Source organism: Hylobates moloch, unplaced genomic scaffold (genome assembly GCF_009828535.3).
Source record: "Hylobates moloch isolate HMO894 unplaced genomic scaffold, HMol_V3 SCAFFOLD_20, whole genome shotgun sequence".
Taxonomy (NCBI): domain Eukaryota; kingdom Metazoa; phylum Chordata; class Mammalia; order Primates; family Hylobatidae; genus Hylobates; species Hylobates moloch.
The window spans coordinates 6,943,249-7,087,427 of NW_026652295.1; the positions used below are offsets into that span (position 1 = coordinate 6,943,249).

The window sequence follows — 144,179 nt, forward strand, 5'->3', positions numbered from 1 at the left end:
TTTTTTTTTTTTGAGATAGGGTCTGGCTGTGTCTCCCAGGCTGGAGTGCAGTGAAACAATCATAGCTCATTGTAACCTTGAGCTCCTGGGTTCAAGTAAATCCTCCTGCCTCAGCCTCCCAAGTAGCTAAGGCTACAGGCACACCACCATGCCCAGTTAATTTTTTTTTTTGTAGAGATGGGGTCTCACTATGTTGTCCAGGATGGTCTCCAACTCCTGGCCTCAAGCAATCCTCCCACTTTGGCTTCCCAAAGTGCTGGGATTACAGGTGTGAGCCATCAGTCCTTTCAGTTACAATAAAACGATGTTGAGAGGCTCATCAAAGCCCAAGCACCCAGCAAGATCCCATCTCCTGCTCAAGGACATGTGATTCTGAAAATAGCTGCCTCTTTTCTCCCTAACGATACATTTCTACTTCTCTAATTCATTCTTTGAAGAACAGACACATATAATATTCCCTGTCTTTAAAAAAAAACTCTCTCTTGGCCTTGGTTCCCCTTCAGCAATAGTCGAATTTCTCTGCTCCCTGACACAGTAAAGCATCAGTATTTTACCCCTCCATTTTCTTCTCAGCCTATTCCAACTGTGCTCTTATTTTTAACACTTCACTAAAATTTGCTAGGTCTAATGGCCCTCACGTGAGCCTTCTCTCCTCTCATTCTTGAGCATTTGCTTCTCGAGGCTCACCGACATCCATGCTTCTGGTTTTCCTTCCACCTCAGCAACCCCTCCTTCTTCTCTGCTTGGCACCTAAATATAGGCCTGCTAGAATGGGCACACTGTCTACTCTCTGTGTCTACAGGTTCTGTATTCTTGGATTCAACCGACTGCAGATCAAAAATATTGGAAAATTAAAAAAAATCAGAAGAATAAAGATACAAATAAAATTATAACAATTTACATTGCATTGATGCTATGTTAGATATTATAAGTAATCTAGAGATGATTTAAAGTATATGGAAGGATGTGTGTAGGTTATGTGCAAATAGTATGTCCTTTTTTTTCTTTTTTTTGAGACAGAGTCTTGCTCTGTCACCCAGGCTGGAGTGCAGTGGCACCATCTTGGCCCACTGCAAGCTCCGCCTCCAGGGTTCACCCCATTCTCCTGCCTCAGCCTCCCGAGTAGCTGGGACTACAGGCACCCGCCACCATGCCTGCCTACTTTTTTTTATTTTTAGTAGAGACGGGGTTTCATCGTGTTAGCCAGGATGGTCTCGATCTCCTGACCTTGTTATCGACCCGTCTCAGCCTCCCAAAGTGCTGGGATTACAGGCGTGAGCCACTGCGCCTGGCCAAATAGTATGTCATTTTAAGGAACTTGAGAACCCGCAGATTTGGGTATACATTGGGGGTCTTGGAACCAGCCCCCTCGGATACTGAGGGATAACTATACTACATAAGGCTGGGAAACTCACCTGCTTATATTCTGTAAGAGGCCTTAGAGGACACTCCATTTACCAAAGCGATGAGAAATGTACTGGTGAGAGGGGCTGAGAAGACCATTGGTCAGCTGTGTTCTGGAGGTCTGGGCTCAGGGCAAGAGATGCTGTTATGGAACTGCACTGACAGCAGTGGGAGTGAGGATGGGAATGGAGGCCAGATGGCATCACCTAATGGTCAGCAACAATGTGGGCACACTGCTCACAATTCTGCAGGGTCAGAATAGGGGAGAGGGGCTGGGGAACGGGCAAGGGGAGTAACCTGTAGAGAGTTATGGTAACAGCTGACAAAACACCTTCCTAGAGGCAAGACAGATGGGCACCCAACGACAGCATTGTTTAGTTTATACAATTAAATAAATCAAGAGGCTGGGTGCGGTGGCTCACGCCTGTAATCTCAGCACTTTGGGAGGCCAAGGCAGGTGGATCACGAGGTCAGGAGATCGAGACCATCCTGGCCAACATGGTGAAACCCCGTCTATACTAAAAATACAAAAATTAGCTGGGCATGGTGGCGCGTGCCTGTAGTCCCAGCTACTCAGGAGGCTGAGGCAGGAGAATTGCTTGAACCTAGGAGGTGGAGGTTGCAAAGAGCTGAGATTGTGCCACTGCACTCCAGCCTGGAGACAGAGCGAGACTCCATCTCAAAAAAAGAAAAAAAAAGAAAAAAAGAAATCAAGAAAAACAATAGGCTGAGGGCAGTCATCCCAATAAAAAGTTTTGATACTGCTGTGGTCTGAATGTGTCCCCTAAAATTCATATGATAATATTAAGAGGAGGAGCCTTTCGGAGGTGATTAGGTCTTGAAGTCAGAGCCCTCATGAATGAGATTAGCAACCATATAAAAGGTCTGGAGAGAACTAGCTAGGCCCTTTTTGCCATTCTTGATTTTTTATTATTATTATTTTTTGAGACGGAGTCTAACTCTGTCACCCAAGCTGGAGTGCAGTGGCACAATCTCAGCTCACCACAACCTATGCCTCCCAGGTTCAAGTGATTCTTGTGCCTCAGCCTCCCAAGTAGCTGGAATTACAGTCATGCGCCACCATAGCCAGCTAATTGTTGTATTTTTAGTAGAGATGAGGTTTCACCATGTTGGCCATGCTGGTCTTGAACTCCTGACCTCAAGTGATCCACCCACCTCAGCCTCTTGAAGTGCTGGGATTACAGGCACAAGCTACTGCACCCGGCCTGCCGTTCTTTCTGCCATGTGAGGACACAGCATCCATCACCTCTGGTGGCCACAGCAACAAGGAAGCAGAGAGAGACCTTTTCTTGGAAGCAGAGAGCAGCCTTTACCAGACTCCGAACCTACTGGCACCTCGATCTCAGATTTCTAACCTCTGAGACTGTGAGAAATAAATTTCTGTTCTTTTTTTGTTTGTTTGAGACAGAGTCTCGCTCTGTAGCCAGGCTGGAATGCAGTGGCTCAATCTCAGCTCACTGCAACCTCTGCCTCGTGGGTTCAAGCGATTCTCCTGCCTCAGCCTCCCGAGTAGCTGGGACTACAGGCGTGCGCCACCATGCCCAGCTAATTTTTGTATTTTTAGTAGAGACAGAGTTTCACCATGTTGGCCAGGATGGTCGCCATCTCTTGACCTTGTGATCCGCTTGCTTTGGCCTCCCAAAGTGCTGGAATTACAGGTGTGAGCCACTGCCCCCGGCCTAAATTTCTGTTCTTTATAAGTTACCCAGTCTCAGGTATTTTGTTACAGCAGCAGGAATGAATTTAGACAGCTCCCCTTTCTCCACTGGGCCTGACCCAATTATCAATCCCAGAACTGAAGCAGAAGTCAGGTTCCTATGACAAAGAGCCCTGAAGCACCACCATAATTGCCATTTAGTACTGAATACCACCACTACTCCCCTCCCCAGCCAAAATTAAAAATTAAAAATAAAACCCAATCACATCAGTGGGGAATGGTAGAGGTGTGTGTCACCTTCAAAGGGGTGGTGGTCTGTGTTAAGTCCCAGTTTAATTTGCCAGCTTGCCCCTGCAAAAACTAGATCGTTCATAGGAGATGACAGCAGAATGCTAAAACTTTCCCAGGTAGTAGCCCCAATGCCTCAGGCTCAAACACCGCAGTTGATCGCAGTTTGTCCTACTAACCCTTCTCTTGCATGTTCCCCAGGAAGAAGATTGATCGGAATCCTTGGGAAACATGGGGTGGGAGCAGTGACGGACTGCAAATAGGCTGGAGAAAATTTGGGGGCAGGGGTGATGGAAATATTCTAAAACTAGATTGTGGTGATTATTGCATGACTGTATAAATTTGCTAAAAATCACTGAATTGTATACTTAAAATAGTTGAATTTTACAGCACGTAAATCAGCCCTCAATAAAGGGAAGAGTATATAAAATATATTTATTAGTTGTAATAACTTATGTACTTATGTACTATAGTTTTTATGCCTCTTCTTCCAGTTACCAACACTCTTTCATTAGGGGATCAAATCCTCCCATCAAACAAGTGGAGACATGCCCAGTGGAGCAGCTTTGCTGTGAAATTTTGAAAATTGAAAACTCTTCTCCCAGCACCTTCTTTGGCCGTTGGCCCCATTTATGATAAGAACCCTCCACTGTATTATAGTGATGAATTTTTACCATATTGTGCTCACTAGACTTTTAAAAAATATATTCTAATTGTTCTTCAAGCATGTTTAACCTTGCTAAATACAGGATGATCTTTGTCCAGTTTCGCACCTTACCCCTAAGGTGCAATCATAATTCATACTAATTCCCAAAGTCCTTTTCAGTTTTTTTCAGACTGGATCTGCTAGATTTGAATTATATAGGCGGCTCACTTTTACCAAGAGTTGCATTTATATAGGCGAATGTTAACAATCTTTGAAAGATAGAACATAATATACAAAACATTTATATCCTTAAACAATATTAGCACAGTCCTGTAACTGTTCTTAAACTACAGTGACTATGAACTTAGTTTCCTAAAACAGATGTTATGGAGGAGCCAGGGCTTGAATCTGAATCTTATGATTCCCTGTCAAGCGCTCTTTTTCCTATTCCATACTATCTCCCCTGCACTATAATTTAGGGAAGAATGTGCTAAGTGCCATTAAAAAGTCAGATAAAACAGAGGAAAGAGGCATTTCAGATGAGGATGAGGGTGATATCTCAATTAGATCTCAAAGGGTACAAATGTTTTAAATATGAGGTACTGCACGGTGGATGTGAAGAAAGGAGGGCTTTTAGTCGACAAGGAAAGTGCATTCCCAAAAAAGGAAACAATATGGGGAAAGGCACAGAAGTTTGGGCCCACAGCACGGAAGGCAATGAACACTGACCATGGAGTAAGGATTTGAAAACCTGTCCATAAAATAGATTTAAGTGAATTATGACACATATCCATGAAACATTATACAGCCTTTAAAAATCAGAGTTATGAAGACTGGAGATATAGGAAAATAGTTATCAGAAACACTGTGAATTCAGATAACCTACTTAGGATAGTGTGTGAAAGTGCCTTGTAAATTGCAAATAACAATCTTTTGGAAGGTTTATAATGGGGAGTGAAAAGAGAGGAACCATGATAGCTTTAGAAAAGAAAAGGGTTGCAGGAAGGATTTTTTTTAAAGGCTAGGGTAGGGTGCAATGAAGAGTTATAAAGTAAGCTATGAGAAGATATAAATGATTGCCGGAGCAAATCCTCAAGGAGATACGATGGGTCAGAGTCAAGAGGACAAGAGACCAAACAGACCAGAGGAAAAAAGAGGGAAGTGCGTAAGTCCACAGATGGGAGAGGAAACTGCATCCCCATGCAATCTCCTGTGGCAAGAGCCAAAGCTTTACTCTGTGAAGGCAGAAGCTGTGACTATTTCCAACTTTCACTTCTCTCTTCCGTCCCCCTACTACAAGAAGAGAGTGACACTCCCAGCCATGAGCTCCCTCAAGTTACTACACCACGGCTTATGTTTGCCCTGAACATGCCTGTCCTGATTTCAGAGGAAGAGATGTCCCTGTCCCTAGGCTGTGCTGTGGAGCCTAGTCCCTCTTTTCTCCTCTGACACCTTGCTTCATCAATGATCCCTGCTCTCTCCTTGATCTTCAGTCTCTTCCCTGATCACTGGAGCCTTCTCAGCATATACATAACTGCTTATTAAATACCACCACTCAGATGCTTCACAGCTACCTCAAACCCAGCGTGTCTCTCCTTACAAACCAGCTACCCCTCTTGTCTTCTCTACCTCATTCATACAGAGCTCTTCTACGCTTCCTAGACCCTTCTCTCTTCACTCCCATAGCTAACAAATAACCCCATCCTTTCCATTTTACCTTTGAAATCACTCCGCATACACATCTTCCTCTTTATTTCCACTGCCACTATTTTAGTTCCTAGTCTGTTTTTCTTGACTGTAGCACTGTATCAGTAGTTTAACTGGTACTCCTGATTCTAGCTTCACCCACCATCAACCTACCCTTTCTATCACTATTAGGGCAATCTTTCAAAAATGCACACCCCAACTACATCACTCCTCTACTTAAAATCTTTCAGAGCCTCTCATCACAATAAAGTTCAAATTAATTAATTTCCTTTTTTTTTTTTGAGACAAGGTCCCACTCTGTTGCCCAGGCTACAGTACAGAGTGCAATTCCAGCTCACTGCAGCCTTCCCAGCCTTGACTTCCTGGTCTCAAGCGATCCTCCTGCCTCAGCCTCCGGAGTAGCTGGGAATACAGGCGTGCACCAACATGTCCAGCTAATTTTTAAAAATTTTTTGTAGAGATGAGGGTCTCACTATGTTGCCCAGGCTGATCTCAAACTCCTGGGCTCAACTGATCCTCCTGCCTCCACTTCCCAAAGTGTTGGAATTACAGTTGTAACCACTGTGCCTGGCCAAGTTCAAATTTCTTAGCACAGCACAGAATGCTTCTCATGATCTTCTTCATCTCTGACCCTCTGAAGAGCTTGAATTTTTGACATTAATTGTACTTCAGGGGATGTAACTGGCATCTCAGGCCTCCATGCTCTTGCTTTCTTGTTGTGTCTTGAGATACCTCATTGGCTGTGAACATCTGGCTCATGTGCCATCATTTCTGTAAAATCTTCCCTGAGGTTTTCTCACATAGTCCAGGGCCATTTCCTCCCACCATTACATCTGACATTGTTCTAGAATATTTTACTTATTTATCACCTCCTTAGGATCTTCATTTTTCTTTGTATCCTTGGCATCTGACACAGAGCCTGTCCCAGTGCTTATTGAAAGTCATTAAATGTTTATTGAAAGAAAGACGGGCTTAAACGCTGCATCCTTGAGCCACACACCAAGGCAGGCACATTCATTCTGAGACAACCTCTAGGTAAAACCCCATAGGCGTCTCATAATACACACATTGCATACAGCACTTATGCACACAGTCCTGTTCGCAATGTGTTAGTGCTTCGTTTCTACCTGTTTCATCACATTTGTGTGCAGATTTCCGGGGCTGCATTAGCCATCCTTCTCCTATCATATTTTCTCCTTTTCCCTAGATCTCATGAAACTAATAATAATATCTCTTTTTAAAGTATGAGTAGCTTCTAAAGCTTTCAATGCTTCACTTTCTAAAATGAAACTGCACTATTAGAGCTGCAACCCACTGTGCATTTCTCATGGTTTAATTTGTCATTCCAACTTTTCGAATTTGAAAAATTAAATATTTTTGTTTCAACATTCATGTAAGACCTGTCTTATAGAATTCCTCAATAAAAATGACAACAACAATAGCTTTTATTTATTCACCACTTCCTTCAGGACCAGATATATACTCTATATTTTCATCTTGTATTTATCTAATTTAAGTGCAAAACTAACTTTAGTGAGATAAAATAGTTTTTCTCTTCCACCTAAGGTGTACATATATTTACATATGTATAATATATATATATATATTATTTTTATTTATTTATTTATTTTTTGAGACAGGGTCTCACTCTGTTGCCCAGGCTGGAGTGCAGTGGTGAGATCTCAGTTCACTGCAGTCTCTGCCTCCCGGGTTCAAGCAATTTTCCTGCCTCAGCCTCCAGAGTAGCTGGGACTACAGGCACTCACCACCATGCCTGGCTAATTTTTGTCTTTCTTTTTAGTAGAGACAGGGTTTCAACATGTTGGCCAGGCTGGTCTCGAACTCCTGACCTCAAGTGATCCACCTGCCTCGACCTCCCAAGGTGCTGGGATTACAGGCGTGAGCCACCGTGCTCAGCCGTAAGGCATATTTTAATCAATAGCTATACCTCCAGTCTGGTTCTGGGATTTATCAAAAGGATAATAGGTATGTTATATACATTTATTTTTCTAGTGCATCTCACAAAATCAGCTATCTCTGGCTCCTTTGTTTAAAATCAGAACTAATTCCTTAAAACTATGTTAAAGTGGAAATTATAAGGGTTAGGTCTTAAGAGACCAGTCCTTTCCTTTCATCTGGGTTTTTCTGTTTTGAGACAGGGTTTCACTCTGTTGCCTAGGCTACAGTGCGGTGTATGATCATGGCTCACTGCAGCCTCTTCCTGGGCTCAGGCCATCCTCCTGCCTTAGCAACCCCCCCATCCCCACCCCCTTACCCCCACACCACACTTCCCTCCCCTGCCACCCAGTAAGCTGGGACTACAAGTGCTTGCCAGCATGCCTGGCTAATGTTTCTGATTTTTAGTAGAGATGAGCTCTTCCTATGTTGCCCAGGCTCTTTATTTATTTATTTTGAGACAGAGTCTCGCTGTGTCGCCCAGGCTGAAGTGCAGTGGCACGATCTCAGCTCACTGCAAGCTCCGCCTTCTGGGTTCACACCATTCTCCTGCCTCAGCCTCCCGAGTAGCTAGGACTACAGGTGCCCGCCACCATGCCTGGCTAATTTTTTTGTATTTTTAGTAGAGACGGGGTTTCACCATGTTAGCCAGGATGGTCTTGATCTCCTGACCTCATGATCCACCCGCCTCGGCCTCCCAAAGTGCTGGGATTACAGGCATGAGCCACTGCGCCTGGCTGCCCAGGCTCTTTTATCTGAGTTTTAATTCCAAAGGATTTCAGAGTTGGTGTCTTTTAAAATTTGTTTGGTATTATGAAGAATCTGCCTGCCTGGACAGAAAAAGGACGTCCTGCAGAGGAAATAAAAAGTGAAGTGAAATCCATGACTATTTTTGTGCATCATTAAAGGCCTGATAATATGGGAGTGGTATTCTGTGAGAATATTTGACAAAAAAACCACTGTATTCTTCTGCTTATGTTAAATAGAATATGTTTGATTATTCACAGGAAGAAATTAGAAGAAAAGTAATCATATTTTTGGAATGTAAGACTTTACTATTTATACAGATTTTAATATGTCATCTGCATGGATTGATTTGGCTAGCATATGTAGTAATGACTCTTCCTGGAGTGGTTGACAAAAATGATTACTGTTTAATCTTCAGGCTTGTTTAATCTAAATCATTTCTATTTTCTTTAAAAATAGCTGGCATCTAAAAATGAAAGGAAAAATGTTTCATAAGTTTTGGGGAAAGACTAACATTCAGTGACAGAACACCTAAACAGCCAATTTTTGATTACATATGGAAAAGGGGTGCAAAGTAAGCCTATAGATAGATGAATTCCACAGATAATACCAACACTATATTTTGTTTGTTTTGAGACAGAGTCTCGCTCTGTTACCCTGGCTGGAGTGCAGCCGGGGTACAATCTCGGTACAATCTCGGCTCACTGTAACCTCTGCCTCCCAGGTTCAAGCAATTCTCCTGCCTCTGCCTCCCAGGTAGCTGGGATTACAGGCGCTCACCACTATGGCTATTTTTTGTATTTTTAGTAGAGACGGGGTTTCACCATGATGGCCAGGCTAGTCTCGAACTCCTGACCTCAAGTGATCTGTCCACCTCAGCCTCCCAAAGTGCTGGGATTATATTTCTGATAGAGTTTTGCCATGTTGTCCAGGCTGGTCTCGAACTCCTGACCTCAAGTGATCCACCCGTCTCAGCTTCCCAAAGTGTTGGGATTACAGGTGTGAGTCACCACACCTGGCCTCCAACACTATATTTTAACTGATATTTTTGTTTGTTTGTTTCAACCTTTTTCCCACTAAGGAACACAATGAAGAACAATGTGGACTGAGTTTCATCTTCCTTGGTTTGGTTGGCAATTGACAGATGTAGAAAAAGGAATAGAAGCAAGAATCTGAATAATCCAAAAGTGACTTACCAGCATGGCATAGTTAAGAATTGATAGTATTGGCTGGGCGCAGTGGCTCACGCCTGTAATCCCAGCACTTTGGGAGGCTGAGGCAGGTGGATCACCTGAGGTCAGGAGTCTGAGACCAGCCTGACCAACATGGAGAAACCCCATCTCTACTAAAAATACAAAATTAGCCAGGCATAGTGGTACATGCCTGTAATTCCAGCTACTCAGGAGGCTGAGGCAGGAGAATCGCTTGAACCTGGGAGGTGGAGGTTGCAGTGAGCCGAGATCGTGCCATTGCACTCCAGCCTGGGCAACAAGAGTGAAACTCCGTCTCAAAAAAAAAAAAAAAAAAAAGAATTGATAGTATTAAGCCACCCTCTTAATTCAACTATGAGAAAAGCTGGGTCTCAATGGCAGCATATGGAGGCATGCCCTATTGAGTGTCCCCTCATCCCCAAAGCTATGTTACAAATAGGCCACGGCATTTATGAACACATCCATGTCCTGGAATGGGACAGAGGTGGCAGCAGCTGTGTCTGCTGTTTGGGATCACTCTAGCAAGTGTAGCATTGGTCCTGGGTCCCAAGTCTAACATTCACTCCTATTCAGTACCTTTTATGAGATAGGTACTTGAGGACATCAAAATGAAGATGAGACAACTCCTGTACTCAAAGAGTTCTAGTCAAGTCAAAGGACATGCAAGCAGAGAACTGTAATGCTGTGTCATAGGTGCTGTTACGTCAAAGGGTATCGTGTGGGCACATGGGAGGAAGCAAGTCAGTTCCATTTGGGAGACAGAGCAGGAAAAACTTCAGAGAGGAGGCAGAGCTTGAGCTGACAGGTGTTTCTGAGGTGGGAACTGAGTAAGTGAGAGAAGAGGAGTTGGGGAAGAACATACCAAGTACGATAAGCTGCATGAGCAATAACAGGAAAGCACAGAGATGACATACCATGCATAGAGGTAGGGAGTAGAACCATGGTTATTAGAGGCTGAGAAGGGTAGTGAGGGGAGGATAGGGAGAAGTTGGTGAATGGATACAAAATTACAGCTAGACAGGAGGAATAAGACCCAGTGTTGTATAACACTGCAGGGTAACTAGAGTTAACGATAATTTATTGGATATTTTCAAGTAGCTAGAAGAGAGGATTTTGAATCCTCCCAACACAAAGAACTGATGAATGTCTGGAGTGACAGATTTGCTAATACACTGATTTGATCACCACATATTGTGCACATGCATGGAAATACTACTCTGTATCCTATATATGTGTGTGTGTGTATATAAATACATATATATTTTCTTTTCTTTTTTTTTTTTTTTTTGAGACAGAGTCTCTCTCTGTCGCCCAGGCTGGAGTACGGTGTTGAGATGTTGGCTCACTGCAACTTCCGCCTCTTGGATTCAAGCTATTCTCCTGCCTTAGCTGCCCAAGTAACCGGGATTACAGGCACACACCACAACACCTGGCTAATTTTCTGTATTTTTAATAGAGACGAGGTTTCCCCATGTTGGTCAGGCTGGTCTTGAACTCCTGAACTCAAGTGATCCACCCGCCTCGGCCTCCCAAAGTGCTGGGATTACAGGCGTCAGCCACCGCGCCCAGCCTGTATCCTATAAATATGTACAATTAATATGCCAACTAAAAAGAAAAGAAAAAAAATCACATGTTTAGAAAGCTGCAGTTGGTTTGACGTCACCAATATGCATGATGAGAAGGAGAAAGCAGTGAATGGTAAGACTGGATAGGAGGGCCGGAGCCAGATCATAGGGGACTTTATATGCCTTGCTAAGGAGCTCAGATTTGATCCAGAATGTGATTGGGAACCACTGAAGGGCTTTATGCAACGGAAGGCATGAAAATATTTTGCTTTTGAAAGATCACTCTGTCTACTCTATGGGGGATGGCATGAAGGGGACCAAAACTGGAGACAGAAACAATAGTTGGGAGGTGAGTGCAACAGGTCAGACGAGAAATGACAGGGGCTTGAAATGAAGCAGTAGCAGTGGGGATGGAGTGAAGGGGGCCCTACAAGGTTAGAGGGAGGGGTTTCCAATTATAGCACCAGCTGTGACAGGAGATGGAAGAGCCCTCATCTGAGGACAGAGGGGAAGGCTAGGTTGCACAGTATGGAAATGTGACTTCAGGAACTCCTATTAAATCTTGTGTTATTGTCAAATTACATGCAAATGTAAGATTCTTTATCATGATCATCAAGGTGACCTACCATAGTCATGGACTTTGGATGATTTCCTAAGCTTTTCGATCTGTAAGAAATAGAAAGAAAATAATATAAAAAGGAGGAAGGGGGGACTGAAATAATGAACATGGTTAGCAAGTATGCCATTATTTAGCATATTTTCCCCTCACTTTCAAGGAGAAATCGTCATTTAAGATAGAACTATGAGACCCTCAGAGATTAAGATCAAGCTTTTTGGTACATAACATGTGAATCATTCTCACTGCATTTAAATAAAAACAATGAGGCAGGGTACGGTGGCTCACACCTGTAATCCCAGCACTTTGGGAGGCCCAAGTGGGTGGATCACTTGAGGTCAGGAGTTCAAGACCAGCCCTGCCAACATGGTGAAACCCTGTCTCTACCAAAAATACAAAGATTACCCGGGCATGGCGGCACACACCTGTAACCCCAGCTACTCAGGAGGCTGAGGCAGGAGAATTGCTTGAGCCCAGGAGGCGGAGGCTGCAGTTAGCTAAGATCGTGACATTGCACTGCAGCCTGGGCAACAGAGTGAGACTTCATCTCAAATAAAAAAAAAATACATAAAATAAAATAACGATGAGGCACACTCTCACTACATTTAACATTCTCACAGATTTACTTAGGATACGATTCTAACTTGAAAACTTAACGAATTTCCTTGAAAGTCATGAAGAACTAGAGGCAAAAATAAAACATCTGAGGCTATTAAGATACTCGCTTTTATATCCTTATTTCCCACTATTTCCACTACTGAAGACAACTGGCAAAAGCAATGCCATAATTTTGAGAGGCTGCAGAGGTAAGCTGAAGCTTGTTTGCTTGCCGAATATACCGAGATCAGTTGGGCCAATCATCACAGGCTTCACAGAGGGTGGTGGCTGAAAGCTGATGTAGGTCTGGAGTTTTCTAACAAATGTCCTTCTTGGCTGGAAAGGGCTTTGAGAGCTCTTCTGCCCGTCTCAGCCCCTGGCTTCTAGGCCAGTCTAAATCTATATAAATGGGCCTAGACTCCATTGTGAAAATAGGCCAAATATAAGTAAACAGAGGTCTGAACTGGTGAAACACATGTAAATTCATATTTAAATTTTCTTATTTTAAAATAAGCCTAGGAAAAAAATTCCACTGTTTCTCTCAGCAACTCAGAGACGATCCATCTTCAGTATAAGTTAGCATTTACTGAGCATCTGTGATATGCCAAGGATCAGATCACATTTTTTCATTTTGGGGAAAAAGTCATAGTTAACCTATCACTTGCAAATGCTAGTTTGAATCTGCCAAGGGTTTTCTGTTTTCTTTCTCTCTTTCTCTCTTTCTTTCTTTTTTTACATCTTTAATGAAATGACCTTGGAAATAACATACATTTCCATGACACCAACACTATAGTTTTTGGGGTCACAGTAAGATACACAGAATTACATCTGTAATTAATATGAATGCCAACATGTCAAGCAGTGGTTTATTACATGGCAAACAAAATCGAGAAAGCAAACATCAAACAAAAAAGACCCATAAGTCTGGACAAGGCAAATCCCAGGATAGCATATGAGAACAGCCGCTACTTCAGTGAAGGGTTTCTGGCGTAACGAATGATAAGGCTACCAAAGACTGTTCCAATACCAGCACCAGAACCAGCCACTCCTAATGTTGCAGTGCCTGCACTGTTACATTTCACACCAGTCTCACTGTCTCTGCTGATTGCACTGGTTTGAAACTCCCTTTGGTTTAGCTGAGACACACCATTCTGGGCCCCATTAAATACCATAGAGCCCTCTCCAGGTCTGTGTGCAACTCTATGGCGTTTAAGATAGAACTTCAGAGCGGAGGTGCAGGCGAGCTTGGCATAGGCAAACATCTTAAACTCTTCGGGATGGTGCGGCTGGAGGACTTGGGTGACAGGAGACTTGGGCTCCTCTCCCGCTTCCTCTCCTCCCGGGAAGTGGCAGTGGCAGTGGTGGTGGCAGCAGTGACAGCAGAGGTTGAAGGAATGGGCCTCTGATTTTCAAAACAGTTGTATTTGCAAATGGTATGTTGAACAAACATGACTTATGACAAAATCAAAATGCAAATTTAATTTTGGTCTTCCATTTCTACTTTAAGCTTTTTGCACTCAGAGAAGCTTTTCCTTTGCCCTTCCTTTGATGAACACACAGCAGGCCCAATGCTTTTTTTGCTTACTCTAAAGTAACAGTCTTCACTGTGAGGCATAAACAGTCTCAATTCATTAGGTATACTGTACTGTCTTAATAGTAATCAATCCTTTAATCTTCACTCAAAAGCAGGGCTTCTCCTCCCCATCTATCAGTTCAGGTCTGTAGCTGATGGACACCACTGTCTCTGGAGGCCAGTTTCCTCTTTTTGCTCATTTCCCTCTCCATTTGTAGGAGGAGGGCAAAGGCCACAGGACAGCTCATACTTGGCTGGGTGGCTTCAGAGTCTCGGCTTGGCAATTGGCTAATGCTGATTCTTTCTCTTTGGAGCTTGCCGTTGCTAGGGATCTCCGTCCTGCAGTTCCCTGGACCTACGCTGATGCATTTCTCCTCTGGGTGATCACTCGATACTCCATCAGTCCCAAAGAATGTGGCATTCTCTTCTAGTTTCTTGCTGCTTCCAGGCCTCCTTGGGCAGAGCCAAAGATAACTCAACTCTCAACTGCATGGTTCTTAAGGGATTTTCACACCCATCCTTTGTCTCAACAAGCTCAGAGAGAAAAGCTATCCAACACAGCCCCTCTGCTGAGCAGCCATGACTTGCCTTAGTTTTCTTAGGCATGAATGAGTCACCAGTCCTCTGTGTTTCCCAACTTTTAGGGAACACGTTTCAAAGCTCTCTAGGTGATTCCCTGGAAACCCCTCATAAGGCTTTAGGTAAAAGAGGTAGAATTACCTGGGAGACAGGAACTCACGACATGGCAGATTCGAAGAAATCCTTTTCCAATCTTCCCTACTCTCCATACTTTTATATCTTGGATCTGGCCAAGAGATAGGAGTCATGGAAGGGGTTCTCTGAAATCATTTATTTTGGAAACTCTGCACATGGGAAAAACTCACTCTCACTTTGGGAACTGGTAACAGTTTTATTAGCACCTAAGGAAGTGGGCTAGAAAGAGTCCCATTTTAACATACTGCCATGTTCTTTTTTTTTTTTCTTTTCTTTTCTTGAGATGGAGTTTTTGCCCTGTTGCCCAGGCTGTAGTGCAGTGGCACGATCTCAGCTCACTGCAGCCTCTGCCTCCTGGGTTCAAGCGATTCTCCTGCCTCAGCCTCCTGAGTAGCTGGGATTACAGGTGCCCACCACCATGCCTGGCTAATTTTTGTATTTTTAGTAGAGACAGGGTTTCACCATGTTGGCCAGGCTAGTCTTGAACTCTTGACCTCAAGTGATTCACCCGCCTCAGTCTCCCAAAGTGCTAGGATTACAGGCATGAGCCACTGTGCCCTGCCCATACTGCTATGTTCTTAATCAACCACACAGGGTTTGTGCATACATCTTGTAGCATCAGATATTGAGCCTCTTCTAAAATAGCAGACTGTAAGGCTTAATGTTACTATAAGAAAATATGGTGATAAAATACAGAGCAGGGCAAGTAGTTTTGTTGTAGACAAAAATCTTAGCTCATAATCTTTATAGTTTCTTCCTTAGAGTGACTGTACATTCCATGAGAGCAGGGAATCTGGCTTTCCATTTCAGGTTCTACAAAAAAACATTAATCAAGCAACTACTTTATGCTAGGCAAAACATGAAGCACTTGCATATAATTATCTTGTTTACCTTAAATTGAGATAAGAAAAAGAGTTTTTTTAAGTATTATCTATCTGTCTATCTATCTATCTATCTATCATCTATCTATACATTTTTTTTTGAGACAGAGTCCCACTCTGTTGCTCAGGCTGGAGTGCAGTGGCACGATCTTGGCTCACTGCAACCTCCGCCTCCCAGGTTCAAGCGATCCTCCTGCCTCAGCCCCCCTAGTAGCTGGGATTACAGGCACGTGCCACCATGCCCGGCTATTTTTTGTATTTTTAGTAGAGATGGGGTTTTGCCATGTTGGCCAGGCTGGTCTCGAACTCCTGACCTCAGGTGATCCACCCACGTCAGCCTCCCAAAGTGCTGGGATTACAGGCGTGAGCCACCGCACCTGGCCGTATTACCTATTTTTTAAAGACATTATTAATTTAAAAAATAAAGGGAAACTTACCTTGGTTTTCTGGCTTTTTCTCTGGGCTTTCTAATTAAATCTTCTAAATGTTTATTTCTCTCTTCCAAACTGAAAGAAGAAACAATTGAATTTTATGACTAAAATGGACTTTTCTAGACCAATATTTTGTTAGATTCACTGGAGAATTTTAGCAGATAAAAATAGGTAATCTAATTATCTATATGCTATCCAACCACCTAACCATATAGAAACTTGGGATTCTTTCCTAGCAACTCAAAATTATTCTATCAGTTTCTCCCTTTATAGGTTCCAGTGGTGAAGAAGGAAAGTAGACAGTAGCAAATATATAAAGCAGCATCCAGATGTTCTCCCATTTGCTTACACAGTGGTTTACCCATACTGACCCTCTATATGAGTAAATCCAATATGATCCTGGGGGTAACATGTTAAAAACAAAACTCTCGGCTAGGCATGGTGGTTCACACCTGCAATCCCAGCGCTTTGGGAGGCTGAGGCAGGCGAGTCTCTTGAGCCCAGGAGTTCGTGGCTAGCCTGGGCAACATGGTGAAATTCTCTCTACAAAAATACAAAAATTAGCCGGGCGTGGTGGCACATGCCTGTGATCCCAGCTACTTGGGAGGCTGAGCTGGGAGGATTGCTTGAGCCCAGGAGGTGGAGGTTGCAGTGAGCCAAGATCGCACCACTGCACTTCAGCCTGGGACAGAGCTAGACTCTGTCTCAAAAAAAAAAGAAAGAAAGAAAAGAAAAGAAAAAACCCAAATAACTAGAAACAGCTTAACATGGGAAAATATGTGATAGCATTACAAGACCGTCACAAACCCATTTTTCCATCCAGGGAGGTTGTATGAGCTTCCTGTGGCTGCTGCAACAAATCAACACAAATTCTGTGGCTTAAAACACCATATGTTTATTTTCTTCTGGAGGTCAGAAGTCCAAAATAAGCTTCACCGGCCTGAAATCAAGGTGTTGGCAGGGATGTGCGGCCTCTAGAAGCTCAAGAAGAGAATCCTTTGCCTGGCCTCATCCAGCACCTGGAGGCCATCCTCATTTCTGAGGGGGCTTGGCCCCACATCACACCACCTTTTCTCCCCATTTCCACCGTCAGGTTGACTCTTTATCTTCTGTCGTCAAATCCCTCTCTGCCTCCCCCCTCTTATAAGGACCCTTGTGATTGCGTTTAGGGCCCACTCAGATAATCCAAAATAATCTCCACAACTCCAGATGTGATCACATCTGCAAGGCTCTTTTGCTATATAAGGTAACAGTCACAGGTTCTAGTGATTAGATCTTGGATATCTTTGGGCCATTCCCCAGCTTACTGTAGAGGGTAAATAGGCCTGAGAGGATATGAAATTCTACTGCAGAGGACTAAACTCAAACGCCTATAGAAGGGTCAGGCAGGTATGTGAAATGAGCAAAGCCAGCTAAATGGTGATTCAGACAAACCAAAGCGCATACACCCCTAGGCCCTGCCTAAAAGAAGTTGCTACTTAGCTCTTGCCAAATGTTGCCATGTGAGAATGCTGCAGCCATGAGATCAGATCATCTTGTTTTATTTATTTTTAAAGTTTTATTATTCAGAGACAGAGTCTCACCCTGTCATTCAGGCTGGAATGTAGTGGTGCAATCACAGCTCACTGCAGCCTCAAACTCCCGGGCTGAAGCAATCCTCTCATCTCAGCCTCCTGAGTAGCTAGGACTGCAGGTGCATGCCACCACACTTGACTAATTGTTTTAATATTTTGTGGAGACAAGAGTCTTGCTATATTGCCCAGGCTGGTCTTGAACTCCTGGCCTCAAGCTATCTTCCCGCCTCAGCCTCCCAAAGTGCTGGGAATGTAGGCATGAGCCACCATGCTCAGCCTACTCTTGTTTTTAAAGAGGAGATATAAATCTAGATTTTTACAGAATTATCTTCCCTTTTCAATTTTGGCAATTAATTTAAAAAATATGTTAAATATTATATGGACAAAACACATATACCCCAGAATATAACTTGTAGGTTGTCATTTTGAAACTTATACTCTTTTTTTCAGAGATATCAGGCTTTTGTTTTAAAGGGATAAAGAGAAGTTATCAAACCCAGGAACAGAAGATAATGTGAAACAGACTCTGTGTATACCAAAAGCCTATCATGCTTTATTATCAGAGAAATAACATGGAATAAATCTTCTGTATTTCTAGAATTGAAAAGAATGAGCCCAACTCCTGAAGGAGGGAGATACCCAAGGAAAGAAAGTGAAAAGTTTTTCCAAGTGTGCAAGAAGGCAACAGTGGAATATATTGACACTGCGCTCCCGCGTGTAGAGCTGCGGGCAAGAAGCTATAATCTAAGCCTACTTAAATGGAGTCTTTGGTTTATTTTGGAGGAAGTCATGTCCTCTGTAAAGGCCATGGAAGAACTCTGCTGAGAACTAGGCAAACAAAGCAGCACCACTGAATGGAGTATAATGAGTGCTTTGATTTGCATTTAATGACATGAGTGTATTTCTTTCTTTTTTTTCTTTTAAGACAGAAACTTGATCTGTCGCCAAGACTAGAATGCAGTGGCACAATCTCAGCTCACTGCAACCTCCGCCTCCCTGGTTCAAGTGATTCTCATGCCTCAGCTTCCCGAGTAGCTGGGATTACAGGTGTGCGCCACCATGCTTGGCTAATTTTTGTATTTTTAGTAGACATGGGATCTTGCCGTATTAACCAGTCTGGTCTCAAACTCCTGGACTCAAGCGATCCTCTCACCTTGGCCTCCCAAAGTGCTGGGATTACAGGCATGAGCCACCGCACTCAGCTGACATGAATATATTTCATGTGCTTATTTGCCATCCATATACTTTCTTGGTAGAATCTCTACTAAAATCTTCGCCCATTTTTATTGGATTATTTGTTTTCTTATGACTGAGTTTTGAGAGTTCATTACATCTGGATAGAAGTTCTTTATCAGATACATGATTTACAAATATGTTCTTCCAGACTATGGCTTGTCTTTTGATCTGTTAACAGTGTCTTTAGAGAGCAGTTTTAGGCTAGGCGAGGTGGCTCACAGCCATAATCCCAGCACTTTGGGAGGCCGAGGTGGGCGGATCATGAGGTCAGGAGTTCAAGAGCAGCCTGGCCAACATGGTGAAACCCCGTCTCTACAAAAATACAACCAAAAAAATTAGCCTGCTGTGGTGGCGTGCGCCGGTAGTCCCAGCTACCTGAGAGGCTGAGGCTGAGGCAGGAGAATCACTTGAACCCAGGAGGTGGAGGTTGCAGTGAGCCAAGATTGCCCCACTGCCCTCTAGCCTGGGTGACAGAGTGAGACTCAGTCTCAAAAAAAAAAAAAAAAAAGAAGAGCAGTTTTAAATTTTGATGAAGTCAAATTTATCAAAATTTTCTCTAATGAATCATGCTTTTAGTGACATGTCTAAGAAATTGTTGCCTAACCCAAAGTCATAGAAATTTTCTCATATGTTTTCTTCTAGATATTTTATGGTTTTAGCCTTTATCTTTGGGTATATTATCCATTTTGAGTTTACTTCGTATGTGGTGGAGTGTATAAATCAAAGTTAATTTTTCTGAAAATGGGCAATGATTTCAGCACCATTTGTTGAGAAGGCTGTCCTTTTTCCACTTTGTTGCCTTTGTACCTTTGTCAAAAATCATTTGTCCATATATGTATCATATATGTATGGGTCCAGGTCTGCATTCCCTGGTCTGTTCCATTGATTTTTATATTTTTACACCAATGCTACACTGTTTTGATTATTGTAGCTCTATAAAAAGTCTTAGAATCAGAGTTTCCCTCCCATTTTATCCTTCTTTATCAGAGTCCTTTTGGCTATTCTGTGCCTTTTGGATTTCCATATGAGTTTAGAATCAGCTTGGTAAGTTTATTTAAAATTGGAATTGCACTGAATCAATAAATGAACTTGGGGAAAATCTTAACAAAATTGACCCATGAAAGAGATATACCTCTCCATTTATTTAACTCTTCTTTACTTTCTCTCAATGATGTTTCGTAATTTTTAGTGTATGAGTCTTTTACATACTTCTGCCAAATTTATCCTTATGTAGTTCATATTTTTGGTGCTATCAGAAATGTTTCTTAATTTCTGATTGTCTGTTGCTAGTATATAAAAATACAACTTTTACATATTGATATTGGATCCTGCAACCTTGCTAATCTTAATAGTCCTAGTAACTTTTTTGTAGATTCCATCAGATTCTCTACATAGATGATCATGTCTCTGTGAATACATGCATTTTTGCTTCGTGTCCTATCTGGATGAGTTTTATTTTTCTTGCCTGATCGTACTGGACAGAACTTCCAGTACAATGTGAATGTACTGGAATGTCTTGTTTCTGATGATGAGAAAGCATTTAGTCTATCATCATTAAGTATGATGTTAGTAGGCTTTTTCTAGGTGCTCTTTGTCCTTATTGAGAGAGTTCCTTTCTTTTCCTAGGTTGTTTAAGTTTTCTCATGAAGAATGATGTTGGATTTTGTCAAACGGTTTTTCTGTCTGTCAAAATTTTCATATGCTTTTACTTTTTCAGTTTCTTACATATGCTAACTAACATTGATGGATACATAAAGCTGGCCCTTTTTTGCTATATAAGGTAACATTCACAGATTCTAGGGATTAGAACATGGATTTGCCATTTACTTTTAACTGCCATTTTCAGCAGTATACACTGTACCCAATTTGTAATCTTTTATCCCTCACCCCCTTCCACATTTCCCCCAAGTCCCCAAAGTCCACTGCATCATTCTTTTTTTTTTTTCTTTGTACAATATTTTATTAAAGGTGTTTACATAGCAACATCCAGACTCCAGAATACAGCTGCCAAGGAGATCCTGTTATGCTGTGGGGACTGGCTGGGGCACGGCAGGAGGCTCTGGCTTCCCACCCTTCTGTTCTGAGATGGGGGTGGTGGGCAGTATCTCATCTTTGGGTTCCACGATGCTCACGTGGTCAGGCAGGGGCTTCTTAGGGCCAATCTTACCAGCTGGGTCCTAGGGCAGCATGATCTTCACTCTGATGCCCAGCACACCCTGTGTGAGCAACACATGGCGCACAGCAGTGTCACCGTAGTAGTTAACAGCGTCTCTGCTGTGGATCATCAGGCCATCCACAAACTTCATGGATTTAGCCCCTCTGTCCTCAGAGTTTCCCAGACACCACGACCTCACAGCCTTTGGCCCCACTCTCCATGATGAACCGCAACACACCATAGCAGACCCTTCGCACAGCAAGCCCTCCTAGGAGTTTGTAACGCAGAGACTCTGCCTGGGCAATGGCACGCAGACCCCTAGTGGCCACCTTTTCAGCATAAAGCTCTACACTGCCCTCTGGAGAACCAAACCTCTTCTGAACGACAGCAGTCAATTCCTGAATCCGCCGGCCCTTCTCATCAAGAACATTCTGTGTTCTGGTGGCTAAGATAATGATTTCTGTCCTGGTTGGTGTAACATGCACCTCAACTCCAGAGTAGCCATCTTCAGCCAGCTCCTGAGTAAGAAACTCATTCAGTTCAGCTTAGAAGATGCCATCAGTGACAAACTTCCTCGTCTTGGAAATTTGTATGGCCATCTTGCCGCCATGCTCCACTGAAAGGAAAAGCACTGTATCATTCTTATGCCTTTGTGTCCTCATAGCTTAGCTCCCACTTATGAGTGAGAACATATGCTGTTTGGTTTTCCATTCCTGAGCTACTTCACTTAGAATAATGGTCTCCAATTCCATCTAGGTTGCTGTGAATGCCATTATTTCATTCCTTGTTATGGCTGAATAGTATTCCATGGTGTACATATATACCACAATTTCTTTATCCATTCATTGATTGATGGGCATTTGGGCTGGTTCCATATTTTTGTAATTTCAAATTGTGCTGCTATAAACATGCACGTGCAAGTATCTTTTTTGAATAATGAGTTCTTGTCCTCTGGGTAGATACCCAGTAGTGGGATTTCTGGATCAAATGGTAGTTCTACTTTTAGTTCTTTGAAGACTCTCCACACTGTTTTCCATAGTGGTTATACAAGTTTACATTTCCACCAGCAGTGTAGAAGTGTTCCCTTTTCACTGCATCCCTTGACAACATCTGTTATTTTTTGATTTTTTGATTATGGTCATTCTTGCAGGAGTAAGATTGTATCACACTGTGGTTTTGATTTGTATTTCCCTGATCATTAGTGATGTTGAGCATTTTTTCATATGTTTGTTGGCCATTTCCGTATCTTCTTTTGAGAATTGTCTATTCATGTCCTTAGCCCACTTTCTGATGGGATTGTTTTTTCTTGTTAATTTGTTTGAGTTCCTTGTAGATTCTGTATATTAGTCCTTTGTCAGATGTACAGAGTGTGAAGATTTTCTCCCACTCTGTGGGTTGTCTGTTTACTTTGCTGATTATTGCTTTTGCTGTGCAGAAACTTAATTAAGTTCCACCTATTTATCAGTTTTTTAAAGAGAATATAGAATTTATTAGATATTGAATATAAAAACAAACCATCTAAATAGGGGCCCAGGGAGCTTCCTTTATTTCTCTAGGCACCTCCAGGCCTTCCCACCCCAACCCCAATATAAACATTTTGCATATATAATGGCTAGCAAAGACTAAAAAGATGCAAAGCTTCCAAAGACAGCAGGTACTCAGCTTAAGGAGGGTGATGACCCGGTCAGATGAGATCTTCCTGGAGGAGCCCACCATTTTCTTTGTTGCAGCACTGACGAAAATACACCCCAGCCTTCCGGACCAGGGGCTGACATTAGGGGGTCCCTGAGCAAGTGACGGGCTGGAGCTGCTCGTTGGGAGGCAGATGGTCTACTCCCTCAATGCATCCTCCAACTGCTTCACTATCAAAGCCTGCTTCTGTTCCTGCAGCACACCACAGAACTGACACATGGCCAATTTTAGCCGAGGGAGCTCATCTGCAAAGATGAGGTGGAACCGGCCTGGCTCCTTATATATGCAGGCTTTGCCACGGGATAACAACAGCTCGTTGTCCAGGAAGCGGCGAGAGGAGCTGTTCCTCTTCAAATGTACAGGGATCCAGGTACTTTTTCAAGTTGATCCAGATATAGAGGCCAGAGCTGCAGTTGTGAAAGGGGATCTCCAATGCCTTTAGCTTGGCAGTGATGTACTTGTGAGCTTCCCAGAGCCAGTAGTTATTGGTGGGCAGGTACACTTTGTCAGTCCATTCTGTGTTCTGGAGCAGTTGACACAGCTTGTGCTGGGCGATGCCAGAGATACTGTGGAGGTAGCCAAAGGTGCTCACAGCAGAAGCCATCTCCTTGTTGTGGGTGTAAACAGAGCACCAAAGCGGAAGCCAGAAATGCCAAAATCCTTACTGGTGTCCGAGATCACATGGGTCCTGTTGTGATCAGGCAAACTTTTCATGCTCAGGACACTGTGGAATGTGATGGATTCATCAAAAACACAGAGAGCATGTAAATCTCATCTACGATCACATGTAGGTTATACCTCTTGGCAAATTCCAGGAATTCCGTCGCGAGTCTGAGGAGCAGATGTCATCCAGAGGATTCTGAGGGTTGATTAGCACAAGGCCTCAGACCTTTTTCCCCTCAAGCCTAGCTTCAAGCAGGGCTTCCTCTAACTTGTCCATAGTGAGGTGGAAAGGACGGGTGTTTGTAACAGTGATCTCACTCTCCAGGTGGACAGGAATCAACTCAACCTTCATGTATAGGCAGGAGCTAAAGTCAAAGCCACTATAGAAGGGAGCAAGGACCAGGAAGGCCTAGCCTAGATCACACAGAACCATGGCCAGTGCAGAGAAGACAGAGCAGCAGCCATTTAGAACAACCACATTTTCTGGATCAAGTCGGGCAGGTGCCTTACACTAGTAGGTCAGGAACCGGGGCCACTTCTTCTTGCAGGAACGGGTGCCCTCTCCAATCCAGGTACTGCAGCAAGATGTCCTCAGTGCAGTCCATGTCACTTTCTTGCAATCTTTCAGTCATCAGATCTATGCAGAGCTTGTTCTCACTGGTGCCAAGGTTAACGAAGCCCAAGGTGTTCTTGTCCTTATGATATTCGTCTTTTTGGTAGGCATTGTAGTCCTGGAAGCTCGACTAATAGAAAACAGAGATGTCAATCCCACAGTTGGATAGGTCACGGCTGATGAAGGCAGCTTCACAATCACTCAGTTGGGGAACTGGATCAGGCTGCCTTGACAGTTGGGCCCCCTGCCCATATCTGACATCACCCCTGGAGTCCTGGGAAGGAAGAGGCACTTGGAGCTCCAGGCCACTCATGGCCCTAGACTATGGATCATCTGGTACATTAAGCGACCCAGAAGGGCTTCATGCTCACGGATGGCCTGAGTGTGCCTCCATTCTTCCAGCGGCAGGCCCTGCCTGCTCATCAGCTGCACAAAGTACTCCCTCATGGTCTGCCGCAAGTGCAGCATCATCTTAACAGCTGGGTATAGATGCTCTGGTCTCTGAGGACCTGGCCTCTCATCTGGCCAGAGGGCACAGGAAGGGTGTCTGACTGATGACTCATACGCCTGGTATCTGTAGTGGCCCCTGCAGGCTGGCTGGCATCTCCGTCTCTGTTTTCACTTATCTTCTCTCCAGTCTAAAGCCTGACTGAGCAAACTGTCCTTGATTGTCAGTGCTCAGGGACCTGCTCTGCCACCCTTCTCCTCACTGAATGTGTTAATCATTGTTTTTGTTGCATTTGCCTTTGGGTTCTTGGTCATGAAGTCTTTGCTTAAGCCAATGTCTAGAAGGGTTTTTCCGATGTTATCTTCTAAGATTTTATGGTTTCAGGTCTTAGATTTAAGTCCTTGATCCATCTTGAGTTGATTTTTGTATAAGGTGAGAGATGAGGATCCAGTTTCATTCTTCTACATGTGGCTTGCCAATCATCCCAGCACCATTTGTTGAATAGGGTGTGCTTTCCCCACTTTATGTTTTTGTTTGCTTTGTTGAAGATCAGTTGGCTGTATTTATGCCAACTCTTTTTTCATTACAAAAGAAGCCTGGCCAACACAGTGAAACCCCGTCTCTACTAAAAATACAAAAAAATTAGTCAGGTGTGGTGATGGGTGCCTGTAATCCCAGCTACTTGGGAGGCTGAGGCAGGAGAATCGCTTGAACCTGGGAGGTGGAGGTTGCAGTGAGCTGAGATGGCACCACTGCACTCCAGCCCAGGTGACAGTGCGAGACTCTGTCTCAAAAAAAAAAAAAAAAAAAAGAAAAAGAAGTCAAAGAAATACAATGGGATTGTGACTATAAATAAGGGCAGTACTAATGTTATTTTTACTATATACTGAAATGCAGCTTTCTGTGGGGTTTACAAGTTTTAGGGGTAAACAAATGTTCACCTTATTCTCTGTGATCAAGGTATAAAATCGCATGGATTTTTAAAAGAATGTTCAATCCAATCAAACTTTTTGATCATCCTGTACTCAAACTATCATGAAACTTAGAAAGAAAGGTTGTGGATTTACACTGAAATTTTCTGTGATTTTTGATATGGTTTTGCATGGAAAAAGATTTACAGGGGCTTCATGTGGGTGGAAATCACAGTTGCTGTGACAGGGCAGTGAGTTGTCATTTATTAATTCAGTGTTGTCTGTAGGAGATATGGCACTGGAAGTATTTTTCTAGGACTCTGTTGGCATTCTGTGGATGGTGAATAGTAAATAAGTTAATGCAGAAGACTTTGATGAGTGACTTCAAGAACTACAGATTGTGATCAGGGATCATATGATGGGTAGGAATGGAATAGAAGATCACCTTGAATAACAAGGTAGCAGGGCTTGATAAAATGGGAAGCCGGGACAGGAAATGAACTTGGGACATTTTTATAAGAGGATCCATCTCTCACCAGGATGATGTAATGATTGTGATGGGGACAAAGATAGAAAAAGTCTCACATTTTGTAGGAAGGTGTTCCTTCCTACAAAGGAAGGAATGGGATAGATTCATCAAAAACACAGACAGCATGTAATGTTGTTTGGAGCAGGGACTTCTACATCTGGAACAGACAGATCTGGACATAAGTGTTGGAGAGAAAGTGGTATTCAGGAAAGAGAGATGCATGGCTAGTCAAATCTGTAGCATTGTGGAAAATCTATCGACTCAGACTCAGAGGACAGTGAATGCATCTCTAAGGTGATGGCATTTCAGCAGATGTGAAAATAGTACAAGATAACGGGGGTGAAGACAGCCTGAGTGTTCTAGGTAGAACAACATGCTAAAACTTGGAGGCAAAGGGAATATGGTACATTTGAAAAAGTATAATATCTCTAGTATGGCAAAAGCAAGTCAGGGAATGGTAAGATGAGATCAGAGAGGCAGGATGGAGCTTGATCATGAAGAAACCTGTAGGCCATGTTAAGGATTTTTGCTTTTACCTAAGGTGATGGAAAATCACTAAAGTTTTTTAAGATATGAAATGGCATACTCACATTTATATTTCAGAAAGATTACTCTGGCTGCGTATACAGAATGGACTTCACCAAGTAGTTTTCTTTTAGTCTTTTAGAAAAATAAAATGCCACTAATAGCTTTTGTAGTAAACAGCTGTTTCTAAAGTCCAAGGCCTATGAATGGAAAAATTACAGGCCAGGCGCGGTGGTTCACACCTGTAATCCCAGCACTTTGGGAGGCTGAGGTGAATGGATCACTTGAGGCCAGGAGTTAGAGACCAGCCTGGCCAACGTGGCAAAACCCTGTCTCTACTGAAAAAAAAAAAAAAAAAAAAAAAAAGAAAAAAGCCAGGTGTGGTAGCACGCACACCTGTGGTCCCAGCTACTCAGGAGGCTGAGGCAGGAGAATCGCTTGAGCCTGGGAGGCAGACATTGTGCTACTGACTCCAGCTGAGATTGTGCCACTGCACTCCAGCCTGGGCAACAGAGCAAGACTCTATCTAAAAAAAAAAAAAGAAAGAAAGAAAGAAAGAAGATTCTAATAAGCAGCCACAGTTGACAATGCTTATGATAAAGACTAAATTGACATTCTGACCTATGGTCTCTTCAACACAAATTGGATCAACCACTCAACTGAAATATACATTTAAAAAAATTTTTTTTTTCCATCCAAGCCCTGCAGAACATTTAAATTTTTTAATTTAAAAATAACTGGGGCAATCATCATGGTGGACGGGAGGCAGGACTAGATTGCAGCTCTGACTAGGACGGACAGAGCAGTGTATGGAGGCTCGCATCATGAATTTTAGCTCCAAAATGACTGCAAGAACAAATCAGGAATCCTGAGAAGACCCACGGACCCTCTGAAGGAAGCGGACTGCTCCTGCAGGAGCTGGGAGACACCCCAAATACTGTGAGTGCCCAAACTGCAGAAGTGGGAAAGGGAGACCCTCTATTCCCAAACACACACCCCCACTGAAGAAAATGAAGGTCTAGTTTGAGAGAAGTTTCCGACCTTACCTGGAGCTGAGTCAGTTTAGAGAGCCAAGCGAAATACAGCGGTAGAGGAAGCAGCGGGAAAGGCCCTGGGAGCTCGCTGGGTCTCCAAGCAGGCCATTCCTGCCTGGCCCCACAGGGACCCAAAGCAGGGGGGGGTGGGGGGGAGGGGGGAATCTTTGTAACAATTTGAATTGAGCAAGAAGCCTCCTGGCCAGAACGTGGGGGAGGGTGGGAAATCTATCTGGTTTGCAGACTCCACAGGAGGGAAAAGAACCAAAGCCCTGTTCTTTCACAGCTGCGAGGCGGGTAGCCTGGGGCAAGTTCTCAAGTCCTGCTCACCCACTGCCTGGAAACAGACTGTAAAAGGGGGCATGGTGAGAGTGAGACAGGCCCTTTGGATTGTGTGGGAGTTGGGTGAGGCCTGTGACTGCAGGCTTTCCCCCACTTCCCTAACAACCTGCAGAGGCAGCCATAATCCTCCTAGGTACACAACTCCAGTGACCTAGGAATCTCACCCCCATCCCCCACAGCAGCTGCAGCAAGACCTGCCCAAGGAGAGTCTAAGCTCAGACACACCAAGCCCTGCCCCTACCTGATGGGCCTTCCCTATCCACTCCGGTAGCTGAAGACAAAGGGCATATATTCTTGGGAGTTCTAGGGCCCTGCTCACCACCGGTTCCTCTCCATACTACCACAGCTGATGCTCTCTGGAAAGTGCCACCTCCCCGCAGGGGGCCAACCAGCACAAAAATAAAACATTAAACCACCCAAGCTAAGAACCTCCCAGAGTCCATTTCACCTCCCTGCCACGTCCACTGGAACAGGTACTGGTATCCACAGCTGATATCCATAGACAGTTCACATCACAGGACTCTGTGCAGACAACCCCCAGTACCAGCCCGGTGCCAGGGAGACTTGCTGGGTGGCTAGACCCCGAAGAGAGGTAACAATCACGGCAACTCGGCCCACAGGAAGCCACATCCACAGGAAAAGAGAGCACTACATCAAGGGAACACCCCGTGGGACAAAAGAATCTAAACAACAGCCTTCAGCCCTAGACCTTCCCTCTGACAAAGCCTACCCAAATGAAAAGGAACCAGAAAACCAACTGTGGTAATATGACAAAACAAGGCTCTTTAACATCCCCCAAAATCACACTAGCTCACCAGCAATGGATCCAAACCAAGAAGAAATCCCTGATTTACCTGAAAAAGAATTCAGGAGGTTAGTTGTTAAGCTAATCAGGGAAGCATCAGAGAAAGGTGAAGTCCAATTCAAGGAAATCCAAAAAACAATACAAGAAGTGAAGGGAGAAATATTCAAGGAAATAGATAGCACAAAGAAAAAAATAAAAACTTCAGGAAACATTGGACACACTTAGAGAAATGCAAAATGCTCTGGAAAGTCTCAGCAATAGAAATGAACAAGTAGAAGAAAGAAATTCAGAGCTAGAAGACAAGGTCTTTGAATTAACCCAGTCCAACAAAGACAAAGCAAAAAAGAAAAAGAAAATATGAACAAAGCCTCCAAGAAGTCTGGGATATGTTAAACGACCAAACCTAAGAATAATCGGTGTTCCTGAGGAAGAAGAGAAATATAAAAGTATGGAAAACATATTTGGGGAATAATCAAGGAAAACTTCCCTGGCCTTACAAGAGACCTCAACATCCAAATACAAGAAGGACAAAGAACACCTGGGAAATTCATCGCAAAAAGATCATCACCTAGGCACACTGTCATCAGGTTATCTAAAGTTAAGCTGAAGGAAAGAATCTTAAGAGCTGTGAGACAAAAGCACCAGGTAACCTATAAAGGAAACTTATCAGATTAATAGATTTCTCAGCATAAACCCTACAAGCTAGAAGGGATTGGGGCCCTATCTTCAGCCTCCTCAAACAAAACAATTGTCAGCTAGGAATTTTGTATGTAGCAAAACTAAGCATCATATATGAAGGAAAGATACAGTCTTTTTCAGACAAACAAATGCTGAGAGAATTCCCCACTACCAAGCCACCACTACAAGAACTGCTAAAAGGAGCTCTAAATCTTGAAACAAATCCTAGAAACACATCAAAACAGAACTTCTTTAAAGCATAAATCACACAGGACCTATAAAACAAAAATACAATTTAAAAAACAAAAACAAAAAAACTAAGGTACACAGGCAACAAATATAGCATGATGAAAGCAATGGTACCTCATATCTTAATACTAACATTGAATATAAATGGCCTAAATGCCCCACTTAAAAGATACAGAACTGCAGAATGGATAAGAACTCACCAGCCAGGTGCAGTGGCTCACGCCTATAATCCCAGCACTTTTGGAGGCCAAGGTGGGTGGACCACTTGAGGTCAGGAGTTTGAGACCAGCCTGGCCAACATGGTGAAACCTCATCTGTACTAAAAATACAAAATTAGCCAGGTGTGGTGGTGCATGCCTGTAATCCCAGCTACTTGGGAGGCTGAGGCAGGAGAATCACTTGAGCCTGGGGGCCAAGGTTGCAGTGAGCCAAGATCTCACTGTTGCACTCCAGCCTGGGTGACAAAAGTGAAACGCTTGTCTAAAAAAAAAAAAAAAAAAAAAAAAAAAAAAAAAAAAAAAAGAAAGAAAGAAAAAAAGAAGAAAAAAAAAAAAGAACTCACCAACCAACTATCTGCTGCCTTCAGGAGACTTACCTAACACATAAGGACTCACATAAACTTAAAGTAAAGGGGTGGAAAAAGGCATTTCATGCAAATGGACACCAAAAGTGAGCAGGGGTAGCTATTCTTATATCAGACAAAACAAACTTTAAAGCAACAGCAGTTAAAAGAGACAAAGAGGGACGTTATATGGTAAAAAGCCTTGTCCAACAGGAAAATATCACAATCCTAAAATATATGCACCTAACACTGGAGCTCCCAAATTTATAAAACAATTACTAATAGACCTAAGAAATGAGAGAGATGGTAACACAATAATAGTGGGGGGCTGGCTTCAGTACTCCACTGACAGCACTAGACAGGTCATCAAGACAGAAAGTCAACAAAGAAACAATGGAGTTAAACTATACCTTGGAACAAATGGACTTAACAGATATCTACAGAACATTTCATCCAAGAACTGCAGAATACACATTCTATTCAACAACACATGGAATTTTCTCCAAAATAGACCATATCATAGGCCATAAAATGAACCTCAATAAATTTAAGAAAACTGAAATTATATCAAGCACTCTTTCAGACCACAGTGGAATAAAACTGGAAATCAATTCCAAAAGGAACCTTCAAAACCATGCAAATACATGGAAATTAAATAACCTGCTCCTGAATGAGCATTGGGTCAAAAACAAAATCAAGAAGGAAATTTAAAAATCCTTTGAACTGAACTACAATAATGACAGAACCTATCAAAACCTCTGGAATACAGCAAAGGCAGCGATAAGAGGAAAGTTTATAGCCCTAAACAGCTACATCAAAAAGACGGAAAGAGCACAAACTGACACTCTAAGGTTACACCTCAAGGAAGTAGAGAAACAAGAACAAACCAAACTCAAACCCAGCAGAAGAATGGAAATAACCAATATCAGAGCAGAACTAAATTAAATTGAAACAAAAAATACAATACAAAGATAAATGAAACAAAAAGCTGGTTCTTTGAAAAGATAAATAAAATTGATAGATCATTAGTAAGACTAACCAAGAAGAGAGAAAATCCAAATAACCTCATTAAGAAATGAAACAGGAGATATTACAACTGACACCACTGAAATACAAAAGATCATTCAATGCTACTATGAACATCTTTACACACATAAACTAGAAAACCTACAAGAGATGGATAAATTCCTGAATACAACCTTCCTAGCTTAAATCAGGAAGAATTAAGATACCCTGAACAGACCAATAACAAGCAGTGAGATTGAAATCATAATTAAACAATCACCAACAAAAAAAGTCCAGGACCAGATGGATTCACAGGAGAATTCTACCAGACATTCAAAGAAGAATTGGTAGCATTCCTTTTGACACTATTCCACAAGATAGAGAAAGAGAAAACCCTCTGGAATTCATTCTATGAAGCCAGCATCACCCTAATACCAAAACCAGGAAAGAACATAGTCAAAAAAGAAAACTAAAGACTGATATCCCTGATGCACACAGATACTAAACTCCTTAACAAAATACTAGTTAACTGAATCCAACAACATATCAAAAAGATAATCCACTATGATCAAGTGGGTTTCACACCAGGGATTCAGGGGTGGTTTAACATATGCAAGTAAATAAATGTGATACACTACATAAAAAGGATTTAAAACAACAATCATATGATCTTCTCAATAGATTCAGAAAAAGCATTTGACAAAATCCAGCATCCCTTTATGATTACAACTCTCAGCAAAATTGGCATACAAGGGACATACCTCAATGTAATAAAAGCCATCTATGACAAACCCACAGCCAACGTAATACTGAATGGAGAAAAGTTGAAAGCATTCCCTCTGAGACCTGGAACAAAACAAGGATGCCCACTCTCACCACTCCTCTTCAACATAATACTGGAAGTCCTAGCCAGAGCAATCGGACAAGAGAAATAAATAAAGGGCATCCAAATTGGCAAAGAGGATGTCAAACTCTCACTATTGGCTGAAGACATGATCATTTATCTTGAAAACCCTAATGACTCCTCCTGAAAGCTCCTAGAACTGATAAAAGAATTCAGCAACGTTTCCTGATACAAGATAAATGTACACAAATCAGTAGCTCTTCTATACACCAACAGCGACCAAGTGGAGAATCAAATCAAGAACTTGAGCTCTTTTACAATAGCTGCAAAAACAAAAAACAAACAAACAAACAAAAAAAACCTAATGAAAGAGTTGAAAGACCTCTACAGGGAAAACTACAAAACACTGCTGAAAGAAACCATAGATGACACAAACAAATGGAAACACATCTCATGCTCATGGATGGGTAGAATCAATATTGTGAAAATGACCATATTGCCAAAAGCAATCTACAAATGCAATACAATCCCCATCAAAACACTACCATCATTCTTCATAGAATTAGAAAAAACAATTCCAAAATTCATATGGAACCAAAAGAGAGCCTGCATAGCAAAGCAAGACTAAGCAAAAAGAATAAATCTGTAGGCATCACACTACCTGATTTCAAACTATACTATAAGGCTATAGTTACCAAAACAGCATGGTTCTGGTATAAAAATAGGCACATAGACCAATGAAACAGAATAGAGAACCCAGAAATAAATGCAAATACTAACAGCCAACTGATCTTTGACAAAGCAAACAAAAACATAAAGTGGGGGAAAGGACACCCTTTTCAACAAATGGTGCTGGGGTAACTGGCTAGCTGCATCTAGGAGAATAAAACTGGATCTTCATCTCTCGCCTCTTACAAAAGTCAACTCAAGATGGATTAAGGACTTAAATCTAAGCACTGAAACTATAAAAATTCTAGAAGATAACACTGGAAAAACCCTTCTAGATATTGGCTTAGGCAAGGATTTCATGACCAAGAACCCAAAAGCAAATGCAATAAAAACATAGATAAATAGTGGAGACTTAAACTAAAGAGCTTTTGCATGGCAGAAGGAATAGTCAGCAGAGTCAACAGACAACCCACAGAGTGGGAGAAAATCTTCACACTCTATACATCTGACAAAGGACAAATATCCAGAATCTACAAGAAACTCAAACAAATCAGTAAGAAAAAAATAAACAATACCATCAAAAAGTGGGCTAAGGACATGAATAGACAATTCTCAAAAGAAGATATACAAATGGCCAACAAACATATGACAAAATGCTCAACATCACTAATGGTCAGGGAAATGCAAATCAAAACTACAATGTGATACCACCTTACTCCTGCAAGAATGGTCATAATAAAAAAATCAAAAAACAGTAGATGTTGGCATGGATGCAGTGATCAGGGAACACTTCTACACTGCTGGTGGGAATGTAAACTAGAATGTAAACAGCCACTATGGAAAACAGTGTGGAGATTCCTTAAAGAGCTAAAAGTAGAACGATCATTTGATCCAGCAACCCCAATACTGAGTATCTACCCAGAGGAACGTAAGTCATTATATGAAAAAGATACTTGAACACACATGTTTATAGTGTCACAACTCAAAATTGCAAAATCATGGAACCAACCCAAATGCCCATCAATCAAAGAGTAGATAAAGAAACTGTTACTATATATGTATACACACACACACATATATATGATGGAATACTACTCAGCCATAAAAGGAATGAATTAATGGCATTCGCAGTGACCTGGATGAGACTAGAGACTATTATTCTAAGTGAAGGAACTCAGGAATGGAAAACCAAACATCGTATATTCTCACTGATATGTGGGAGCTAAGCTATGAGGATGCAAAGGCATAAGAATGACATAATGGACTCTGGGGACTTGTGGGGAAGTGTGGAAGGGGGACGAGGGATAAAAGACTATAAATATGGTGCAGTGTATACTGATTGGGTGATGGGTGCACCAAAATCTCACGAATCGCCACTAAAGAACTTATCTAACCAAATATCACCTGTACCCCAATAGTCTATGGGAAAAAATAAAAAATAAAATAAAAATAAAAATAACTGAGGCAAAGCAATTTCAGCAAAATGATAGTTTGATATTTTTAAAATATTACGTTTTTAATTTTGATATTTCATTAGCCTATGATCATTGAGCATCGGCTGAATTTCCTTGGTTATAAGCTGAAGAGGAATCAAATTTTACATTTCCTGAGTATACAACATCCTCTCCCCTCTTCAAATTTAAAACTTGCCTGCATTAGTTTGAAAAAATGGAAGAACTGTTTGACATGGGCTCTGCTTAGAAACAACTGTGAAAACCAAAAGCAAACTTTAAAAATGCATGCACTTTTAATTATTTTGGGTGAGGCAGGCTTATAGAAAGCTCATATTTTGGGGGCACTGTCTCTATAAAATTAGACCTTTTGTTAAGCTCCAGTGATAGCCAGCACAGCATAAATGAAATTGGGGGAAGGATGGAAGAAGCAGCATATTAGAAACAAGTATAATGAATAAATAAGAACTATGCAGAGTTTAGGAGCACAAATTTTGCAGTGTTTCATGCTGAATCCCATTCTCATGAGTTTATTTCCTTCTTGATATATGTATGAATATGTTTAATTTGATGTGCATTCAGTATCTTTTTGTGAGTAATTTCTAAGCACTGCAAGATTTTACTTGAATACTACGATAATGTCCTCTAAAATTGTTGAATGTTTCTTATTAATTCCTTCATCACCCCTTTAAATCAAAGGGAGCTCTGAGAAAGGAAGATGAAAATCTGGTTGCTTAACTGTTGAAGTAGTCCAGACATTAAGCAGTCTACCTATATTACTAAAGAATGAACTTAATTAATAAAACTGCACATTTTTCTTCTTTCTAGGAGTCTGAAAAAAAGAATTTAGAATCCAGAGAATAAGGTATTAGTAAATATTCACAAAATTAAGGATTCGTTTTTTCAACTTACTGTGCAATCTGGGAGTGGGATATTGCGAGCCTTTGGTCAGCACATTCAATGATTTCTTCATATGACGTAACCTTGAAAAAAATAAGCTAAACCAATTATTTTTCATTCTAGAATTTTTATTTTCTTCCTTTTTTATGACTGCAAGTTGAAATTTAATTATTTGACTATTAACGAAAGTTTCATAATAGGCAAAACACCTTCCTTACATTTTGAAATCAGGAATATGAAAAAAAAGAACTATAACATGCCCATTAATCATGCAGAAAATGTGAAGCACCAAAAAATGGACAACAGTAATGAGTCAACTATAATCCAGTTGTCTTCCAAATAAGTACTATATGCATCAACTAAGGATTATAGTTCATTTGGTTAAAGTTAATGCAGTTTTAATAAGGTAAACTAGAACACTAAGTTGGCAAGATTTAGAATTATCCTGAGAGTGAAGTAGCAATACTAAGATTTTAAATTGCCAACAGCAGAACAGATAGACACACACAACAATCTTTGATAGCTTTCAGCTAAAAGGATAATGGGGGTGTTTTATAATGTCATTATGAAGTAAAAGGGATCAATATAAATATGCTACATCATCCCACAGACCCTTTTTAGCTCTAAAATTCTATTAATATTTGGCATAGATTTTAAAAGGCACAAATATTTCTGTAAGACAGTTTGTACCAGGCCAGAAACAGTGTCTCAGGTCTGCAATCCCAGGATTTTGGGAGGCCGAGGCAGAAGGATTGCTTGAGACCAGGAGGTTGAGACCAGCCTATGCAACATAGTGAGACCACGTCTCTACAAAATTTTTTAAAAATTAGCCAGGAATGGTGGCACATGCCTATAATCCCAGCTACTCATGAGACTGAGGCAAGGAGGCTTGCTTGAGCCCAGGGGGTTGAAGCTGTAGTTAGCACTGCACTGTACTTCACCCTGGGTGACAGAGTGAGATCTTGTCTCAAAAAACAAAAGAAAAAAAAAATGTGTACCTTCTTTATTAAGTTGCCTAAATGTCTTTGATACTTGTCATTTTCTTCAATGAGTCTGTTGCAGTGGTTTTCTTTTGACTCTAGGAGATGTCCCAATTTTGTGATCTATGGAGAAATATCAGTAAACATACTAACCTGGAACCTGCCAGGAAAGCTATATATGGATGCCAAGAACAAATGAGAAAACTGAGCAACACTTTATTCCAATATTCTTCTAAACCGAGTTGTACCACAGGTGAAGCATGAGAGGCTATGAACCAGATAATGGTTAGACTGCACTTAGAACAGATAAACAAAAATTATAATGGGGTTTTACCTTTTCTCTTTATACTATAAAACAGCATTGCAAATAACTGAACACGTATTGGTACATACAAATATTTATCAGCCCCAAATCTTCCTTATTGTCTTTCCATGTATAGCCAATGCATAGACATATTTGACTCTATATGAAGTAAAGCACTGATGTTTTCAGGTTTGAGAAATATTCTCCCTTGCATAAATGACTGCAAGTTTTTAAAAAGGTTCAGCTTAATGTATTTCATTTTCTGACCTATGGTCCCATTTTTATTTGTAAGAAAGCCATTAAAAATGAAAAATTATGTGACATCTAAAATTAATTATCAGGAAATGGTATTCACAAGTTCCCCTAGCATTTACCTTAATTTTCAAAGCAATTATAGAAGAAAAACTATAAACATGAAATAACAATGTTAAATGACTTTTAATCATCTAATGTTTTATTTTTTATTTTATTTTTGAGATGGAGTCTCTCTCTGTCGCCGAGGCTGGAGAACAGTGGCACGATCTCAGCTCACTGCAACCTCTACCTCCCAGGTTCAAGCAATTCTCCTGCCTCAGCCTCCTGAGTAGATGGGATTACAGGTGTGCGCCACCATGCTCAGCTAATTTTTGTATTTTTAGTAGAGATGGGGTTTCACCATGTTGGCCAGGCTGGTCTTGAACTCCTGAGCTCAGGTGATCCACCCGCCTTGGCCTCCCAAAGTGCTGAGATTACAGGTGTGAGCCACCGTGCCCGGCCTAACGTTTTAAATATACTTATGTGTCTGTATTGAAGAACCCTAGAGGAATCAATAACAGAGCAAATTTGCAGCAGAAATAGCAACTTTCTTTCTCTGATATGAATAAATTAATGAGGACATTATCAAATCAGTGGTCCCACTTCTCTAACAACATACATTATTTAAGGTACTTAATCCAGTTATTATTACCTCAGTTTAACAGTTGGAACCAAAGTGAAGATAATTTAAAAGATTTTTGAAGTAGAAAATGCTAGAATCCCTATTTCTCAGCTATTAATGTTGGGCTCTTTGCATCTCATCTCCTTACTACATCCTGGAGGGGGTTCCACTCTGCTTCATGACACTTGACTGAAGCAATGTGGAATTCCTTCTCAATTTCTCTTTTTCATTATAGATTTCATGGCACACTTTGAATTCTTTAATAGCTTTCAAGATCAAAATAACCCTTTTAAGTCTGCAGATTGATTTTTTTTTTAATTTGCTAACCTCAGATTCAAGAAAGAATAGCAAAAGCTTCCTTACAGAATAATATTTATTTTAGAGATAAAAGAATTGCTCTTCAGAAGCCAGGTTTTTAGATTATCATGAAAAGAAATACAACATTTTAAGTTTCTGCTAACGCACAAATTTTAACTGCTTTAAGGGTATAAGTGACATACGATTAATAACACATATTTAAAGTGTACGATTTGGTAAATTTTTGTTGTTGTTGTTGTTGTTGTTGTATTTGTTTTTGTTTTTGAGATGGAGTATCGTTTTGTCACCCCGGCTGGAGTGCAGTGGTGCAATCTCTGCTCACTGCAACTTCTGCCTCCAGGGTTGAAGTGATTCTCCTGCCTCAGCCTCCCTAGTAGCAGGGACTATGGGCGCATGCCACCATGCCTGGTTAATTTTTGTAGTTTTAGTAGAGACAGGGTTTCACCATGTTGGCCAGGCTGCGGTTAGGTAAATATATGTGTATATATATATATGCCTCCATAACCATCACCGTCATCAAGATAATGAGCCTACCCATCACCCTCCACAACCAAAGTTTCCTCTTGCCACTCAGCAATCCCTCCCTCCTGCCCATCTGCCTTCCTTGACCCCCACACTCTCTGCCAGTCCCAGGCAACCACTGATCCACTTTCTGTCATCATAGATTACTTTGTATATTCTAGAATGTTATATAATGGAACCAAACAGTATTTACTCTTTTTTTGTCTAGTTCTTTTCACTTGGTATAATTATTTTGAGGTTCTTCTATGTTGCATGTGTTTCAGTAGTTCATCCCTTTTTTATGACTGAGGAGTATTTTCATTGAATGAATATATACAATGTATTTACCCATTCACCTGTAGACAGACATTTGGGTTGCTTTCTGATTTGGGCTATTTATTATAAATAAAGCTACAAAGACCTCATACATATTTGTATGAACATATGCTTTCATTTCTCTTGAGTAAATATCTAGGAGTAGGCCAGGCACAGTGTCTCATGCCTATAATCCCAGTGCTTTGGGAGACAGAGGCGGGAGGATTGCTTGAGCTCAGGAGTTTGAGACTGGCCTAGGCAACATAGCCAGACTCCAGCTCTACAAAAAATATATATTTTTTTAATTAGCTAGGGCTGGTAATGTGCACCTGTAGTCCCAGATATTCTGGAGGCTGAGGTGGGAGGCCGCAGTGAGCCAAGACTGCACCACTACACTTCAGCCTGGGTGACAGAGCGATACCCTGTCCCTTAAAAACAATAACCAAAAAAAACCAGGAGTAGAATAATGGTAGGTGTGTGTTTAACTTTTAAAGCCATTGCCAAAATGTTTTCCAAAATGGTTGTACAATTTTACATCCCAACCAGCAGTGAATGAGAGTTGCATTTGCTCCACATTCTCTCCAAGCCTTAGTATAGTCAGTCTTTTTAATTTTAGACATTCTTTTTTTTTTTTTTTTTTTTTTTTGAGACGGAGTCTTGCTCTGTCCCCCAGGCTGGAGTGCAGTGGCGCATCTCGGCTCACTGCAAGCTCCGCCTCCCGGGTTCACGCCATTCTCCTGCCTCAGCCTCCCGAGTAGCTGGGACTACAGGCGTCCGCCAACATGCCCGGCTAATTTTTTTGTATTTTTAGTAGAGACGGGGTTTCACCGTGTTAGCCAGGATGGTCTCGATCTCCTGACCTCGTGATCCGCCCGCCTCAGCCTCCCAAAGTGCTGGGATTACAGGCTTGAGCCACCGTGCCCGGCCTAATTTTAGACATTCTAAAAGGGGTACAGTGGTATTCTTTGTAGATTTAATTTGCATCTTTTTTTTTTTTTTTTTTTTGAGACAGAGTTTCGCTCTTGTTGCCCAGGCTGGAGTGCAATGGCACAATCTCAGCTCACTGCAACCTCCACCTTCCAGGTTCAAGCGATTCTCCTGCCTTGGCCTCCCAAGTAGCTTGGATTACAGGCATGTGCCACCACGCCCGGCTAATTTTGTATATTTTAGTAGAGATGGGATTTCACCATGTTGGTCAGGCTGGTCTCAAATTCCTGACCTCAGGTGATCCACCCACCTTGGCCTCTCAAAGTGCTGGGATTACAGGTGTGAGCCACCTTGCCCGGCCTAATTTGTATCTTAATGATGTTAAGTATCTTTCCCACCTCTTCAGCACCTCCTTTCCTGAGTGGCCTGCCCATGTGTACTGCAGCACAGAGTGCAGACACAGACCCACAGAAGTTGTGATGGGCCTCACTGACTGCCTTGAAGATGTAGGCTCTAAGGGCAGGGGTGAGTTAGGCAGAGGCTGAACACCCATGTTGGGTCATGTTCACAGCAACAGACATTTGACATAGCAGAGGAGGAAGTCCTTTTGGAGAGCTGTTCCCTGGGCAGTGTAGACTACAGCCAGTGAGAGGCAGAGAAGCCAAGACGAGGTTCACTCAGTCCAGGTGGCACTGCTCAGTCATGAGCCCTCCAAAGATATCCTGGGTTTGGTGCTCTCTGTATCCCGAATTTGTGGAAGCAGTTCCAAGTTAATAATGTATTAACTTGCTTCAATATATTATGAGGCACTGAAATCCAAATCACTAAAATACTGAGGTCACACATCTTGTATTCACTTTCTGTCGCTGCTGTAACAAATTACCACAAACTTAGTGGCTTCACACAATCCAAAGTGATTATCTTATAGTTCTGTAGGTGGGAAGTCTGGCACAGGTCTCACTGGGCTAAAGTCAAAGTGTCAACAGGGCTGCGCTCCTTTCTGGAGGCCTTAGGGGAGAGCTTCCAGCTTCTAAAGGCTGCCCACATCTTTGGCTTAGGTCCCATCTCTTCATCTTCAGAGCCAGCAAGTGTTGTAGCTTTGAATATTCTTTAGTAGTCAAATCTCCCTCTGACATGTCTAGGAAAGGTCCTCTACTTTTAAGAACTCATGATTAGATTGGACCCACCCTGACAACCCAGGATAATGTACCCCTGAATCTCAAGGCCCTTGATTTAATCACATCTGCAAAGTCCATTCTGCCATGTTCTGGGGACTAGGGTGTGGGAATCTTTGGGGGTGCCATTATCCTGCTACCACACATCTGTTATGAGGTTTACTGAGGCCCTCCATGATTTGAGGTGCAGGGGGCCTGGCCATAAGGTGAAGCCAGGGTAGCTCTATCTAGGTCGTAATTCAAGGTTTCCTAAGAGGCTTTCATTTGCGTTAACACTCTTTCCTCATATAGGGTTGTCTTACATTCTGGTAGTGTCGACTTAGAGGGAAAGTATGTCAAGGTAGACGTAAACATTCAACATGAACGGTGGATACATCAGCCATCATTGTTAATAGCCTTGCAGATTGAGGTATGGGAAGAAGATTGGCTGATTGAGTTTCCAATTCTCTACACAAAGGTTTTGAGGTTGTGTACATACAATACAATATAAACCTGGCTGGGAGCGACGGCTCATGGCTGTAATCCCAGCACTATGGGAGGCCGATGCAGGCGAATCACCTGAGGTCAGGAGTTCAAGACTAGCCTGTCTAACATGGTGAAACCCCGTCTCTACTAAAAAATACCAAAAAATTAGCCGGGTGGGGTAGTGCAAGCCTGTATTCTCAGCTACGTGGGAGGCTGAGGCAGAAGAATCACTTGAACCCAGGAGGTGGAGGTTGCAGTGAGCCGAGATCACGCCACTGCACTCCAGCCTGGGTGACAGAGCAAGACTCCGTCTCAAAAAAACAAACAAACAAACAAACAAACACAATATCAATCAGAAACTAAACATTAAGCCAGAATATATAGAGCAGGTGAGGAACAACATGCAGATATGAAGATAGCTAAGACCTACACTCCAGTGTCATATTTGCTAATAAACTTCTTCGTAGCTAGAACGAAATGGAAATCTGGTCAGTTACATAAATAATGACAAATGTGGTTGTCATTATTTATGTGATGAAAATATACCTGCTTCTAAAAGAGAAGCTTGTCCTAGTGGGCCCAAGATCTCTAAGGAAGTTCTCATCCAAGTGAAACAACCATGTCTCTGTAGCAAATGAGAAGGATGTTTCCTAGGATTGTTGAGGGTCTAACACCAAAGCACGACTCAGTAAAAGCAATTCTGCAAGGGCCGAGATAGTATGTTCCAAGCAGCAGCTTTCAGATCATGAACATGATTCAGGTTATGACTCTTTATTAAGTGGTAAAATGAATTTATAACCAACATAAAAAATGAAATGGAACAGAACAGAATTTTAAAACCCAGTGTTTTAGCTGTGTGTGTGTGCATGTAAGTATTCCATCAGGATGTAAAATGTATTTTTTCTAAACTGAGGATTACTACTAGAGGAACAAAAGAACTGCAAAGATAATCCTTCAGAGATACAAGAGCTCTTAAGCTCTTGCTAGGAGCTGGTCAGGAAATAGATTGATGTGATATCCTTCAGCAAGGATCTGTAGTGCAAATATTGTTTCTCACTCTTGCTTTAGAATAGAAATTAGGAAAATCAGAACCAGGAAGGTGAGGGATAGGGTCAGAGTATCAGAAGCACTACTGTAAAATGCCAGGATGCTCGAGAGAACAAGAAAACAGATGGTAAGGTTGACATCTATATAAACTAAGAATGTAAGATTCCATCTGGCTGGACAACCCTCCCACCTGTGTGACCCAAGTTTTAGTGATGACCCTAGTCTCTTCCTTAGGAGGTTGGTCAGTGGCAGAGGCCGGCAAACTATAAAGTATACTCAAGGTAACACCGTGCCAAATCCAGATACAGGTGGGTCCCTTTCGTCATTCAAGTGGACCACAAGATACTGGGTTTTGATTGTTTTCTTTTGGCTCACTTGGAAAATTTTTCCTAGAGCAGTAATTTTCTACTTTGCCTATTCCTTTCTTATTCTTGTGACTTCTTTACAATTTAACAAGCTGTTAATTTTAAAGGCTACCAAAATAATAAATTAGGTAAATGTTTTACGTAATATATGATTGTCATATTGAAGTGGTATGTTTTAGGACAGATTTTGGTTTTTAAATTTTAACTACTCCATAATACTGGTTAGAGGATATCTTATTTGTATTAAAAGGTATCTATTTTACTTGGGATGGGATCTAGGAGGAACTTACTATAAGCCTATTTGAACTCTGAACATCAATACCATTAAAAGGACTTTTGCCTTGTTCCCAGTGATCAAATCCCTGACTGTATCAATGTCTTCCTGGACCAGGAGACATTTTGCACTTGACAGTTAAACACCCAGGATGCTCGAGCCAATAGGAAGGCAAAGCTGAAGTCAAGGACCCTGTCTCAGGATGGAGGAGGCCAGGCTGTGAATGGAGCAGATGGCAGGGTCAGAACTGTGAAGAGGAGCCAAAGGCAAGGGGTCAGAAGGACATGAGAGAAGCACACGACGATGTGCTAGGGGAAGCATGAGCATCACCCTGCACTCCAGTGGCCACACCTTGCTGGCCCAGAGTTCCTTAGAGAATGAGGTGTGAATCTTCTGGAGTACATTCTGCACTTCCAAAAAATAACAAAATCCTTTTTATCTTGAAAATTTTCACGCAAGTCTAAAGAATAACATAATGAACCTCCATGTTTCCATCACATAACTTCAACAATTATCAACATTTTCCACTACTGTTTTATCTTTCTCCAACCCTGCCCCTCCCCCTACTATGACACCTTTTTGTTCTCCTGGAGTACTTTAAAGCAAATCTCGTCATCATATTAATTCACTCATAAATACTTTTCAAAATGTAATACTAACAGGCCGGGCATGGTGGCTCACACCTGTAATCCCAGTACTTCCCAGAAACTTTGAGAGGCGGGTGGATCACCTGAACTCAGGAGTTTGTGACTAGCCTGGCCAACATGGCAAAACCCCGTCTCTACTAAAAATACAAAAATTAGCTGGGCGTGGTGGCGGGTGCTTGTAATCCCAGCTACTTAGGAGGCTGAGGCAGGAGAATCGCTTGAACCTCGGGGGCAGAGGTTGCAGTAAGCCAAGATCATGCCACTGCACTTCAGCCTGGCGACAGAGCAAGGCTCCGTCTCTAAAAACAAACAAATGTAATACTAACAGATAAGGGCTTTTAAAAACACAATGATACCGGCGCGGTGGCTCACACCTGTAATCCCAGCACTTTGGGAGGCCGAGGCAGGTGGATCACGAGGTCAGGAGATCAAGACCATCCTGGCTAACGTGGTGAAACCCCGTCTCTACTAAAAAATACAAAAAATTAGCTGGGCGTGGTGGCGGGCGCCTGTAGTCCCAGCTGCTCAGGAGGCTGAGGCAGGAGAATGGCGTGAACCTGGGAGACGGAGCTTGCAGTGAGACGAGGTCACGCCCTGCAAGCCTGGGCGACAGAGTGAGACTCCGTCTCAAAAACAGAACAAAACAAAAAACAAAAACAAAAACAAAAAACACACACAATGATACCACTATCACATCTATTAAAATCAACAATAATTTCTTAATATTATCTAATATTCTGAATTCAATTTTCTATTATCTCATAAATGTCTTTTTATAGTGGTTGGTTGAGTTTCAGACACCACCTCTGGCTGATTTGTCCTTCAAGTCTCCAGCCTCCTTTAGTCTATAACAGTTATTCCCCTCTCCTTCCCTTCTCTCATGCCAATTATTTATTTATTAGAGTTCTCCACATTCAGGATTCGTCATTATGGTGTGATCGAGTACATTTCTTTACCCACTGTAGTTCCTGTCTGCTGGTAGTTAGGTCTAGAAGCTAGCTTTTGGATTCAGCAGTTTTGGTAAGAAGCCTTGTGGAGGGTGTTGTGTGCTTCCTCTGCACCATGTCAAGGGGCACGGGTCTGCCTGTCTCACCATTAGTGGGGTTGAGATTCATCCGTGTGTTCAAGTATTGGTCAATATGGTTCATTCATTAAAAACTCCTTATTAATCTTGAACCTAAAGGTTTTAGCAGCCATTATGATAACTGCTTACATTCCTTAATTTATTCAGGAGTGCAAAATATAATTTTCTAAACTTATCTTTTCTTCAGCTTTTAATAGCTTACATTCTTCAGTAAAGAACTCTCCCTCATCAATTATTTGGATACTCTGAGATAGGGTTTGTACACCAAAGCCTATAGTGCATTTTAAAGGTGTGTCTGACACTCTGCCATTTGTGACCTTGTTCCCATTCCAGCTCCCACTGCTGGGAACACTACTGTTCACTCTCATCATCTTTGTATCACCAGGGCCTGAAGCATAGGTACTGCTAATGGACAACACAATCTATTGAGTGCTGTCCTCTTAGCTCCCTGTGCCCAAATTTTACTGGTCTTTAAGACCCAACTGCCATCTCCGTCATAACCTGCACTTAGAAATAATCTCTTCCAGTCCTCCAACAAGTATCCACTCTGTTAGATGCCAGCCATTGTACCTCTTCTCTAAAAACTTTCCCTTTCCTCCTGGTAAACAGTTATTTATGTATCTTATCTTCTTTTCTAGATTCCTTAGTAGCAGGTTTTACGTTTTGTTTCACTTTCTAGCTCCTTAGTGATTAGCTTGTTTAATCTTTTCTGGGAAGTCAATAATAATTACTGGGGTTTTTTGTTTGTTTGTTTTGTCTTGTTTTGTTTTGTTTTGAGACAAGGTCTCACTCTGTCGCCCAGGCTGGAGTGCAGTGGCACAATCTCAGCTCACTGCAACCTCTGCCCTCCGAGTTCAAGCGATTCTCCTGCCTCAGCCTCCCAAGTAGCTGGGATTACAGGCACCTGCACTGTGCCCAGCTAATTTTTTGTATTTTTAGTAGAGACGGGGTTTCACCATCTTGGCCAGGGTGGTCTTGAACTCCTGATCTCATGATCCACCCACCTCAGTCTCCCAAAGTGCTGGGATTACAGGCATGAGCCACCGCGCCCGGCCAATAATTACTTCTTAAATGAAAAAGAAAAAATTAGAAAAGAGGAAAGCTTTGAACCTTCACATTATTAGACACTTTCTTTTCTATTAAAGGTGAATTGTATATAATGAATTTAGTATAGAATGCTTTTTAATCATTTAAAAAATATGATGGTAGACTTAGCTAATTAACTCCTATAAAAATTCATTATGTTAGTCGTTTTCATTTTAGTGAGATCCAACTGAATTCCTAAATTGCTCTATAACTGTCTAGATTCTAAGATCACATTTTCATTTTCTTCTAACATATTTTTCCTATTTTATCTGCCTTTATCTTTACAATACCATCTAAAGTACATTATGAGTGTTATTGCCTGAAGCACACCTTAACCATGGTTGTTGTACACAGCTATTACTGTAGCATATGCAACAGTATTAGTGTACTTCATCTACTATGAAAAAACAGCACTTTCTAAATTTCTGCATTTGGAAGGAAATAAATCTGATTAATCTTAACAGAAATGAGGTAGGACAATATTTAAAATTTCAAAACCCCAAAATGCAAACTTCAATTCTATATTATTGTGGGTAAATAATAATGCCATGATGCCAGTATGTGACCCTTTTTATAAGCCAGTTTTTTGAAGGATGATAACTTCTTTAACTTGCTAGTAAAATAATGTTGTGTATAAAAATAATATCAAGGTAACAAAAGGTCTTTCTTACCAAGAAATCAAGCTCCTCATTTAGACTGTGGTACTCATCCAGTTTGGCTCCCAGAAAGGTAGGTACATCTCTGATACTCTTGGCTTCATCTGAATCACAGTCTATGACCTGAGATTAAATATATTTGTTCTCACTTTCAATCATTTCATACTCCTTGGAATACCTGACAATAAATACTTTATTAGTTTAAAAATCAAAGAGATTATCAGTGGCTGGAATAATAACAGTGTAGAACTTAGAACTAGAAGGACTTCAACAAATTTACCAAAAGAGGCCAGGTGCGGTGGCTCACATTTGTAATCCCAGCACTTTGGGAGGCTGAGGCGGGTGGATCACGAGGTCAGGAGATCGAGACCACGGTGAAACCCCAACTCTACTAAAAATACAAAAAAAAGTTAGCCGGGCATGGTGGCGGGCGCCTGTAGTCCCAGCTACTCGGAGAGGCTGAGGCAGGAGAATGGCATGAACCTGGGAGGTGGAGCTTGCAGTGAGCCGAGATTGCGCCACTGCACTCCAGCCTGGGCGACAGAGCAAGACTCCGTCTCAAAAAAAATAAAAATAAAAATAAAATAAATTTACCAAAAGAACATAAATATCTGAAATTGTATATTTTTATGTTAAAGATAGTACATAGTAAATATTAAGCTCACCTTAATAGCATGATCTTGAAATGCTTTTTCCTTAGCAATTAACTCTCTAAAGGTTGTGATTCTATCTTTATATTTCAGTAGCTAAGAAAAGGAAAACATTCTGTATTTTAGAGAGAAAATACAACTACACTCTAATATTTATAATAAAATAATCAAACCGGGCCATGCGTAGTGGCTCACGCCTATAATCCCAGCACTTTGGGATGCTGAGGTGGGTAGATCATCTGAGGTCAGGAGTTCAAGACCAGCCTGATTAACATGGTGAAACCCTGTCTCTACTAAAAATACCAAAATTAGCCGGGCATGGTGGCTGGCACCTATAATCCCAACCACTCAGGAGACTCAGGCAGGAGAATTGCTTGAACCTGGGAGGCAGAGGTTGCAGTGAGCCGAGATGGCGCCACTGCACTCCAGCCTGGGCGACAGAGCAAGACTCTCTCAAAAAAAAAAAAAAAAAAAAAAAAAAAAAAAATCAAACCATGCAGTCTAACAGTCTTCAGAAAACATACAAAAAATATGTTTTTAAAGCTCTTGTGAGGAAAAGAATTCACACCGCAGGTCCAAGACTGCTAGGCTTAGAGAGGCCTGCTGGCAAGGCTGCCCCATGACTGGCATTTGGAAAGTTGGACTGCAGGAAGTTTTCCACCATTCTCTGATGTAAATGGCTTATGGTGCTTAACCTACTTGCCCAAAGCATGGGACTTAAGCTGAGCATCTACTTTCCTTCCAGGGGTCTGGAATTTTGGTACGCACTAGGCAGCTCCTAGTGAACAGCTCCTGATGAAAACCTGGGGCACTGGGTCTCTAAGAAGCCTCGCTGGTAGATGACACTTCCACACCTGTGGTTGCAACTCATTGCTGGGGGAATGAAACACATCCCGTGTGACTCCATGAGGACTCTTGGAAGCCTGAGTTTTGCTTCCTCTAGACGATGCCCCTGTGCCTTTCCCTCGGCTGATTTTGCATTGCATCCTTTGCTGTGGTAAGTCATAGCTGTGAGGACGACTCACAGTCCTTCAGCTAATCCTCAAACCTGAGGGTGGTCTTGGGGTCTCCAAGGAGTTACCCTAACATACGATTGTTGTTACAGTCAGGCTATTAAAACTTTTCCTTAAAGAAAAAAATTAGCCAAATCTGGGCGTAATTTATAATCATTTCTTATTTATTCCTTCAGTATAATAATAATCTTAATATCCAATATTCAAACTGATTAGTGAGGTGTGGTACACAAAATGTTTTTTATTCTTTATTGCGAACATTTTCCAATATTTAAAATAGACAAAAAACTTTAATGAACCCCATGTAACTATCATTCAGCTTCAATAATTAACAGCTAATGGTCAATGTCATTATATCCTCAATCACTGCCCTCTTCCCTCCATCCCCCTTCACTGAATCAAATTGCAGACATCATATCACCTGTCAATACTTCAGTAATTACACAGAAGGAATTAACCATAGAACTTAAATATCTGAAAGAAATATTTTGGGGATTTTTTTTTTTTTTTGCTTTTTGTTGTTATCGTTTGTTTGTTTTGAGACAGGGTTTTGAGACTTGCCTCACCACAGATTCGACCTTTCTGGGCTCAGGTGATCCTCGCATCTCAGTCTCCGGAATAGCTGGGACACAGGTGTGTGCCACCACGCCTGGCTAATTTTTGTATTTTTTGTAGAGACAGAGTTTCCCCATGTTTCCCAGGCTGGTCTCAAACTCCTGGGCTCAGGCCATCCGCCTTCCTCAGCCTCCCCAAATGCTGGGATTACAGGCATGAGCAACTGTGCCCAGCCTGAAATTGTATTTTTGTAACAACCTCAGTTGGGCTTATTTTTGAAAGCTGTTTAGAGCAGTAGAGGCCGGTCATTTCTCTGCATGGCTATGCTCATACTTTGGTCCTGTCCTCTACAGGCTGGCTAGGAGGCAGAGAGATTCTTCAGGATACCCACAACATGTCAGTTCAGATAAGTGTTACAGAACGAATTTGTTATGATCCAAGATTCCAGGTTTGAATATATTTTGATTCCTTTAGCCAGATAAAATTGTCATTTCTGCATTCCTCTCAGATTCAAAATGGTACAATTTGACATCCTGTTATCACCTTCCTTATTTAATTCTCTTCATTTTATCCTTCAATCTCTATACTACCACACCTAGAAAAGAGTACTTGAGGCCGGGCGCGGTGGCTCACGCCCGTAATCCCAGCACTTTAGGAGGCCAAGGCAGGTGGATCACCTGAGGTTAGGAGTTCAATGGCTGCATTTCATTAAATTCGGCCTGGTCAACATGAGGAAACCCCATCTCTACTAAAAATACAAAAAATTAGCTGGGCGTGGCAGCACACGCCTGTAATCCCAGCTACTTGGGAGGCTGAGGCAGGAGAATCGCTTGAACCTGGGAGGCGGAGGCTGCAGTGAGCCAAGATCGTCCCACTGCACTCCAGCCTGAGCAACAGAGCAAGACTCTGTCTCAAAAAAAAAAAAAAAATTAAAGAAAAGAGTAACTAAAGACAATCGAAGAACCTCTGCCCTCACCCTTCACCCACCTGAGAAATAAAATTGTTTTCAATGTTTCTATTATTCCAAAGGATGAAGTTTGAAATCACTATAGGAAAGTCAAAATAAACAACCCTTCAGGAATCAGTAGTGCCGTGCAAAAATGAAAAAGTTTATCATACTAAATTTTTTGTGGGTGAATGAGATTTTCCAATACAGACAAACAATAAAACAAGTCGAATGTTGAACATTTTATCTCTTTAGTGAGGGGCACAGTAAAACTAATCTGGTCACCCAAAATAATTTTAAAAATGATTCCAACTTTAAGAGTTACTTCTTCACTACCTTTTAACTATTTTTTCACTAAAAATAATATAATTTTTAGATGAAGAATAAATATAGTACCTCTTTATCTAAATTTTTCTTTTTAAGATGGAGGCTCTTCAGTTTCTGCAGCATTATATCACTAACCTTCTCACTCTCTTTGAAATGTTCAGCATCAGAATTGGTGATGTCCTAAGGGTAAGAGTTTCAGAAGCTAGATGAAAAAGTTTTTACTAAAGCTAAAATGAGGCCAAAACCATGCATATGAAACAAAAACAAATCTCCTATCAGTAAGTAAGCAAACCAAAAGAGGTAAAATCATACTGAACTCCATTCCTCAATTACTTATCAGAAGGCATCTAATAAAGGGTTAGTACACAAAGACTTCATTTTTTTAAATTTTAATATATATATTTTTTGAGACAGAGTTTTGCTCTTTCACCTAGGCTGGAGTGCAGTGGCGCGACCTCTACTCACTGCAACCTTTCCCCCCAGGTTCAAGCGATTCTCCTGCCTCAGCCTCCCAAGTAGACAGGATTATAGGCACCCACCACCAAGCCTAGCTAGTTTTTGTATTTTTAGTAGAGATGGGGTTTCAGTATGTTGGCCAGGCTGGTCTTGAACTCCTGACCTCAGGTGATCCGCCCACCTCGGCCTCCCCAAGTGTTGGGATTACAGGCGTGAGCCACCGCGCCTGGCTGTGCATGTCCCTTAATTGTTTTTTCCATTAAATGCGGTGCTTATAAGCTCCCAGGACAGAAGCATCATTTCCCCATCTTAAAGATAAGGAAACTGAAGTGGAAGTTAGGTTACTTGGCTAACTTACACAGCTAGAAAATGATAAGCCAGCATCTGAACTCCTCTGACAGCAATTTCACTTTTCATTCTACTAATGTACACAACTCTACACTGCCCTTCCCCCATCCCTAACCAAACGTGGTATTTTAGATTGGGCAAACAGCTCATTAATGTGAACAATCACTAATTACTAGGCGCAGACTGACCAGAGCACAAGACTACTGATCTGGGAGGGCATCCCTGAAACGTGGGAAGTACTTAATAAAGGGTTCTTTTTATCTTATTACATTTTATCTATCTGTACACCTGTGAGGATTAAGTGTTTGAGAAAGATAAGCAGAAAGAAGACATAGGGGCGAAGAAGGGCTGGATGGATGGCTTAGGGGTCTGTATTTTATCTTCAATTCTTCATTTTCTTCTTCCACAACTTAATTCCTTTCATTGCCTCTCTTTTAGTCCAACCCCAGTATTTATTCCTCCCCTACTAAAATATCTAATATATATGTTTTATTACCTGGCATGTGAGAAGTCCCATCATCAGAGCCAGAAGACTCTGCATTTTGGAGGCCAGCTGAGAAGCTCTTTTTATATCTGCAGGATTCAGCCTCTCTTCTTCACAAGGTGAGCAATCCAGGAGCAGATTAGAATGTGTCGTTTTTGTATCCTACATGCACATAATTCAGATTTGTCAAAATAATGGTGAAGAACCTGAAATATCTTTTAAGTAAAATGCTGGATAAAATGCCACTCTTAAAAACCTTGGGCAATAGTTCTCAAACTTTTTGATCTTAGAATCCCTTTAGAAATTAAAACTGAGAATATTTTGAAATATTTGTTCACTAATTCTTTAAAAGTAGCAATAACTCTGTTATGTAGAACATAAATAACAATTTATTTATTTATTTTTGAGCCAGAGTCTCACTCTGTCACACATGCTGGAGTGCAGTAGTGTGAACACGGCTCACTGCAGCCTCAAATGCCTAGGCTCACACAATCCTCCCACCTCAGTCTCCCCGGTAGCTGAAACCACAGGTGCATGCCACCACACTTGGCTAATTTTTCAAATTTTTTGTAGAGATGGGGGTCTCACCATGTTGCCCAGGCTGGTCTTGAACTACTGGGCTCAAGCAATGTTCTTGCCTTAGCCTCCCAAATGCTGGGATTGCAAGTGTGAACCACTGTGCCCAACCAATAACAATTTAAAAAAAAAAAAATTACCACATTTTTCAAAACAAAAAAATTGTGAAAAGAATGGCACTGTTTTGCATTTTTTGCAAATATTTTTAATGCTGGATTAATTGAAGATAGCAGGATTCTCATATTTGCTTCACACATTCCATCAGCCATGAGAGCAATTACATCATCACACATCATGTAGCTTCTGGACAACTCCACTGTACACTTGTGAAAAATGAGAGTAAAAAAGGCAGTAATGTCTTAATATTACTATAAAAATACTTTTAACTTCACAGATACTCCCAGACCATACTTGGAGAAAACAGAACTAGAGTTCATGAAAAGCAAAACTATAAGCAGAGTAAGTATGAATTCAGAGTGTCAGAGAAATTGATTAATCAAAATAAAATAAGGAACTTGAAGAAAATTATATACTATGCTAAATTTCTGTACAATTAAACTAATTCATTCAGAGCTTACCAATTTAAAATTCATCATGATTTGGTTAGGAGCTCAAGTTAAGGTGGCTTAGGTCAGGGGTTCTCAAAGTGTGGTCCCAGGACCAGCAGCATCAACAACAACTGGGATCTTGCTAGAAATGCACGTTCTCAGGCCCCACCCCAGAATTACTGAAGCAGAAACTCTAGGGTAGGGCCAGCAATCTGTGTTTTAACAAGTGTTTTAGGGAATTCTGAAGAATGTTCAAGTTTGAAAATCACTGGCTTAGATAATCCTTTTTTCTTAGATCTTAGATTTTTTTTAATTTAGGAAAAGAATATTTTCCTAAGAATCCTTAAAAATAGTAAAATCATTTACTTGTAAAGAATACTTAAAATGATTACAGATTCATAAAAGAGGGTCCACTAAGGACATCTTAAGGTAACATCAGCTCAGTTCAAGTTAATAAAACAAATATAAACATAGCCAGGTGCGGTGGCTCATGATTGTAATCCCAGCACTTTGGGAGGCCGAGGAGGGTGGATCACCTGAGATTGGGAGTTTGAGACCAGGCTGGCCAACATGGTGAAACACTGTCTCTACTAAAAATACAAAAAAATTAGCTGGGCATGGTGGTGTGTGCCTATATAATCCCAGCTACTCAGGAGGCTGAGGCAGGAGAATTGCTTGAACCCGGGAGGCAGAGGCTGCAGTGAGAGGAGATCACGCCACTGCACTCCAGCCTGGGCAACAGAGCGAGACTCTGTCTTAATAAATAAATAAATAAAGCAAATACAAAAAATAAACTTACACATTTTTCTAGTTCAGATTAGCCTTCTTTCTAAGTAATCAGTTAATAAGATTTTACTATACATACTTTAAGGTAGGCCTACACAACTGAAATAGATGTGCTCTGGCTTGTGAAAATTATAACTTCCAGAATGTGTTTCCAGGTTCTTGGCTGCCAAAAAAGCCTTTTGAACTACATATAATAAAAGATTACAGCTTCCCCAAACATATTGATATGGTTCTGATGCTGTTCTTAAATGTATAAAACTAGTATATGATACAGGTTTGTTTTGCCTTGTAAACCAAACATGCAATTGTATTATTTTGTTTTGTTGATGAATAGAATTGAGAGACAACTTAGAAAATCTTTTCTCAAAGGAACCCTGGGGTTGGGCGCGGTGTCTCACACCTGTAATTCCAGCACTTTGGGAGGCTGAGGCAGGTGGATCACTTGAGGTCATGAATTCGAGACCAGCCTGGCCAACACGGTGAAACCCCATCTCTACTAAAAATACAAAATTAGCTGGGCATGGTGGCGCACGCCTGTAATCCCAGTTACTCGGGACGCTGAGGCAAGAGAATCACTTGAACCTGGGAGGCAGAGGTTGCAGTGAGCCAAGATCGTGTCACTACACTCCCACCTGGGCAACAGAGCAATACTGTCTCAAAAAAAAAAGTAACTGCTGGAAGATGCTTTTGATGACTGGCAATGAGTACCCACAGAATTCCCAGGTTAACTGCCACCTCTACCAAAATAATCACAAGAAGGCAGGAATAGCTGTTCTTTGAATATTCATGAACCAAAAGAAACTTCTCCAAACCTGAGGTGTATTTTCCTCTCTATATCTGTTTTTCATTTTTCTTTTTTTCTTTTTTTGAGACAGAATCTTGCTCTGTCCCATGCTGGAGTGCACTGGCACAATCATAGCTCACTGCAGCTTCAAACTCCTGAGCTCAAGCAATTCCCCCATCTCACCCTCCCGAATAGATAGGACTATAGGTGCACACCACCATGCATGACAGATTGGCTGATTTAAAAAATGTTTTGTAGAGATGGGGTTTCACTATGTTGCCTAGGCTGGTGTCAAACTCCTAGCCTCAAGAGATCCTCCTGCCTCAGCCTCCCAAAGTACTGAGGTCTGTTTCTTTCTTTAATAATTCTTTCTGCAAAAAAATGTAAGTGCCATGTCTAAATATGCATCACCAGACCACTAGAAACTCTTGAAATTCTGCATCAGAGATTCAGAATGTGTATCAATACCTTGGTAATATCTGACTTCATGACTTCCTCTAATTGCTCCTTTAACTGAGCTGTCTCAAATTTAGGGACATAATTTTGCTCTTCACTCCTTGCAACCTGCTGTTTAAGTTTTGCATTCTCATTTTTTACTTCGTTGATTTGCTGCTGAAGTTTTACATTCTTTGTTCTTTCATTTTCAGACATAAATTGCAAATTTTTAACTTGAGTGAGCAATTCCTCAACTTTAGATTTCAGTTTCTGTCTTTCTTCCAGGTTTTCCTTTTCACGTTTCTGGAGTTCCTCCTGTAAAGACAAGAACTCTTGTTCTTGGGTCTCTTTTTCCCGTTTCAACAAGTCCAAAGCAGAAGCTGTGGCCTTTTCCAGTTCTTTTGTGCGTTGTTGTAGTCTCTCTACCTCTTCTTCTTTCTTGCTTAAGGTTTTGTCCATCTCTAAATATTGACTTACAGATTTATTTTTTTGTTGCATTTCAGTCATGTACCTGTCCTGTAAACGCACATAATTAGCTTTCATCTTCTTAAATTGAAGCTGTAACATTTCCTTGTCATTCCTGGATTCCTGAAGATGTTTTTGGGTGTTAGCTAAACTCTCTTGCGAATTCTGCAATGTCTTTTTAGTATCATTGTTCTCTAAGATTATTTTGTATTTGTCTTCAATTAATTCTTCAACATTCTCCTTTAGCTTATTGATGTCATCAGTGAACACTTGCTGTTTGGTAATCTTCATCTGTAGTTCTTTAACCCTCTTCTCTAAATACAGGTTACTACACTGGAGTTCTTGGATTCGCGCTTCCTGCTTTCTGTTAGTATGTTTTAATTTCTGCAAGACTTCATTTAAAGCCATGTCCTCTTGAACAGGTTGTAAACTTTCAGCACTTCGCTCCCGGTCAGGCATCTCACAGTTTTCCCGACATGCTTCACTCCTCCAGGAAATGCCTGCCGAAGACCAAGTTGAGACAATTTCTGGCCTCTCCACACCCTCTGCTGTGACTTCCTCTTCATAACTGACTGACATCTCAGGAATTTCCCCATAATTCTGTATTTCTTTTGAAGGAACTGCAGTCTGTAAATTATAGTAAACAAAGTAAGTGTGAACGAGTAGAAAGATATGAACTTTCAAGTCAGATAGGGCTGGCCTTGAATTCTATAGTAGATCCCCTGTTTGGCTTCCTCTGCTGTAAAGTAACAGTAGTGTCTACTTCCAATAATAATGCCTATTAACAAAAGTTAATAACTACGTATTAATTGCTAAATGTACAGCACCTAACAGCACAGCAGGGCACAGGCAGTAGGTATATGACAGATATACATCCCATTTACTTTGACAAAAGGAAAATTAAACTTTCATCCTCTTACCATTTTCTATTATGGAAACTTCTCTGCACACATATAAGATGCTTTGACTTCAAATGAATTCAGACAAATAAATGTACCAATTACCTTACAGACTGCAAGGTCTCTCTTTTTTTTTTTTTTTTTACATGTTACTACTGGGCCAAAAGTTTGGATTTTTAGGGAGGAAAGGTCTCTTCTCTTTTGAATATTTTTTATTCCACATTTAGACCATTATCTCATTATTCTGTGACTCTTAGGAACATTAGAATGGCAGAAGAACAAGCCTCATGATTGACTTTATGCTGCCGATACAGGTTTTGAGGAGGTTAGAAAAAGACAGTAGGCTGGGCGAGGTAGCTCACGCCTGTAATCCCAGCACTTTGGGAGGCCGAGGTGGGTGGATCACCTGAGGTCAGGAGTTTGAGACCGGCCTGACCAACATGATAAAACCCTATCTCTGCCCAAAATACAAAAATTAGCCCGGCGTGGTGGCACATGCTTATAATCCCAGCTACTCGGGAAGCTGAGTGAGTCAGCAGAATCACTTGAACGGAGGAGGTGGAAGTTGCGGTGAGCTGAGATCACACCATTGCACTCCAGCCTGGGCGACAGAGTGAGACTCTGTCTCAAAAAATAATAATAATAAAATAAACAAATAAAAATTTAAAAAGACAGTAAATTGTGGTAAGAAATGGTGAAATGAATATGACATTAAAAACCCAGGGCTGGGTGCAGTGGCTCATGCTTGTAATCACAGTACTTTGGGAGGCTGAGGCGGGCAGATCACCAGGTCAGGAGATCAAGACCATCCTGGCCAACATGGTGAAACCCCATCTCCACTAAAAATACAAAAATTAGCCGGGTGTGGCGGTGCACACCTGTAGTCCCAGCTAGGCAGGAGGCTGAGGCAGGAGAATAGCTCAAACCCGGGAGGCAGAGGCTGCAGTGAGCCAAGATTGTGCCACTGCACTCCAGCCTGGGCCACAGAGCGAGACTCCGTATCAAAAAAACAAAAAACAAACAAAAAACCAAAAACAAAACCCAGGCCAGGCACAGTGGCTCATACCTGTAATCCCAACACTTTGGGAGCCCAAGGTGAGAAGATTCCTTGAGACCAGGAGTTCGAGACCAGCTTGGGTAACATAGTGAGACCCTATCTCTACAAAAAAAATTTTTTAAATCAGTCAGGCGTGGTGGCACGTGCCTGTAGTCCTAGCTCCTTGGGAAGCTGAGGCAGGAGGATTTCTTGGGGGCCATGATCACACTGCTCTCCAATCTGAGTAACAGAGCAAGACACCTTGTATCTAAAAAAAATAAATAAATAAAAACCCAGTAAAAGGTATCTGTAGTGGTGTGCTGTATAATTCTCTGGAATTTAGAGACAAGGACTTCTGTATTTTGGTTTTTGGCTCATCCTTCTGCAGAACCTTGTATCTTAATGGTTTTTCATTGTTCTGGGATAAAGATAACTATCATTACTGAGACCTACAAGGCCCTAATATCTTGCTGTTGATATCTGCTATGCTTTAAATGCATCCCCTAAAGTTCATGTGCCGGAAGCTTAATCCCCAATGCAACAGTGTTGGAAGATGGGGCCTAGTAAGAGGTGAATAAAAATGACTAAATGTTGTTATCGCAGGAGTGTGTTAGTTATCACAAGTGGATTTGTTACAAAAGTGAGTTTGGGGGCTGGGAGCAGTGGCTCACAACTGTAATCCCAGCACTTTGGGAGGCCGAGGCAGGCGGATCACAACGTCAGGAGATTGAGACCACCCTGGCTAACACTGTGAAACCCTGTCTCTACTAAAAATACAAAAAATTAGCTGGGCGTGGTGGCACACACCTGTAATCCCAGCTACTCAGAAGGGTGAAGCAGGAGAATTGCTCGAACTCAGGAGGCAGAGGTTGTAGTGAGCCAAGATGGCGCCACTACACTCCAGCCTGGGCGACAGAGCGAGAATCCATCTCAAAATAAATAAATAAAATAAAAGTTAGTTTGGCCTCCACTTGCTCCCTCAATCTCATCCTCTTTTGCCCCTCCACCTCCCATCATGAAATGACAGCACAGAGACCCTTGCATGATGCTGGCACCATGGACCTAGCCTCCAGAACCGTGAGCCAGATAAATTGTTATTCATTATAAATTGCCCAGTCTGTGATATAGTTGCAGCAGTATGAAATGAACTAAAGCAGTATCTGACCCACACCACCTCTGTCTTCATCTGCTATACCCTTCCTCCTTCCTCCAACTCTGATCTTCCTGGACTCAGGGCTTCCTTCAGGTCCTAGTAGGTACCATGCTTCCTGTGGCAACAGGGTTTGCAGACGTTATTCCTTCTGTATGGAATGCTCTCCTACCCATAGCTGCCTAATTAACTCCTACCCATCCTTTAGAGCTCAGCTCAATGATCATTTCTTCAGGGATGCCTTCCCCAGACTCCCTGATCAGGGTAGTATCCTTATCATAGATGCCCATCCTACTTATATTTGCAGCACCTATCATAGTTGCAAGTTTATATGTAACTTTATATAGCATCATAGCATAAACAGTAACTTTATATAACATGCTCTACATATACTTTATATGTAACTTTGTTCACCTAACTTATTGATCTTATTATAGTTGCAAGTTCACATTTATTTGTGTGATTCATTAATGACTACCTCCTCTAGTAGGATGTTGTCTTCATGAGGACAAGAACTACATCTTTTTGTCTATTTTCTAACCATTACCTAATGTGTAGTACAGACCTGGCATGTAATAGATGCCTAAAAGTATCTATTGACTGAATGAAAAATGGCTAAATGCAATGGAAAGAGGAAAGAACAATCTTGTGAAACCCTATTTAAGCTGATTTTTAAAATGTTGTTTTCCAGAAATCAACATGGACAAATAAAGTTCTTTTAAATGCTGTCATCTACTTTCAAAAAAATGGAAATGCTCATACTTGTACATAAGGCATTACAGTCATAGTGTTTCCCATCAAACTCACATTGAAAAGGTATTATTGGCCAGGTGTGATAGCTCACACCTGTAATCCCAGCACTTTGGGAGGCCAAGGCGGGTGGATGATTTGAAGTCAGCAGTTCAAGATCAGCCTGCCCAACATGGTGAAAACCCGTCTCTACTAAAAATACAAAAAAAATTAGCCAGGTGTGGTGGCACACGCCTGTAATCCTAGCTACTCAGGAGGCTGCAGCAGGACAATCGCTTGAATCCAGGAAGCAGAGGTTGCGGTGAGCCAAGATCATGCCACTGCACTCCAGCCTGGGCAACAGAGTAAGACTCCGTATCAAAAACAAAACAAAATATCAAAAAAAGAGAAAAGGTATTACTTATACTATTCTTGAATTTTATCTATTTTCCCATACCAATTCCTAGTATTTTTAATTTTTTTGTTCAGAAAGTACACAGAATATATACTGTCAGTATCTTCAGTGCTCTTAGGATACTACATGTGTGCTCAGAATCAATAAACGAAATGATAAACTAATATTTTCACTTTAGTAGAAAAATTAGTATTTTTTGCTTGTCAATAGGAGTCCAATAGGACAGAGAAATCTTGTCTTTCTTGAAAAATGAATTAGTGCCTCTGCACTCGTTCCTCTTCTTAACCTTTCCATCACTGTAAACTCTGCTACTTCCAGCCATTTTGATTCAACAAATATAAAAGCTTATTATATTCAGACTGCTCTGTCTACACAGTAGCCATTCTTTTGTTTCTTTACTTCTCTAATAAACTGGTTTGTGGTGAAAAAAAATTATAGTAAAAAAAGCTTATTATATTCAAGGAACCATCTAGACACTGTGGTGCATAAGAGGGTTAAGAGTCCTGATCCTTAAAGAAATTACCATTTGGTAGAGCTAATCCTCAAGTATGGACTTGATTTTACTAGAAAAATTTATTTCTGAATTGGCTAAGATCTCAGAATGCATTTTCCCCAGAGAAGCAAAGTCCCTCATGCTAACTAGGTGATTAAACACTACTTGGAAAAGATTATATATATATATATATATATAAAATCTTGTGTGTGTGTGTATATATATATACACACACACACACACACACAATTTTTTAAATGCATCCTTTAATACTCCACAGGCTTTACTGACCATCACAATCGTCCCTCCTCTGCTTTATAATTAACTCTCAGATGAACTAGGTTAGAACTATTCTCTTTATCAAATGGTTTTACAATATTATTGTGTACACTTTCCTTACATGAGAAGCTTGGAGGTTGGCTAGGGTTGAGGGCAGATTCCTTGGCAATACTTTTAGCCAGTGACTTTTCTGTAAATTTCAGCGTCTCTCCACTGCAGTGGATTAGAGGCGGGCTTCTAGGAGGAGGCTGTCTAAAATACTCGTTACCAAGTTGGTCTGTATTTGCAGAAACACTAGTTTCCATTGGATTTTCTTCCTTAAATGAGTCTTGCTTTATATTGTTGTCTTTTGCATAATTATACACTTGACTTTGAAATTCTGGCTTCTCTGTCATTTCATCATCAAATGCTTCTACCCAGTGAAATTTGCAAACGGTTTCAAATTGTCTCAAGGAAGATATGCTGATGGTGTCAACTGGCTGAATTAGTACATTCTTTGAGTAATTTTCAATGTTGTTATCTCATAAGAAAGAGAAGGAAATAAAAACGGGTGGACCATGAACTTGGATGGTAACAGTTATATTTATATTTATCAAATAAACTGCTGTAGCCACTTAAAAATTACATATTATTTCAACCTTATTTACTGTGTGAATTTTAGCATGGTTTTGTGCTAGCAAACAAAACAGAATTTTTTACATGGGGTAAAGAAGTCCCCAAATGACTGCTAGGAAAAAGTGCGTTATATGTAATTCTGGTCAAATACAATTACAATACATTTCAAGATATCTTCAAAATTCTTTTGTTGTACTGTAATTTTAAGATATTTTAAATTATACAATGTTTCAAAAGGACAAGGATAGTATAATAGAAAACACATATAAACTTGCTTAATCTCACAAAAATCCCATGATGTCAGTACTGTTATTATCCCTATTTTACAGACAAGGAAACTTTAGTGTAAGAGATGTTAAAGTCACTTGTCCAAGGTCACAGAGCTGCTAAGAGGTGCTGCTGAGATTCTAGACTACTACTTCTAAATGCTATGCTATACTGTTTTTCGATATGACAAATTATGTAGATGTAATGTTTTTTAAAATCAGGAGCAAATAAGAAAACAAAATGTTACAAATTAATGATCCCTTTTATCTAACTTTCCTCCTCCCCAGAGATAACCACTGTACTGAAGCCCATATGTATCCATTCTTCCCATTCTCGTTTTACTTTTACTACTGATTTATGTATCCTAAATAATAAAACCAACATAATCTTCCCAAAGAATAAAGTTCCCAGATTTCCTCATTTTGTGACACCCTTAATGTCTCAGTACTTTTTTTCACAGTACCTCTGGACCAAAAGGAATACTTAAGCTCCATTTAGTAAATAATTAAGTTCAAGCTAGTATTTGCCCTAAGTTATTAGCTGTGTGAAAATACACATAAACTAAAAGAAAAAGATAGTATTTTATTCTTTTTTTTTTTTTGAGACGGAGTCTCGCTCTGTCGCCCAGGCTGGAATGCGGTGGCGCAATCTCGGCTCACTGCAAGCTCCGCCTCCCGAGTTCACGCCATTCTCCTGCCTCAGCCTCTCCGAGTAGCTGGGACTACAGGCGCCCGCCACCACACCCGGCTAATTTTTTGTATTTTTAGTAGAGACGGGGTTTCACCGTGGTCTCGATCTCCTGACCTCGTGATCCGCCCGCCTCGGCCTCCCAAAGTGCTGGGATTACAAGCGTGAGCCACCGCGCCCGGCCGAAAAATATAGTATTTTATTCTTAAACAACCACACTTTACTACTTGGATGTACACTGTTAGGCACCGTACAGCACCTCAAACCGTGGAATCAGATTGGAGACCACCACTCTCGTTCCTATTCCACAATGATTTTCACACAGGACTTGCTTTTTATTATAGCAACCTCCAAAAACCTACCTTTACAAATAAGACATCATAGGAAGGACTACAGTATGGGTTTATAGTGAAAACTACAGCTAACAGATTGTGGGGGTCTGATAGATGGCCAGTGTCACTGTTTCCCTCAAACTCCAAAATACCCTGCAACACTTTAGGTGAATGATTAATATATAGCATTGTTTTATGTGCTCTTATATTTTACATAAATAGCATCTCACTCTATCTATAGCCATATAAAAGTCTTGGACGCAGTGATTTACGCCTGTAATCCTAGCACTTTGGGAGGCTGAGGTGGGTGGATCACCTGAGGTCAGGAATTTGAGACCAGCCTGGTCAACATGGTGAAACCCCGTCTCTACTAAAAATACAAAACTTAGTGGGGCATGGTTGTGCACACCTGTAATCCCAGCTACTCAGGAGGCTCAGGCAGGAGAACCACTTGAACCTGGGAGGCGGAGATTGCAGTGATCCGAGATTATGCCACTGCACTCCAGCCTGGGTGACAGTGCAAGACTCCGTTTCAAAAAAAAAAGTCTTTATTTCACACAAAATTTTGCTTCTGAGGCTTAGCCATATAAATACATACATATGTAGTTCATTCTACTGAAAGATTACACTTTATTCCTTTTTTGTTGGCTATTTAAGTTGCTTCTAATTTTGCCCTTAAAAACAGCACTGCAGTGAACGTGTTTCCTTCTATGCCAATGTAAAAATTTTTGGCTAGGCTCTGCGGATACACCTAGAAGTGAAATTGCTGGATTATAGAAAATACATACCTTCAACTTTACTAGATATTGCAAAATTACTCTCCAAAGTGTACCAATTTATGCTTCTACCAGTAGCCTCAGGGTTCCTTTGCTCTACACATCCCTTCAAAATATGTCAAATTCATATGTTTGAAATGGTATTTTACTGTGACCTTCTTAATGTACATCCTTTCATGTATTTAATGGTCTTACAGGTTTCTTTTTCTGTGATCTGCTTGTTGTATACTGTTATGGACTCAATTGTGTGCCCCCAAAATTCATATGCTGAAGCTCTAACCCCTAGTACCTTAAAATATGACTCTTATTTGTAGACAGGGCCTTTAGAAAAGTAACTGAGCTTAAAAGAGGTCACAAGGGTAGGCCCTAATCCAGTATGACTGGTGTCCTTATAAGAGGAAGAAGAGACAGCAGCGAGGTGTACGCAAAGACAAAAGGCCATGTGAGACACTGCAAGAAGCTGGCCATCTGCAAGTCAGGGAGGGAGACTTCAGGTGAAAGCAACCGCGCTGGCACCTTGATCTTGGACTGCCAGCCTCTAAGAATGAGAAAATTAATTTCTGTTGTTTACGCTACCCAGTTTGTGGTGTTTTCTTATGGCAGCCCTAACAAACTACTAATACATATACTTTGGCTGTTTTTCTATTACGTGCCTTTTTTTTTTTTTTTTTTTTTTTTTTGACAGAGTCTCTGTCACCCAGGCAGGAGTGCTGTGGCACGATCTCAGCTCATTGCAACCTCCACCTCCTGGGTTCAAGCGATTCTCATGCCTCAGCCTCCCAAGTAGGTGGGATTACAAGCGTGCACCACCACGCCCGGCTAATTTTTGTATTTTTAGTAGAGATGGGATTCCACCATGTTGGCCAGGCTGGTCTTGAACTCCTGACCTCATGTGATCTGCCCACCTCAGCCTCCCAAAGTGCTGGGATTACAAGTGTGAGCCACTGTGCCCGGCCTGAATTATGTGCCTTTTTCTTTTCTTTTTTTTTTTTTTTTTTTTTTTTTTTTTTTTTTTTTTTTTTTTTTTTTTTTTTTTTTTTTTTTTAGATGGAGTCTCACTCTGTCCCCCAGGCTGGAGTGCAGTGGCGCCATCTCAGCTCACTGCAAGCTCTGCCTCCTGGGTTCACGCCATTCTCCTTTCTCAGCCTCCCAAGTAGCTGGGACTACAGGCGTCCACCATCACACCCAGCTAATTTTTGTATTTTTAGTAGAGACGGGGTTTCACCATGTTAGCCAGGATTGTCTCAATCTCCTGATCTCGTGATCCGCCCATCTCGGCCTTCCAAAGTGCTGGGATTACAGGTATGAGCCACCATGCCCAGCCATTACGTGCCTTTTTCTAAGTGACTTGTAGTTCTTTATTTTAGATACCAAATATTTGTCAATTATACATATTGCATGTATCTTCAGTCCATGCTTTTTACTTTATTATACTTTAGCCATTCAGACGTTTTCTTAATGTAGTCAATGCATCGATTATGGATTGCATTTCTCCTGTCTCTTTTTTTGAGACAGAGTCTTACTCTGTCACCCAGGCTGGAGTCAGTGGCACGATCTCGGCTCACTGCAACCTTCGCCTCCCGGATTCAAGTGATTCTCGTGCATCAGCCTCCTGAGTAGCTGGGCCACTATGCCCAGCTAATTTTTGTATTTTTAGTAGAGGCAGGGTTTCGCCATATTGGCCAGGCTGGGTTCGAACTCCTGACCTCCTGATCCACTTGCCTCGGCCTCCCAAAGTGCTGGGATTACAGGCATGAGCTACCGTGCCCAGCCCTGTATTTCTCACGTCTTAAGAACTCTTAGGCTGGGCGTGGTGGCTCATGCCTGTAATCCCAGCACTTTGGGAGGCCGAGGCTGGCAGATCACAAGGTCAGGGGTTCAAGACCAGCCTGGCCAACATGGTGAAACCCTGTTTCTACAAACATAAAAAAAAATTAGCCATACATAGTGGCAGGCGGCTGTAGTCTCATTACTCAGGAGGCCGAGGCAGGAGAATAGTTTGAACCCGGAAGGCGGAGGTTGCAGTGAGCCGAGATCACTCCACTGCACTCCAGCCTGGGTGACAGAGCGAGACTCCATATCAAGAAAAAAAAAAAAAAGAAAAAGAAATCTTTTCTGTTGTCACAAAGGCATTTGATGTGGTTTGGCTCTGTGTTCCCACCCAAATCTCATCTCCAATTGTAATCCCCACGTATTGAGGGAGGCAATTAAATCACGGGGACAGTTTTCCCCATGCTGTTCTTGCGATAGCGAGTTCTCACAAGATCTGATGGTTTCAAAGTGTTTGGCAGTTCCCCCGCCCCTCCTCTCGTCATTTAAGACGTGCCTTGCTTCCTGTTTGTCTTCTGCCGAGATTCTGTTTCCTGAGGCCTCCCCAGCCATGTAGAACTGTGATCCAATTAAACCTCTTTTCTTTATAAATTACCCAGTCTCAGGTAGTTCTTTATGGCAGTGTGAAAACAGACTAATACAGCATTTTCTACACTTCTTTTATAAGTTAGAACTTTGCAGTTCACATGTAGCCCTTTACCCATGTGGACTTTATTTTGTATTTGGTGTGAGGTAAGGTTCTAATCATTTCCTACATTGAGAGAGCCAACTGTTCCAGCACAACGAAATGAACTCCCCCACTGGTTTATAATGACACCTCTATCAAATACCAGGTGTCCTCATATATAAATGGGTCTACTTTTGGACTTTGTCTTTTATTTATTCCACTGGTTTGTTACCCTTCTGCCTATAACACATTGTTATAATTACTATAACTAATAACTCTTGTTATCTAGCAGGATAAGTCTCCACATCTTCTTTTTCAAAATTGTATTGGGTATTTTTTTAAACTTTTTCACTTCTGAATGGGGATGTTAGGATTAAGGTAGAATACATGAAATTGCATTAACCAATAGACTTCAGGAAAACTGACATCTTTACAATCTGAACATGAAACATTTAATTATTTTTTATGGCCTCCAGGAAAGTTTTATAATGTTTTTTAATGGAAATCTTACACTTTTTGTTAGATTTATTCTTAGGTACCTTAGTGTGTGCTGCTACTGATAATAGTAAGTTTTTAAGAATTACTGTTTTACATTTGCTGTTGCTAGTACATTGAATGCTATTGGTTTTTTAATATTGATTTTATATCTAGCTTTCTTCTAAACTTTCTTATTAGTTTTAATAGCTCATCTGTAGGTGCTTATGACTTTTCTATGTAAAAAAGTACATATTTGCAAATAATGATAATTACTTCTCTTCCTTTCCAATCCTTATAGCACTTATCGTCGCCCAGGCTGGAGTGCAGTGGCACCATCTCGGCTCACTGCAAGCTCCGCCTCCCAGGTTCATGCCATTCTCCTGCCTCAGCCTCCTGAGTAGCTGGGACTACAGGCACCCGCCATCATGCCTGGCTAATTTTTTGTATTTTTAGCAGAGATGGGGTTTCACCGTGTTAGCCAGGATGGTCTCGATCTCCTGACCTCGTGATCCGCCTCCCTCGGCAGCACTGATTTTTCTTACACCTGCATGTATTAAATTCCATAATTTCAATAAGTCTTGTTGAAACTTTTCATTTTAGTATTATTTACAAGTATTAAAAATAAAGACATTTGTATACAGCATTTAGATTTGCTTTAATAAATATGATCAACGTAGGGCCCGGTGTGGTGGCTCATACCTGTAATCCCAACACTTTGGGACACCAAGGCAGGAGACTCACTTGAGCCCAGGAATTTGAGACCAGCCTGGGCAGCATAGTGAGCTCCATCTCAAAAACAAAACCAAAAACATGATCAATGTATCTCATTATATGATTAAATCCTAAATAGCTTTCATCTATCAATTTAGGATTAGAATAACAGATTTGGGGTTATATCAACACACAGCTCTCTTTTTTTTTTTGAGACAAGGTCTCACTGTGGTTGCCCATGCAGCAGTGCAGTGGCGTGATCTCGGCTCACTGCAGTCTCAGCCTCCCGGGCTCAGGTAATTCTCCCACCCAGGCCTCCAAAGTGGACCACGACACCTAGCTAATTTTTTGTATTTTTAGTAGAGATGGGGTTTCGTCATGTTGCCCAATCTGATCTCAAACTAGTGGACTCAAGCAATCCTTCTGCCTTGGCCTCCCAAAGAGCTGGGATTACAGGTGTGAACCACTGCACCTGGTGTTTTTTGTTTGTTTTGGTTTTTTTTGAGATGGAGTTTCGCTCTTGTTGCCCAGGCTGGAATGCAATGGTGCAATCTCGGCTCACTGCAACCTCCACCTCCTGGGTTCAAGGGAGTCTCCTGCCTAAGCCTCCTGAGTAGCTGAGACTACAGGCACCACCACACTCAGCTAATTTTGTATTTTTAGTAGAGACGGGGTTTCTCCATGTTGGTCAGGCTGGTCTTGAACTCCCGACCTCAGGTGATCCACTTGCCTCGGCCTCCCAAAGTGCTGGGATTACAGGCGTGAGCCACCGTGCCTGGCCTCCCTTTTTTTTTTAAGAGACAGGTTCTCCTTCTGTTGCCCACTGGAGTGCAGTGACATGATCATAGCTCATAACAGCCTTGGACTCATAACAGCTAGGGCTCAAGCAATCCTCCTGCCTTGGCCTTCCAAAGCACTGGTATTATAGATATGATCCACCACACCCAACCTCAATACACATTTAAAGATACTTGTATAGTAGAAAATTTTTGTGTCTGAGTCTGGGACTTGATCACGGCTCATTCATTTAAAGCTACACAATCCTGGGCAAGTTACTCTCCTAGCCTTATTTTCCTTATCTGTAAAGTGAAGATAAAAACAGCCCTTACTTCAATTTTTTAAAATCCTTATTTCAGTAAGATTTTTTGTAGATTAAGTGTGATGATGTATATAAAGTGCTTAGCACAAAACCTGGCTATTGTTATTATCACAGAACACACAAAAAAGTTTCTCTCTTTTGCATATTGCTAACAAGTAGATACTTACCATTTAACAAATTGTCCAGTGTGCCATAAGCATCTTCACAAAGTGTGGATTCATACTCATTTTCCCTTTCAAAATTCTTTATTTCATTCTGTATTAATAAAAAAGGCATTAATACTTCAAGCAAACATCATAAGCTTCTTCTAAAGGTATTTGCGCATTGTTACGTAATTCTGCTATTAGAATATTTCATTACATAGGTAGAATGTGCTTTCTAGTATCTTTCCCCAGCATATTTGGCTCCCTTTTAGTAAAACTATTCTAACAGAGTCCCAATATTAAACAACAATGTAACAAATAGCCTGCTATTTTAATATTTTGGTTTTTTGGTAAGTCAAATCATGTGACTATAAATTTAGGGATACGTGATAGCGTATTTATGTATTGATAATTATTTGATGCTTATTAAATCTAGCCTAAACAGCATTAAGATGGTTGTTATTCCAGTCTTTTAACACTGAAGATATATAAAACAGGCATATATCTGTGATGCATTTTTATAAATTCCTATTTAGTGGAATCAGATGTCACCGACTATCAAATGTTTAGCACAACACTCATGAAGATATTGGGACACTACAGTCTTCTATTTTGTAATAAAGGGAGCTAGGCATTTTCATGAAGACAGGAAAGTTGTCATTTACATGCAGGGTGCCATCAATGTCATTATGAATGACAACTGAATCATTTGCATATTGACGTAAGTGGAAGATGCATTAGACTAGAAGTCAGGTTCCTTGGGCTCTTGTCCTGCCTCTGACTGAATTGGTCACGTCCCCTGGCTGCACTCCTGGGACTTCATGAGGCTAGAAAGGATCAGTTTTAACACTGTGTGTAAAAATGTACCATGCTCTCTCGCATAGGCTGGAGTGCAGTGGCGCGATCTTGGCTCACTGTAACCTCTACCTCCCGGGTTCAAGTAATTCTCCTGTCTCAGCCTCCAGAATAGCTGGGATTACAGGTGCTCTCTTCTATGCCTGGCTAATTTTTATATTTTTAGCAGAGATGGGGACTCACCATGTTGCCCAGGCTGGTCAAAATGTATCTTACGCTGGTGAAACTGGGAAAACCAGACCCTGTATTCCCCTCCTTTATGTGTCCACTGAAAATTGTTTTATTTTTCCCTATATTTTTGAAGAAATTTTCATATGGAAGACAATGTGAATTCTGAATACATCTGAGCCTCCTGGAACTTATAAGCAACGCACACCTGAGGCAAGTCACAAGTGGTACTGGTGGTTTCCATACAGATTGGAGAATCTGAAAGCATTACACCTTGAGAAAGATTGCTGACATTCATGGTATCCGATTCTGAAATGCTTTCTACTTTTTCATGAGAAGTATCCACTTCAAAATGTACAGGATCTGAAGGTGATGACCAAAATTTTTGATAGTCCTTGTTCATAACTGTTGAATAATGAAAGGCTTCTTTAAAAAAAAAATTGTGTCTATTAGTAGGTACAAACAAAAAGTTTTTTCCCTATCCCTCTTCTCATTAAGAAAGTAGCAAAGTTCACTGCCCTTATTTGAAATGTCATTTGTCAAGTTATTAGAAAAATTAAAAATTTTAGTCTAAGTATATCATAATTTGGTATGGTAGTAAATACTGATTTGGAGAAAAACAAACAGTATTGGCTACTATCCAGTAACTCCCTAGAAGGCTTTGGACCTAGAAGGTGAAGGGATCGCTATGTTATTTAATCAAAGGATATTTACAAAATATTACCAGAGACCTATTAGTTTCCACAAAATCCTGGATTTTTATTTACTTGATACCTTCCACTTGAACACCTCACTACCAAGTCAAACCCAGCATTGTAACTCAGTTTTCCCTCCTCACTTTCCTATACTGCACCTATTTCCTCAGGTACATGTGTTTGAAAACTGGAGTTGTCTTGGCATCTCTCTACCTCATCATGCATGACTATTCAGACACCAAGTCCCGTCCATGTCTCCTTTAAAAATGTCTTTCAGGGCCAGGCGCGGTGGCTCACGCCTGTAATCCCAGCACTTTGGGAGGCCGATGCGGGCGGATCACGAGGTCAGGAGATCGAGATCATCCTGGCTAACACGGTGAAACCTCATCTCTATTAAAAATACAAAAAAAAAAAAAAAAAAAATTAGCCGGGCATCGTGGCAGGCGCCTGTAGTCCCAGCTACTCGGGAGGCTGAGGGAGGAGAATGGCGTGAACCCGGGAGGCGGAGCTTGCAGTGAGCCGAGATGGCCCCACTGCACTCCAGCCTGGGTGACAGAGTGAGACTCCATCTCAAAAAAAAAAAGTCTTTCAGTAACCTGTGCTTTCTTTCCATCCCGTGTTGCCACACTGGTCCATATTCTCCTGACTTCCTCAGGCCTGTCCAGAGCTGAGAGTGGAAAGGATGGCCACTCACATTGAGTCTATAAATTCTTCTTGTCCTTCCAGGCCATCCATAGCCTGGAGTGACATTACCTACCCAGTCCTCCGCTGCTCTACTCAGATCAGGCTCATTTCCCTGCAGACAGATAATGTTCCTTACTAATTAAGCTTCAGTCATCTGCCCTGGCACGTGCTTCTCTCCTAAAACCTTCCCATCTACCCATTCACCTATTTTCAAAATTCCTACAATGTCTTCAGTCTCTAAACCTCCATCTTACAATTCAGCACTTGGTGATTTCGTTTACTGTTTTAGAGCTTCACCACTGTTTCAAGGGTGTTAGTGTTTGTATTTACAGATCATAAATGTCTTGAGAGGAGCAGACTTAGGGCTTTCCAATATCCCGTACTGCAAATGGACCGGTGCTGTCTACACAGCAAATATTGACTGAATAAAACCTGCATTCCAATGACTTATTTCTATCAAGCTCTCTCAATTTATAGTCATTACTCATCTGCCTGGATTCTTTTATTGAATTTCTGAATGAATAGTTTATTGAAAATTAGTTGTTTTCAAACCTATGTCATCACTTGGTAAAATGTAAAAAAGTAAGTCAAGCAGACTAGTCAGGATCAGAGAAAGGCCCAACTTTATAATCACCTTTCCCTTGTCTTTCAACTAATGCTGCCTGGATTGTGGTGAGATCTGAAAAATTCTTGCTTTGTTTTCCCAATGCAAAAAAGCGCAAAGGCCTTGTTTCTTAGTTTTCTTGTTTGTGAACCCAGCACTTCCAATTACATTTCTACAACTTTGTTCATCACTCATGTGGCACTGCACAATCTGCCAGTTTACCTTTTTAAAGTTAGGCTATTTTTTCCATCTTTCATTTGTCCTTATAGGTTTATGCTGGATTTTTAACATATTTATCAAATGTTTGAATAGATGTTCCAGAGACATTCTAAAGCTGTTTTAAGATAGGAGTTAAAAGAGGTGTCACGGGAGTTACTGGCAAAAACTATAGTTTTGTTTAAAAGCTTTTTCAGTTGTACGACAAACTTTACCTTTTTAAAAAGCACTTCTCATTCATTTTTCACCTCAAAACGAGACACCAAATTTTTTAAGACACAGAAGTGTGCTCACTTCCAGGATCCATAGTTTCTTGGACCCACGCTACGGACCTGGCGCTCCCTCCCTCTGCACCAGGTTTTGTGGGAGGGAGAACGCTTTCCAACCTCCTCCACCGAGGACTCTCACAAACTCGCGATCGGTCTCCCGGAGTGCTGGAACGCCCCTGTGTGACGTCCGCCCGCGCTGGGGGGATCTCCGCAGGGACAGCTGCAGCCCGCGAGGCCCGAGCGACCCCACTGTGGGTGCGGCAGGGGGCGGCCTCGGGACTGTCTTCCCAGAGAGTGGTGAAGTTAGGAGGGTACGACCCCCTAGGCCGAACAGCCCGTGGGTTAGCTAGCGCCTCCTGCCGCAGTAAACACAAAGTGGGGTACAGAAACGAAAACTCCGGGAAGAAACGGCCAGCACGGGCCTCGCCGGCCCGGCTGCTCAACACTCCTGCCTGAGAGCACAGAACATCCACAAGCCTATACACGCCACCAAGAAAGCTCCGGACTCCCAGCTCGGCGCAGGCGCGGGACTTCCGCTCAAGTCAGACTTCCGGGAGAGGCGGTGAGGGACTTCCGGTTGGGGGGAGCAGGGTGGTGCATCTGTTGGTCCCGTTTTCCCGTCGCACGTGGTGGCCACTGTTGGCTTCTGAATGGTTTGCAAGGAGGAAATCCACGCCAAGGCCGTTGGATCGGCCGTGGGTACATCCGTCTGAGCCGTTCCTTTCCATCGCAGAGCGGCGGCCTCTGGCGGCGCTCTCCAATCATGGACTACCGGCGGCTTCTCATGAGCCGGGTGGTCCCCGGGCAATTCGACGACGCGGACTCCTCTGACAGGTAGGCGGCCATACAGTGCCCTGGCTCTGGTTACTGCTGTCTCCTTGTCCGCCCCCTTGGGGCGTGGACTCTTGTTTGTGGTTTAGAGGGAGACTAGTGGTTCATCACTCAGCGTCTCTCTGGACAACCTTTTGCCTGTTTCTGCATCCCAGCCGGGTCTTTCTCCCAGTTCACGCGGCAGAGTTAAGTGAAAGCTACTTGTCAAGGGAGTCTGCGGTTCTCAGGTCGGTTAGCGTCACTGGGAGGCAGAGTTGGGGATAGCGATTAGGAAACATGGGTTTTTGCGTTTTAACCACATTTAGCGTTCAACAAATACTTACTAAGCACTTAATATGTACCACGTTCTGTCCTGGACGCCGGAGATAACAAGACGAACCAACTTCCTGCTGTCATGGAACTTTACCTTCTACGTGAAAGAGAGGGCACATCATTTAAAACCCAAATAATGATGTAGAGTGTGCAAATCGTTTGATACACCGAGTGCTGACTGAATGGGTAGGGAAAGGTTAAGTCTAGATTTGAATGACAAGGAGCTAATCTTGGCAAGAGCAGAGGGAACACCATTTCACACAAGAGGGACAGCAAGAGCAAAGGCCCCGAGGCCAGAGTGCGTAGAGCACAGTGGAGGTAGTTGAGAAGATTGGTAGGGTGATAGAGAAGTAAGAAGGGGGGCCAGATCATGGAGACCTTTACAAGTGATGGTGAAAAGTTCAGATATTAATCTGGGTCTTATGGAAAGCCATAGGAGGGATTTTAGCAGAAGAATGACATTATTTGATTGGTGATTTAAAGGAATCATTCTTCTAGGTAGATGATGTTCATGGAGGGTGGGAGTGGAACAGACCAGTTCAAAAGTAATAAGGTAATCAGATTCAAAGATGGTGGGGACTAGAGCTCAGATCCTAAAGATATGTCTTGGAGGTAGAAGTGGCAGGGTTTGGTGGTAGACTGGACGTGGGGTCTGGGGAAAGAGGGATGAAGGATAACTCCTGCCTAAAAGCAAAATGAAACATATTGGAGTTATTTTGGAATTCCAAGAAAACAGTTTGTACTTTATGTTTACAGTAAGGATTCATTACATGCAGATTTTGTTAATTATTGGGGATTTTTTAATAAATATGTGTATGTTGACTGCTTTCTGTGAGTCAGATCTAGTCTTAGGTGGTAGGGAGGCATTGGTAAACACCATCCTGAATGGCACAGAGCTTGCACCCTAGCAGGGGAAAGCGATATTATTAAATAATTAGACTATTTGTATTCGAATTGGGTAAGTAGTACAAAGGAAAAGTGGGTGAAAAATAGGGAAGACTTCCTTGAGCAAGTGATAGTGAGCTGATACTTGATGGATGAGTAGGGGTTAGCCAGAGAAAGAGGAAGGGCATTCCAGTTTTATGGTTACAGAGAAGTGTACAAAAAGCCTTAGGGAAGAAGTTAAGCAGCAGAAGAAACACAGCCAGCATAGCTGGTAGATAGTTAATGGTAATGAGAGGGCACTAATTTACCATCCACCCCACGGTATTGTAAGGATATAGCAGTGATTTTCCGTCGGGGAAGATGTTGCCATCCCGACTTCTACCCAGGGGACTTTTGACAATTTCTGGAGACGTTTTTATTTGTCACAACTGGGGGTGGTGGTGCATTAGTGGCATCTGGTAACTAGAGGCCAGAGATATGCTGCTAAAAGTCCTGCAATGCAGAAGACAGTCCCCCACAATGAAGAATTATCTGGCAAAGTTATAACTTTAACATGCCACTCTAGGCAATTATATATCAATCTGTGGAGCATATGTATGAAGTCCTGGTAAATAGCAAGTGTTTGATGATTATCTGTTTTCTTCCTCCACATGTCCATGGGGAACCCTCAGAGCCATGGCTAATTAATAAATTGGGATTCATAATCTGAATTTACTTAAACTCATGTCTGTTTTTCAGCAGGTATCTCATATTATCAGCTGCTTTTTTATGGTTTCTGTCCTTATTCTGTACATGAGAGGTTAAAAACTGATAGTCCTCTGTTGAATTTGTCCTGCAGACATGTTTTGTTTGGTATGCACAGTTATTTGTAAAAATTGACTATGCCAATGAAGGGATAGATTTTACACAGAAATCCAGACTTACAGTTTCTCTTGAAAAATTAAGATCTGGTAACACTAGGCCTGAATTCTAATATGAAAGAAAAAAAAAAGCCCTTCCTAGTTGTGCTCCCTTTACCTTGGACCTCTTCTCCCAGTTTGCCAGTCCCCGCTTCTATTGTGCAGCCTATTTCACTCATTTGTAGTGCCTGGCCCCTGTATTCACCATTTCTTCCCATCATGAACAGGGATGATTTGGATTTCTTTGTGGAACACAAATCTTGATGTAACTTCTTTTGTTGCAAAGTGTTATCAAGTTCAAAGTAAGGCTGCCTTAGACTTATTCCCAAATTTTTTGTCAGAAAGTTGTTGTTGTTTTTTTTTTTAATTACAATTTTTTTTAGAGACAGGGTTGCCCAAGCTGGAGTACAGTGGCACAATCATGACTCACTGCAGCCGTGAACTCCTGGGCTCAAGCAGTCCTATGGCCTCAGCCTCCCGAGTAGCTGGGATCAAAGGCGTGAGCCACTACATCAGACTTTTTTCCCCCTCTCTCTTTTTTCTTCTTTTACAGAAAGATTTTCCTCTCTCCTAAAGCAGCTCTGTGAATGATTTTCCTGGAGTCAGGTCTGGTATACTGGTCTGAGTTGTTTCTTCAGCAGAGAAGATAACAATGTAATTTCTAACTTCACCAAGGCAGAAGCAGATTTAACTTGATGTGCTTCTCGAATAGTAGGCTTTGGGCATGGAGAATGAGCAAACAACTGCAGCAGACTGGAAAACAGGAGAACATGGTTTTAATGAGATGGAGCTTATCGGAAGGTGTATTGTATATAAATATATAATCTATTTTAGATTTATCAATATTTTAATATCTTAAATCATAAATAAATATGTGAGATCAGTTAGGGTATGTGGAAATATTGTTATGAAATAATAAAACATTGTTATTTCTAGTGAAAACAGAGACTTGAAGACAGTCAAAGAAAAAGATGACATTCCGTTTGAAGACCTTCAAGACAATGTGAATGAGAATGGTGAAGGTGAAATAGAAGATGAGGAGGAAGAGGGTTATGATGATGATGATGGTGACTGGGACTGGGATGAAGGAGTTGGAAAACTCACCAAGGGTTATGTCTGGAATGGAGGAAGCAACCCACAGGTATTTTATAAAGGATCCTGCACATTTTTATGTAGTCTACATATGTCTACTTTTTTAAAAGGCTGTTTTCGTGATTCTGAAATTGAATAACTAAAAGATTTTCTTCATGTTATATTGTCCTGTATCCTCAGCCTTTACTGATTTTCACTTTTCATCCTTTCTATATTTCTGATAATTTCCTGGGTGTGGATTCTTTCCAGAATCTGTAAATTTAAAAAGAGTTATAAAGATTGTGAGCTTAAAATAAAAAGGGCATGGATTGGCAGTTTACTACAAATAGTTAAGAAACATGGTAAAAAAGTTCAGCCTCACTGGTAATTAAAGAAATGCAAATTAAATTTGTAGAGATGCCGTTTTTTCATCTATGAAACTGTTAAAGACAAAGCATATCATTGATGATCAAATAAATAGGTGCACTTATTTGTAGGATAAGCTGGTATGTGATAAAAACTTTAAAAGCTTCAAAATCCTTTGACTTAGTGATTCTGTGGGTGTGCCAAGACTTAATTACAAGATGATCCTCCAGGATTGTTTATGGTAGAGGAACACTGGAAGCAACCTTGAACTGGATTAAACCTGCTATGGGACTGATTCGCACAATGAGGCATTATACAGCCATAAAAGATGTTGTAATGGAAGACTGTATTAATGAGATAGGAATATGTTTGTGATTATTTACCATGTACAAAAAAAAGTTACCAAACCACGTACAGCTGCTTCTCATACTAGAAGTACCAAGTGTGTTAGGAGTTTGTAAGGCCATAGGATTAACTTGGGACATCTTCCTGGAGCATAAAGGTTAATCCAGCAGTCTTCCTCTGACCATTAAAATGGCTATATCGGCTGGGCGCAGTGGCTCACACCTGTAATCCCAGCACTTTGGGAGGCCGAGCTGGGTGGATCACCTGAGGTCAGGAGTTCGAGACCAACCTGCCTAACATGGCGAAACCCTGTCTCTACTAAAAACACAAAAATTAGCCGGACGTGGTGGGCGCCTGTAATCCCAGCTACTCGGGAGGCTGAGGCTGGAGAATCGCCTGAACCCAGGAGTTGGAGGTTGCAGTGAGCCAAGATCACGCCACTGCAGTCCAGTCTGGGCAACAGAGCAAGACTCTGTCTGTAAAAAACAACAATAAAATGGCTACATCATGGACCAGAATGTATGCATTTTAAAATAACCACATTGTGAGTAACAAGAAATTTCGCATTTTCGTATCGTCTTGTTTTGGTGACTCCTTCAGTGATTCGTAATGAGGCTTTGAGCAATTTCATGATTTAAGTTTGCACGTAGCACCAGTGTAAGTGCTAAGCCTCGTACTTAATATTTCCCTCTCTTGAGACATTGGGCCCAAAATGAAATTCTGAACCAGCTTAATGTTGGTCTTAGCTCTTTATTACATACTTTGGAGATAAATGAACCTTCTCAAAGTTTAAGTCTATAAACTAGTCAACTTAGAAAATTACATTTAATTTTAATCTGTTACTTATAATAAGAGGAATCATAGAGAAGTTAAAAAAATGGATTATGCAGACTCTTTTAGTCAGTAATTTTAACCTTCTGTTTCAAATGCTCTTTAAAAAATTTTTTGAGCCAATTTGATTGACTTTTACCTTTCCTGAAGATACTCCTCTAAGTATTGATTCTTTAATACCTAACTATGAACTAAGGAAATGTGATGATGAATCTTAAGTTTGTATTTACAACTAGTGCCTTAGACTTTGGAATTCCCTTCTAGGCAAATCGACAGACCTCCGACAGCAGTTCAGCCAAAATGTCTACTCCAGCAGACAAGGTCTTACGGAAATTTGAGAATAAAATTAATTTAGGTGAGTTTACAAAATACGTCACTGGGCTAAGAGGACGTTTTTCAAAAACCGTGAAGTGTTGTATAATTTTATTAGATCAAGAAATGAAGGCTGGCCATGGTGGCTCATGCCTGTAATCACAGCACTTTGGGAGGCTGAGGTGGGTGGATCACCTGAGGTCAGGAGTTTGAGACCAGCCTGACCAATGTAGGGAAACCCTATCTCTACTAAAAATACAAAATTAGCTGGGCCTGGTGGCACATGCCTGTAATCCCAGTTACGTGGGAGGCTGAGGCAAGAGAATCCCTTGAACCTAGGAGGTGGAGGTTGCAATGAGCTGTGATTGCACCATTGCACTCCAACCTAGACAAGAAGAGCAAAAAGAAAAGAAAAAAGAAATGAATGTATTCAAGTGTTACTGACTCAATAATGTTTAGAGAAAATAAAAATCTTAGTAATTTAAAAACATAACTTTAGGAAAAGACTTAAGCTTATGCTATTTTGGTTGTTTTCCCACTTGCCATAAGAATGTAATGTTACAAAGACCCATTTAAGTATTGTCTGTTCGGTTCTAGGTTTTTTTTTTTTTTTCTGAGACAGGGTCTCACTCTGTCACCCAGGCTAGAGTGCACTGGCATGATCTTGGCTCACTGCAACCTCGATTTCTGGGGTTCAGACGATCCTCCCACCTTAGCCTCCCAAGTAGCTAAGACTGCAGGTGCACACCACCACACCCGGCTAATTTGTATTTTCTGTAGAGATGGGGTTTCTCCTTGTTGAACAGGCTGGTTTTGAACTCCTGAGCTCAAGTGATCTGCCCACCTCGGCCTCCCAAACTGTTGGGATTGCAGGTGTGAGCCACTGCGCCTGGCCTGTTTTAGATTTTGTAGTAGGGTTATCTCATAGTAGGATGTTGAAAATACTAGGGTATTGAATATAGTTACATATTGTTTCACTAGAGGTTTTTTTATGTAGGTGTTAATTATTTAGTAACCTGTTCGATGCCAGGCATCAGAGTGTTAATTTGAATCATCACCTCTTAGAAAATGCAAGAGAGGGATGGAGGGAAGGAAGGAAGGCCATCTTTCTACTCTTGTGGATCTTCACTCTAAACCTAGCACAGTGTTTCTCATATAAGCTGTCAATACTTGCTAAATTAATATAAGTATTTTAGGGCCTTCTTTGCCTATCATAGACTTATAACTTGAAGTGAAACAAGTTTTTAGAATTAAACTTGAAATTGAGGCAGTTATATTAGTCATGTGGAATACTAGCAAGTGTCTGAAATTTATTATGCAAATTATTATTTTTGAAGAATTTCTGCATCTAGAATTCTGTGGCTCAAATATTACAGCTGTAGTGATGAAAGTGACACTTATGAAGGAAACAGTTTAGTGCCTACTTTTAAAAACATTACATTGTTTTCATTACTAAACTGTATTCTATCTACAATAAAATATTTAGAAAGTATAGAAGAGAAGGAAGAGGGGAGAAATACCCTGTTCAGCAACTCTGTTAATGTCTTTTTGTCTTACATATTGTTTACATTGTGGGTTTCTTGTATTTTAGATAAGCTAAATGTTACTGATTCTGTCATAAATAAAGTCACCGAAAAGTCTAGACAAAAGGAAGCAGATATGTAAGTAATATTTTAATAATAAGCATGGGTGATAGGGACTAATCTAGATTAAGCAGTACCTTGATCATAATTCTTTTACAGAGGATGTTCATTTGTATACTTAAACCAATCATTATTTTGGGGTGTGTGTGTGTATGTGTGTGTGTGTGTGTGTGTGTGTGTGTGTGTGTATTTTCCTTGGCTTAAATGAGGATAGCCTATACCTCTGTGAATTAAAAATATTAATGAATCTTAGCTGGGTGTGGTGGCTCATGCCTGTAATCCCATCACTTCAGAAGGCTGAGCTGGGGGGATCACTTGAGGCCAGGAGTTTGAGACCAGCCTGGCCAACATGGTGAAACCATGTCTCTACAAAAAACACAAAAATTAGCCAGACATGGTGGTGCACACCTGTAATCCCAGCTACTCTGGAGGCTAAGGCATGAGAATCGCTTGAACCTGGGAGGTGGAGGTTGCAATGAGCCAAGATCATGCCACTGCACTCCAGCCTGGGCCACAGAGCGAGACTCTGTCTCAAAAATAAATATATAAAATAAAAATTAATGAATTTTAAGAAATACATAGTAAAACTATAATCTCATGAAATTTACAAATGTGTTCTCATGAGGGGAACAGTGTTTGTAGATTTCAGTTTAAACTAAAATGTGCAAAAATGTTCCCTTAAAATTTATTAAGAATTATTCTTTCCCATGAAGTATTTTTAAAAATTTAAGGGAAGACTACGAACTAATGATATAACTGAGAACTGTTTCTGTTTACACTTCTGTTCCGAAAACCAATTGTTTAAGATCTGGCTAACTTCGCTTATATGATAATAACTCTAAAGTATTATCACTGTATTATAGAAAATGACACTAAGATCATACAACTAACTGTGAGAATTGAACTTAAAAGCCAACGTTCTTCCAATTTATTGCTGTGTCCAAGAAGTATCAGCTTTTTGAGATACTCCATAGTCATTTGTTATTTCACTGGTATCTGTTTGAATCTTTGTGTTTAAACCTTTATTAGTTTAGGTTAATGTGCTAGGTGGAATCACTCAGTGTATGGGCAGAAGCAAATCAGTCTGCATCTGAATACTGTCTTGAAATGATTTAAAAAAACAAAAAAAACTGCCGGGTGCGGTGGCTCACACCTGTAATCCCAGCACTTTGGGGGGCCGAGGTGGGTGGATCACAAGGTCAGGAGATCGAGACCATCTTGGCTAACAAGGTGAAACCCCGTCTCTACTAAAAATAACAAAAAATTAGCCAGGCTTGGTGGCGGCGGCTGTAGTCCCAGCTACTCGGGAGGCTGAGGCAGGAGAATGGCATGAACCCGGGAGGCAGAGCTTGCAGTGAGTCAAGATGGCGCCACTGCACTCCAGCCTAGGCGACAGAGCGAGACTCCGTCTCAAAACAAACAAACAAAACAAAAACAAAACCAGAAAAACTTGTGTCTTCTTAGAAAATGACTCTAAAGAGAAAGCCTTGTAAATGACTAACTCTATGTGGAGGCTGAGGCAGGAGGAGTACTTGAGCCCAGGAATCTATGTCTAGCCTGGGCAACATAGTAAGATGCTGTCTCTTTAAAAAAAAAAAAGGAAGACAAGACTTTAATTCTGTGCTAACAGAATCATTAAAGATGTGAAAGACAGTACAAATATGCTCAATGTTTTCTCTTTTTCAGCATAGTTCACTTTACCCTGGCAGCTCCTTGATGCTTCTGAAATAGGAATAGATTTTTCTTTTTACTGTATATGTACTCCTTTTGCCAAAATACAGAATTGAATTTTGCATATTCAGGGGAAATGAAGAAAGTTTCACTGAGTAATGAAAAGTCTACAATCATATCATAAAGTCTGTTATTTAAAGAAACTACTTAGGAATTTTCATGAAATTGTCTACATTTAGAAGATTCTGGCTTCTCACTGAATTTTGAATGTGTCAACTATACGTTTTTGTTTTCGGTTAGGTATCGCATCAAAGATAAGGCAGACAGAGCAACTGTAGAACAGGTACAATTTAAATGTGTTGCAAACTCTTCTTTTTAATTAGCATTTCTTTTCTCTTTGAATTGTAGTTTGCTTTTATCCTTTTTGCTTAATGCTAATGTTACCTAAAATTACTCCTATATAAAATTATTCCTTTTATAGTTTTGAGTTTAGAGACCTACATCTTGCTTTTATAGGACTATTGGATGAATTAGAGTCATCATCCTTCAGTGGCCTTGCAGAGCCACCATGCGATGCTTTCCGTTTTTGGAGAGATTATCAGACCAGCAATCTTTTAGAAAAGGTCCGTAGGAATTTTGTGAGCTTTCCCAGAAGATAGGTAGGGTATCTGCCACAAAGCATGAAGTGTGGGTGTAAAAGAGAGAGGGGCAGATAATGTCTTCAAATTTCCAATTAGGAATCCTTTGCTTAGAAATTATGCTTGTTTTATTCTTTCTATTCAAGAATGGGGAAAAATTGGCCCCTAATTTTCCCACATTCAGAAGAATGTGATTGGATATTCGCCTTGGCCCAGATTTTTGATGTGAAGAACGTGATAAAAAGAGTCAGAACATTTGCCTCTGCCACCTACCACTCCACCGCGCCCCCCATATACACAAAACACATGTTCTGAATTCCACCATTAGACAGAAGCCAGGTCTGGGATCTGTGTCTTCATTGTCCTCTAGTTTATTTTGTGATTTATTTGCGTAATTGAAAACAAAGTATGGTTCACCTCAGAAAAATGAGATAGCCTTAAGTTTCAAAGACCCTAAATAACTTTAGTGTTATTTTTGGCAGGAAATTCTTTTTCTCTTTCAAAATTAATTTTGAATGATAGAGTACATAGCTTGAGTCTTCAGCTGTCTATATAAAATATATGCTTGTGTGTAAATTTATCATTTCTCTTTCCCTGTTTTGTTCTTAAGCCATTTGGTTTGTTACTTCTTCCTATGCCTCTTACTTGTCTAACTGCCAACTTTGCAGAAGCACAGTTCTATACCTAGAGGCCCATACTCAGCCAGCTGACTTCCCCTCTTTGCTTACCTGTGCAGTAGAGAAGGAATGGAAGCTAGCGCCTTTTCATTCTTCTCTAGTTGCAATGGTTGTGATTTGGTTTTTAGTCCTATAGTCTTCCCAGGTGACTTTGTTTATATTAACGTTAGGTTTCTGGTGTGACCCCAGCCACTTCATTGAAGTTGGACCCTAAAGTATAGTTGAGTTTGGCTAGTTTATAATACTGTATCACCCCATGGGGGCTAGAGGGCCTGCCTGAGCCACAAGGAGCTATTGGTTGGTATCCTTAGAAATTGCATACAAATATTTGGCTGCTTTAGTTTCAGAGATGAACAAGAACAGCCTTTAAATTCACTGCCTTCTGTTTGTTAGAGAAGACTTTGAAATCCTTTTTACTCAAGATTGATTACTCTGGCTTGAAGGAAATGCTTACCGTGCTTTACTCATCTATAATGGCGGGAGTCTGCAGACTCTTGAAAGGGCCAACTAATAAATATATGTGAGCATTGTGGCTCACATATAGTTTCTGTGGATTTTTTTTTCAAAGCAATCCTTTAAAAGTGTAAAACCCATTCTTAACTTGCAAGCTAAGGAAAAACAAGCTGTGGCCTGATTTGGTCCATGGGTGGGAGAGTGCTGACCCCTGATTTAAAGCTGCCTGTCCACGGCAGTAGCCACTGGGCACTTGAGATGTGGCTAGTCTGAATTGAGATGTGCTTTAAATGCAAAAGACACACCGGAGTTTGGAGACTTAGTGTCAAAAACAAGGATTATCTCACTGATGACTTTTTATATTGATACAAGTTGAAATGATAGTGTTTTAGATATTTTGAGTTAAATAGAATATATTAAGATAATTTCACCTGATTCTTTTTACTTTCAGTGTAGTGACTAGAACATGTAATACTATTTATGTAGTTTGCATTATATTTCTATTAGCTAATAGCCTAGAGTTCTGTTTCCCTTGAACTTGGTAGCCTTTGATTTCCATGACTGGGTGAACTTATTAGTTGGTTGCCTTTGGTTCGTTTGGCCTTTACCTGACATTTTACTGATTAACAATTAGAGTGAATAAAAGCGCCAAATAGTGACTCTCATTTAGTCAACCAGGATAGCATAGTACAGTTAAGCTCTGCTGTTTATTGATTGTCACAGGTTTTAATGAGGAAAATTTGGTACCGTCTTTTGGAACTTTTGAATTTTTGCATTTCTTTTTAGGTGTTGGATCCCAGAACAAGAATGATTTTATTCAAGATGTTGACTAGAGGAATCATAACAGAGATAAATGGCTGCATTAGCACAGGAAAAGAAGTGAGCTCTTCTTTGGATGATTGAATATTTAATTTTCTTATTTCAGATACCAGACGAAACTGGCACTTAGAACTACATTATGCCTTTAAGAAGAAAGAAAAACAAAGCCACACACATTAATATTTATGGTTAGAGAGAAATTTGTACATATAACTATGCCCTTTTCACTACCGCTGCTGCATTGTATCGTTGAGTCTAACTAGTTTTGCCCAGTAGTAAGTGAGATAGTCAGATTATTATAGGCCTGAGTTCTAATAAAATAAATTACTCATGGGGCCAGGGGTTTATGGTTATGTTTCTATGAGTCAGCAAGTCTTTCTTACTTTTTTTCTTTACATATGGGTATACTGCCTTCTGTTTGTTAGAGAAGACTTTGAAATCCTTCTGACTCAAAATTGACTACTCTGGCTTGAAGGAAACTCTTACTATGATTTACTCATCTATAATGGCAGGGGTCTGCAGACTCTTGAAAGGGCCAACTAATAAATATATGTGAGTGTTGTGGCTCACATATAGTTTCTGTTTTGTTTTTTTTTTAAAGCAATTATTTAAAAGTGTAAAACCCGTCCTGCTGGAGGCAATTCTCAGTAAAATTCAACTTATAAATCACTGGATTTTAAAATTTTTTTTAAACAGAGTTGTGACAGAGTCTTTTTTTTCTTTTTTTTTTTTTCTTTTTCTTCTTTTTTTTTTTTTGAGACAGTCTCCCAGGCTAGAGTGTAGTGGCATGTTCTCAGCTCACTGCAATCTCTGCCTCTCGGGTACAAGCAATTTTCCTGCCTCAGCCTCCCAAATAGCTGGGACTGCAGGCGCACACCACCACACCCAGCTAATTTTTGTATTTGTAGTAGAGGCAGGGTTTTGCCACATTGACCAGGCTGGTCTCAAATTTTTGGCCTGAAGTGATTCGCCCGCCTTGGCCTCCCAAAGTGCTTATTACAGGCATGAGTCTGCACACCTGGCCTAAATCACTGGATTTAAGAATGTCTCTAATTATTTTGCATATATTTGAGATATAAAAAAGTTTGAAGCCACTTCTCCCCTATATTTAAATTGGATTTTACTGTACAGTCTTGCATTGCTTAATGAAGGGAATACTTTCTGAGAAATACATCATTAGGCAAATTTGTCATCATGCGAAGAACATTATAGAGCATACTCATACAAACCTAGATAGTATAGCCTACTACACTCTCAAGCTATATGGTAGTTCCCAATCTGTACAACAGGTTTCTGTACTGAATACTGTAGCAATTGTAACACAATGATAAATATTTATCTATCTAAACATAGAAAAAGTACAGTAAAAATGCCTGTTATAATCTTAGGGGATCACCTCATATATGCAGTCTGTCACTTGTCAGTAACTAAAACATTATGTGGCACGTGACTAAATGTGTATATTGGAGCTATATTTACTGTCCTTTTGATGTAATGTTTTATATTTTAATTCACATCTTCAAATGACAGTGGTATTCCTCATGCATGTTATTTCAGTTCATTTGGCTTTTGAGGTTAGAATCAAATAGATTGAAAAAGTAGTTATTGGCTGGGCGCGGTGGCTCATGCCTGTAATCCCAGCACTTTGGGAGGCCGAGGCGGGTGGATCACGAGGTCAGGAGATCAAGACCATCTTGTCTAACACGGTGAAACCCCGTCTCTACTGAAAAAATACAAAAAATTAGCCGGATGCGGTGGCAGGCGCCTGTAGTCCCAGCCACTTGGGAGGCTGAGGCAGGAGAATGGCGTCAACCTAGGAGGCAGAGCTTGCAGTGAGCAGAGATCTTGCTACTGCAGTTCAGCCTGGGCAAAAGAGCGAGACTCCATGTCAAGAAAAAAAAAAAAAAGAAAGAAAAGAAAAAGTAGTTATTTAACATAAACTTCACTTTCTTTGTTTTTGACTTAAAATAGGCTAATGTATACCATGCTAGCACAGCAAATGGAGAGAGCAGAGCAATCAAAATTTATAAAACTTCTATTTTGGTGTTCAAAGATCGGGATAAATATGTAAGTGGGGAATTCAGGTAAGTTCAGATTTTTCCCTCCAGTTGGTTTAATTTCTATTTCCTAAAACATTAAAACAATAATGGAATGATTGAAATAATCAACATTTTTCTTATTCAAGATTTCGTCATGGCTATTGTAAAGGAAACCCTAGGAAAATGGTGAAAACTTGGGCAGAAAAAGAAATGAGGAACTTAATCAGGTGACTGTCTGGGATGTGTGTATGTCTGTCCTGTGCCCTGCACATGAACATCAGCCCTTCCTCCCAGCAGATCCCAGTGTGGTTCTGCCCAAATGTAGGGACTTGTTAGGGCCTTCATTTCATTAGGTCTGCTGAAGTAAGCAGAAGAAACACATTTCTGGACAAATAGAGATTGTTTCCTATTCTGTTGTCTTCTATTCTGAGAATCCATTACAAAAGAATACTGCCACAATTCATATTTATTCCACAAAGCTAGATCATTTGGAAGGCCCTGTAAGCCATTGAAAATGTTTAGAATTTATACTGAGGATAATAAGGAACTGCTGAAAGATTGTAAGCAGGAAAGTGACACTATCAGGTGCTTATAATGCTCTGTCATGTTTTCGTAGGTATTGGAGTTTTCAGCTAATCTTGTTAGGTTGTGAACTCTTTTGTTTATCATAGTTTCCTTTTCTTAGTCCAGTTTTGGACACTTTTATATGTTTATATATTCTTTGTTTGCACTAACACCTTTTTATCAGGTAAAGGCCTCATCTAATTGAGATCAAGTTTTCTGAAAATTATGGAGTTTTTAAAAATGTCTTATAACTTTTTATATGGTGTACACAGGTGACACATTGGATAGTGTAGTATTGAGCAAGTACTACTCGTTTTGAAAGTCTTTTGTGTTCAACAAGCTATTAGGTGTGAGTCCAACTATTTTTATTAAGCATTTTTCAGGCTAATCAACTCAAAAGATACTTGTGGACCTATCTCCTCTGTTTCCTCCATTGTAAGATGCACATTTTTTTCAGTTTAACATCTCTGGAATTGCTTTGGGTATTACAGGTTATGGGATGTAATAGTTGAATTGCTAGTGTTTTGTCATTCTCGGTGGTACATAATGGTGCCACTTAAAATTATCTTAGAATTTATGAAATATTATAATACACTTGAGAGGCCTTGGTGCTATTTCTTAACAGCAGTATTAATCTTGTGACCTGCAGTTGTAATTTATTTAGATGCCTTTTCAACTTTTCAGTTGTCCTTTTATTTGTTATAATATCACAGGTTAAACACAGCAGGGATACCATGTCCAGAACCAATAATGCTAAGAAGTCATGTTCTTGTCATGAGTTTCATCGGTAAAGATGACATGTAAGTACGTGGAAGGGCTAATAATTGCATTCTCAGAACTGTATTTTTAAGTTCTTTGAGTTTATCCACTATATGAATATTTCTCATTTGAATAACTTCTTTTATTAATCTTTCCCACTGTATTACTGAATAAGTGTTATCAATGTATTCTACCTTTTCAAGTCTGAAAATGCTTCAGAATGAGGAGCAAGTTAGTCCTGTGTTGGAGGGTGGTCTTATACAGTGTGTTGGGAAAGCATCTATTTGCTGGTACCTTCTTGGTTTATCTGCAGTGAGACAGATTGTCCCACATACAGCTCACATGATGAGTTGTAGAAGAGAAGGGCATGTAACAGTATAGTAAGAAGTGAGAAAACTTGTTCTTGGTCATTTTATCTTAGTTCTTTTCCTTTCTTTCAAGGCCTGCACCGCTCTTGAAAAATGTCCAGTTATCAGAATCCAAGGCTCGGGAGTTGTACTTGCAGGTCATTCAATACATGAGAAGAATGTATCAGGATGCCAGACTCGTCCATGCAGATCTCAGTGAATTTAACATGCTGTGAGTGTATTTTGTCAAGAACTGCCTGTAAGTTGTTTTGTGTCCTTTAAAATGATAAACAAAATCCCAATCCAAGAAGTCACACCAACTTCTGAAGTTTTATTGTTGACTTCCAAATGGTATAAGATAGGATTCCTTTTTTCAGTGACCTTAGTCACAGAATTGACTGCTTGGATCATTAACAGTGAATGGATTTTGGAAATTTTCCCAGTTTCCATCTGTTAGTCAAGATGGCCTCATCTTATCTACCTTGGTGATTTTGTGAGTTACTTCCCTTGCTCTTAAGAGTAGAATTTATTTTAAACAAAAAACATAGTAAAGTAGTACCATCCCACAGCTTCGGTGTCTCTGGCCCATAGGTACCACGGTGGAGGCGTGTATATCATTGACGTTTCTCAGTCTGTGGAGCACGACCACCCACATGCCTTGGAGTTCTTGAGAAAGGATTGCGCCAACGTCAATGGTGAGTAGAAAAGGCAATTTTCGAAACAGCTCATTGGTCTGTTTTGGTTTTGTACTCAGTTAAGCTGTTGGCATAAAATTTTCTCACTAAATTGGTGCAGTGACGCTTAAACCATTTGCTGGGAGATGATATGTAATTTTATCTCCTTGTTTCTCTATAAGGTAGTTGGAATAATAATTTTTTCCTCATAAAAGCTATCATTAACGTTTTTCCTTCTGACAGATTTCTTTATGAAGCACAGTGTTGCTGTCATGACTGTGCGGGAGCTCTTTGAATTTGTCACAGATCCATCCATTACACATGAGAACATGGATGCTTATCTCTCAAAGGTAAGATGGGGAGAGGAAGGAGGAATAGAAAATAGCAGTACAGGTTCAGTATCTCTTATCTCAAATGCTTGGGACCAGAAGTGTTTTGGATTTTGGATTTTTTCCAATTTTGAAATATTTGCCTTGTACTTACCCTAGTTGAGCATCTGAAATATCAAAATCCAAAATCCTCACTGCTCCATATCTCATTTCATTTGAGCATCATGTTGGTGCTCAAAAAGCTTTGGATTTTGGAGTATTTCAGATTTTTGATTTTTGGATTTGGGATGCTAACCAGTAATTGCATTTGCTTGACACTTCTGAGGGACCCAGATTGCATATTGTAGTTTATTCATTTTGACAGCTTCCTGAGACCTTTTCCTTCTTACTTAACAGATGACAAATCAAAAATACAGCAAAACAGCCAACAGCCAATGGTAAAGCCAGGTTGTTGTTTTTTTTTTCTTTTTTTTTTTTCTTCTGAATCAACTTGATATCCAAGCTTTTTACTTTAATTATCTGGCAAGATTACATAGACTGTCAAAGTTTGTGAAAGTTTAGTAAGAAAACTGTCAGTTTTTTGGTCATTAATTCTTTTCCCTTGTTTCTCAGGGGCCTTTCTCTTTTTTTTCTTTTCTTTCTTTCTTTTTTTTTTTTTTGAAACAGGATCCCACTCTGTCACGCAGGCTGGAGCATAGTGGCGCAATATTGGCTCACTGCAACCTCTGCCCTTCAGGGTCAAGTGATCCTCCCAGCTCAGTCTCCGAGTAGTTAGGACTACAGGCACATGCCACCACACCTAGCCAATTTTTGTATTTTTTGTTGAGACAGGGTTTCATAATGTTGCCCAGGCTAGTCTTGAAATCTTGGCCTCAAGTGACCCACCTGCCTCAGCCTCCCAAAGTGCTGGGATTACAGGTGTGAGCCACGATGCCCAGCCTCAGAGGCCTTTCTGAATATAGAATTTTTTAGAATTCTGGTAAAAGACATAATATAAAATTTAATGCTTTAACCATTTGAATGTATGGTTCAGTGGCATTAAGTACATTCACATTGTTGTGCAAACTATCACCACTGTCTATCTCCATACCTGTTACATCATCCCAGACTCATATTCTGTACCCATTAAGTAACAACTTCCTATCCCCTGGCAATCACCATTCTACTTTCTGTCTTTGTGAATTCACCTACTCTAGGTACCTCTTATAAGTGGAATCATATAGTATTTGTCTTTTTGTGTCTGGCTTATTTCACTTAGTATGATGTCTTCAAGATTCATCCATGTTGTAGCATGTGACAGGATTTCTTCTTCTTTTTTTGTTTGAGACAGGGTCTCACTCTGTCACCCAGGCTGGAGTGCAGTGGCGTGATCTTGGCTCACTGCAACCTCTGCCTTCGGGTTCAAGCGATTCTACCACCTTGGCCTCCCTGAGTAGCTGGGACTACAGGTGCAAGCCACTACACCCGGCTAATTTGGGTATTTTTTGGTAGAGACGGGGTTTCACCATGTTGGCCAGGTTGGTCTCGAACTCCTGGACTTAAGTGATCTGCCTGCCTCGGCCTGCCGAAGTGCTGGGATTACAGACATGAGCCACCATGCCTGGGCCTAGGATTTCTTCTTTTAAGGCTGAATAATAGTCCAGTATATGTATATACTACATTTTGTTTATCCATTCATCTGTGGATGGACATACGGGTTGCTTATACCTTCTGGCTATTCTGAATAATGCTGCTATGAACATGGATGTATAAATATCTCTTCAAGACACTACTTTCAGTTCTTTCGAATATACACCCAGAAGCAGAATTACTGGATCAAATGGTATTTCTATTTTCAAGTTTCCGAGGAACCCACCATACTGTTTACTATAGTGGCTGCACCATTTTACGTTACCACCAACAGTGCACAAGGGTTTTAATCGCTCCACATCCTCACCAGCACTTATTAATCTCCATACCCTCACCAACACCTATTATTTTGTTTTTTTGTTTTGTTTTGACAATGAGAGACCCCCTAATGAGTGTGAGGTGTATGTCATTATGGTTTTGGTTTGTGTTTCCCTGATTGCTAGTGATGTTGAGCATCTTTTCATGTGCTTCTTGGCCATTTATACATTTTCTTTGGAGAAATGTCTTTCTTTTTTTAAGAGACAGGGTCTCTTTGTTGCCCAGTCTGGAGTACAGTGGTACAATCCTGGCTCACTACAGCCTCAACCTTCTAGACTCAAGCAGTTCTCCTGCCTCAGCTGCCTCACCCTGCTGAGACTATAGGCGCACACCGTGACACGTAGCCAATTTTTTTTTTCTTTTTCATTTTGTTGGGACAGGGTCTCACTGTGTTTTCCAGTCTGGTCTTAGAGTCCTGGGCTTAAGCACTCCTTCTGTCTCGGCCTCTCACAGTTCTGGGGTTGCAGGCATGAGCCACAGTGCCCAGCCCCATGTCTTTTTTTAATCAGGTTTGGTTTTTTTGGTTGAGTTGTTGTTTGTATTTTCTGGATATGTCAGATACGTGATTTGCAAATGTTTATTCCCATTCTGTGACTTGTCTTTTCACTCTGTTGATTGAAAGCTTTGATGCTCAGAAGTTTTAAATTTTGATGTGATCCAGTTTATCTATTTTTATTTTTGTCTCTGAATCATAGAGTTTTGAACACATGGCATGTATGCCCCTACATAGGTTTTCAGGTTTGTTTGTTTCTGAGATGGAGTCTCGTTCTGTTGCCTAGGCTGGAGTGCAATGGCCCAATCTCAGCTCACTGTAACCTCCACCTCCTGGATTCAAGTGATTCTCCCACCTCAGCCTCCTGAGTAGCTGGGATTATGGACACCTGCCATCGTGCCCAGCTAATTTTTGTATTTTTGTAGAGACGAGGTTTCACCATGTTGGCCATGGCCAGTCTCGAACCCCTGACCTCAGGTGATCCGCCTGCCTCGGCTTCCCAAAGTGCTGGGATTACAGGCATAAGTCTCCTTGCCTGGCCAGGTTTTCAGGTTTTATCCTGTCTTTTCCTCTTTTTCCATTTCCTTGCAATACCTTCCCATTTCTGTCTTTGCTCAACTTTGCTCTGCCTGGTGAACTTTAAAGTTCCGGTTAGAAAGCTCTCTGGAGGGGGATTTCAGCAGAAATTGTTTTCATAGGTATAGTCTCATATAACTATAATAGAAGTAGTCACACTGTGTCACTTATTATACTAAGTCCTTAATTCTGTCACCCTCAATTATGAACTTTTATGGAACAGAAGTTTTGTATATTGCCAAGTACCCAATATCTGGCCCATAGTAGGCATCACATCTGTTAATGGAATAAATAAGTGTGTCATTTTTATTCCTCAACTTTTTAACTTAGCACTGACTTTCTTTTTCTTTTTCCTTTTCCTTTTTTTTTTTAAACGGAGTTTCCCTCTTGTTGCCCAGGCTGGAGTGCAGTGGAGCAATCTCGGCTCACCGCAACCTTTGCTTCCTGGGTTCAAGCAATTATCCTGCCTCAGCCTCTCGAGTAGCTGGGATTACAGGCATGCGCCCCCATGCCTAGCTAATTTTGTATTTTTAGTAGAGATGGGGTTTCTCCGTGTTGGTCAGGCTGGTCTTGAACTCCAGACCTCAGGTGATCCATCCGCCTCGGCCTCCCAAAGTGCTGGGATCATAGGTGTGAGCCACTGCGCCTGGCCTGTTTTATTTATTTATTTTTTTGACGGAATTTCACTCTTGTCACCCAGGCTGGAGTGTAGTGTGCAATTTCAGCTCACTGTAATCTCCACCTCCCGGGTTAAAGCAGTTATTCTGCCTCAGCCTTCCCAGTAGCTGGGATCACAGGCACCCAGTAGCTGGGATTGCAGGAGCCCACCACCACTCCTGGCTAATTTTGTGTGTGTGTGTGTGTGTGTGTGTGTGTTTGAGATGGAGTCTCGCTCTCTCACCCATGCTGGAGTGCAGTGGCACGATCTCGGCTCACCACAACCTCTGCCTCCCGGTTTCAAGTGATTCTCCTGCCTTAGCCTCCCAAGTAACTGAGATTTCAGGTGCACGTCAGCATGCCTGGCTAATTTTTGTGTTTTTAGTAGAGACGAGTTTTCACCATGTTCGCCAGGCTGGTCTGGAGCTCCTGACCTCATGATCCACCCGCCTCAGCCTCCCAAAGTGCCAGAATTACTTGCGTGAGCCTCAGCCTCCCGAAGTGCTGGGATTATAGGCGTGAGCCACCGCACCTGGCCTAATTTTTGTATTTTTAGTAGAGACGGAGTTTCACCATATTGCCCAGGCTGGTCACAAACTCCTAATCTCAGGTGATCTGCTGGCCTCACCTCCCAAAGTGCTGGGATTAGAGGCGTGAGCCACCGTGCCTGGGTCAGCACTGATTTTCATGTCTAAACTCAAAAAAAAAAAAAAAAAAAAAAACCTCTGCTCCCACTATTTTTTCTTTTCTTCTATATAGAGAAAAGAACAGACACTCAGTTTTACAAACCAGAAGAACCGTTTGGAATCTTTGTCACCCTCGTATCAGTCATTGTTTGCTCAGAGAGCTTTCTTTGATGGTTTATACTGCAGCAGCAATAGAGCCGTATATTCAAGATTTACAACCAGCTAGCCTTTGCAATTCCCTTTGCCGACTGCTCAGGATTTAAGGAATGGTTCTTTCATTCTTTAGGTCTCTGTATTCCTTTAGTAAATGCTAAAGCATTTACTAAATGCAAAAGCTAATTATTTAAATTTAGTAAAAGTAGCATAACTTTTGAAAAAGGGGGGCTAGGGATCCCCCTAGGCTAGAAGAGTTTGATTTATTGTTACTTTTGGATTGATGGCAGCCTTTTTGGTGAGGTCTGTGCTAGAAAGCTAACTTGTACCATTAGACCTCACTAAATGCTTTCATAAGTGTGAGGAGGTGATACTTATAAAGATTGGAACAAATTTATATCAAAACTGGGACATGGATGTGTCTTCTGCAGCTTGAATGTAAAAGAAAGTCACTTTTGTTTTCTTTCCAAGGCCATGGAAATAGCATCTCAAAGGACCAAGGAAGAAAGGTCTAGCCAAGATCATGTGGATGAAGAGGTAGGATTTATTATCTATTCACAGCCTTTGGAAACACTTGTGTTTTGAGGGTTTTTTTTTTATGTTGCTAGAGCATAAACTTGATTTAAATAGATAAGCAGCTTTTTCAAATGATGGTAATATTTCCTTAGATATATTATAGTAAATGATTTAAGTGAACCAAGTTGGATAGTTTACATTTCACTGTATTGGTCCACTCAGCAACCTGTTAGCCCATTGTCCTAGATGGAGAAAATTTTTAAAGAGCCTGTTAGGATATAGGAGTCAAGAAGGAAAAGCCTGTTTTTAGTTGGCAAATGTGAGTTTTTAAATGACTTAAATATTGATTCTAGAAATGTTATAGATTTTAAATATTATGCTTTGATAAAAAATGAGTCAGGGTGTTTTTTTGTGAGGGAGCCGTAGTAGGCTTTTAAAAAAAATTCTCACAACTCTTAATGGTTGACTATGAGGTGCCCTGTGTTTGTCGGCAGCTCTCCACCTTTTTCACTGTAGCAGCTGGGTATGTTTTGTAAGGCATAGCCAGGCAGCACTTGCCAACTGTAATTCCACCCCTTTCCCTCCTGCTCAGAAAGGCTTTTTGGAACAAAAATGAAGAAGTGTTATTCTAAGGATAATCTTGAATCAGCTCTAATGTTTTTTTTTCCCTTCCTTAAAATAAGTCATATGCAAAATTTAGTGTTCTATCATTAGCAGTGTTACTTTTGGGACACCACATCACAGATGGGATACCAGTGTGTGCAGACAGCTTAGCCAAGCATCAGTGTTGGGGATGGATGAATATGTAGATTCCCCTGTAACCTGATGGAGGAGTATGCTGTGTGAATGTGAGAAGTGTATGAGTAACAGTTTTGATTTTGCTTTTCCCCCTCTGTTAGGTGTTTAAGCGAGCATATATTCCTAGAACCTTGAATGAAGTGAAAAATTATGAGAGGGATGTGGACATAATTATGAAATTGAAGGAAGAGGACATGGCCATGAATGCCCAACAAGATAATGTAAGTAGCTTGGTTTGTATATAGCAAGCAGCTCTTCAAAAGTAGTAGGGGACTGTCCCAAACCTATCTGGGCCTCTTAAGTTCCCCTAATCTTGAATATTGGCTTCTGAGCTAGCAAAATGACTAACTCTATCTGTGTTAACTTGTGTGCACATTGAACGCAAAGGGAATTCATTGGAATTTATGAGAGGAGGTAACACATTTGAATGAATCCAACAAGCTGTAATTGTAGAAACAAGATTCAGATAGAAGTCTAGGCTATTAATGGTTATTGTATTAGGTCCATTAACATATATTTCTTTAACATACATCATTCAGGAACAATTTCTTTTTGGTAAAGGGCCAGATAGTAAATATTTTAGGCTTTGCAAGCCAAGAAACAAAATTGAGGTGATTACGTAGGTCCTTATGTAACGAGAGAAAAAAATTCACCCTCAATTTTTATTCGTGAAATTAGAAATACTTTAATAATAGTTGAATACACTTTTGTGTAATACAAGTATACTAAAGAAGAGTGGAATTATTTGATATGGGGCAGATAATATTTCACTTAATTGGGGCTCAAAGTTTGTATTTGCTATCTTCAAATTGATTGCAAATGTTTATCTGTAAAAACTACCAGGTAGGCTGGGCGCAGTGGCTCACACCTGTAATCCCAGCCCTTTGGGAGGCCGAGGTGGGCGGATCACTTGAGGTCAGGAGTTCGAGACCAACCTGGCCAACATAGTGAAACCCTGTCTCTACTAAAAATACAAAAATTAGCCAGGCATGGCAGCGTGCTCCTGTAATCCCAGCTATTGGGGAGGCTGAGGCACGAGAATCACTTGAACCTGGGAGGCGGAGGCTGCAGTGAGCTGAGATTGCACCATTGGACTTTAGCCTGGGCTACAGAGCGGGACTCTGTCTCAAAAAATAAAAGGCCCGGTACGAAGGCTCACACCTGTAATCTCAGCACTTTGGGAGGCCGAGGCGGGTGGATCACCTGAAGTCAGGAGTTCGAGACCAGCCTGGCCAACATGGTGAAACTTCATCTCTACTAAAAATACAAAAATTAGCTGGGCATCGTGGCAGGTGCCTGTAATCCCGGCTACTCAGGAGGCTGAGGCAGGAGAATCTCCTGAACCCCGGGTGGTGGAGGTTGCAGTGAGACAAGATCGCGCCACTGCACTCCAGCCTAGGCGACAAAGCAAGACTCTGTCTCAAAAAAAAAAAAAAAAAAACAACTACCAGGTGGCTGGTTGGATTTGGCCAGTAGATCTGGTAGACAGAAATAATATCAATATTATAAACTTCCTGTGTTACAGTGAGATTAATTTTAGATACCTTTTTATAATCATAGGAGATATTATTTAACCCACATTGTTCTTAATAGTGCAATATGCATATTTCATTGTCTAGTTTTATGTTGATCCTTATTTTTTTTTTTTCCTTTTGGTTATAAGATTCTATACCAGACTGTTACAGGATTGAAGAAAGATTTGTCAGGAGTTCAGAAGGTATGAAGAACATGTGTTACTGTTTGTTTATGTGAAAACAGTTTTAAAGGATATAAAACTCTAGTCATATTATTTTTTATGATTTATTATTTAATATTATTAGAACTAAATGCTATTTTATATTGTTAAAATTTTATAATTGCTTTCAAAGTCTGTGGATATCTTCAGAAATGCCATTTTTGTGTTCTTTGTAAACATAGCACTGAAACTTGGAAATTTATTTTTCTTTCTGTCTCTGAATTGTTCTGTGATTGCAGGTGAGGTTTTATCTTTTTGTGTCCTAGTCATCATTTGTGGAGTTATTAATGATAGCCATTGTGCTTCTTGATGGTTTTTACAACCAGCTTAGGAAAATTTTGGAATGTGGTCTCCTACCAGGGTATTACTTGTTAAAGAACAATCTCATGAGTTCAGCAAGTCCTGCTGTGCTGGATTCCTGTAATGTTTTTTTCTTAAAACAATCTTGTTTTGTTTTACATTTTAGAAGGGCAGGGATTAAGTAATTCTAACTTAGGCAGTCATAAAAGCAGTCTTTATTTTTTTAAATCTTCCTAATTGAAGACTTAAATAAAGGATCACAGTTTGCTTTCTTAAAATCATGTCTTTTCTGTGGAAAGAATTGAATTAGGGGAATTCTGGTATTTTGCATTTCTGAGTTATAATAACAGGTGTCATAAGGAAGTTATGCTTTGGATTCCAGAGCATGAAGATTTTATTGCAGCAAGCTAGAAAATCTTGTTGTACAATTGACTTCTAAAGATCTATTTTTTTCTTATAAAAAAGAAACCTCACTCTTAAAAACTGCTAGGAAGCGCTGTATTAGACAACTGCTAAATTTCAGGAAGTAATGAAAATTTCTCTTCTTCGAATATTGTTTTCCCTCCCAATTGGATTAGTTTATTGCTAGAAATGTGGTTCACAGGAAAACAGCTGTGAAGTTATCCATATGAATCTTTTATTTTCTACCTCTATGTATATTTCGCCTCTTTCCCAATCCCAGCTAAATGCCCCCGATTAGCTGAAAGAAGCAGAACAGCTCTGTCGTTGGTCTAGGTCATGCAGTAAAGCCCTGGTTCCTCCATTTGAGTATGTTCTTGAGCCTTACTTGGAGTGGCTACTTTCATGTTTCCCTCCTGATGTTCATTCTGGTGTTTTGATGTTTCAGTACAGGATGTTAGTTTTTAACATATATTTGCGAGCCTAAAATCTGAATTCTGGCATTAACACATTTAACAACACATAACTTGGTTTATGTGTTGTTTAGAATAACATGGTTCTTTAATAATTTCAAGGTCCCTGCACTCCTAGAAAATCAAGTGGAGGAAAGGACTTGTTCTGATTCAGAAGATATTGGAAGCTCTGAGTGCTCTGACACAGACTGTGAAGAGCAGGGAGACCATGTCCACCCCAAGAAACACACCACGGACCCCGACATTGATAAAAAAGTAAGCAGTCAAATACCTTCCCTTTTTCTGTAGTGTGGGAGCACAGCCGCTCTTATTTCTCTTTGCTCAAGGATCTAGCTAGATTATGATGGCTGAAAACATTATTGATAAGTACCTCTAATTACAGTTTTAATACTTAAGTGTGAACTTGACTTTTGGTGGTAACATTATCTTGAGATTGGGCTGCTCATCGGAGCACCTCGGGCATTGCCTAGAGAGAGCACGCACTAAATTCAGTACATTTCACATGAAGTACAAGTGATGTTAGAGTTGACCCAGGGTAAATAGTGAAGAGCCATTTCAGGGAGATTTATAGCCCAGCTTGATGTTTCTGGAATCTGAAAGACCATATAATAATCCCCCCATTCATGCTTTCACTTTCTACTGTTTCAGTTCCCTGCAGTCAGCCTTGGTTTGCAATATTAAATGGAAAATTCCAGAAGTAAACAATTTATAAGTTTTAAATTGCTCACTGTCCTAAGTAGTGTGATGAAATTCATGCTGTCCTCCTCCATCCTGCCTGGAATGTGAATCATCACGTGGTCCAGCGTCTTCACACTGTCGACACTCCCCACCCGTTAGTCACTTAGTAGCCTTCTTGGCTATCAGTTCAGCTGCTGTGATGTTGTGGTGCTTGTGTGCAAGTAACCCTTACTTTGCTTAATAACGGCCATAAATTACAAGAGTAGTGATGTTGGGATTTCAGGTATGCTTTCGAGAAGCCATAACATTCTTCCTTTAAGTAGAAAGGTGACTATTCTTGACTTAACAAGGAACTCATGCCTGTAATCCTAGCACTTTGGGAGGCCAAGGAGGGCGGATCGCTCCAGACCAGTCTGGGCAACAGAGTGATACCCTGTCTCTATTAAAACATTGGTGATGAGCACCTGTAGTCCCAAATACTTGGGAGGCTAAGGCAAGAGGATCCTTTGAGCCCAGTGACATTGTGGAGAAGGAAAAAGATGTTTGTGCTGATTTTGCTGTCTCACCCCAAACTGCAAAACTTAGGACCATAGTATGTGATAAGTGCTTAGTTAAGATGGAAAAGGCATGAAATTTGTGGGTGAAAGACGTAGACAAAAACATCTTCCAGTTGACGGCACCATGTTGCACCAGAAAGCACTGAGCCTATACGAAGGTTTCAAAGGTTTCAGCAAGAGTTGCCCTGAAATGAGTGGCACCAGGCCATTTACTGTAAGGAATAGTTACACAGATTCAGGAATAGGTTTGGACTAAAAAATAGAAAAATTACTGGAGAGGCTGCATCTGCCAATGAATAAGCTACTGTCACATGAGTATGACACTGTGGGATATTTTGAGAGAGAGACCACATTCAAATAACTTTTATTATAGTATATTGTTACCATTTCTATTATTAGTTCTTATCTCTTACTGTGCCTAATTTATAAATTAAACCTCATCATAGGTATGTATGTATAGGAAGAAACATAGTATATGTAGGGTTTGGCACTATCCACGGTTTTAAGCATCCACTGGGGGTCTTGGAACATATCCCCAACGGATAAGAAGGGACTCTTGTATTTCTTTAATCCCTAGCCATAGACATAAGAGACACTGGTGACTGAATGCTATGTAACTATTATTCCATCTTGGTCTAATCCTTTAAACCTTGTACAATGTGGGTCCCAAGACTTCTGAGGGACATACTTAGCTGCTAGCATATTTTCTCATATGTCTACTAGAAACACATATTTTGTCTCTTTCCAATGTCTATTTCTGTTAGAATATGGAACTTGTAAAGAAAAGTATTTGCAAACATTTAATAACATTCTTAGGGATATATCTGTTTCACTGTCCTCACATTTCTATTAAGGAAGCTCAGCCGGGCGCGGTGGCTCACGCCTGTGATCCCAGCACTTTGGGAGGCCGAGGAGGGTAGATCACGAGGTCAGGAGATCGAGACCATCCTGGCTAACATGGTGAAACCCTGTCTCTACTAAAAATACAAAAAATTAGCTGGGCGTGGTGGCAGGCGCCTGTAGTCCCAGCTACTTGGGAGGCTGAGGCAGGAGAATGGCGTGAACCCAGGAGGCGGAGCTTGCAGTGAGCTGAGATCGTGCCACTGCATGCCAGCCTGGGCGACAGAGTGAGACTCCGTCTCAAAAAAAAGAAAAAGAGGAAGCTCAAGGCCAGTTATGGTGGCTCATGCCTGTAGTCTCAGCTACTAGGGAGGTTGAGGCAAGAGGATTGCTTGAGCCCAGGAGCTTGAGGCTACAGTGCACAATGATCATGCTACTGCCCTCCTGCCTGGGTGACAGAGTGAGTCCCTGTCTCTAAAAAGAAAAAAGCTCAAAGACAGTTTTCACCCCAAGTTCCTCCACCAACCCATAATCATTTTCTTTTCTTTTCTTTTTTTTACATTACACTCACTTTTATTCTTCTATGTGTATATTTTATTTAGTTATAATAATAATAAGAATACTCCAGGTGGGTGCAGTGGCTCATGCCTGTAATCTCAGCATTTTGGGAGATCAAGGTGGGCGGATCAGTTGAGCCCAGGAGTTCGAGACCAGCCTGTGCAGTCTGGCGAAGCCCCATCTCTACCAAAAAATACCCCAAAAAAACCTAGCCAGGTGTGGTAGCGCACACCTGGGTAGTTGTCCCAGCTACCCAGGAGGCTGAGGTGGGAGGATTGCATGAGCCCAGGAGGTGGAGGCTGAAGTGAACCATGATCATGCCACTGCACTCCAGCCTGGGCGACAGAGCAAGACCCTGTCTAAAAAACAAAACAAAACAAAAAACAAAAACAAAAAATGCATACTCCAAATGAATGAAAGTTGGCTTTTTTGTTTTTTACAGGAAAGAAAAAAGATGGTCAAGGAAGCCCAGAGAGAGAAAAGAAAAAACAAAATTCCTAAACATGTGAAAAAAAGAAAGGAGAAGACAGCCAAGACGAAAAAAGGCAAATAGAATGAGAACCATATTATGTACTGTCATTTTCATCAGTTACTTTTCTCGCCTGAACTCTAAACTGCATCTGGAAGATGGCTTATTGGTTTTAACCAGATTGTTGTCATGGCACTGTCTGTGAAGACGGATTCAAATGTTTTCATGTAATTATGTAAAAAGCTCTAAGCTCTAGAGTCTAGATCCAGTCACTGACTCTGTCTGGTGTTGACAGAGGATTTATTTAAGCTATTTTAATAAAGAAGTTTGTACATTTTTATTTTTATATTTTTTCTCTTACAAATATGTTTTTGGAGGCATGATAAATGTTTAAATGTAGTCAACATCTGTAACTCTTACATGAGTGTCCAGAGGCACTCATGGGAAAACTGGTTTTGCTTTCTTTGTACACACCAGAGACCCATCTGAGGTCATCTGATTATAAGGCCATGTTTATATAAAGGGAATTTCACCCACAGTTCAGCTGGCTGTTGATTTAATCATTCACTGCAACTCTGCCTTTGTGTGTATTGGTGATCATTTGTAATGCTCTTACACTTTGTCTTTAATGTTCTTTTTGGAGCTAGGACCTCTCAGTTCATAAAGTTTTTTACATTCAATCATTTGGCATATTCATTCATTCATCGAAAATTTGAGTATTTTAGTTGCTGGGGATACAGCAGAAAACAAACTAGACAAAAATTACTACCTTTGAGTAGTTTACATTTTGATAGGAAGATAAGACATTAACCAAAATAAGTAAAAAGCGGTGTATCAGCAGGTGATAAATTCTATGGAGAGAAATAATGCAGAGATGAGAGGGCGCCAATAGATGGAGGAGTTTGCAGTTTAAAATAGGGTTCCTGGAAAGGCCTTACTGAGGGCTGATATTTGAGCAAATACTTGAAGAAGGTGAATCGTGTGCATAACAAGAAGGAAGAATATGCCAGGCAGAGCAACCAGCAGTTGCAAAGCCCTGAGGCAGGAGTGTACGTGACATCTTCCAGAAACAGGGCTGAGACATCATCATCAAGGGAGAAAGTAGTAGATGCGATCAGTGTACGGCTGTGGGAGGGTTTTGGCTTGGGAGTGATATGATCTGACTTCTGTTTTTAAAGGATTACTCTGGCCTCTGTGGAGAATTGACCAGGAAGCGAGGGTGGGAGACCAGTGGGTATGTTCATTGAAGTAAACCCAAGCAAGAGATGCTGATGGCTTGGTATAGGATGGTGGCAGACATGAGAGAAGTGGTTGCACATTCTCTCATGGAAAAGATGAGATTGCGTGGAGTGAAGGGTGACTTCAGGGTTTCTGACCTGAGCAGCAACTGAGATGACTGGAGTTGCCACTTACTGTGACGGGAAAGACTGTGGGTGCGAGCAGGTTTGGGGAGGGTAGGAGGGTGAGATAAAATAAAACCTTACATCGCAACATAGTACAGATACTAAAAGAAATTATGAATTTAATTTTTTTAATGATATACTTTGTCTTGGAAGTGACTATTGTAGTCATTGCATTTAGAAATAATTTCTATAAATCAACCCCTAGTTTTCACTTAAACTGAAGCTTGCCCCTGCTTATTTGACAGTGGGTTATTGGGGGAAATCATTTGAGCTCTTTATGTTTATTTTGACTTTAAAGTTCAAAATATGAAATATAATTTCAGTGAAACACAAAGATAGTCCCTCTAAAATAGTCTACAGTTAGCACAACAAAAGAAAAAGCGAAAGCAGATATCGATCCTGCACACATTTGGGGAGTTTATCTTCAGGAGCTTCCAATTCTTGTGTTTGTCTTGGTCTTACTCTCTGACATGGTATGTTTGCATTAGGAGGTCAAGCTCCTCAGCGCTATCTTTTGCTGAATCTCACGCAGTTTCCAAGCTTGGAATCAGTGCCGCTTGGCCAGATGTAGCAATAGCCAGATTGTGGGGCAGTTCATTCTCTTACATTGCTACTGGGAGGAAGTGACTTGTAAAACATCAAGAGTTGGTAATGAAGATTCTAACCTGAGAAAAGCTTTTTTCATACCCCACTCGCTGATGTGGCTGTATCCTTGTTTGGATTCTGGGTCATAAGGCTGTGGCTGATTAATAGCCACTCACTGTATTCTTGCCAACCTTGTCTGAAATTGTCCTCATCAGAAGGCTTAGAAGGAGCCTAATCTTAGGCAAACAACTAGCAGGGCTGCTTGCTGACTTTAATAACAATTGAGTTTTGATTGTTTGGCAGGTTTTAGTGTTAATGGATTATTGGTTGTACAGTTACTTTCTATTTGGAAAGGTGAAGTTTGGGTCTCTTGGCCCAAAGCTGGGAACGTTATTTTGTCAGTTGTAGATACATCTGATTTCATGTTTTGTTGATTTTTCTCATCCATCAAAATAATGCAGATGTTTCTAAAAGTTTACTATGAGAAATCTGGATAACTTCTTTGAAGCACAAAATTGCAGCTCTTTCCTATGCACCTGTCACTCTCATTCTTCCTTTGATAAACCTGTTTAGGAATAGAATGTTTCTCAGCCTGAAAGTACCACCATTTCTTTTTTGTTTTTTTTTTTCTTTGTTTGTTTTGAGACGGAGTCTCACTCTGTCACCCAGGCTGGAGCGCAGTGGCGCGATCTTGCCTCACTGCAAACTTCACCTCCCAGATTCAAGTGATTCTCCTGCCTCAGCCTCCCGAGTAGCTGGGATTACAGGTGCCCGCCACCACACCTGGCTAATTTTTGTATTTTTAGTAGAGACAGGGTTTCACCATGTTGGCCAGGCCAGTCTCAAACTCCTGACCTTAGGTGATCCGCCCACCTCATCTCCCAAAGTGCTGGGATTATAGGCGTGAGCCACCACTCCCAGCCAGCACCACCATTTGAGACCATGTGGTCTTTTAGTGAGGAAGTGAGAATGGTGGCAGCTCTTTGCCCAGGTCTGTCTGGTCAAGTATGAATCCATGGTTCTTGGCTAACATCAAGTTTTCTTCAGCTTTATCGCTAACTTGATGAAGACAGACCCAAGATGTTGAAAAACTTTATAGCTTGGTACTAAGAGTTGTTTGAGATCTTTCCTTTTCATGAGTATTCTGTTTAATTTTGTGCTAGTAGCTTGTTTCTTGGCTGTGGGCCCATCCTGTTTTGTGACTGTGATGTCATTAACCTTTTGGCTCAGAAAAGGAAGAGATTAAATAAAAGTTCTTCCAGATGCAGGTAAAAATGAAATTTAAGGACATCTCAAATGTCAGGCTCTGAATGCTATCTCTAAAAAATCCTTTTCATTTTCAAAAGCTTGATATGCTGTCTAATTTCTAGTGGTCTATACACATCGTAAATAAAGACCTTGACTGTTCAGAGCTTTACTTTGATTTCTGAGGTTTCCTTTGTTAATGGAAGAGCTAACAGGATTGGCAGCGTGAGCAGATTCTCCTCAAGTATAGTTTCCCATGAAGATTTCAAGCACAGGGATCAAAACCAAGAACTCTCCACATTCTGTCTCCTAAATGGGATTAGGGTGTCACATTCCCTGCATTTTGGTTGGAGTATTTAACTTTCATATCCTTTGGGTTTGTGTTGCCTTGGACATGAAGGCTTTTAACTGTTTCAAGGGAAACCATAATATTGGTATGAAATCATTAAAGCCAATTTTGTAACGAAAGAAGTACTATCTTGCATCTGTGCCTTCCAGAGATCTTAGTCCCAGTTGATGGTGTTGTAGAAGCCTCTGACTTTGGAGAATATAGACTGCATTTGTGGAATTCTTGACTTGGTTTTCAGCTTTCTTTCACTTTCTGCGTCACTGCAGGTCGTGCTTTAGTTGCTGGCTGGTCATGATCATGAGGAGGTGGCCCTTACAGCTAGAGTAGCCTCATTGCCACAAAATCCTTTTTGCTTGCTTTCTTTTTTTTTTTTTTTTTTTTTTTCAGAATGGTAAGAGTTTCTTCTGGCATAAAGCAGAGCCATCTCCAGATCTCGGAGACAGGTTTCCATTGCCTTTTATTGGGTTTGTTTAAAGGCTGATTAAATTTTGTCATCTTTGGGTGAACTTGTAGCCATTACAAATCCTGTACAGTATATATCTGGCATAAGTCATATAACTTGGCAGTGAAAAAGTAGTGACTTTGGGGCCAAAATATTGTTGGAGTCAGGATGCTAGAATGCTAAGTTGGAGAGGCTGCGGTGAGAGAATGGGGTGCTGGAAGTTGTAGTATGGAGGTTGCCCTTGCTGGCGGTGTCTAGGGTACAGCCACGGGCGTGAGTGGCTGCAGTAGGGTAGCAGATAGAAGCACTGAAGGCTAGAAGGGCAAGGACCAAGGCAGAATTGTGGAGAGTCATTTGAGTTCTGATGGGCATGGTTTGAGAGTGTCAGAGACAAGCTTAAAATGTTCAGAGTGAGAGGTAGTGCACTGCAGGAGGGGACATCACCCATGCCCATGATGGAGGGGAAGTGAGTGGTGTCTGATGACACGGGGCAGAAGAAGGCAGCAGGGAAGAGGCGCCTAAGAGGAGAGGCAGAGTGTAGATGCAGTGAGAAGGGAACCCTCAGAAGAGAAGTTGGGGATAAAGAGTTTTGTTTTTTTTTTTTATGGTTCATGACCATGAGCACTACGGGAGCGTTTCAGGAATCAGAAAGGTGAGAAGAGGGGTCTATTTTTTATTGGACCTCAGGTGCAGCTCCCATTGTGGGGTTGGGACCCTGACACCCTTAAGAAGGCAAATGCTGTAACCACTGTGGAAGTAATAGTAGCACCTCCCTCATAGATTATTGTGAAGGATGCTGACAAGAGCTGGTGGGAAAGTTTGCAATGGATAGATCAGGCTGATAGCACCCGAACCCACTGCTTTGTCATTAAAAGTGGAGCAGCCAGCCCCGCAGGTGCTCCTATTGTGATGTAAAAGGAAGTACACAGAACTATCTGTAAAATACCTCACCTGCCCCTAAAAACATTGAACCTGAACTATGTGGCCACTAGATGTAACTAGCAGTTTACAGGAAATACAGGATGCAGGAACAGGATAAATGATCCTATGAGGACATAACCAAATCTGGAATAAGGGAGAATCCATAAGAAAAAAAAAAAAATGGAAGGCAGGGCACGGTGGCTCACGCCTATAATCCCAGCACTTTGGGAGGCCGAGGCCGGCAGATCACAAGATCAAGAATTCAAGACCAGCCTGGTCAACGTAGTGAAACCCCGTCTCTACTAAAAATACAAAAATTAGCTGGGCGTGGTGGCACGTGCCTGTAATCCCAGCTACTTGGGAGGCTGAGGCAGGAGAATCGCTTAAACCCGGGAGGTGGAGGTTGCAGTGAGCCAAGATCGCGCCACTGTACTCCAGTTTGGGCAACAGAGTGAGACTTCATCTCAAGAAAAAAAAAAAAAAGAAAGCACAAGTGGTTTCAGACCACATATCCCGATGCTGGGTACTGCATTTGGATCCTGACGAAATCAAATCAATTGTAAAAAAATTGAGGTGGTTTTTTAAAAAAAAAGGAAAGTTAAAAATGAAATATGTATTAGATAGTAGTAAGAAATTATTCATCTTATTACATATGATGGTGATATTGTGGTTACATTTTTAGAAAATGTGTTCCCTCCAAGTATCTACTGAAGTCTTAATGAATAGGATGTCTGGGATTGCTTTAAAATACTCCACCCTGTCTGTAAAGAAAAGTGGCAGTAGATGAAGCAAGATTTGCAGAATGTTAATAATTGCTAAAGCTGGGTAATGGATATGTGGGGATTCATAATACTGTTCTCACTATTTTTGTATATAAAAATTTCTCTAAGAAAAAGGTTTTTTAAAACAATTTTTAAGAGCGTCTCACTCTCTTGCCCTGGCGGGAGTGCAGTGGCACCTTTCTTAGCTCACTGCAGCCTCGACCTCCTGGGCTCAAGTGGTCTTCCTGCCTCAGCCTCCCTCGACCGTCTGGGCTCAAGCAATCCTCCTGCCTCGGCCTCCCAAAGTGCTGAGACTACATCCACCACACCCAGCCAATAAAACGTTTTCTAAAAATGTGTTAAAGTATATTGAGCACTCAACATGGCTTATCACATAGTAGTGCTATATTATACAAGTGTCTATGTATTTGTTATTTTACTTACTACTTTTAAGTAACTTCTTTTGCCTAGGCATCAGCTTTAACCATGTGAGCTAAGAAGATAGGTCTAGGCAGAATTATAATGCCAGTACTCACCTAGCTTGGTGTCATGAAATGCCCTTTGGGTTCTGAAATTTAGATTCTATTAGTGGGTGCAGTAAGATAACTTGTATATTGAACAAATGCAGATAGAATTCATTTTGCCAACCTGATCCTTGTTTTAAAAGACAATATCAGCCAAGCACAGTGGCTCATGCTTGTAATCCCAGCACTTTGGGAGGCTGAGGAGGGTGGATCAGCTGAGGTCAGGAGTTCAAGACCAGCCTGGCCAACATGGCAAAACCCTGTCTCTACTAAAAATACAAAAATTAGCCGGGCGTGGTGGTGTGCACCTGTAATCCTAGCTACTCGGGAGGCTGAGGCAGGAGAATCGCTTGAACCTGGGAGGCAGAGGTTGCAGTGAGCCAAGATCGTACCACTGCACTCCAGCCTGGGCGATAGAGTGAGACTCTGTCTCAAAAAAAAATACCACTTCTGTGAGACCTGTCCTAACCACTCTATTTGAAATTGCCATCCTGCCTGCTTCCCGAAGGCCCCACATGCCTTGTCAGCTCACTTGCATTATTTCTCTATAGCTCTTCTAACAAACTAAACTCACATGTTGAATTTACTTATTCATACCGTGTCTCTTTCCTCACCTTCCACCTCGGTCTATAGTGTAAGCGCCACAAGGGCAGGGATTTCTGTCTTTGTTTTGTTTTGTATCCCTGCTCCTAGCATGGTGCCTGAAACGTAGTCAATGCCCAATAAACACTTAACTGAATAATATGTTGTGTTTCCTAAACAAAGATCAGGCTATTCCATCCATGGATCACATCCCTCACGTTCATAAAAATGAAAATAAGGAGTCGACGTGGGTTGATCGGCACCTTCTAGTCACGCCCTCCCTGTGACCAGCGGCCATGTTTTCCAATGGCAGCCGGAGTCGGGTCTGTGGGCTCAAGTGCTACACCTGCAGCAGAGCCTGTTTTGTCACTGACCCTTGGTGCAGAAGGCACTCAAGCCAATGGAACTGATTAGACTAAGATTAAATTAGACTAAGATAATCAAGGAATGTTGCTATTTTAATCTTGACCATGTGAGACCATTTGACTATCATCCAAAGGGCTCAGCCAAAAACAGATTACCTAATGAGTTAATCCTAAATCATCACAATATGTGAGAAAATGGGGCTGGGCACGATGGCTCCCAGCACTTTGGGAGGCCGAGGCAGGTGGATCACCTGAGGTCAGGAGTTCAAGACCAGCCTCGCCAACATGGTGAAACCCTGTCTCTACAAAAATACAAAAATTAGCCGGACATGGTGGCGGGCGCCTGTAATCCCAGCTACTCAGGAGGCTGAGGTGGGAGAATCGCTTGAACCCAGGAGGCAGAGGTTGCAGTGAGCCGAGATCATGCCATTGTACTCCAGCCTGGGCAACAGCGCGAGACTCTGTCTCAAAAAAAAAAGAAAAAGAAAATAGGAAAATGGGAAGCTTTATGAAATCAACACGTGTGTTCACAGGTCATCATCTCTTCCCGAATGTTATAGCTGAAGAATTTAAAGAGCTATTGATTCCAAGAGCTGGTCCTGAGTTTAAACAAGATCCGGCCTACTTGATAGCCTGACAAATTCCCACAGTGACACTGCCATGATCCTTTCCTCCAACGGGGTGTGAAATAGTGCCCCAGCCCCACGGGACTGGTGTGATTGTTAGTGGGTACTTAGTCTTGCCCAATCTAATTTTTCCTTAAATACTACCAATATGACAGCAATGTTGGGAGGTTGTCTCCTGCTGCCTCTGCATGTAAACATTGTCAACCTTGCTCAAGGGAAATGGGGTTGCCGACTTTAGTCCAAGATCCCTCTCTTGGCTATTACTGGCAACCTGCCATGGAACTGGGCCAGCCTCTTTCCTTTCGGGGGAAATTGCTCGTCTGTAAATTGAGAGAATTGGGTTATCTAGTCCAACTTGGTCTAGATGGTCATAACATTTCGTCTTTAAAATTCTGTTATTTAAAAAAAAATAACAAATGATTTGGAACAGCCAGGTTGGAATTACAAATCCTGAAAGGACTTGTTCATTAAAAATAAAATGGCCAGGCGCGGTGGCTCACGCCTGTAATCCCAGCACTTTGAGAGGCAGAGGCAGGCGGATCACGAGGTCAAGAGATTGATACCATCGTGGCTAACACGGTGAAACCTTCTCTACTAAAAATACAAAAAATTAGCCGGGTGTGGTGACTGGTGCCTGTAGTCCCAGCTACTCGGGAGACTGAGGGAGGAGAATAGCATGAACCCGGGAGGTGGAGCTTGCAGTGAGCCGAGATCGCGCCACTACACTCCAGCCTGGGTGACAGAGCCAGACTCCATCTCAAAAAATAAATAGATAAATAATAAATAAAATAAATGGGTTGAAAGTGTCGATGATCACACAGGTCAGGTATGCCTTTCCTATGAATCATAATCTCATAAGGCAACTTTTACCCTGTGCTATTTTAATTTTGCGATAGGAATTGTTCATTGGCTTTGCAATAATGTTTGCTCCTCTAGAGGGAGGTGTGCTCTTGGGTTCCGATTATTAGCTTGTACTCAAGCAAACGGAGGAGAGGCTGCTGAGGGCCAGAACTGTAGACTGTGCAGGACAGCAGGCATTCCCCTCAAAGAAGGATTACATCAACAGACCCTGATGATAGTGTTGGCATGTTTGGTGGCTGATTTTTTTTTTTTTTGAGACAAAGTCTCGCTCTTGTCTCCCAGGCTGGAGTGCGATGGTGCGATCTCGGTTCACTGCAACTTCTGCCTCCCGGGTTCAAGAGATTCTCTTGCCTCAGTCTCCCCAGTAGCTGCGATTACAGGCGCCTGCCACCACGCCCAACTAATTTTTGTATTTTTAGTAGAGACGGGGTTTCACCATGTTGGCCAGGCTGGTCTCAAACTCCTGACCTCAGGTGATCTGCCCGCCTCAGCGTCCTAAAGTGCTAGTGAGAAATGACAGCGTGCTGGCAGTCTTCGCTCGCTCTGGGCACCTCCTCTGCCTGGGCTCCCACTTTGGCGGCACTTGAGGAGCCCTTCAGCCCGCCGCTGCACTGGGAGCCCCTTCCTGGGCTGGCCGAGGCCGGAGCCGGCTCCCTCAGTTTCCGGGGAGGTGTGGAGAGAGAGGCGCGTGCGGGAACCGGGGCTGTGCGCGGCGCTTGCGGCCCAGCGCGAGTTCCAGGTGGGCGTGGGCTCGGCAGGCCCACGCACTCGGCGCGGCCAGCCGGCCCCGGGCAGTGAGGGGCTTAGCACCTGGGCCGGCAGCTGCTGTGCTCGACTTCTCGCCCGGCCTTCGCTGCCTCCCCGCGGGGCAGGCCTCAGGACCTGCAGAGCCGCTCCCCCGCCCCCCGCCGCCGTAGGCCCCTGCACTGCCCAAGCCTCCCCGGCAGGTGCCGCCCCCTGCTCCACGGCGCCCAGTCCCATCAACTACCCAACGCCTGAGAAGTACGGGCGCACGGCGCGGGACTGACAGGCAGCTCCACCTGCGACGCCGGTGCAGAATCCACTGGGTGAAGCCAGCTGGGCTCCTGAGTCTGGTGGGTACTTGGAGAATCTTTATGTTTAGCTAAGGGATTGTAAATACACCAATCGGCACTCTGTCTCTAGCTGAAGGTTTGTAAACACACCAATCAGCACCCTGTGTCTAGCTCAGGGTTTGTGAATGCGGCACTGGACACTGTATCTAGCTACTCCGGTGGCGTCTTGGAGAACCTTTATGTCTAGCTAAGGGGTTGTAAATACACCAATCAGCACTCTGTATCTAGCTTAGGGTTTGTAAACACACCAATCAGCACCCTGTGTCTAGCTCAGGGTTTGTGAATGCACCAATCAACACTCTATCTAGCTAATCTGGTGGGGACTTAGAGAACCTTTATGTGTAGCCAAGGGATTGTAAATACACCAATCGGCACTCTGTATCTAGCTGACGGTTTGTAAATGCACCAATCAGCACTCTGTGCCTAGCTCAGGGTTTGTAAATACACCCATGGACACTCTATCTAGCTAATCTAGTGGGGAGGTGGAGAACGTTTGTGTCTAGCTCCGGGATTGTAAACGCACCAATCAGCAGAATGCGGGTAGGGCCAGATAAGAGAATAAAAGCAGGCTGCCTGAGCCGGCAGTGGAAACTTACTCAGGTCGTGTATCCACCTTGTGGAAGCTTTGTTCATCCACTCTTTGCAATAAGTTTCATTACTGCTCAGTATTTGGGTGTACACTGTCTTTGTGAGCTGTAACACTCACTGTGAAAGCGTGTGGCTTCGTTTTTGAAGCCAGGGCAGACCACGAACCCACCAGGAGGAAGAAATAATTCCAGACGCGCGACCTTAGGAGATCTGTAACACTTAGCGCGAAGGTCTGTAGCTTCGTTTCTGAGCCAGCAAGACCATGAACCTGCTAGAAAGAAAAAACTCAGAACCCATCTGAATACCAGAAAGAACTAACTACGGACACGCTGCGTTTCAGAACTGTAACACCGCGACAGTCTGAGGCTTCATTATTAAGGCAGTGAGACCAATAAACCCCCCAATTCCGGACACTAGGATTACAGGTGTGAGTCCCCACACCTGACCTGTTCAGTGGCTGATTTTAGAATTAATCTTCACTGAAGAACTCCTGAGGAACTAACTCCTCAGTAACATTTTTCAGAAGTTGTAGTTCATCCAATCAGGATTTGGTTTACTTTAAAATAAGCTGGGTTTGGTGACTCACACTTAAATCCCAGCGCTTTCGGAAGTTGAGGCGGGTGGATCACCTGAGGTCGGTAGTTTGAGACCAGCCGAACATCATGTAATCCCGTCTCTACTAAAACTACAAAACTAGCCAGGTGTGGTGGCACGTTCCTGTAATCCCAGCTACTTGGGAGGCTGAGGGGGTTCACTTGAAACCAGGAGGCAGGGATGGCAATGAGCAGAGATCTCACCACTGCACTCCAGCCTGGGCAACAAGAGTGAAACTCCGTCTCAAAAAATAAATAAAATAAAACGCACGCTCTAACAAAAGAATAACAATAATAAAAGTAGACGTTTAAAAGGCCTTAGACTGCGAGGGTGAATGCTGATGAACTTGCTGAGGCTCACGTCATCTTTCTGGGCCTCAGCTTTCTCATCTGTAAAATGAAGATATTTAACTGATAAAGCCTCTGATAGGTCTAGAGCTGCCCTCTTCAGTAGGGAGTCAGGAGCCACATGTGACTACTGAGCATTTGCATGTGGCTAGTTTGGATTGTAAGTGTAAAATATACACTGGGTTATGAAGATAGTATGAAATAAATAATGTATAGAATAATTTTTAAATGTTGGGTACATGTTGAAATGGTAATATTTTGCATATATTGGGTCAAATATTTACATTAATTTCACCCACCTTTTGGTAGGATAGGAAATTTAAATTCCGTTAGTGGATATGTGATATATAGAATAACACAACATACAAAGGAAGGAACTTTCCCCCAGAATCTAAGTTAAACTTCACATAAGATACTTTTTTAGCTGGATGCTGTGGTTCACACCTGTAATCCCAACACTTTGGGAGGCCGAGGATCTCTTGAGGCAAAGAGTTCAAGACCAGCTTGGGTAACAGAGACAGACACTACTCCTTTTTTTTTTTTTTTTTTTGAGACGGAGTCTTGCTCTGTCGCCCAGGCTGGAGTGCAGTGGCGCGATCTTGGCTCATTGCAAGCTTCGCCTCCCAGGTTCACGCCATTCTCCTGCCTCAGCCTCCCGAGTAGCTGGGACTACAGACGCCCGCCACCACGCCCGGCTAATTTTTTTTATGTATTTTTAGTAGAGACGGGGTTTCACTGTGTTAGCCAGGATGGTCTCGATCTCCTGACCTCGTGATCCGCCCGCCTCGGCCTCCCAAAGTGCGGGGATTACAGGCGTGAGCCACCGCGCCCGGCCGAGAGACACCACTTCTACCAAAAATTTACAAATTAGCTGGGTGTGGTAGTGAATGCCTGTAGTCCCAGCTACTTAGGAGGCTGAGGTGGGAGGATCGTTTGAGCCCAGGAGGTTGAGGCCTCATGAGCAGTGATCGCACCACTGCGCTCCAGCCTGGGCGACAGAGTGAGATCCGGTCTCACACACACAAAGATTCTTTAAAATTTCATATTCAGGAATATTAATTCTGAAGAACAAAAACAACAAAAAGTTAAAATTGCTATTCCAATTGGTTTAAATACAGTTGATATACAGAGTATGGGGGAAAATGAGACTTCTTAAGAATAAATAAAGGGAGACACAAAATACTTGTTTTTTTCCCCAACAATATTTTGTTATCTTATTAGTTTGTTCCTCAAACTTTTCTGCCATAGATGGAAGAACATCACTGAGCTGCTTCTACTCCACCTCCAGGCGTGACATTTCTTTCAAATCTCTTGTTTCAGCTTGAAAAAAAGTCCATGTGAATTTTTCATTCCTTTTCGTACTAAATTCCTGTTAAATTGTTTTAATTTATTTTTAAAATTGGCCGGGCACAGTGGCTCACGCCTGTAATCCCAGCACTTTGGGAGGCCGAGGTGGGTGGATCATAAGGTCAGGAGTTCAAGACCAGCCTGGCCAACATGGTGAAACCCCATCTCTACTAAAAAATACAAAAATTAGCTAGGCGTGGTGGCAGGCGCCTGTAGTCCCAGCTACTCGGGAGGCTGAGGCAGAAGACTCGCTTGAACCTGGGAGGTGGAGGTTGCAGTGATCCAAGATCATGCCACTGGGCGACAGAGTGAGACTCCATCTCAAAAAAAAAAAAAATTGATACATGTCAGATGTACATATTTTCTGGGTACATGTGATAATTTGATACATTCATATAGTCAAATCAAGGCAATTGAGATATTTGTCACCTTAAATCTTTATCTTAGGCAAGGTGCAGTGGCTCATGCCTGTAATCCCAGCACTTTGGGAGGCTGAGGCGGGCGGCTCACTAGAGGTCAGGAGTTCAAGACCAGCCTAGCTAACATGGTGAAACCCCATCTCCACTAAAAATACAAAAAAAAAAAAAAATTGGCCGGGCACAGTGGTGCACACCTGTAATCCCAGCTACTCGGGAGGCTGAGGCAAGAGAATTGCTTGAACCCAGGAGGTGGAGGTTGCACTGAGCCTAGATCGTGCCACTGTACTCTAGCCAGGGGAACAGAGCGAGACTCTGTCTCAAAAAAATATATATATATTTCCTTTGCCCTAGGAACATTTGAATTATTCTAGCTAATTTTGAAATATACAATCAACTAACATTAACTATAGTCACCCTACTGATCTATCAACACCACGTCTTATTTCTTCTATCAGCTTAAAACAAAATTCATGTGAATTTTTCACTGCAGTTCATAATAAATTTCTATTATGTTTGAAGTTTTAAACTCACATCAAGTAATGATGCTCCAGAAAGTAGTTCCCCACGTTTAACCTGTAGTTTTCTTGTGGCACATCAGGATGACCATAATTGTATATTTTGTTGCTCCTAAAAAGAGTATGGCAAGATTTTTGTCAATTGGAGGACAGTGGTATCCATTATACTGCAGTTAGGATTAAATGAGATATAATGCAGGCATGTCATTTAGCACACAATACACTTTAATAAAAATAAATACCGGTTACTTTTCTCATTTGGTTCCTAATAGGTGCCATTCCATATAAAATGAAGGAAAAGGGCTACAGCATTTTTTCTTAGACTTGGACAATGTTGAATGTACTAGAGAAGCATACTTTAAGGTATGTGCATGGAGGCTGCTATAGGACATACAGGTACCCATTCATTTACAGTTTGTTGTTGTTGTTGTTTTTGAGATGGAGTCTCACTCTTGTTGTCCAGGCTGGAGTGCAATGGTGCAATCTCGGCTCACTGCAACCTCTGCCTCCCAGGTTCAAGCAATCCTCCTGCCTCAGCCTCCCAAGTAGCTGGGATTACAGGCATGTGCCACCATGCCTGGCTAATTTTTTTGTATTTTTCGTAGAGACGGGGTTTCACCATGTTAGCCAGGCTGGTCTCGAACTCCTGACCTCAGGTGATCTACCCACCTCAGCCTCTCGAAGTGCTGAGATTGCAGGTGTGAGTCACCGTGCCCGGCCTACAGTTTCATTAATACTTATGCAGGTGTTAGTAGGCAGTCATGTGCTGCAATTGAAAAGTCCCAGATTTGAGTTAAGAGAACCTGATTCTAGCCCAGGATCTGCTACTCCTTTTTAATTTTTTTAAAATAATGTATACCTTGCCTATTAATAATTTTTAAGACCAGGTACAGTGGCTCACACCTGTAATCACAGCACTTTGAGAGGCTGAGGCAAAAGGATTGCTTGAGCTCAGGAGTTCGAAACCAGCCTAGGTAACATAGAAGACCTCATCTCTATTAAAATAAAACTAAAAAAAAATTAGCCAGGCATGGTGGCACGCGACTATGGTCCCAGCTATTCAGAGGCTATGGTGGGAGGATCACTTGAGCCTGGGAGGTTGAGGCTGCAGTGAGCCATGATGGTGCTCCAGCCTGGGTGAATGAGATGCTGTTTCAAAAAAAAAGAAAAGAAAAGAAAAAAAAAAAAGAGAGAAAGAAAAACAACACAACCCAAACACCAAAAAACAAAAAGAATTTTTAACTAGTCTTCCTTAAGCAACAGTCTCAATACTATCAGTAAAAAGATCAAAGCCATTTAGAGGAAGGGAGAAGGTGTTATAGCCAAAGCAAAATAGGCTGCCGTAGCTGGTGCCTCGCTGAATTTCCTGAGTTGTTGAGCACAGGGTCAGTGAGCTTGGGGAAGTCATTGGACATTTCCCACCTGGCCTGGGTCCGCTCACCTCCACAGTGCAGAGGTTGGATGCCGCCTCCTGCAGTACTGACTAACTGGGCGAACGTGGGCAAATCCAACTTTCTGAACATACTCCCTTATCTGAAATGAGGACGGTGTGGAAGGTGAATGTGCTGCCAGTGAAAGCTCAGAGCTTGACACTAGGAAGCACTCAGTTAATGCTGGCTTCCCCTACGAATTCTCGGAGTCTAATACAAATTCACTTGCGGTATCATTGTGTTGTTCTGTTACCCTCTTCCAAAATGAGGAAGTGAGTGTTCTTGGACAAACAGGCTCCTTTGGATTTAAAAACAGCACTCCAGAGCAAAGTGGTTTTTCCATCCTTAGCACAGCTCGTGGAGAAGGAAGGAGGATCACGGTGGAAATGGTCCTCACCTCCCACGCGGCTCCTGGGAATATGTCTCAAGAACAGATGAGGGCCTTGACCTCAATGGCAGATCAGTTCACAGTACATTGTAAATGGCTCATATGCGTGGCGCAAACAGTGATGAGTGGAGGGCAATGGAAGGGGCGTGGTGGGAAGTCCAGAGAGAAGTCCAGAAAAGAGAGGGTGGAGAAACCCAAAAGCCAAACTTACTGACTTCACAGTTTTACCTGGGCCAGCCTGGCCCTGGCCTAAGCCAGGGGGAGGAGCTGGTTCGCTTTCAGGGCCTGCTCATCGCGTCAGGAAGCCACGCCCCATTTGGGACATGGGACCACAGTGCACAGCTTGTGGGCTCAGGTGGAGCCGGGAACGGAGCTGCGGCAGCCTGAGTCCCATAGGGCGGGACAGCAGGGCGGGGGCTGTGGCACCAGCCGAGCTCCCGACCCTGCGCCACTTGAGACCCCAGATTTCCTCTGGCATGTAAGCCAAGTGGTCATTTGGATTCTGGAGGAGAGCCAGGTTGTTGTTTCGGGTGCTTATGTTTGTTTTGTTCGTTTGTTTTCTGTTCGTGGCAGCCTCATGGAGCATCTAGTTGCTCAGCTTGGTGCAGTGTGGAAAGCCCGGAGCTGCGGCTTTGCTGGAAAGCCAGATCCGGTTAGGATCTCTTCAGTAGCGTCTTTGCTGCGGTGGTTTCTGAGCAAGTACACCCGTGCTTGCTGCCTTCAGTCTGTGGCCGGGAAAGAAAGTGTCTTGACCACAGAATCAGCGGGCAGTCCTGAGGCATTCGCTGGATTGCTCTCCCAGCATCTCTCTAAAATACCGTGACCTTGGGAGCGGTTCTGAGTCCTGGGGTGGCCGAGTGGGCTTACATGCTTCTGCCTCTAGAGGCAGGGGATGGGGAACAAAGAGAAGATTCTCTGGGGACGGCTTTCCAGAGTGAGAGGCAAAGTTTCCAGAGGTGTCACAGAGACAAAAATCCAGCCCTCTGACTAGATGGGCTTGCTGCAGACAAGGCAGTTCTGGAAACAAACAAACAAAAAACTTCAAATAGGTTAACAATGGGAAAATATTTTTGCAATGAAGAAAAAACAAGCCCCTACGAGAAGGCAGGTCCAGAAAAGATCGCTGCATGATTGTATTTTGGGTTTGAAATTTCAGCTGCTTCTATCTTCAAGCCAAAGGGAGCCCCACCCCCAGCCTCGGCGGGCTCTCCCTGGTCTAGGGAGGGCCACACCAAAGGGGCCTCACCCCTTTTGGTGCGGGCTTTGTGCCAGCCACTGTCAGCATCCCAGCAAGCACAGCATTTGTTTCCTAGAACTATGTGTTTTGAAGGGGAGAAAGATTCTATTCGGCACATTATGGGGCCTTTGAATCCTGCGGGTGGAGGCTGGGTGCGAGTAGGGCTGGCTGTGTTGTGGGAGGCCAAGTGCTGCCCACTGGAGCTGCAGGGGTGTGAAGGCAGCGCATGCACCGCCTGTGCTAGATGGAAAACGAAGTGTCTGCAAACACTAATAGATATGAAAGAAGGCTGCTCAGCGTGTGGAAACAGGGATGGGTGCTGGAGCCATCGGAACCCTGTGGCTTTTAGGAATGTGGATGGCCAGTGCTTGCAGATGTTCACAGAGTGGAAACTGTGGATGGACCAAGAGGCCAGACCTGACAGCTTGGGTTGCCCCTGGGAGGGCAGGTGAGAATCAGGCAGCTTTTGGGTTTGATGGCCCGGACCCTTGAAGGGCTGCTGTTAGTGTTTGTGTCTCTTCCTCAGTTAACACCTGGAAGCAGGACAAGGAAGGCCCAGAGTAGCTCCTTTGGTAATTCGCCAGCATAGGGGCAGGACTGTCATCTGATCTGTGGAAATGGGATCCACTTTCTGTTGGCCTCTTAGGGCCTTTCTCTGTTGCACATAATTTCAAGAAGAGGAGGGGAAATTGAAAAGTGGTAGCCTTGACTGTCAGCATCCTGCCCTAGTTTGGAAGTCAACAGTCTGTCCTCCTCTGGGAGTGGCAAGTGCTGCTCTGGGGCTGCTTCCTGCACCCCACAAGCTGCAGAACTGCAAAGCCTCTCAGCCTCCCATGAGTCTGGTCTGATTTTTTTTTTTTTGAGATAGTCTCGTTCTGTTGCCCAGGCTTGAGTGCAATGGTGCTGTCTCGGCTCATTGCAACCTCTGCCTCCCAGGTTCAAGTGATTCTCATGCCCTAGCCTCCCGAGTAGCTGAAATTACAGGTGCGCACCACCACGCCCGGCTAATTTTCTGTGTTTTTAGTAGAGATGGGGTTTCACCACGTTGCCCAGGCTGGTCTTGAACTCCTGAGCTCAGTCAATCCACCTGCCTTGGCCTCCCAAAGTGCTAGGATTACAGGCATGAGCCACTGCACCCAGCCTGATTTTTCTTTTCTTTTTTTTTAAGTAGAAAATGTGAACAGCTTAATGAAATGCCACCCAGTTAACCCATGTATGCCAGAGGTTGCAAATTTTTTGTGTGTGAAAAATCAGACCTTAGCGATGACCTTGAGCAGTAGAATATAAATAACTCCCATAAGCTTAGCATTGCGATAATGGAACACTAGGCATAAATGGGCTAATGATCTCTTTCCTTCCTTGGGCTCTTTTTATGTAGCTTTTATGCTGCCTCTTTTTTTTTTTTTTTTTTTTTTGTGTGTGTGTGAGTCTTACTTTGTCACCCAAGCTGGAATGCAGTAGTGCAAACATGGCTTACTGCAGCCTCAACTTCCCAGGCACAAGAGATCTTCTCACTTCAGCCCCCTAAATAGCAGGACTACAGGGGCACACCACCACACCCGGCTAGTTTTTTTGTTTTTTTTTTTTGTAGAGATGGGGTTTTGCCGTGTTGTCCAGGCTGTTTGCAAACTCTAGAGCTCAAGCGATTTGTCCACCTTAGCCTTCCAAAGTGCTGAGATTACAGGTGTGAGCCACCGCGCCTGGCCTCACGCTGCATTCGTAAAGAGACTTTTACCACACAGAGTCTGATTGGAGGTTGCAATAGAGGTTTGAAAGCTAGGAGTAAATGTTTACGTTAAACATAGACTTATGTGGCTTAGATTCTTTTCTCAACATCCCATCCTCCTATCAAAATAAAATAAAACTTCTTCCCCAGCAAACAGAAAGTTGATGAAAATCAAAAATAACCATATAGTTCATTCACTGTATTATTTTTCTAAATTGGATATTATTCTAAGCCTATCAACAGAATGCTATTGGGGAATATACAAGGGTTATATGTTATCTCCTATCCTTAATGTTGCTGTTTCTTATGCAATAACACACATGTGGACACACACACACTCACATGTTCACACTCACACACAAATGATTTGGAAAGAATGTGAGGTTTAAGTGCTAAATTGTGTGGCCCAGAGGTACATGCCATAGACGTACAGAGAAAGGAGCAAATTACATGGATTGGAGTGGTTGTGTGGGACTGGTAGGACCAGAGCCAGACTGAGGGATGGATAGGTTTGGATGGGGAGCGGGAGAGTGAAAAGCTGAGCTACATGCCAGAGGTGGATCATAGAGAACCTGCTCTGCCTGGATGGAAGAGTGCATCAATTGGTGTGCTTCTGGTTGCAAGTAACAGTAAGCCCTGACTTGCACCGAGATTATCACCAGAAATATCCCAGAACTAAAATATGAAGATAAGACAGTTTTCAGGGCCACAAAGAGGTGGAAAAAACCCAAGAAGATGGTAAGATAATCAGATTTCCACATCTGTGACACCCCTCCCCTCATTCTACCTGGCAGCAAGTGTGTGGAAAATTTCCCCCCAACTCACTGTTTCTACACTGGTGTAAGTAAGATCAAGGTCAACAAACAGCTCCCCTACCATCTTGGGTTCCCTCGTAGGAGATCTGTTCCTTCCTTAACCCACAGGAAGCATAGCGAGTAACTAAAGGGAGAAATATCTCTGAGAACAGGCAGAGACAAAGGGAGGAGGTAGGACTACCATCCCCACCCTGGAAATTCTGTTCTGTAACTCAACCAAAGGAGGCAGCAAATCAGAGTGACTATTTAGCAATACCACACTGTACGGGGTTCAGCTCACAGGTTCCCTGGGCACAAACTCCTAGCTAGGAAGGGCAGCATACTGATCAGTTACTAGAGTCAAAGTGAACCTGGGCTTTAAGGTGCCACTCAGAGCCGAAAAGGGGGCAGTGGCCTAGCAGTGAATAACTTCTAAGCAAATATATTCAATAAAAACCCAAACAAGCTAGAGAAGACTGGAATACATAATCTTTCAATGCAAAGACAGACATACATCCAGAAGAAACAACGGCAAACAGGGAACAACAATCCTCCCAAATGGACAAACCAAGGAACCAGTAACTGACCCCAATAGGATGGTGATATGTGAGCTCTCTGACCAATAAGTCAAATAGTAGTTTTAAGGAAACTCAGTGATCCCCAAGATAATACAGAAAAGCAATTCAGAAATTCATCAGAGAAATTTAACAAAGAGATTGAAATAACAACAATAAACAAAATCAAACAAATATTGGAAGTAAGAAATACATTTGCTGAATTAAAAAATTCATTAGAGGCTCTCAACAGCAGAATGGATCAAGTTGAGCCAAGGATCAGTGAGCTAAAGACAGGCTATTTGAAAACACACAATTGGAGGAGAAAATAGAATAAAAAGCAATAAACAGGCCGGGTGCAGTGGCCCATGCCTGTAATCCTAGCAATTTGGGAGGCCAAGGTGGGCAGATCACCTGAGGTCAGGAGTTCGAGACCATCCTGGCTAACATGGTAAAACCCTGTCTCTACTAAAAATGCAAAAACCATTAGCTGGGCATGGTGGCACGTGCCTGTAGTTCCATTTACTCAGGAGGCTAAGGCAGAAGAATCGCTTGAACCCAGGAGGCAGCGGTTGCAGTGAGCCGAGATCATGCCACTGCACTCCAGCCTGGGTGACAGAGTGAGACTCTGTCTCAAAAAAAAAAACAAAACAAAAAAAAACAAAAAGAAAAAAGACTCCAGGGTATTTGGGCAGACAGCTCCTGTCATCTGTCTCCTCTGCCTTCTGCATTATCTCCACTCTCTTCCAAAGTGCAGATTCCTCCCTTTCCTAATTAAAGAGTATGCTTGATAGCTTTTCCCACACCTTGCCCATCATTTCCTCTCTCCTTTTTTTTTTTGAGACAGGTCTCACTCTGTTACTCAGTCTGGAGTGCAGTGGTGCGTTCTTGGCTCATCACAACCTCCGCCTCCTGGGTTCAAGCAATTCTCCTACCTCAGCCTCCCGAGTAGCTGGGACTACAGATGTGCACCACCATGCCTGGCTAATTTTTGTATTTTTAGTAGAGATGGGGTTTCACCATGTTGGTCAGGCTGGTCTCGAACTCCTGACCTCAGGTGATCCACCTGCCTCGGCTTCCCAAAGTGCTGGGATTACAGGCGTGAGCCACTGGGCCCGGCCTATGGTGCTGTGTTCTTACAGTTCTAGAGGCAGCCTCTGGTTCAGAGGAGAAGGAAGGGTCTGGTTCTACAGAGTTTGTCAATCTTGTTCTATGAGCTACTTCTTTGAGAAACAGCTTGAGCTACAGGTGTGTGTGTCTGTAAGCTGTTGAGACAGGCAGCTGTGTGAACAGAAAGGGGGTGGGCCACTCAGATAAGGGTGACTATGAGACAAAGAAATAACAGGTCTCAGGGCTGAGTGTGGTGGCTCATACCTGTAATCCCAGCACTTTGGGAGGCCAAGGCAGGAAGATCACTTGAGCCTAGGAGTTCGAGACCAGCCTAGGAGTTCAAAACATAGTGCGACCCCCATCTCTACAAAATTTTTTTTTAATTAGCTGGCATGGTGGCACAAGCTTACAGTTCAGCTACTAGTGAAGATGAGGGGGAAAGATTGCTTGAGCTGGGGAGATACAGGCTGCCATGAGCCAAGATCACATCAGTGCACTCCAGCGTGGGAGACAAAGTGAGACTGTCTCAAAAAGAAAAAAAAAAAAGAAGAAAATAAAAGAAAGAAAAGAAAAGAAAAAAGAAGAAGAAAATAAAGGAAAGAAAAAAAGGAAAGGAAAGGAAGAAAAGAAAAAAAAAAAAAAGAAAAGAAAAGAACAGACAGCCACAATATGACTGAGAGAGGGTAGATTTTGACCAGATGTCTGAGCTAGGAAAAACCATGAGGAGAGGAGACAATAAACTCCAAACCCAGTTTAAGATGGAAGTCTGGCTGGGCATGGTGGCTCACGCCTGTAATCCCAGCACTTTGGGAGGTCGAGGTGGGCAGATAACCTGAGGTCAGGAGTTCGAGACCAGCCTGACTAACATGGAGAAGCCCTGTCTCTACTGAAAATACAAAATTAGCCGGGCATGGTGGTGCATACCTGTAATCCCAGCTACTCGGGAGGCTGAGGCAGGAGAATCACTTGAACCTGGGAGGCAGAGGCTGCGGTGAGCAAAGATTGTGCCATTGCACTCTAGCCTGGGCAACAAGAGCAAAACTCTGTCTCAAAAATAAATAAATAAATAAATAAAAAGGAAGTCTTGAGAATAATCTGCTCATTTAAAGAAAAAAGAAAAGGGGAGGGCCTGTGCTTTAGTTCCATATGTGTTGTGGCCTGGCTGGTGAATGTGCTATGGGTTTCCACAATAAAGGCCTGGCCAAGGACTCATCATGCCCCAAATCCTAGATGAGAAACTTTCATAAGTCAGAGGGCCTGGCCCTTCTGACTCTCAGATTCTGAAAATTAGTTTTTACCTTGATTTGGACAAGAAAATTTTTTGGGTGGGGGATTTTCCTACAAATTTGAAAACTTCTAAAAGCCATTTGAATTTTACATCTATATTGAAATATGGGAAACTGGCCTTTATAAAGATGTTTTTCACTTCTTTTCTCTTTTTTTTTTTCCTGAGACAGAATCTTGCTCTGTCACTCAGGCTGGAGTGCAGTGGTGTGATCTTGGCTCACTGCAACCTCCGCCTCCTGGGTTTAAGCAATTCTCCTTCCTCAGCCTCCAGAGTAGCTGGGATTAGAGGTGTGTGCCACCATGCCTGGCTAATTTTTTTTTTTTTTTTTGTATTTTTAGTAGAGACAGGATTTCACCATGTTGGCCAGGCTGGTCTTGAACTCCTGACCTCATGATCCACCCACCCTGGCCTCCCAAAATGCTAGGATTACAGGCATGAGCCACCATGCCCAGCCTTGTTTTTCACTTCTATAAAAAGCATTGGTAGAAATGATGCATACTTGGATGATTTAAACTTCCTATGAATGTCTCATGTAATTAATATCATTGCTTCAAAGATGAGTTATGAATTTCTTATGGAAATTAAATAACTCTACCTGTTTTGGATGAGAAATTTCATTCATTTTAGTGTTAGTCTATTATAATGATAGCCAGGGGATTCTATTCCTTTATTGTGAAAAAAAGGTCTAAACTTTATATTAATAAGTTAGTTTAGAATAAACATTTTTTCCACTTGCAAAAACATCCAATATTGCTGTTTCACTTTTTGTCAAATGTATATGTATGTACTTATTTTTCTTTTTTAAAAAGTTTGAGACAGGGTCTCACTCTGTCACCCAGGCTGGAGTACAGTGGCTTGACCTCAGCTCACTACAACCTCTGCCTCTTGGGCTCAATCAATCTTCCCACATCAGCCTCCTAGGTAGGTGGGACTACAGGTGCACGCCACCACTCCACTTAATTTTTGTATTTTTTGTAGAGATGGGGTCTCACTGTGTTGCTCAGGCTGGTCTCAAACTTCTGGGTTCAAGCCATCTGCCTGCCTTGGCCTCCCAAGTGCTAGGATTACAGACGTGAGCCACCATGCCATGCCCTTATTTTTCAAAGTCAATCAAATTATTAAGTTAAAAAAAACCAGTTCCGGACCACTTCCCCTATACCCACTTCCCCAATTTCTCCTTTGCTAGTGTCAGTGATGTTCTTTTGACTGATTATTTTGGCATTTACCTGGATAAATTTAATTAACAACCTTGTATTGCTTTATTTTTCAGTTTAAAACATTATTTTCTTCTATGAAAGTTGAAGATTTAGTTCTTCATTCTCCACATATTTTCACTTCTGTCCTCTTGCCTGTCATCCCCAAACAGTTATGTTTTAATTTTTATTATTTTTTGTTAGAGACGGAGTCTCCCTATGTTGCCCAGAGCAGATTTGAACTCCAGGGTTCAAGCCATCCTTCTGCCTCAGTCTCCCGGATAGCTTGGAGTTTTCACATCAATTTCCATTATTTGTGTCAGTGTGACTATCTGTGTTCAGAGCCAATCTTGTAATATTGCAACTACTTTTTTCTTTTGTGCTTAGTTATTAATTTTCCCCCAAATTAACAACTGTCCTTTTTTTAAAAAAATTGCCTACTTTTCTGTGTGGCTGTGGCTAATTCAATTCCATACTTTCTGCTCATTGTCTGGGTCCTGTCCCAATAGGTTCATTTTCATCACATATCCTCCCAGTATGATCTCCATGCAGACCCTCTGGGCTCGCTGCTCCCACGCTGGTGTCCAGCAGTCATCTGGCAGGCCCCCTTTTCCCGTCACACGGGGATTCTCTTCATCTCTCCTCCATCAAGTCTCCAGTTCCTTGACTTATTTTTCATCTCCTTGTCATTTTACTCTGGGAGATTTCCAATTTTACCTTGAACTTTTCATTTCTATTATATTTTTAATTTCCAATAGATCTTTCTTTGTTCTCTTGAATGCCACTTTAAAAAAACTCATTGTGGCCCCGGGCACGGTGGCTCACGCCTGTCATCCCAGCGCTTTGGGAGGGTGAGGTGGGCGGATCACGAGGTCAGGAAATCGAGACCATCCCTGGCCAACATGGTGAAACCCCGTCTCTACCAAAAATAAAAAAATTAGCCTGGCGTGGTGGCGCATGCCTGTAATCCCAGCTACTCCAGAGGCTGAGGCAGGAGAATCACTTGAACCCGGGAAGCGGAGGTTGCAGTGAGCTGAAATCACGCCACAGCACTCCAGCCTGGCGACAGAGCGAGACTGTGTCTCAAAACAAAACAAAAACGAAACCAAAATCAAAACAAAACAAAACAGAACAGAAAACCTCATTGCATTCTTTGATGAATACACTCTCTCTCTTCTCTACATTGCTGTCATCTGGCTTTAAAAACATGCTGTCCTGACTTGGTTTTGAGTCTCCAGCTAGAGACAGGTCAGTTTCCCTTATTAATACTCGAGGGGATTCTGGAAGTTATCTTTTCCCTGCAGTGTCCCATTTCCCCAAGTTGCTTTTCCCCCTTCCTTGGGTCTCCTTGATATTAGAGACTTCGGTGGTATGCTGCTGCATTCTTTAGGGTGTAAACATTCACACCACCCTCCCCACTGACTCTCGGCTCCTCCCCCGCAGCTGTGCCCCTGGTCCCCAGTGCAGAGACCTTCTCCTTTCCCCTCTACTGAGAATATATCTGTCCCCAGGATTGTGCTGCAGTGGGAAAAGGCCGGTCGAGGAGTCGGGGAGGGATCCTGGGATTTAAAAGCATCTTTAACAGCTCCTCCTCAGGAACCCAGTCACACTTTCTTCGCCCCTAGTGAGAGGTGACAGTGTGCTGGCAGCCCCCGCACGCTCTTGGCACCTCCTCGGCCTCGGCGTCCACTCTGGCCGTGCTTGAGGAGCCCTTCAGCCTGCCGCTGCACTGTGGGAACCCCTTCCTGGGATGGCCGAGGCCGGAGCCGGCTCCCTCCACTTGCGTGGAGGTATGGAGGGAGAGGCATGGGCGGGAACACGGGCCAGCGTGTTCCAGGTGGGCGTGGGCTCGGCGGACCCCGCACTCTGAGCGGCCGGCCCGCCGGCCGGGGCAGTAAGGGGCCTAGCACCTGGGCCAGCAGCGGCTGTGCTCGATTTCTCGCCGGGCCTTCGCTGCCTCCCCGCGGGACAAGGCTCAGGACCTGCAGCCCGCCATGCCTGAGCCCGCCTGCCATGGGCTCCTGCGCTGCCCGAGCTTCCCTGACGAGCGCAGAGTCCCATTGACCGCCCAAGGGCCGAGGAGTGCGGGCACACGGCGCGGGACTGGCAGGCGGGATTCACTGGGTGAAGCCAGCTGGGCTCTTGAGTTTGGTGGGGGCTTGGAGAATCATTATGTCTAGCTAAGGGATTGTGAATACACCAATCGGCACTCTGTATCTAGCTGAAGGTTTGTAAATGCACCAATCAGCACCCTGTGTCTAGCTCAAGGTTTGTAAGTGCACCAATCTGTGCTCTGTGTCTAGCTGATCTGGTGGGGACTTGGAGAAACTTTATGTCTAGCTAAGGGATTGTGAATGCACCAATCAGCACTCTGTATCTAGCTCAAGGTTTGTAAATGCACCAATCGGTACTCTGTGTTTAGCTCAGGGTTTGTAAATACACCAATGGACACTCTGTATCTAGCTAATCTAGTGGGGAGGTAGAGAACTTTTGTGTCTAGCTCAGGGATTGTAAAGGCACCAATCAGCACCCTGTCAAAACTGACCAATCAGCTCTCTGTAAAACAGACCAATCGGCTCTCTGTAAAATGGACCAATCAGCAGGATGTGGGTGGGGCCCGATAAGAGAATAAAAGCAGGCCTCCCGAGGGCCCACAACGGTAATCAGTTCACTTTTTGTTGTGTAGTGTGGGTTTGTTTGTTGGTGTCTTGGGGCTATAGTTTGAGTTGGAATAGTCGTTGCAAAGCTCTGCAGGTTTTTCTTTTGAAGTGGTCATTGTAGACTCACCAGAAAGAACTAAACAGTTTCAGAGGCTTATCTTTAAAAGCTGTGATACTCACTGTCAGAGGCTTTGGCTTCACTCCTGAGCCAGCGAAACCGTGAACCCACCAGAAAGAAAAAACTCCGGGCACGCCGTTTTTAACAACTGTAGTGCTCACTGTGAGGGTTTGTCGTTTCGTTCTTGAAGTAAGTGAGACGAGGAATCCACCTAATTTTGGACGATAGTTCCTAGGGATACCTTGAAGTCAGACGAAAAATCCACCTAATTCTGGATGATAGTTCCTAGGGATACCTGGTTCTATCTCTTCCTGAGAAGCTTTAAGGATTCTAGGGTGTGTTGTGGCTTTGTTTTTCCGTTCAGCATTCAGCTTCTCTCAGGTTAACTACATCTCCTACCACTGGTACTTGTTTTTCGCTTTTTCTGCAGTGTTTTCTCTTTAAGTTTTCCCTATCCCTGTGGGGTTTTTATTTCAGCAATTCAGGAGAGAAAAATAGTTGTGAGTTCGTTACCTGTTTTTGAACTGTGTAGTAACAGAATTGTGTAGCAACAGAATCGTTTATTATAGTTGAGGCTATACCGACACTGAAAACATGAAATCTTAATTGGTGTGTGCTTTTAAAAAAAATTCAAGAAACATGTAAATGAATGGCTAATTTTTTTATATCTATGTTCTCGAGATCTTGTCAGTCTAAGGAAGGTAAAGGAGAAAGTATTCAGTCATTGATAAATTTTTCTAATAAATCGGTCATTGGTAAAGCTTTAAAGATTGTACAGGTCCTCAATCATAAGAATCACAAGACAACTTGGCGAGCAAAAGAAATGGAAGCATTTTATCTCTGACATTGTTATAGAATTTCCAGCCCATGATGATAAGCAGAGTTTTGATCAATCGATTAATTTGAGACAGGTTCTCATTGTCACCCAGACTAGAGTGCAGTGGTGAGATCTCGACTCACTGCAGCCTCAGCCTCACAGGCTCAGCCGATCTTCCCACCTCAGCCTCCCGAGTAGCTGAGACTATAGGCATGTGCTACTATGCCTGGATAATTTTTTTTTAATGTTTTGTAGAGGGGGGGAGGTCTCCCTATTTTACCCAGGCTGGTCTCGAACACCTGGGCTCAAGTAATCCTCCTGCCTTGGCCTCCCAAAGTGTTGGGATTACAGGCATGAGCCACTGCTACTGGCTCAGTTTATTACTGTCTTTAAAATCTCCCTTGTCTGCATCTGTCAGGTGGTTTTAGTTGAGGATCTTGGGACAAACAGGCTCATAGCAATGATAGGGAGATTTTAGATTTTAGGCAGAAAATGGAAAGTTTCTGGGGCTTCAGAAATTTTCAGACTTTAGAAACTGTAACGGTTGTTTCTGGCTCTTTATATTATTCCATCTTTATGAAATTCCGTATGTGGAAATAATGTGTGTTCTCATATTTAACTCCATCCAGTCATGCATTTAATACATATTCATTGAGGACCAATTACCTGCCAGTGTTGCTGAATAGGGGAAGGACGCAAAGCTATTAAGACCTCCTATCCATGCGCAGTGGTGCACACGTGTAATCCCAGCACTTTGGGAGGCCAAGGCGGGTGGATCACTTGAGATCAGGAGTTTGAGACCAGCCTGACCAACGTGGTGAAACCCCATCTCTACTAAATACAAAAAATTAGCCAGATGTGGTGGCGCATGCCTGTAATCCCAGCTACCTGGGAGGCTGAGCCAGGGGAATCTCTTGAACCCGGGAGGCAGAGGTTGCAGTGAGCTGAGATTGTGCCATTGCACTCCAGCCTGGGCAACAAAAGTGAAACACTGTCCAGAAAAAAAAAAAAGCCAGGCCCAGTGGCTCACGCCTGTAATCCCAGCACTTTGGGAGGCTGAGGCGGGCGGATCTCAAGGTCAGGAGATCGAGACCATCCTGGCTAACACGGTGAAACCCCGTCTCTACTAAAAATACAAAAAAGAATATTAGCCGGGCGTGGTGGTGGGCGCTTGTAGTCCCAGCTCTTAGGGAGGCTGAGGCAGGAGAATGGCATGAACCCAGGAGGCGGAGCTTGCGGTCAGCCAAGATGGCACCACTGTACTCCAGCCTGGGCGACAGAGTGAGACTCCGTCTCAAAAAAAAAAAAAAAAGACTTCCCTTGGGGAGTGTCTGTAATCTAGCTAGAGAGATATCTTTTTATTTACTTTATTTTTGAGAGGGAGTCTCGCGCTTTGTCACCCAGGCTGGAGTGCAATGGCACGAGCTGGGCTCACTGCAACCTCCGCCTCCTGGGTGCAAGAAATTCTCCTGCCTCAGCCTCCCCAGTATCTGAGATCACAGGCGCGTGCCACCATGCCCTGCTAATTTTTGTATTTTTTTGTAGAGAGGTTTCTCCATGTTGGCCAGGCAGGTCTCAAACTCCTTCCTGACCTCAAGTGATCCACCCCCCTCGGCCTCCCAAAGTGCTGGGATTACAGGCATGAGCCACCACGTCCAGCCGAGAGACACCTTTTTAAAAACTGTAATACAAGGACAGCGTGAAGAGAGGTACAGCAGAAGTTTTCTGGACTATGAGCTACAAAAGAAGTCCAAAGGAGGATGGAATTGATCTTGCATGAGGGCATCAGGGAAGCCTTCGGTTGGAAAGGACATCAGATAGCACAACAGCTCTTGCAGAGAGTCGGGAGATGAAATCTCATGCAGAGTGGGGAGATGAAATCATTCAGTGTGGCAGAAGGGTAGGATGTGTGGTGGGCAAGGGGCCTTTGAAGGGATCTGAAGATGATTCTTCAGGCAAGGGATTTTCAAAATCCACTCCACAGCAGGAATAACCTCTTAAGATTCCCTGGAGATCCTGACTCAGTCCTTCTTGGGCCCTCAGAATCTCTGTTTTTTTTTTTTTAAAGCTCCCAGATGTATCCATCGGACTCAGAAATCACTGCTCTGGGCAGTACGATTCCACTGAAGTGTTTTGAGTAGGGGAGAACATAATCAGATTGGCATTTTAGCGATATCCCTTCAACCAAAATGTGGAAATTGGACTGAGAGGTGGGAGGCAGGGACGCCCCACGGGAAGCTTGTGAGAAAGTAGGGACAGGAGCCAAGGCCGTGGAAGCTGGGGTGGAAAGGATAAGACGCGACAGCACACGGCGGTTGTGTAGCTGTAGAGAGGGGAGCAGAGTTGTCACATGGCGCCCAGGTTTCTACTGGGACAGTAACTGGGTAGGCAGTGATCAAGATGGGAAATCAGCGGAGGGTCAGAACTGGAGACAGAATGAGATCCTTTGGGAAACAATGAGTCTGAGCTATCAGTGGGCAGATGTGGGAATGGATGTGAAGATTTGGGGTCGCCCTTACGGGGGTGCTACCGGACATCATAGGAATAAGTGAGTCACCCAGACAGAGGGTGAGGAGTCAGAAGGGAAGAGAACGACGTTGTCAACCTGCAAGGTAGGTAGGACCGTGAGCATGGGGGAGGGTGGGAGAAGGTGGTAGGGTCAGAAAACTGGCAAGGAGGAGAGTTGGGAGGAAAAGGAAAACACGGTGTCCCCCAACTGGGGAGGAGGGCAGTCTTAAAGAAGAAGGGTGTGGTCACCCAGGCCCACTGCCCTTCCCGAAAGCCACCTCCCACTCTGCACAGAACCTCCTGGGAGCAGGCAGCTGCAGCCCCGAGGGAAAGGCGAGGAGAGCAAAACTGAGGATCTCCCTCAATTATTTTTAATCTCTTTGCAGATTTCGTCAGTGCTCAGCAGCATTTTCTCCTAGAAACAAAAGCAGGAGGGTGCTGGGGGCCTGGGTGTGGCTCTGGGAGCCCTAATTGCTGAGTGAGACACTCCTCCATCCCTCTGGTGTCCTGGAGAACGAGTTGGGGGAGCCGCCCGCCCCACCCTGCAGGAAGAGGCCAACTCAGAGCTGTGCATTACTTTGTACATTTCATCTGATTTTTTTCTGATTTTTTGAAGCATATGCAGTGCTCAGAGATTATTTTAGACACTGCAAGGAAGACAAAGATACCTAAAGAGGAAAAATGAGTTTTTCTCCCTCGTTCTGGGCTCTCCACTGCTTATATTTTGAGTTTAAAGGCAACATTATACACACATTAAAGAGATTCATGGAGGCCCCTATTACTGGGTGAAATATATTCTATAAGCCAGCCGTCCCCAGCCTTTTTGGCACCAGGGAGCAGTTTGGTTGGTGGAAGGCAGTTTTTCCGTGGATGGGAGGGTGGGGATGGTTTCAGGATGAAACTACCACCTCAGATCATCAGGCATTAGTTAGACTCTCATAAGGAGCATGCAACCTAGATCCCTCACACGCACGGTTCACAATAGGGCTTGTGCCCCTATGAGACTAATGCCACCACTGTTGTGACAGGAGGTGGAGCTCAGGCAGTAATGCTTGTTCACCCTCTGCTCACCTCCTGCTGTGCAGCCTGCTTCCTAACAGGTCACACTGATACCGGTCCACGGCCCGGGGGCTGCGGACCCCTGCTGTCAGCCTTTTCTTCTTCAGCCAGCAAGATTTAGTGTTTTTCATCCAAAGAGCTCAATTCTTACTATGGACACAAATGAATTGATCTAACCAGCAGTCCTGGGAAGTGAGAAAGACTAATTACCCTGGGTTGTAGTTATTTCTTGGATGGATGGCTTTGGATGGATAGCCAGGTGCTGTGAGTACATTCATTGACTATTCATTCAGCAGATATTTTTATTGACTGCTTACTCTGTACAAATTAGTGTGGATGAAACTATGCCCTGCCCACAGGAACATGTCCAGCTGGGGAGCAAGATGGAACACGCATGCAAAGGTTTAGAAACACTGGAAACAAGGCTACCTGCCGTTCCTGACTGAAGGAAACAGAACGGAAGAGCCTCTGTTCCCCAGAAGTGCTCACTTAGGGTTGCCGTGATCTGGTAAGGTTCTGCGTGGAGGTGGCCTTGTGAGGTGCGCTGTGGCACATAGACCTGTCACCAGTGGAGGATGTCTAGGTTTCTTGGCATCTTGAACAAAGAATTGGACAAAACGCACAAAGCGAGGAAGAAATGAAGGGGGTTTATTGAAAATGAAAGTACATTCCACAGTGTGGGAGCAGGCCTGAGCATAGGGGCTCCACGGCCCCGTTACAGAATTTTTTGGAGTTTAAATACCCTCTAGAGGACTTGGGGTATGCCCTGTGTAAACGAAGATGATGAAGTAACGTTACAAAGTCATTTACTATGGAGAGGGTATTTCCTGTCATAGCTGAAGTGTGAATCTGCCTTATGTTCCCTGCCTCCAGACCCTATTTTCCTGCCTCACACCTTGGTCACTCACTGGCTCTTTGTCTCCTTTTCAGACTGCCAATATCTATTCCTAATTAACAGAGTTGTTAGAAAGTGCTTGGCAAGTGTAGCTGAAGTTACCTTTCTCTGTGCAACCCCCAACTCTGCTCTCCAGCCCCCAGCCGCATACCACTTCTCACGGGGGTCACAGCTGCCAGATTCCGGGTCAGCCGCCCTCAGGAGCCGTGTCATTGTGAAGTCTGCCTCCTGGTACATAGTGAGGATTGTGTAAATGTTTGTTGAATGAGGAAATGAAGAGCCTTCTAGACAGAGAGTAGAGAGTGTGGGGCTAGCATGCGCTTGTAGTGTTCAGATAAAAGTGAGTCAGCCTGTTGGGTTGGAGTCAGGTGTGTGAGGGAGGACACTGAAAAGATAGCCAGGGTCCTGTCTGTCCACACACTAGGCTGAGAATTGGGACTTGGTCCTGTTGGTACCAGAGAGTCATAGAATTTTCTGGAGCAGAGGATTGACAGGGCAATGTGGGAAGATCAGCCTGCGCTGCTGTGTAGGGTGGACTGGACTGGGTTAGATGAGAGGAGGAGAGGCCAGTCAGGACTGGCCCAGTAGTGCAGGGGAGATGACACTGCCACTCCCAAAGCAAAAGACGCAGTTTTTAAAAAAATGTGTCTATCTTCCATTAAAGAATATTTTTCCACTGGCTGGGCACAGTGACACACGCCTGTAATCCCAGGGAGGTCGAGGCAGGTGCATCACTTGAGGTCAGGAGTTTGAGACCAGCCTGGCCAACATGACAAAACCCCGTCTCTACTAAAAATACAAAAATTAGCTGGGTGTGGTGGTGGGTGCCTATAATCCCAGCTAGTCGGGAGGCTAAGGCAGGAGAATCGCTGGAACCCTCGAGGCGGAGGTTTCAGTGAGCTGAGATTGTGCCATTGCACTCCGGCCTGGGTAACGAGCGAGACTCTGTCTCAAAAAAAATATATATATATATATATATCTATACATATATAAAATAAATCAAACAAAAAAAGAATATTTTAGCCACTGATAGGGCAATGAGATGTATAAGTTTTCTTTTGTTGTTAGTTTTCTTTTCTTTTGAGATAGGATCTTGCTCTGTTGCCCGGGCTGCAGTGCAATGGCACAATCACGGCTCACTGCAGCCTCAACCGTGCAGTCCTTCCACCTTAGCCTCCTAAGTAGATGGGATCACAGGTGCGCACCACCATGTCCAGCTAACTTTTAAATTATTCATAGAGACAAGGTCTCACTATATTGGCCAGGCTGGTCTCCAACTTCTGGTCTCAAGCAGTCCTCCTGCCTTGGCCTCCCAAAGTGTTGAGATTACAAGTATTAGCCACCATGCCCAGCTACCATGTGTAATTTTAAAACCCACATGAGTTTCATTCAGGCCATAGTAGAGTGGCCTCATATTCTGAACAGGAACTGATCTGAAACTGATCTTTCACTCCTAAGGATGCCTTGTAAATTCGGCCTTCTCTCCCCCTGTGAGTGGAATTCTCTCTGGAAATCAGATGGCAATGAAAGACTGGGAGCCCTTATCTTTTGTGTTAATGATTTGGTTTTGTTTACTCTGACTCCCAGGAGAGACTCCCAGCAGGGATTCCTCGGGAGGGCTCATGTGTGTGCATGTATGTGTGTGTTGTGTGTTTGCACACGTATGTGACTTTTCCTAGATCTCCTGCTCCTCCAGATGTTTTTTTTTTGAGACAGAGTCTCCCTCTGTTGGCCAGGCTGGAGTGTAGTGGTGTGATCTCCGCTCACTGCAACCTCCGCCTCCCAGATTCTCCTGCCTCAGTCTCCTGAGTAGCTGGGATTACAGGTGCGCACCACCACACCCGGCTAATTTTTGTATTTTTAGTAGAGATGGGGTTTCACCATGTTGGTCAGGCTGGTCTCGAACTCCTGACCTCGTGATCCGCCCACCTCGCCCTCTGAAAGTGCTGGGATTACAAGCATGAGCCACTGTGCCTGGCAGCTCCTCCAGAACTTATCTGGAGCTAAACATTGTCCAGTTGCTGCTGACCCTAATCTCTGTTAAGAGAGTCTTGGTTCTCCACTCCCAGTGCTCCACTTGACCAGCTTCAACTAGTCTTAAAAAATAAATAAATAAATAAAATAAGGGAGATTGAGTTTCTTGGCGCTCAGTAAGCCAGGGCTTGAAAAATAGCACAGCTTCACACTTCCCCAAGACTGGGGCCAGGACAGGTTTCAACAAACCTCTTGGCCTGCAGGCAAAGAGCTCATGGCAAAAATGACTGTTTAAATAAAGCTTGGGTGGGCCAGCTTTTTAATTTTTTCCAGGATGACTTAATTTGGCAATGATGATTGTGCATCTTGGCAAACAGAGGGGAGAATGAAAAAATGCATGGTAAAGGAAGAAAGAAAGGTGTTCTGTAGGAGGGAGAGGAGAGAAGGACTGGGAGAGAGAGGGGGCATCTGAGGACAGCAGCAGCAGCGGCAGAAGGAGAAAGGAAAAGATGAGAAGACCCGAGGAGGGTGGGTAAGAGGTGTATGGAACAGGAAAGAAAAGATTTGCCTTAAGTGAAACTTTGACTCTTTGCTTTCTTTCTTTCTTTCTTTTTTTTTTTTTTTTGAGATGAGTCTTGCTTTGTCACCCAGGCTAGAGTGCAGTGGCGCGATCTCAGCTCACTACAACCTCCACCTCCTGGGTTCATGCAATTCTGCTGCCTCAGCCTCCTGAGTAGCTGGGATTACAGGCATGCGCCACCACGCCCAGCTAATTTTTGTATTCTGCTGCCTCAGCCTCCTGAGTAGCTGGGATTACAGGCATGCGCCACCCCGCCCAGCTAATTTTTGTATTTTTAGTAGAGACAGGGTTTCACCGTGTTGGCCAGGCTGGTCTTGAACTCCTGACCTTAAGTAACCCACCCACCTCAGCCTCCCAAAGTGCCGGGATTACAGGTGTTAGCCACCACGCCCAGCCAACTTAGACTCTTCATAGCTAGACCAGCATGTATTTTAAATGTGTTTTAAAATGCATACAGAAGAGATCCATCATGTGGTAGTAATGCCACCCAATTCTTGTTTTGAGTATTAGGATATCTTGGAACGGATGTGGATCAAAATTTTGCATTTCTGAAACATTATTCTCTCTTTTTTTTTTTTTTTTTTTTTTTCTGAGACTGAGTCTTGCTCTGTCGCCAGGCTGGAGTGCAATGGCACAATCTCAGTCACTGCAACCTCCACCTCCCGGGTTCAAGTGATTCTCCTGCCTCAGCCTCCCGGGCAGCTGGGGTTACAGGTGCATACCTATAACAGGTGCTACACCAGGCTAATTTTTGTATTTTTAGTACAGACGGGGTTTCACCATGTTGGCCAGGCTGGTCTCAAACTCCTGACCTTAAATGATCTGCCTCAGCCTCCCAAAGTGCTGTGAATACAGGCATGAGCCACTGTGCCTGGCTAAAACATTATTCTCGATAGCTGAAAAGTAGAAACAACTCAGATGTCCATCAGCTAATAAATGGATGTGGGTATTCAAACAACAGATTATTATTCAGCCTTAAAAATGAGTAAGTTCTTTTGCAACATGCAACAACATAGCTGAATCTTGAAATCATTGTGCTGAGTGAAAGAAGCTAGGCACAAAAGATGACATATTATATGATTCTCTTTTTAAGAAATGTCCAGAATGGGCAAATCCATAGGTACAGAGGACAAATTGGTGGTTGCCAGGGACTAGAGGGAAGAGGGAAAGGGAAGTGACTGCTAAAGGGTTTAGGGTTTCCCTTTGGGGTGATGGAAATGTTCTGGAATTACACAGTGATGATGGTTGTACACCTGTGTCTGTACACTAAAAACCACTGAACTGTACACTTTAAAAGGGTGAATTTTATGTTATGTGACTACTATCTCAACTTTTAAAAAATTTTGTGTTTGTGTGACTACACTTTTCAACTTTGGCCCTACTCATTTTGTTTGTATTTATTTTTTTTATTCCTAGAAATAGTATTACGGTCACATGATTCAAAATTCAAAAGATATAAAAGGATATAAAGTGAGAATTCTTTCGCCCATCCTCGTCATTCCCCAGCTACTCAAAAAGTAAGCAATATTACCAGTCTCTTGTGTGACTTTCACAGATTCTGTGTACACAAGCAAATGAGTACACACGAATATTCTTCCCTTGCTCTTTTTTAAATAAATAGTGACATTTACATGGTTCTGTACCTTGCTTATTTCACTAGCCAACACATTTGGTTGAAACCTTGTTCATATCAGTGCATGTAGATCTCTGCCATTTGTCCAAACATATGCCTTTGGATTACATGTGTCATTTGTTTAATTGGCCCACTCTTCTTCTTTTTTTTTTTTTTTTTTTTTGAGACAGGGTCTCTGTCGGCTAGGCTGGAGTGTGCTGGTGTGATATCATGGCTCGCTGTGGCCTCAAACTCCTACTATGGACAGGAGACAGGGAAACACTGGGTAGAAGAGGACAGTTCCCCAGCAAAGGCCCCACCCTCAAGCCTGGATACCCATGGCCCTAAATGGGAACAGGCATTTCTGTTTTTGCACCTCAAAAGTTGACTTTTGGCCCACCACGCTCCCTATCCTGTACCCATATAAACCCCAAATTCCAGGTTCCAGAGAGACAAGGAGATGAGGAGACAAGCAGATGAACAGCAGAACAATGCAGCAGAGAAAGAGAGAAGAGAAGGAACGTCTGAATGTCGAGAGGAGTTCAGCTTCCCACTCCATTCCCCCTCCAGCTCCCCATCCATCCCACTGAGAGCCACTTCCACCACTCAACAAAAGCCCCACATTTATCCTTCAAGTCCATGTGTGACCCAAGTCTTCTGGGATGCTAAACAAGAACCTGGGATACAGAAAGCTGTCACACTAGCCCTCTGCCCTTGCAGAAAGGCAGAGGGGCCTTGAGCTGATTGGTACTTAAGCTGTCTGTGGATGGCAGAACTAAAAGAGCATTGCGACACTGGAGTTGCAGGCACTCCCCCCCACCCTTCCAGACACTACTGCAGGGCTGGAGCCCAAAGTGCTCACTCTGGCTCCTGCACCTGCCCATCTGCATGCTTCCCCTCCTGCAAGAAGTTTGAGCTTGCAGTGGGTGGTCGAACAGAGAGCCACACCCCTGTCACATGCCCTGTGAGGGGGGCCAGGGAACTCTCCCGTTTACCTCCCAGGCTTAGGTGATCCTCCTACCTCAGACTCTCAAGTGGCTGGGACCACTGGCACATGCCACAATGCCTGGCTAATTTTTAAATTATTTGTAGAGACTGGGGTCTCCCTGTTGCCCAGGCTGGTCTCTAACTTCCGAGTTCAAGTGATCCTCCTGCCTCGGTCTCCCAAAGTGCTGGGATTACAGGTGTGAGCCACCATGTCCAGCTTAACTGGCCCAGTCTTGATGGAAATTTGGTTCTTTCTAATCCTTTCAGACTTCAGTGAATGATTTCCTTCATACATGATTTCACCTATACAGGAGGTTATCTGTAGGCTTAAATTCTTAGTAGTGGGATTGTGATTAAGGGGTATGTGCACTTGTAGTTTTGGTGGATATTTTCTAGTCTCCTTTCATAGATATAGGTGTGGGTTTACACTCCCACCAGCAATGGATGAATGCTCCTGTCCCCAGATACCGTCAATATGTTGTTAACATTTTCACCCTGCCAAACTAAACGATGAATAAATGTGTCTCAGTTGGGGGGTTTTAACTTTGTCTTTTTTTTTTTTTTTTTTTTTTTGAGACAGAGTCTCACTCTGTCACTCAGTCTGGAGTACAGTGGTGCGATCTTGGCTCACTGCAACCTCCACCTCCCGGGTTGTAGCGATTCTCTGCCTCAGCCTCCCAAGTAGCTGGGACTACAGGTGCACACCACCATGCCCAGCTAATATTTGTATTTTTGTAGAGACGGGGTTTCGCCATGTTGGCCAGGTTGGTCTAGAACTCCTGGGCTCAAGTGATCTGCCCACCTCGGCCTCCCAAAGTGCTGGGATTACAGGTGTGAGCCACCACACCTGGCCATTAACTTGGCATTTTATTGTTATGAGAGAAGTTGACAGATTTTCTGATGTGAAGAGCCTTTTCTGTGAACTATCTTTGCCCATTATTTTATTGAGTTTGTTCAGTTTCTTATTAATTTTCAGGAGCCCTTATATGTCTTTGTCTGTGATAGGGATTTGGAAGATAAGTTTTCCAAGGATCTTTTAAAAAAAATTTTTTTTAAGTGGTTGGATTGATTGATTTTTTTCTTCTGTGGTTTCTAGGAATCTTACTTAGAAATAATTTTGGTTGGGCGCAGTGGCTCACACCTGTAACTGCAGCAGTGTGGGAGGCTGCTGTGGGTAGATCATTTGAGCCCAGGAGTTCAAGACAAGCTTGGGCAACATAGTGAAACCCCATCTCTACAAAACATTAGCTGGGTGTGGTGGCACACACCTGTAATCCCAGCTACTCAAGAGGCTAAGGCATGAGAATTGCTTGAATCCAGGAGGTGGAGGCTGCAGTAAGCCATGAGTTGAGATTGCACTAGTGCACTCCAGCCTGGGCAACAGAGCAAGACTCTGTCTCAAAAAAAAAAAAAAAAAATCCTTGCTTTTTAATTTTCAAATATTAACCAGTATTTAATAATTGTGTGTTCGTGATCCCCAGACGCTGGTTCTCTCTGTGTCTTCTTTGGAGCATTTCATTAAGTCTTTGATTTAATAGCTTTATCCTACAAGACCTTCTGATATGTTCCCAATTTTTTCTCTAAAGAAGACTACCATCCACTAATTTTTTTCTGATTCCCTCCTGCTCTTGAAATCAAGCATCTAAGTATCTCACCAGACTTGGCCTAAGGCATCATTCCAGGGCTGGTGGTTTGGATACCAGCTTCACTGATGGCTCTGTTTGTCCCCCTACCTTCAGCACTGTCAGCGTTAGCACCTCCTCCTCCCGTTTTCCCTCCCTCTTCTCTCTTAGCTTGAGAAAGAAACTGGTCCCTGTAGGGTCTGCATATTCTTTGATACTCTTTTCTTTAATAGGTGGAGCTTAATTCCACTTGTGTTTGGCTTGGACTTGGTGACTGACTGCCAATGAGTAGAGTATGCAGAAGTGAGGATGTGTGGCTTCCCCGGACCAGGTCGAAGGCATTGCAGCTTCTTCCTCGCTCTCTCAAACCACTTGTTCTGGGGTAAGTCAGCTGCCATGCTGTGAGGACACTCAAGCAGCCTTAGGAGGAGGTTCACATGTGAGGAACAGAGGCCTCCTGCCTGTAGCCATACCACTGAGCCATCTCGGAAGTAGTTCCTCCAGCCCTAACCAAGCTTTCAGGTGACAGCAGCCCTGGTTGATTCTTGACTGCAACCTCATGAATGACCCTGAGCCAGAACTGCTTAGACAAACCATTCCCAACTTCCTGATCCACAGGAATCGTGTGAGCGAAAAAGTGTTTATTGTTGTTTCAAGCTGTTCAGTTTGGGGGTAATTTGTTATACAGCAAGAGAACAACACAGTCTCTGTAGAAATTACAGTTGGGATGAATGTCAATCACTCAAAGCCCTTGTGCCTCTGGCATCACCCATGGTTGGGTGCAAATGTGCCTGGAGTATAGCAGTACCCAAATCTCTTCTTTTGGGCTGGGCGTGCTGGCTCATGCCTGTAATCCCAGCACTTTGGGAGGCTAAGGCAGGCGGATCACCTGAGGTCAGAAGTTGGAGGCCAGCCTGGCCAACACGGCAAAACCCCGTCTCTACTAAAAATACAAAAATTAGCTGGGCGTGGTGGCGGGGGCCTGTAATCCCAGCTGTGCAGCAGGCTGAGGCAGGAGAATCACTTGAACCGGGAGGTGGAGGTTGCAGTGAGCCAGGATCGCACCATTGCATTCCAGCCTGGGCAACAAGAGCAAAACTCTGTCTCAAAAAAAAATAAAAAATAGAAATTATTTTCTTTTTTTTGGTGGCAGGGTCTCGCTCTGTCACCCAGGCTGGATGAAAGGCTCACTGTAGCCTCCCTCGACCCCCCAGGCTCAAGTAATCCTCCCACCTCAGCCTCCCGAGTAGCTGGCACTACAGGCATGCACAACCACACCTGGCTAATTTTTGTATTTTTTATAGAGACAAGGTTTCACTGTGTTCCCCAGGCTGGTCTCCAACTCCTGAGCTCAAGGAGTCCATCCTCCTTGACTTCCCAAAGTGCTGGGATTGTAGGTGTGAGCCACTGCATCCAGCTACTCCTAATTTTGAGAGGTGACAGCGTGCTGGCAGTCCTCACTGCCCTCGCTCGCTCTTGCGCCTCCTCGACCTTGATGCCCACTCTGGCCGTGCTTGAGGAGCACTTCAGCCCGCTGCTGCACTGTGGGAGCCCCTTTCTGGGCTGGCCAAGACCTGAGCCAGCTCCCTCAGGTTGCGGTGAACTGTGGAGGGAGAGGCGCCGGCGGGGACCGGGGCTGCGCGGCGCTTGCGGGCCAGCGCGAGTTCCGGGTGGGCGTGAGCTCGGCGGGCCCCTTACGCGGAGCGGCCGGCTAGCCCCGCCGGCCCCGGGCAGTGAGGGGCTTAGCACCTGGGCCAATAGCTGCTGTGCTCGATTTCTCGCTGGGCCTTAGCTGCCTCCTGGCGGGACAGGGCTCGGAACTTGCAGCCCGCCATGCCTGAGCTTCCCCCCACCCCGCCGTGGACTCCTGCGCCGACCGAGCCCACCCTATGATCGTGGCTCCCTGCTCCACAGCGCCCAGTCCCATTGATCACCCAAAGGCCGAGGAGTGCGGGTGCACGGCGCAAGATTGGCAGGCAGCTCTACCTGCAGCCCCGGTGCGGGATGCGCCGGGTGAAGCCAGCTGGGCTCCTGAGGTTGGTGGGGACTTGGAGGATCTTTATGTCTAGCTAGGGGATTGTAAATACACCAATCAGCACCCTGTGTCTAGCTCAGGGTTTGTGGATGCACCAACCGGCACTATGTATCTTGCTAACCTGGTGGGGACCTAGAGAATCTTTATGTCTAGCTAAGGGATTGTGAATACACCAATCGGCACTCTGTATCTAGCTCAAGGTTTGTAAATGCGCCAATCAGCGGTCTGTGTCTGGCTGATCTGGTGGGGACTTGGAGAACCTTTATGTCTAGCTAAGGGATTGTGACTGCCCCAATCAGTACTCTGTATCTAGCTCAAGGTTTGTGAATACACCAATTGACACTCTGTACTAGCTAATCTAGTGGGGACGTGGAGAAATTTTGTATCTAGCTCAGGGATTGTAAACGCACCAATCAGCACCCTGTCAAAATGGACGAATCAGCTCTCTGTAAAACAGACCAATCGGCTCTCTGTAAAATGGACCAATCAGCAGGATGTGGGTGGGGCTAGATAAGAGAATAAAAGCAGGCTGCCCGAACCAGGAGGGACGACCTGTTTGAGTCATATTACACATTTTGGGAGGGGTGTTCTTTGTAATAAGTCTTGCTGGCGGTTGGTGTTTATGCTTGTGCTACTTGCATGAGCTGTAACTGACTGTGAAAGTCTGCAGCTTCACATCTGAAGCCAATGAGACTGGAAAACCACTGGGAAGGAACCAACAACTCCAGATGCGCTATATTAACAGCTGTAACACCAGAAAGGTCTGCGGCTTTACTCATCAGTATTTCACCAGAAGGAGGAAGCCAAGCTGCATCCAAACATCAGAAGTAACAAACTCCAGACATGCCACTTTTAAGAAGTGTAACACTCCCCTTGAGGGTCTGCATCCTAGTTCTTGAAGTCAGTGAGACCAAGAACCCACCAATTCGAGACCCAATTTTAAAGGTCTGAGAATGCTACCTGAGTAGTAGTGATAAAAACAAGACAAATACTGGTTAAAAGAGGGAGGTTCCATGCTTAGAAGGCCCCATCCTCAATCTTGGATGGCTGTTTCTAAATGAGGACAGGCATTACTGTTATGCCTAAAAGCTGTCTTTTGGCCAGCCCCACCCCCTATCCTGTACCTATGTAAATCCCAGATGCCAGGCTCCTGAAGGAGGTAAGGAGACAAACGGCAGAATGGCATGGCAGAGAGAAGAGAAGGTGCATCTAAATGCTGAGAGGAGTTAGGCTGGGGATGGTTGGAGAAGAGATTGGCTGCTGGGCGGCCAAACTGCACAGGAAGATCATCTTTCCATCCTGTCCTTCCACCTCCCCATCCATCCCAGTGAGAGCCACCTCCACTCAATGAGACCCTTTCATTCTTCAAGTGCATGTGTGACCTGATTTTTATGGTACACTGGACAAGAGCTTGGGATACGGAAAGCTGTCACACTGGCCCTCTGCCTTTGCAAAAAGGCGGAGGGTCCACTGAACTTGTTAACACCTATGTCATCCATCTGCAGATGGCAATGCTAAAAGGGCACTGTAGGGCTCTGCATGGTGGCTCATGCCTGTAATCCCAGCACTTTGGGAGGCCAAGGCAGGTGGATAACCTGAGGTCAGGAGTTTGAAACCAGCCTGACCAACATGGTGAAGCCATGTCTCTACTAAAAATACAAAATTGGCTGGGTGTGGTGGCAGGTATCTGTAATCCCATCTACTTGGGAGGCTGAGGCAGGAGAATTGCTTGAATCTGGGAGGCAGAGGTTGCAGTGAGCTGAGATGACGCCATTGCACTCCACCCTGGGCAACGAAAGTGAAACCCTGTCTCAAAAAAAAAAAAAAGATTTACAATCTTTCTAAGAAAGGGAGGTCAGGGGCCTATCAGGTGCCTGCAACAGTCAGATCAGTTGTCAACCTTGAGCTTTTCCAGACAGGAACTCAAGGGGGGCTGGATCTTCCCAGGGCTCAGGCTGTAGGCTGCTAGAAGCCAGGTCAGAGTTTGGTCAAAGCTCTCAAGAGAGAGGTTTAGATGAAGTTTTTCAGGCTAAGAGTTTTTGCGGTTCTCATAAGACAGTGGCATTGAGTACATTCACACTGCCGTACAACCATCAAAACCCTCCATTGCCAGAACTTTTTCATCTTCCAAAAGTGAAAATGTGTACCCATTAAACAATAGCTCCCCATTCCTCCTCCCTTTAGCCCCTGACAACACCAATTCTACTTTCTGTCTCTATGAATCTGACTATTCTAGGAACCTCATATAAGTAGAATCATACAGTATTTGTCCTTTTGTGATTGATTTATTTCACTGAGCGTAATGTTCTCCAAGATTCATCCATGTTGTAGACGACAAGAATTTCCTGCTGGGCGCGGTGGCTCACGCCTGTAATCCCAGCACTTTGGGAGGCCGAGGTGGGCAGATCATGAAGTCAGGAGATCGAGACCATCCTGGCCAACATGGTGAAACCCCTTCTCTACTAAAAATACAAAAATTAGCTGGGCATGGTGGTGTGTGCCTGTAATCCCAGCTACGCAGGAGGTGAGGCAGAAGAATCGCTTGAACCAGGGAGTCAGAGGTTGCAGTGAGCCAAGATTGTGCCACTGCACTCCAGCCTGGGTGACAGAGCGAGACTCCGTCTCAAAAAAAAAAAAAAAGAAAGAAAATTTCCGTCCTTTTATAGTCTGAAACATTTCAATATTACATTTTGAATACAGTACTATCCATGTGTAACACTTGGCTTGTTTTCGTCTTTTGGCTACTGTGAAGAATGCTGCTGTGAACATCAGTGGACAAATATCTCTTCAAGACTCTGCTTTTAATTTTTTTTTTTTTTTTTTTTTTTGAGACAGGGTCTTGCTCTGTCGCCCAGGTTGGACTGCAGTCGTGTGATCATGGGCTCAAGGGATCCTCCCACCTCAGCCTCCTGAGTAGCTAGGACCACAGGGGCACACTGCCATGCTCAGCTAATTTTTCTCATTTTGTAGGGATGGGATTTCGCTATGTTGCCAAGGCCGGTTTCCAACTCTTGGCTTCAAGTGATCCTCCTGCCTTGGCCTCCCAGAGTGCTAGGGTTAAGGCATGAGCCACTGCCTTGGGCCTGCTTTCAATTCTTTTGCTTATTTACATTTGCATCTTCAAGGCTGATCATCTGTTAGCTCCTAAAATCTTGTCGAATTAGTTTCTTGGAAACAGCAATGGTCACAGCCGCTTGGCTGAGGCCCACCTTGGAGATGAGATCTTGGGAGGGCCAGGTGGAGATGAGGGGCCTTCAAACAAGGAGGCAGTGCCATGGGGATCACAAAGCTGGCTGCACTGCTGGTGAACTGGGGCTCCTTGGCATAGGCTTGGGAGTTGTGGTTCGGCCCAGGTAGCAGCACGTTGACTCTCCTGCTGGCTTTGAAAGCCTTTGCAGTTGCTGTCAGCCTCTGCCTAGCATGCTCCTCCTCCAGCTCCTTCCCCACCTTTAGCTCTCAGATCTCATATCTTCTCCTCAAAGAGGCATTCCCCAAACATCTTAGACTCAGCATCTCCATGGCCAAGTGATTCTCTAGCCTAACACCTGTTTAGAACCATTAGAGCCTTAGCCTATATTGCAACAATTTCCTTTGTTTACTTATTTATTGTCTGATCTTCAATGTTAAGAGGTAAACTGAAGCACACTAAAATATTAAAAAGGTCATCTGGGCCAGGTGTGGTGGCTCATGCCTATAATCCCAGCACTTTGAGAGGCCGAGGCAGGTGGATCACGAGGTCAAGAGATCAAGACCATCCTGGCCAACATGGTCAAACCCTGTCTCTACTAAAAATACAAAAATTAGCTGGGCGTGGTGACAGGTGCCCGTAATCCCAGCTACTCAGGAGGCTGAGGCAGGAGAATTGCTTGAACCCAGGAGGCAAAGGCTGCAGTGAGCCGAGATTGTGCCACTGCACTCCTGCCTGGCAACAGAGTGAGACTCTGTTTGGCAAACAGTAATTCATGAATCTGGCAGTTCCAAGACCACAAGTAATTTGGGGCTTCCCCCAAAGAGGTACTAGGGGAAGGCTTTTACAGGGTGAACACAGAAGCAAGGCAAATAAATTCATTTCTGTGTAAAATCTTGTTAGAGGTTAGTTGGCAGTTTATGATGCCTAGAATATGACCATTTACAGGGAGTTGGGTTTCAGTTTGCTAGGTAGGAACCCAGGGTGCTGGAGTCTCCTCAGCCTAATGACCTGCCAATGAATTATTTTAGCATCAACCATACTGTAAGCACCGTGAGGGTGTGGGTCTTATCTGTCTGCATCCAGGCAGTGCTTGGCACATAGTACATGGTATACAAATTGAGGAATGACTATGATTATTTTGTGCACATGAGGAATGTCGGCACCTCTAGTTATAGTCTAAACAGGACTGGGGAGGAGGCTGTGACCCCAGGACCCTGGTCACCTAACCCTCACTGACCCAGGAAGTAGGCTTAGGAAAGATCTCTGGCACAAGCAGTTGGAGAAAGTCCTGGCAGGTGAGTAGAATGCAGATAATCATGATCTGAAGAGGGCTTATGGAGGTCCAGGCACAGGAAACAACCACACTCAATCCTGGGATTGAGTTCAGGTACAAGACTCCATTCATTAGAAGAACCCCTGAGAACAGAGAGGCTCAGCTAAGAGCAACCGGGCCTGACATTGGAGTTACTTGACTGGGGCTGGACCCAAGGAATGCTGACAGGAGAGGCTGATTAGTGGACCCAGGACATGAGGCTTGAGTGTGACTAGCCACTCTGGCTAATGAGCTCTGTGTTTGCCAATGGGCTCATGGCTGTGAGAGCAATGCTGTGATTCAGCCAGCATTGGTCTAGATCCTGAGTTGGGGGTAAATAGTCTCAGCATTATGACTATGGGGCAATGGGAACCAGAAACCAGGCAGGCCATCTGAGCAAGCGTGGTACATTTAAAAATGATGTTTTATGGGACATAAAAAGCACAGACCATCAAGGAAAGGGTAGAAAAAGTAAATGTGTTAATATTATTTTATTTATTTATTTATTTTTGTTAAAAGACAGCATAAACAAGGCTGAGGAGGATCACTTGAGCCCAGGAAGCAGAGGTTGCAGTAAGCTGTGATCACACCACTGCACCCCAGCCTGGGCGACAGAGTGAGACCCTATTTCAGAAGAAAGAAAGAGAAAAAAAAAGACAGCAGAAACTCAAACAGATACTGTATGCCAATTTTTATAGCAGTATTATTCCCAATAGTCAAAAGGTGGAAGCTGCCCACAAGTCTGTCTATTAATAGATAAATGGATAAACAAAATGTTCTATACGCATACAATA

The 144,179-nt window shown here is 42.7% G+C and overlaps 2 protein-coding genes, 1 long non-coding RNA gene and 2 pseudogenes across 4 annotated transcripts; 2 read left to right on the forward strand and 3 right to left on the reverse strand.

Annotated features, from left to right (window-relative positions):
• Positions 1–8,730: 8,730 nt before the first annotated feature.
• On the reverse strand, positions 8,731–70,596 carry CAGE1 (cancer antigen 1). The gene is made up of 14 exons (XM_058432615.1): positions 70,546–70,596; positions 68,169–68,365; positions 66,962–67,049; positions 59,444–59,853; positions 53,901–54,959; positions 50,751–50,900; positions 49,520–49,630; positions 46,625–46,705; positions 45,975–46,082; positions 35,898–36,002; positions 34,912–34,982; positions 16,021–16,089; positions 11,829–11,868; positions 8,731–8,892 (listed from the first exon to the last, which is right to left on the reverse strand). The coding sequence occupies exons 2-14, from the start codon at positions 68,361–68,363 to the stop codon at positions 8,851–8,853; spliced, it is 2,529 nt and encodes an 842-aa protein (XP_058288598.1). The 5' UTR covers positions 68,364–68,365; positions 70,546–70,596; the 3' UTR covers positions 8,731–8,850.
• Positions 20,837–21,737, reverse strand: LOC116460153 (small ribosomal subunit protein uS3-like; annotated as a pseudogene).
• On the reverse strand, positions 22,810–24,510 carry LOC116460151 (probable inactive 1-aminocyclopropane-1-carboxylate synthase-like protein 2; annotated as a pseudogene).
• Positions 50,757–55,340, forward strand: LOC116460155 (uncharacterized). Its single transcript, XR_004245728.2, has 2 exons — positions 50,757–50,857; positions 54,755–55,340. It is a non-coding gene; the product is annotated as an uncharacterized LOC116460155 (long non-coding RNA).
• A 526-nt stretch (positions 70,597–71,122) lies between the features above and the next one.
• On the forward strand, positions 71,123–99,271 carry RIOK1 (RIO kinase 1). Of its 2 annotated transcripts, none has more exons than XM_032141081.2 (17): positions 71,123–71,262; positions 74,292–74,496; positions 76,233–76,323; positions 77,872–77,941; positions 79,895–79,937; positions 82,149–82,241; positions 84,153–84,265; positions 84,367–84,447; positions 85,498–85,584; positions 85,985–86,122; positions 86,482–86,585; positions 86,808–86,914; positions 91,877–91,942; positions 92,821–92,940; positions 94,383–94,436; positions 95,729–95,881; positions 98,702–99,271. In XM_032141081.2, the coding sequence occupies exons 1-17, from the start codon at positions 71,192–71,194 to the stop codon at positions 98,810–98,812; spliced, it is 1,707 nt and encodes a 568-aa protein (XP_031996972.1). In that variant the 5' UTR covers positions 71,123–71,191; the 3' UTR covers positions 98,813–99,271. The 2 variants fall into 2 exon arrangements, with proteins under 2 accessions (XP_031996972.1, XP_058288594.1); XM_058432611.1 differs by lacking the exon at positions 71,123–71,262 and adding an exon at positions 73,995–74,156.
• Positions 99,272–144,179: the final 44,908 nt, after the last annotated feature.

Coding starts and splice junctions, on each gene's coding strand:
- CAGE1 (XM_058432615.1), bottom strand. CDS start 68,363: ATGAACAAGGACTATCAAAAATTTTGGTCATCACCTTCAGATCCTGTA. Junction 16,090..34,911: donor TCCCACTCCCAGATTGCACA/GTAAGTTGAAAA, acceptor TTCTTCTTTCAG/TTTGGAAGAGAGAAATAAAC. Junction 8,893..11,828: donor ATCCAAAGTCCATGACTATG/GTAGGTCACCTT, acceptor TTTCATTTTTAG/ATGCCAGCTATTTTTAAAGA.
- RIOK1 (XM_058432611.1), top strand. CDS start 74,080: ATGGAGAATGAGCAAACAACTGCAGCAGACTGGAAAACAGGAGAACAT. Junction 85,585..85,984: donor TTCATCGGTAAAGATGACAT/GTAAGTACGTGG, acceptor CTTTCTTTCAAG/GCCTGCACCGCTCTTGAAAA. Junction 94,437..95,728: donor ATTTGTCAGGAGTTCAGAAG/GTATGAAGAACA, acceptor AATAATTTCAAG/GTCCCTGCACTCCTAGAAAA.